At 37.7% G+C, this 121,896-nt stretch overlaps 7 protein-coding genes, 1 long non-coding RNA gene and 1 pseudogene across 8 annotated transcripts; 5 read left to right on the top strand and 4 right to left on the bottom strand.

Annotated features, from left to right (window-relative positions):
* Window positions 1-3,682: 3,682 nt before the first annotated feature.
* LOC112174307 (BON1-associated protein 2) lies at window positions 3,683-5,235 on the bottom strand. The gene has a single exon (XM_024312052.2). The coding sequence runs from the start codon at window positions 4,857-4,859 to the stop codon at window positions 4,026-4,028; it is 834 nt and encodes a 277-aa protein (XP_024167820.1). The 5' UTR covers window positions 4,860-5,235; the 3' UTR covers window positions 3,683-4,025.
* Window positions 5,236-5,852: 617 nt separating this feature from the next.
* LOC112181860 (BAG family molecular chaperone regulator 6) lies at window positions 5,853-10,717 on the bottom strand. The gene is made up of 3 exons (XM_024320259.2): window positions 10,560-10,717; window positions 8,098-10,143; window positions 5,853-7,807 (listed from the first exon to the last, which is right to left on the bottom strand). Exons 2-3 carry the CDS (start codon window positions 10,060-10,062, stop codon window positions 5,993-5,995), a joined length of 3,780 nt encoding a protein of 1,259 aa, XP_024176027.1. The 5' UTR covers window positions 10,063-10,143; window positions 10,560-10,717; the 3' UTR covers window positions 5,853-5,992.
* Window positions 10,718-21,181: 10,464 nt separating this feature from the next.
* LOC112168457 lies at window positions 21,182-21,986 on the top strand (annotated as a pseudogene).
* A 13,606-nt stretch (window positions 21,987-35,592) lies between these two features.
* Window positions 35,593-36,793, top strand: LOC112181858 (acidic endochitinase). The gene has a single exon (XM_024320257.2). It carries the CDS (start codon window positions 35,642-35,644, stop codon window positions 36,545-36,547), a length of 906 nt encoding a protein of 301 aa, XP_024176025.1. The 5' UTR covers window positions 35,593-35,641; the 3' UTR covers window positions 36,548-36,793.
* Window positions 36,794-43,018: 6,225 nt separating this feature from the next.
* Window positions 43,019-46,228, top strand: LOC112196734 (rRNA-processing protein FCF1 homolog). Its single transcript, XM_024337143.2, has 9 exons — window positions 43,019-43,298; window positions 43,395-43,460; window positions 43,552-43,657; window positions 43,756-43,798; window positions 43,985-44,057; window positions 44,393-44,480; window positions 45,367-45,423; window positions 45,503-45,581; window positions 45,874-46,228. Exons 1-9 carry the CDS (start codon window positions 43,228-43,230, stop codon window positions 45,885-45,887), a joined length of 597 nt encoding a protein of 198 aa, XP_024192911.1. The 5' UTR covers window positions 43,019-43,227; the 3' UTR covers window positions 45,888-46,228.
* Window positions 46,229-51,638: 5,410 nt separating this feature from the next.
* On the top strand, window positions 51,639-53,759 carry LOC112185239. The gene is made up of 7 exons (XR_002930179.2): window positions 51,639-51,747; window positions 51,878-51,962; window positions 52,120-52,212; window positions 52,342-52,429; window positions 52,649-52,704; window positions 53,421-53,500; window positions 53,634-53,759. It is a non-coding gene; the product is annotated as an uncharacterized LOC112185239 (long non-coding RNA).
* A 3,703-nt stretch (window positions 53,760-57,462) lies between these two features.
* Window positions 57,463-58,248, top strand: LOC112169123 (protein FAR-RED IMPAIRED RESPONSE 1-like). The gene has a single exon (XM_024306100.1). The coding sequence runs from the start codon at window positions 57,463-57,465 to the stop codon at window positions 58,246-58,248; it is 786 nt and encodes a 261-aa protein (XP_024161868.1).
* A 2,705-nt stretch (window positions 58,249-60,953) lies between these two features.
* Window positions 60,954-61,903, bottom strand: LOC121049582. The gene is made up of 3 exons (XM_040507349.1): window positions 61,630-61,903; window positions 61,169-61,326; window positions 60,954-61,032 (listed from the first exon to the last, which is right to left on the bottom strand). The coding sequence occupies exons 1-3, from the start codon at window positions 61,843-61,845 to the stop codon at window positions 60,954-60,956; spliced, it is 453 nt and encodes a 150-aa protein (XP_040363283.1). The 5' UTR covers window positions 61,846-61,903.
* Window positions 61,904-107,747: 45,844 nt separating this feature from the next.
* LOC112181850 lies at window positions 107,748-115,887 on the bottom strand. The gene is made up of 14 exons (XM_024320250.2): window positions 115,107-115,887; window positions 114,843-114,929; window positions 114,300-114,409; window positions 113,724-113,774; window positions 112,899-113,070; window positions 112,111-112,425; window positions 111,801-112,004; window positions 110,686-111,171; window positions 110,367-110,576; window positions 109,933-110,121; window positions 109,069-109,232; window positions 108,764-108,916; window positions 108,581-108,659; window positions 107,748-108,418 (listed from the first exon to the last, which is right to left on the bottom strand). The coding sequence occupies exons 1-14, from the start codon at window positions 115,548-115,550 to the stop codon at window positions 107,975-107,977; spliced, it is 3,108 nt and encodes a 1,035-aa protein (XP_024176018.1). The 5' UTR covers window positions 115,551-115,887; the 3' UTR covers window positions 107,748-107,974.
* Window positions 115,888-121,896: the final 6,009 nt, after the last annotated feature.

Below are 121,896 nucleotides of genomic sequence, written 5' to 3'. Positions count from 1 at the left end.
TTGTGTTTGAGTTTAAATTTTCGACACAATTAGATTTGAGTTTGTCTCTTATGCCACGATAAATACCTTGACCCGACACGAATCTAACATGACACAACTGAATAACAGCCCTAATGGTGACATAGATTATTAGACAATCTCAATACAAGATATGATCGTTTAAAAGGACTAAATCCAAGAAGAATTAATCATTCCACCAAAATTATTTGCCCAAAGTCTCCCAAGGTTGACAAAAACGGGGTGACCAAACTCATAACCGTTGAAAGATATAGACAAGAGAGACCTGAGACCCATGTATACTATAAATGAGAGGGAGACAAAGATCCCAACTCTATATTTGAAAAGGATAACTGGTCCAAATCCAAACCAGGTACTAACCTAGATCTTAAATCTGAAGTCATAAACAACCTTAATTCTAGATTCATATCCTTACCTGGCTAGAATCTGAAACTAAAACCAAACCCGACCAGTAACCATATACCAATCCAAACTTAACTTGGATCATAACTCGGAACAAAGAGGATCCGAAACCCAAGCCTCCAAAAACAATATAACTTCAGTAAGAGATACATTTGGATTTATTAATATGATTAAATTCAACTGATAACCATACATTATTAATATGTACTTATATCAATATATAATTTTTCCAAAGAAAAAATATTTGAACAAATCTTAGTTTCAGAAATTTTATTTGAGCATGTGTCTAGAGAAGCTAATATCCTTTTTCTCAAAAAAAAAAAAAAAAAAAAAAAAAAGAGAAGCTAATCTCCTCATGGTTGTAGTGACAATCCAAAGTCTTGCTATCAAAATTGTCATGTTTAGCAACAAAATGCTAACTACGACATCTGTTTTTTTAATTTCTTAGTCTTTGTACGTATGGAGAAAAAAAAAATTAGTTAACAACACACTTGAAAGTGTTTGATGCTAGGGATGACAAAAATCCCTAGCGGGGCGGAGCTCCATTGGATACCCGCCCCTAATGGGGGGAAAATTCAGGGACAAATGGGGAATGGGGATGAGGATCTCCAATCCCCGCTATCTAAGATTAGGGATGGGGCCGGGATGGTAGTGTGATCCCCATCCTCAAACCCGCCCCAATAATATATACATTTATTAATTTATATATATAAATTTATTTTTTATAATATAAATCACAAATATATATATTTACTACTTTACTTTAATAGTGTTTTGACTTTTGCACTCACTAATTTTGATTAATGAATTTACATGTCTTAATTTTATTTGTTGTATATTTTGATTTTAAAAAAGGCAATGTGAGAAAAAATTATCTTATTTATTAAATTCTTATTGGGGATTTGGGGCGGTTTTGGAGGCTTAGTCATCAGAGGGGATGGGGACGGGGAATCCCCAATATATTTTTATTAGAGATTGTAGCGGGAATGGGGCTGGAGAATGACCCCGGAGATGGGGATGATATTATAATCCTCATCCCCAACCTGTCCCATTGCCATCCCTATTTGATGCATTCAATGATAAAAATATCAAAAGTTATGGAATTACTGATAATGCGAAGAAAAAAAATTAATGGAAATATCAAGAAAATTTTGGATATTGATAAAATATTGAGGATATTTTAGTCATTGCATGGATTCCTGCATTCTGTTCACTATTTTCTCCATTAGGGCAAAGAAATCCATCCCCTTGGAATTGGGGCAGAGCAGGACGTCATTCACGGCGAAAAACAGTGGCGTTAAAGGTCTAGTCCATCGCCTACTGTAATAAATATATATCGGAGTGGGCACGCGATCCGGTGAGGCAGCAGCTCGGTACGTACCAATCAATCAGACATCAAATCAGTGAGAGATATGTGATTGGTTTTGGGTTTTGCTTGCTTCATTTTCAATCAATCATGTCTACGGCGTCGAGGTCTGTAGCCACCACTGGGTGGCCCTAGTGTGCACTGTGCAGCTAGTACTGCTGCTGCTAGACTGTAGAGAGTAGCTAGCGTAGCATTTTAGAGATGCATGGGGATAAGGTGGTACGTTATCACTATCCACTGCAGGTTGCAGAGTACTAGTGCCTGCCGCTGCGTCTGCCTCGCTGATTTACTTCTGCTACGCCACTCGTGCTTCTCTCTCTTTTCTCGGGTAAGCTTGCTGTGTCACTTTTTAGGTATATAGTATCTGCTCGCTCTGTTCATTGACACGTGCATTCAAAAGTTTTCTGGGCAATATTACAGGATGTGATACGAGACCTACTATTACCATTCTACCACCTATCTGTACAAAATTTCAGAGTGAAGACGGAGGTACTCCACATTTTACCATTTACACTATAATGTTTTTTTTTCATCTGTTATTTGAAATGCAAACATGAAAAATTGGCACCAAACTCAACATGTTACATAGCCCTTAAAACTATGTTTTTGAGTCTCCAACGCAAGTAAACGAAATCGCAAAGGAAGTCTACAATTATATATAGGATATATTGGGTCGAGAAATGAAAGACCTAACAATAATGGTTACAACTTAAATTTGAAAATTGATCTCCACATATCATCTCTCCCCCACTGAATACATCGCCATCGAAGAACAAGGGAAGTAGAGGACAATATGTTTATGATGATATCTGGTCTTTGTCAAAGCACTCGTAGATGGTAGAATCCTAAAAGGGAGTTCCACTCTTCCATTCCAAATTGGGACCAGATGGACATTGCATCCATATCATCGGCAACATTTGGTTCCAGGCTTCTCAGTAATTGAGGGGAAGTAGGTTAGAGCTAGCATTCGATTGATGGCAAATATTGGGTTTTGAAGCTTTATGCTCCACGTTTAACTATTTGGGCGAAAGCAAAATGGCAAGAAGTAGTTCAATTGTCTTTTTTTATTACAAGTTAGAAAGAGAGAGAAAGGGAAATAAAAATGGATCATTGTCTTCTCCATTTGTTCCTTTTTCTTTCATTCTTTTTCTCTCTTGGCTGCTAGATCCATGCTTGCATGCACTTGAAGTGATGAAAGAGGGTGGTAAACAAGAGTCGGGGTAAATGAGAAAGATAAATCAAATGGACTGATACAACGCAAGCAAAATTTAGGGTTGATTTTAGAAAACAATAATTATTTTGGCCCACAGATAAAACTTGGGCTCAACTAAGGGCAAGTCTCAACATTTCTATCAATCCACAAAAAACCTTATAGGTTCATGGATGTCTAAAGTCTAAACCCAACCTTACACTGTTATTGGCATCCGTCTCTACTATATGTACAAATTTTGATCACAAAGGCTGGCCGAGGAAAGTTCACAATATGGAACCCTTTATACATTTGGCGCCAAGACAAGTTTTAAAAAACTGGAACACTCAAGTTGTGGTTACTTTAAAATTCAAAAACTCTGGTAATTCAGAACACCTCAGTTTTACCTAAAATACCGACAAGGACACATGAGAAGATTTGAATTTGATGATTTATCTATTGCCCGAGAGTGAAAATTTGGGATCCATCTCGTTGGCGACTTGGCGTACTTTAAGGTCCGATTCATTTTAAGAATTAGGTCGCAAGTAATGTAAATTCATAAATGTAGTACGCATTCTAGAGAATTATCCTTCTCAAAATGTTGAAGCCAGGCACCATGCATATTTGCATTCTAACATGTACCCAACTGGTATTGGTAAAATACATTGCTAGGTAAAAACACTAGCCAAAATACTAATCTTGGCCTCTTGGGTTTGATTAATGATAGTAGCATTAAGGTAAAATAACAAAAAATGAAACCCAAAAAAAAAAAAAAAAAGGTTAAAAATATGGAATACAATTTGGAGCTGCAGATTTCTCTCCAGTGCCTACCTGAATCTCCATCCAGATAGATTTGAGAGTCAAGAAGAAACTAAAGCTCTTATCCACCAGCGAACAAATTTCAGTATTTACCCAAAATGCTATATGCTCAATTTCAAACCCACAAAAAACGACGACGTAGCCCCTCCACGCAACTCAATCAGAATTTCACACTCCCTCCATTTTCACCACTCTTTTTTTTTTTCAATTTTATTTTACAGTTTTACCTTTTCACCTTTCTGCGTTCTTATCCGACGATGACTGAACCTTCCTCTGCGTCGTGAGCAAGCAGCACAAGAATCGCGAGCCGTCCGATGGGACAGCTGTCTTCAGAGCCCTGGTTCCGGCCGCTAGATCCCTCACGCCGTTCGCCTCCTTCAGCGCTCTCTTCTCCGCCGCCGGAGACGTCAGTTTAGACGGCGATTTATACGGCGGAGACGCCGATTTGAACGAGTCGCCACAGTCGGAGTTCTCCACCGACTCCGCGCAAGAATTCTCCCTCGACTCGCTGCCGGAGAAATTCTCCGTCGACCTCGTCAAGCTGTCCCTTCGGCGCCGGCGCCGGAAGCTCTCTCCCTTGCCCATCAGATCTTGGTACCCGATCGCCGAGACGTCGTCGAGCTCCTTGGACCACTCCGACTCGTGATTGACCAACGCGGCGACGTTCAACACGCCGTGGAATCTTCCAGAAGGCCGGCGAACCTGCAGCGCCGTGAACGACGGGATCTTGGATTCCAGGTCAAGAAAGTTGCTGAGGATCAATCGGACGGTGCCGACGAGATGGTCGCGGATGACACCGACGGCGTAGATCTCGATCGTGATCCCGGACGTCTCCCTGGCGAGGAATTCGGAGGAGACCTTGAAGAGGAACCGGTCGTTCCAAGTCGGGTTCTCGGCTCCGACTTTGTCGACCCGGGTCCGGATCTTGTGGTCCGAGTCGACCCAGGCGATTGCGTAGGTCTTCATCCGCCGTAACTTCCCGGACGGGACTTTCAAGCCCTGACCGGAGATCAGGTTGATCTCCAGCACGTGCATTTTCTCGGCTACTCCTCCTATTCTCTTCATGGTTTCCGGCGAAGAAGCGAAGCCGACGGTACGGATTCGATTAAGAAGAGAAGCTCACTGGGGAAATGAACGGTCTTGATTTGAAGTGAAGGCAGTCGGGGCAAGACATTCCGGTGAAGAACCCTAGAGAGAGAAAGAGAGGAGAGAGAGAGAGAGAGAGAGAGCGCGGGGGGGTTCTGCAAGAAACGGAGTGGGGCCCCGGGCTGGGGTATTTGAGAGAAAGTCCAGGGTGGATTTAGTGGAGTAGATTGTATGGTCAAGCTGTGGTAAAAAGTAAAGCCAGTGGATTTTCCCTGACATGATTAACCGTTTTGTTTCATATTAAGTAAATTGGCCTTCAAGAATAGTTAGTGAAGACAGGAGAATTTGGCTGGATGCTTAATGAAATATTTCTTCTATTTTTTTTTTCTCACTGATTTGTTCAAGATTATTCACAGAATATTCATGGAGCTACCTCCTCCACAAGTTAGATCGATGGTTCCTAATGATTTGTGAGACTTTCCTAGAATGCGCGGGAAATGTAAAAGCTCCAAGAAGTTATGTTAGATTTGTTGGTGTTCTTGGGTTTTTTGTCCCTCATTTATTAGAATAAATGATTTGAGAAATGTATTTAATTAGAGAATTTTGATTTCTTTCGTTCATTTATTTTATTTTATTTGGTAAAATTCTATTATCATGATTCTTGATCAAATATTAGCGCACAATATTGAAAATAAAATTCATATATCAACTAATATTGAAAATATGTTATATATATGTAGAGAACAATTTTGGAGAATATTATGAAAATTTTAGACCATGGTGGTAGGTCATGGGGAGGGGAAGGGTAGTGCTTTAATTTGCTGTAAAGAAGTACTTATGATGGAAATGAAAGGACTTTTGTTCCTGGTTTAGCTAGGAAGCCTTTTGTTTTTACTCCCATGTCTGTTATCAATTTTGTTTCTTATTGCATTGTCTCTGTTTGACATATTGTGAAGTATAATGCTACACAGATTTGATGAAAATATTCTTTATTATTGGCAAGTGAAAACAGATACAAGGCTCACATAGTATAGATACAAGCAGACTCACTCACCCACATTACAACATTGCATTCCTGTTACAAGAAAGCTGCAGAATCAAGTAACCCCTCTTCACATTGCAACGCCAGTCCTCTCCTTCAAGTGATTGCTTGATGGTTTGACACACGAAGACCGAGATGATGCAGCCCTACACCTTTTTGTTCTTAATTTCTTCTTCTTAGCCAACTTTTTCTCCAAATCTTTCACTCTACCGGTGAGGTCGGATATCACTTGTAGTTGGTCTTTTCCTGCTACCATCAACTTCTGCAACGTTTCCCTTAGCTTCTCATTCTCTTTAATTAACTTCCTAGCACCTTCATCTCCCACGACGCTTCCATCACCGGAGGAAACCTCAGTCACGATCGGCGATGCAGGCAATGGCTCACTCTTCTCAATGAGGACATCCTCTTTGGCAGTTTCAGCATCTGCAGGCAATGGCTCACTCCTCTCAATGAGGACATCCTCTTTGGCAGTTTCAGCATCTGCAGGCAATGGCTCACTCCTCTCAATGAGGACATCCTCTTTGGCAGTTTCAGCATCTGCGGGCAATGGCTCACTCTTCTCAGAGAAGACATCCTCTTTGCTGTCTTCGCTTTCAGCTTTGTTCTCTTTCATCTCTGTATCGTCTTCTATGGTCACTGCTTGCTGGTCTTTATAGGCTTCTCTACTTTTCTCAACCTCATCCTCATTAGGCGTGTCAGCATCAACCACTGTAGGCAAGCAAGCGTCAACACCATCAATCAAGTCTGAAGGCCTATTTTCATGCACCACTCCACGAGATTCAACAGGTAAGCTCAATGGTTGGGATTCGACCATTTGAGAGACTGCTGGCAGATGATCATCTATAGCAGCTTCGTTTTTGTGATGGTGCTCGACCTCTGGATCAATTACCTTATCTCCTGTGTGTTCCTCATCAACTAGGCCTCCCAACTTGGTCAATTCCTCCGCTGTTCCCTCCTCTTGTTGCAGAGCCACTATTTCTTCTTCCCCACTTTTTGAGACATCGTTTTCTTGCACCATGTGGACTTCTTCGTTCTTTTTCAATTCAGAAATAGCACCACTGTCTTCATCAGTTGTGCCTAGTTGCAAAGCTGCAAGCTCATGCATCTCCACTTCTTTCTCAGTCGCATCATCAGTGGCTATTGGAGAAGTTATATCAGGTGACATGGTCAATTCCACCTCTCCACCTTGTTCCATTTCATCCTTGCTCATTTCTGATGCTTCAACATTTTCAGGCTCTGAAGCAGCAGGCTCAGTATTAACTGCTACTTGAGACAACTCTGGACTTATTGTAACTTCTGAAGCAGTTGAAACCACACTATGGTCTGGCGTGTCCTCTACAGGAGATGGAGCTTCACCACATTGCTCAAACTCAGTAGCACCATTGGCCATTTCTGCATCCACCACCACTGCCTGTCCATCACTAAGCTGTCCATCAGCGATGTTATATTTCCATTCCATTGTAGGTCCTGAATCAAGACCTTTAGAATTCAGATCACAAGCCCCAGGGAGTTCATGCTGTCCATTCTCAGATGCTGTATCCAGCTCTTTATGTTCAGAGAGTTCTGGTACCTCAACTTCCATGCCAGGGAGAGAATCCGTGGTTTGTGTCACCTGCCCCTGGCAAGGCTCTGTGGCAACATGACTGTTATCGCTAGCAGCAGCAGGGAATTCTTCACCATCTTTTGCTGCTTCCTCTGCTTGCTGCTCTGACATGCAGACACTGTTGTTGCCATTGGCATTGAGCTCTTCCACAGTTTTAACAGAGGACACCTCTTGTGTTGTGTCTTGGGATTTCTTAGACATTATATCATCAAGCTTTTCCTGCAGAAGTACAAGCTCCCTTGCCAAGGATCTTCTTATGTCTCTGAGACTTGGGAGCAAACCCTGTTAAATAGCAACAAACAAGGAAGCACATGAGCATTACATGAAAACAAATGCCAAAGCTTTGACATCCCATCTTCAAACCCTAAACCGAAAGGTGTACATATTCAGATGCCTAATTTCAAGTTACCAAAATCAATTAACTATTACTCAAATTTCTTCAGAACAGATTCCAGATTGTTTCAATCTGTAAGTATGCGCATAAAATTTTTCACATGTACGGCAGATTCTAAATCTTGGTTAACTGCTTTTACAAGATAAAGATACACAAAGCAAATCAGTCAAGTGCATACCTGAATGGTATCCAGTCTTAAAAGAAGTCTCATGATGGTTTCCCCGATTACCACTCTTTGTTTATCGTTTTTGTTGAGATCAGAGGTCTCCAAAGATATGATTTGATTCTGAATATCAGCCACTTGCTCACGTATCTCAGCTAATTGCTTCAATTTCTTCAATGGTTCCCACCTCCTAACCATGAATCCACGGTAAGCAGATTGAATAAGCACAGCCGCTGCTACATCTGATATCATCTTTCTCTCAAAATTACTTCCCTCAACAACTGATTTAACTGACCCCGAAGTTTTCTTCGTCTCTTCCACATTCTGAGCTGTTGTTTCTCCTATCTTTCCTGTGCCTTGATCCTCATTGACCTCACATAGATTCCCATCTTTGCCGGCATCCCCACCAGTTGGCTTTGAGGAAACCTGTTTGGAATTAACAGGAATCTGAGATGTATGCATTGAATCATTGTTTTCGCCAATTCCCTTGTCCATAACATAAATAACCTTCTCTTTCTTGAATGGCTCTACCTCATTTCCATTGCTTGAATTGTGGGGCTTCAGATTTTGTTGCGAGTCCTCTGGCAAGCTAAATGAAGCAGAGGCCTTGGAAGTGTCTGCTGGAGTCTCTTTTTGAACTTTTTTATGACCAGGAGGACTAGGAGATCTGGAACTACCACCGCCATTCTTCTTCGTACTTGGCAAAGGATCGACTCTCAGACAAACAGGAGGTAGCCTAGATGACTTCTTTGGGGAGGAGGACTGGCTTCGAACAGTGATACCAGAAGGTTTGTTAGCTAAATTGTCATCCACATGCTTCACAGGGACTTCCCTTCCTCTTCTTTTAGCGTCTTCAGAGTTGTCCTCATTTTTAGGTAGATCCATTTGCTTCACTGGTATGACTCTCTGATTAGCATCTTTTCCCTTTCTGTCTATAACACCCAGCCCAGCAGATTTATCTTCATTAACTCCAGTCCCATTGTCAATACTCTCCGCGTGCTTCGCTGGAACAATCCTTGGATTAGCATCAACCTTCCTATTTTCCTCATTCTTCTCCTCCTCCATTCCAACATCCTTCTGTTTATTTTCAAGAGGGAGCCAGAAGAATGGGAATGGGAGTTGCCTCATTCGTTCTTCAGTCTGCTGATCCTGAGATGCATCCATGTCCTTGTCCTTCTTTCCAGCTCCATCACGCTTAGTATCATCATAAGAGGGCATCCAAAAAATTGGAAATGGAAATTCCTTTTTTCTGTCCTCACTCCGTTGATCCTGAACCCGCTCCCCATTTCCACCTTGCATCAAAGATCCAATATTGGCCATGTCAAAAGGTAACAAACCACGCCTTTGATCTCCTTCCTGAGATTTCAAACTCACAGGAGGCCTTTCATGATCATCTGGATTCTTCTTTTGCTCTACAATCTCCGGACCAGAAAGTTTCCTTTGCTCCTCACCCTTCATGTTTCCTGGTGGAATCCAAACAGAAGGATAAGGGTAATTTGTCATCTGACCCGGAACCAATGAGTCATTCATCTTTTCGACAACATCCGGTGATTCTTGTTCTTCAATCTTCACACCCTTATTCTCGTGGCTGTGATTAGGACACCCACAGCAGTGGTAATTTCCTGGCATCTTCTTGTCATAATCATATTGAGGAAGCTCCATAGAGTAATGAGGAGGCGGGACATATTGAACAGGGTAGGCTTCATGATATGGAGCAGGATAACCACCAGCAAAATGTACTGGTGATGGCATTGGAATTTGAGGGTAGGAGGGTCTGAAACCATTATAACCAGGAGCATTACCATGGTTACAGCAAGAATAGCACGGCACGGGGTTTGGGTAGCCAAAGTTGCCACCATAAGGCCAAGGCACAAATGCCATAGGTGGGTTTGGTTGGTGAGGCGGGTAAGGATATTGAGGGAAAGAGAAGGTCTGGTTTTTTTGCTCGGGGTGTGAATCCATGTATTTGTACATCGGCATCGTTGTTAACTAGCTTTGTCTACACACACAAAATCAAAGGAAATCCTCCACACAAAAAAGTCTTGACAACTCCAAAAGTTTCTGTCAACCCACAAATCAGGATCACAAATCAGTAACAATTTCGAAAGGCTGCAAGGAAGCGAAAATGTACAAACTGTAGCAGACACATCAACTAGTTGAAGTTGATCAATTTATCGATAGCAACTAAACTAATTTGCACTATATGATACAAAATCAAACATATATAAACAGAGTATTTGTAAAGCAAAATCACAAACTACAAAGATTCATATAAACCAAGGAAGTCCTCAAAGAACATTCAAATCAATGAGTATGTAATACCCAATTAATGCAAGTGCAGAAATGTAAGATCACAGCAGTATATATAACAACCAAATTTCTCTCTATTCATCCCACATTTACAGCAGAAACAAAAACTCAAAGTGCAATTACAAACTGTTGACATCATAAAACAACATGGAAGATGAAGAACTTACAGTTCAAATGATCAGCCAAACGGTTCCACAATCCAAATGACTCAGTTATCAGAGGCGAATCGGTCCACAAACCCAAAAGGAAGAAATGGATGCTTTGTTGTCTGGTCTCTTTTTGGCTTCGGTTTTTGTGATCACAGTCTATGCCTGAGGAGAGGGGTTTGAGATAGCACCCGTTTTATATACGAAAGGGAAATAAGTGAAGGAAAAATGTAGCTGCAGACGGAAAAATCTAGCTTCGGTCAAAGTTTTGGCTTCGAGATGTTTCCCGCGTCTCCTAAACAAACAATGAAATTTCTGGAGCTTTCTAACAACGTGGACTGCATCCGTGTCGTTCACGTGGCGGCTGATATTTTGAAGGCTCTATGTTTTTATCATAGTTAATAAAAAACGTATAATATAATAAAAATACGTATTTATATTATTTGAATATTCAAACAACTTTATTTATAGTTAGTAAAATATCGGGGATGTATAATACGAGAAAAATATGTACTTACATTATTCGGACAATTTCATTTATAGTTTGTTGAAAATTCAGTAAAATTTTCTCAAATTATTAAATAAATAGTTTTGAAATTTTAAAATATTAACTTACATTCATTTTTCTTTAATAATATATGTAAGATATGAAAAAAGGTAAAAAAATCTCGTATAATATACGTATAATATTTTAAATTTAAATATAAGAAAAGTTTAATGAGACCCTTTAAAAATATAAAGTATGGAAGTATTCTTAAAAATATGTCATTATTGTTGTAAATGATAATGACTATTCATGCAATAGGTATTGCTTGATGTATGCGATTGCCATACTTGTAATGTGCGATTGACAGACTCGTGATATGCGATTGACATACTTGTAATGTGCGATTGATTAGTATAGCTATTATGTATTGCATTTTATATACATGATGTAACCCTATATAAACCTCATGGTGAGATGAATACAATTACAACATTTTCCAATTCTCTACAACACGTTATCAGCACGAGTTTTAACCTTAGCCTAAAAAAAAAAAAAAAAAAAACCCTAACACCGGAAATTTCTTTCACCAAAAAACTGCCGCAAGCTCCTAACCCTTGCTAGCCATACCGTACGCTGCTCCTGCAGCCCTTGAGCACCCGTGTGCCTCCTACTGTCCCTGCAGCATCGTCGCACGCCTGCTGCCCCTGCAGCACAACAGCACGCTCGTTCCTGTGCAGATCAGCCTATTTGCACGCCCCGAAATGTCTTGATCGGGACCTCAGATCAAAATCCTTCCTTCATCAAAGTTGTTCGTCTCTGCCTCTTCTATCTAACCTCCAAATTTAAACTCTATTGGAGTCATTTTGAGACATGTACACCATTCGAAGTGGGAGCTGTTCAGAAGCGAATCTGCTCCGAATTTCAACAAGTAAGTTTTAAAGATTAAAGTTCCTGCTTTCTTGTATTTTAAAATTCTTTTATTTATTGCAGAATTGTGAAATATATGAACATTTAATTTTGAGTATTTAATAAAGTGGAATTGTGGGGATTCACGCTTAACGAACTAAGAGTGTTCGTATGAACTAAGAGTGTTCGTAATGCTCGGACTAAGAGCGTCCGTAAGCATCAAATTGTGACCATATTAAAACATTATTGTTTGGTCTAATCCAAAAGAGATTCTTGGAAATTGATTTCTTGGTAGCATAGCTCGGAAATCTTATTATTTTAGTTTTTCGTGAAAGTTTAGCTCCGAAACTAATATATCTTCTCTTCTTATTTTCAGGATGTCGAATGAACCTAGACTTGACTTTCCCATGCTTGACTCAACAGGCTCGGATTACCACAGTTGGGTAACCGATGTTGAGAACCACCTCACTTCAAAGGGAATATTACCCATAATCCAGGCACCTAACCCGGATCGTGTGTTCGTGCGTACACCTACAAAGCATGCTCAAGCAGTTATCTTGATGCGACGCCATATGGATAAGGCACTCAGATTGGAGTATATGTCGATCAAGGATGCAAGAGAGCTATGTGTAGCGCTAGAAGAGCGCTTTGGCAATGTCCAAGATTCCCTCCTTCCTGACTTGAAGGTTCAATGGAACAATCTACGCTTTGCTGATTTCAAGTCTGTTGCTTAATATAATTCAGAAGCTCTTCGCCTACAGTCCATATTGAGGTTTTGTGGACAACCTGTCACAGAGCAAGAGCTAATTGAGAAAACTCTCTCCACCTTCCCCATTTCAGCCATTGTGGTATCAAAGCAATACCGCACTGAAGTCAATACTGGACGGATCACGAGATTTCATCAGCTTATCAATCTCATATCTGTAGCTGAGAAACATGATAATATACTCATGAGGAATTATAATTCAAGGCCCATTGGAACTAAAAGCGTTCATGAGGCGAATTATAATTCACCCAAAAGAGAGCGCAAGGAGCGGAACCCTAAGAATAAGGGATATGAGGGACGTATGAGTCCATATAACCGCCCTAACAAGGAAGGAAACTGCAGGTTTGGTGCGGATACACGTGGTGGCAATGCCAAGCGTGGGAGAGGTGGTCGTGGTATCCTTGGTCGTTGTGGTGGCGTCATGCCTCGTGGTGGAGGTGCCATGGGTCGTGGTGGTGGAGCCAACTCTCCTAGGGAACGCCCACAACGTGCACCTCAATTAAAGAGAGGCAACCACAATGACATGTGTCATCGATGTAGATCAAGTGAGTATTGGTTCAAGCAATGCAAGGCAAGCGAGCAACTAGCTTTAAGATACAGGGCATACAGGGACCTCAGGGAGCAAGAAGTGTACCTTGCAAAAGAAGAAGATGGTGGAGATGTCAATCTCACCATAGAGGACTTCAAAGCTGAAGATGAAGTGCACAAGGATGCTGCAGACTTTGATTAGAATAGTCCTTTTATTTTCCAAGAATTTTTGTAATGGCAATATGCCTTAGTCAATAAATGACAATTGTATTAAACTCTTTCTTATGTGGTGCACCCAATGAAATATGATGTCTAAGAAAGTCATTGAGATTAATGGTACTTAAGAGAGCCTCGCTCCACCAACATCTCTCTCTACTTTCCTGGTCATATTTGATTGGAGTTACCAAACGGATAGAGTGACTACAATGTGTCTTAGTTTGATTTTATTTTGGATTAGACTTTTTGGGACCTTTGATGTAATCATTGGCTATCTTTATTAATAAAGTACAGTATTATTATTCGATGTCATGGACATGTTTTAATTCCGAACTTTATTTTTCAGTAAGTTTCTTGGAGAGTTGGAATGCCTTATTGATAGTGGCACCACACATACTATATTGCGACATAGGCAACTATTTCTATGGATGACGCCTAGTCGATCTTCTGTGACTACGATGGCTGGACCATCACAATTGATTCATGGTCGAAGACCAGCTCAATTTATGTTGCCAAATAGCACAAGTATTAATGTCACCGAAGCTCTATATGCTCCTAGGGCTGAAAGGACCCTATTGAGTTTTAAAGATATAAGAGCCAATGGTTTTCATGTGGAAACACATTGTGAGAATGGACAAGAGTTCCTTTTCATCACCTCTAATGACTACGGACATAAATGAGTATTAGAGAAACTTATGTGTCGATCTAGTGGGTTGTATGCAACCACTATTCTAATTATTGAATCCAACCATATCATGAGAGATGACTTATGGGATTCTGACACATATAAGCTTTGGCAAGACCGTTTGGGACACCCAGGTCGTGATATGATGATCCGTATATTAAAGACTTCACACGGACATCCATTTTCAAAACGAAAAGAAGTCATAACCAAAATTCGATCCAAGGTAGGGCTGGCGCCGCCTACCCCCTGCGGCCCAAAAGTGGTATTGACACCACCAATGCCTCCTTGGTTCCTTTTTCTACTTCTAAAGTCAATTGTGACTTCGTGGCTCAACCGGATACTCCCCTGGTAGCTTCTAAAGCCCATCTTTCGTTTTGCAAAGCCTGCTCTTTAGCAAAGTTAGGATCTAAACCATCCTATGCAAAGGACACTAAAGAAAACATACCATTCTTGCAAAGAATCTAAGGTGATATTTGTGGACCTATTCAACCAACTTGCGGACCATTTAGATATTTTATGGTGTTGGTTGATGCATCGACACGATGGTCACATGTCATGCTATTGTCCACAAGAAATGCTGCATTTGCTAAACCACCCAGATCATACCATTAAGTCAATTCGTCTTGACAGTGCTGGAGAGTTTACATCAAAAATATTTGATGACTATTGCATGTCCATTGGGATTGAGGTTGAACACCCTGTTCCTCATGTTCACACCCAAAATGGTCTCGCAGAAGCTGCCATTAAAAGACTTCAAATGGTCTCTCGAGCATTGGTTATGTGCATCAATCTCCCTGTTTCTGCTTGGGGCTATGCAATATTGCATGCAACTGTGCTCATTCGTCTGAGGCTTACTGTCACTCAACCCTTTTCTGCGTCCCAGATGGTTACTGGATATGAGCCTGATGTCTCACACTTATGCATATTTGGGTGTACAATTTATGTGCCAATTGCGCCGCTACAGCGCACCAAAATGGGTCCTCAAAGACGATTAGGCATTTATGTTGGATATGACTCTCCAACCATTATCCGCTACTTAGAACCCTTGACAGGCGATCTATTTACCGCTAGATTTGCGGATTGTCACTTTGATGAGACAGTCTTCCCGTCGTTAGGGGGAGATAGGAACAATAATGTTCAACAGGAACGACAGGAATTGTCGTGGTCTGTCCCCACTTTGTCTCATCTTGATCCCCGAACCGCACAGTCCGAAATTGAAGTACGAAGAATTCTCGATCTTTATAACGTAGCAGACTCTATGCCTGATGCGTTTTCTGATATCGCTAAAGTGACAAGATCACAAATACCTGCTGCAAACGTGCCTGTAAGGATTGATGTCCCTAAAAATCATGGACATGGCGCCACCCCTAGGGGTATTGGGCATGGCGCTGCCACCACTAATAGTGATGGCAATGTGGCTCAGGCCGGGCTCCCAGCAAGGAAACGTGCGAGACCCAAAGGTTCGATGGATTCTCGCCCGAGAAAGAAAGCGAGTTTGGCACAGAAAGATCCATTAATCATCAACATAAATAACCCGTCTCATGAAGATATTCCGGATTATGGTTATGTCCAAAAGACATCATTGGGGGACGCTCCAATGTTAGAACCAATTCCAGGAAATAGGGAGATCTCCATGAATTATACTAGTGTACATGAGACGTTGAATCAAGATTCTATTATCCTTGATGATGTGTTTGCATATTCTATTGCTCAAGGAATTATAGAACACGATGATATCGAACCTCGCTTTGTTGAAGAATGTCAACAAAGAGCAGACTGGCCTAAATGGAAAAATGCGATCCAGGTTGAATTGAATTCACTAACAAAGAGACAGGTATTTGGGCCTATAACGTTGACACCCCAAGTATAAAGCCTGTTGGCCATAAATGGGTTTTTGTTAGAAAGCGTAATGAGAAAAATGAGATTGTTAGATACAAAGCCCGCCTTGTGGCGCAAGGTTTCTCACAATGCCCTAGAATCGACTACGAGGAGACATATTCTCCCGTAATGGACGTTATAACGTTCCGCTACCTTGTCAATTTGGTAGTTTCTGAAAAACTTGACATGCAGCTTATGGATGTGGTTACAGCATATCTCTATGGGGATCTAGATTCAGAGATATATACGAAGGTTCCAGATGGACTTCAATTACCCAAGTCAAGTGGCTCTAAACCACGGAGCGCATTTTCAATAAGATTGAGACGCTCACTATATGGATTGAAACAATCCGGACGGATGTGATATAACTGTCTAAGTGACTACTTGATTGGGAAGGGATATGTCAACAATGAAATATGCCCATGCGTGTTTATAAAGAGGACAAGTTCCGGATTTGCAATTGTAGCAGTTTATGTCGATGACATGAACCTAATTGGAACTCTAGATGAGTTAAAAGAAACTGCTAAATACTTGAAATCCGAATTTGAGATGAAAGATCTTAGGAAAACACGGTTTTGCCTCGGACTAGAACTCGAGCACCGTAGTGATGGGATTATGATTCATCAGTCAGCATATACTCAAAAATTATTAAGGCTCTTTAATGAAGATAAAGCAAAGCATGTGAGTACTCCCATGATCGGTCGTAGTCTTGAGCCTGAAAAAGATCCGTTTCGTCCAAGGGATGAGGACGAAGACTTATTAGAGGCTGAAGTGCCCTATCTAAGTGCAATAGGCGCATTATTGTACTTAGCTCAATGCACAAGACCGGACATCTCATTCGCAGTGAACTTGTTAGCTCGGCACAGTTCTGCGCCACCACGCTGCCATTGGATTGGCATAAAGACAATCTTTCGATACTTGAGAGGTACGATTGATATGGGCTTATTCTATCCCTACAGAGAGAAAAGAAATAACGGAAGTGTGGGATCGGACTCCACAAGGCAAAACGCCACCTTCCGTGCTCCTCCTCCCCTCCATCAAAATGACAATGATGTCTTGATGGGTTTTACTGATGCAGGGTATCTCTCTGACCCTCACAAAGGTCGCTCCCAAACGGGTTATGTCTTTACTATGGGAAGCACTGCGATATCTTGGAGGTCTACAAAGCAGACCCTTGTTGCTACTTCCTCAAATCATGCAGAGATTATCGCTCTACATGAAGCCGTGCGAGAATGCATATGGCTAAGGTCTGTAATTAGACACATTCGAGGAACTTGTGGTTTGAAGTCTACCACAGATGAACCTACATGCATTTATGAAGATAATGCAGCTTGTATTGAGCAAATAAAGTTAGGTTTCATCAAGGGCGACAACACCAAGCATATATCGCCTAAGTTCTTTTACAATCAGCAACAACAAACACTTCTAAATATTGAAGTGAATCAAATCCGTTCAGAGGATAATGTAGCGGACTTGTTTACCAAGTCGTTACCTAAATCCACCTTCGAGAAACATGTGAAGAGCATCGGATTAAGAAAGTTATCTGAACTCCCATAATTGTAGAAATAAGGGGGAGACCTTGACATCAGGGGGGAGGTATGATGTCTACATGTTCGATCTCGAAGAGTGAAGGACGTGTTGTGCTCTTTTTGCCCTTCGACCAGGGTTATTTTTGTCCCACAGGGTTTTTGTTACCTGGCAAGGTTTTTAGTGAGGCAACGATCAAAGTGTCATCACCGAGTTTGAGCGGCACAAGGGGGAGTGTTGAAGGATGTCGACTACTCCATATTCACGCGCGTTGTGCTCTTTTTCTCCTTCGACCAAGGTTGTTTTTTCCCACAGGGTTTTTATTACTTGGCAATGTTTTTGACGAGGCAACTTAGAAGCGCATAGCAGAGGCAACACTATTGACATGGAATATCCAAGGGGGAGTGTTGTAAATGATAATGACTATTCATGCAATAGGTATTGCTTGATGTATGCGATTGACATACTTGATGTATGCGATTGACAGACTCGTGATGTGCGATTGACAGACTCGTGATATGCGATTGACATACTTGTAATGTGCGATTGATTAGTATAGCTATTATGTATTGCCTTTTGTATACATGATGTAACCCTATATAAACCTCATGGTGAGATGAATACAATTACAACATTTTCCAATTCTCTACAACAATTATGTGTATTATTCATTTATTGAATGAAAAATAACTAATATAGAGTTTTATACACAATCTCATCTTCTTCTTCTTCTTTTTTTCAAATGTCGGAAATAAATCTCATTCCAGACTTTGTACATTCAAGGCTTTGAGCAATTTTGGAGTTGGTTTTACATCATTAAGGCTCTGTGTCAAGGATGATCTCAATATGACTGAATCAAACCTCACATTTTTACATCATCATTTAAACCCATTTGTGACTAAATTTTTTGGAATGCCTCGATACTTCCAAATGAACCAACCATGTCCACAAGATTTGCCACAAAATTTCTTCCCATGAAACAGATGCAGCACTGTAATGCCCATTTTCTGACCAGGAACTTGATGCTGCATTAACTTCTGGCCAATTTGACTGTGTTTGGGTTCAATTATACAACAACCACTAATGCGAATAGCAGTTTCGATATTCAGGGAACAAAGTGGAACTATAGATGCTACTTGCCAGACTGTTTTGTGCCTTCAATTTAGATTGATGTTTACTAAGTTTCTTCCTAAGACATTGGTGGAAACTCAATTTGACTACTACTATCAAGCCTTCTGCAAGTTCCAATCCTAAAAGAATGAATCACAAGAAATATGAGAAACCAATAATATAACAATTATCTTTTCAACCCCACCTATCTCTCTCCCTAGTCCTTACTGGTGTGCTTTAGCATGGGCAAACACCCAATCAGGTTAGCTGCTCACTGTGATCGAAGATCAAATGGTTGTCAAAAAGTGATCACAGGCACAAGAAATTTCCAAAACTATCAAGGTCTTGCTTTTAATTGGTGTTGGTTATAGGAACTATCAACTATGGTATAATCTGCAGATATGATACTAGCAGAGTATATATGGAATAAATTCTTAGGATTGAAATCGAACTCAAGGCCTCTAGACGATGCAGTTTAGGACAGGTGAAATTTTAACAATGAGAAAGGTGAACCTGACTTTTTATGCTGCATGTGCTGGGAGGTTGTCTGAGTATAACCAAAGAGGCAGAAAAGTGTACTTACGAGTTAGGAGCAACACCACTATGCCCATTTCCTGTTCTGTATTAAACTGGTGCACTATAACCGGCATATTTGACTACATTTGGTTCAATTCTACAGCGATGTGAATGCACCTCTAGCAATACTGATGCGGAATGTTTAAGTACGAAAAATCTTGTAACCAAAGTGTTTCCTTTGTTTAAGACATCTGCCAAGTAACCATATATAGAAGAAAAGAAATAAAGAAGGGAACAAAGTTGAATGCGAGACAGCAAGAGTGAACATGCAAATGTTTCCAAAACTTAAAAGGATGCTTGGTTGAGAAGCCATGTAACAGAAAAGTGATCCTGCAACTTCAATGTGCATGTCTTGGGAGTTGAAAGTGGTAAGGGAGCTAATTGAATTAAAAAAGAGACTGTGAGAAATGATGCAGAAGTTGATGGAAGCTGTAAAGAACCGGTTACCAGTTATATCTGACCTGACTGGTAGGGTGAAAGAGTCAGAGATAGAAAAAAAAAAAGGGCAAGAGGGCAAGAGGGCTTGCATAGATGTTGTCCTTCATTCTTATCTCGTAGAAACCTATAGTTATGTGTCCATATAATCTCATCCCATTAAATTTGATTACATTGCACTACCAGACTCCTGCCTTTTACTATCTCTTTGTTCCATAATTGTTCTACTTGTTCAAGAAAGTCAGTCCATTTCAGGCTCATTCTGCATGTTTGTAGAATTGCGAAATGGATTTTTGACATCGTTTTGCAGAAATGGTTACAGTGCTTTAAGGCTTATGAAAACACCTTTTTAGTGCTTCATGAAGAAGGGACCACTCCGCTACTTTGAGAGGAAGCACTTTTTATTGCCCTTAATGGAAGCAATCAGATTTTAATGAGAAAATATTGGTGAGAATTGTGACAGAGTAGCCTCTACTGAATACAAGCACTTCCGAGTAGGCAGCTGCAACTTCAAACGGTCCAGTAGGCAACAGTAGTAGGAGTGCAGGCATGCTTGACATGAATTTGAGTAAACAATAATGCATTTTGCTAACATTTTTCCAAGAAAGTTGTGTACATATAATATGAAATGAAACCCGATATAACACACACACACACACACACACACAGTGTATATAAAAGGCAGATTCTCCCTTCAAAGATCTTGTAAAGGAGGACAGAACCTCTAGGCTAGTTGGGTGCATTTGCTACAACTCCATATGAATAATTGGTACCATTTGTGCACTCACATATTCAATCTGCTTTGAGCAAGTATACATATCTTCTGATCTTCTGGTTCTTACCATTTGTTATTGCTGGTATGGCTGGGTAGTTGACACATTCTCGATCTAGTAATTATTTGGACAGTAAGAACAATGCAGACGTCGCTTGTTTATTAAAAATCTGATTCTACACTCTAGGTTTGCTGATATTAGAATTAAACTTCATATTTATCATAGTGATTGACTAATTGGTAACAACTTGTGTAGCCACTTGTGAGCAAAGTTCAAGAATGTCTCTATACTACAGATCAACCGACCATGTCCACAAGCTTTGTTTCAAGGAATCTTTCACAAATCGATTAGAAGCAATTCTAAATCCATAAAATCCAACAAAACATAAGGTATCATATATATTTATCATAGTGATTGACTTATGAATTGGTAACAACTTGTGTAGCCACTTGTGAGCAAATTTCAAGAATGCCTCTATACTGCAGATCAACGAACTATGTCCACAACTTTTGTTTCAAGGAATCTTTCACAAATCGATAAGAAGCAATTCTATGTCTATAAAATCCCACAAAACATAAGTATCAAACTCATATCAGAGAACAACTATGGCTGCCTTGTTCGCCAAGTTTTGTTCTCAAGCTGTCATTATTTTCCTTCTCATTGTCCCTTCCTTGGTTTCCAAGTCATGTGCTGCACGCATTGTGGTTTACTGGGGCCAAAATGAAGGTGAAGGTACACTAACAGAGTAACAGACACATGTGCAACAGGGAGATAAGGAATCGTCAACATTGCATTCCTCTCCCAATTTGGCAATGGCCAAACACCTCTAATCAATCTAGCTGGTCACTGTGATCCAGCATCCAATGGCTGCCAAGGCATCAGCAAGGGAGTTCGAAACTGCCAAAACGAAGGGATTAAGGTCCTGATTTCAATTGGTGGTTCCAATGGGAGCTACACACTATCAGATGCAGATGATGCCAGGCGTGTAGCAGACTACATATGGAATAACTTCTTAGGGGGGAAATCAAACTCAAGGCCTTTAGGCGATGCTGTTTTAGATGGTGTGGATTTCGACATTGAGAAGGGCGAACCTCACTATGCTGCACTGGCTAGGAAGTTATCCGAGTATAGCGCAAGTAGCCAAAAAGTGTTATTATCTGCAGCACCACAATGCCCATTTTCTGACCAGAAACTCAATGGTGCATTAACTACAGGCCTATTTGACTATGTTTGGGTTCAATTCTACAACAACCCACAATGTGAATATAGCTCTAGCAATTTTGATCCCTTCAAGAACTCATGGAACCAATGGAACACCATAGACGCTAGATTGTTCTTTGTCGGGCGTCCAGCTTCACATGCAGCTGCTGGCAGTGGGTATGTGCCTTCAAATGATATGATAAACCAGGTGTTGCCTTTTGTTAAGATGTCTGCCAAGTATGGAGGTGTCATGCTCTATGATAGGTTTGAAGATAAATCAAATTAATGGCTCACTATATGTAAAATAAAGCCCTAGCATGCTCTTTCTTGAATTTAAAGCAGTATGTGTAATCAAAGCCCCCCTTCCCCTTGTCCCTAGAAATAATTTGGCAGTGTCTATGTAATCCAAGCCTTAAGTAACAAATGGCTTAAAATAAGTAGAATGAAGTCCTGCTCTTTCATCAGTTTCATTCTAACACAAAGTTAACGCTATTGAAATTTTGTTCCTAGGTTACATTGCTGAGAACTGAATTTGATTCCAAATTTCCAATATTGAGGCGTTTCTAAACATTTCAAACCCTCAAAGGACTAATCAAAATAAATATGAGAAGCCAGCAAAATAGCAAATATCTTCTCAACGTCCAGCCTAGCTCTCTCCCTAGTCCCCTACTGATGCATGCTTTAGAACACCAACTAACAAACCTGTGTTCTCAATCCCTAACCCTCTCCCTACTTCTCAGTAATGCTTCCCCGTCTCTCTCTAAGTCTAAGCCTCACTAAACTCACGCTTTGAAAGATGAGTTGATTCATGTCTTTGAGTGAGGTTGGGGTGTGCAAGAATTGGTTCACTAAACTCCCCTCACCAATTGGTTCACTAAACTCCCCTCACTAATCAAAGCCTCACTAGCTTGTTCTCCACTCGGTGTGAGTTGCTCAGGAATATCATAGGCAAAATAGATTAGGAGTAGATAATTGGGACAAAGTAGTGTGACACATGTCCAAACCAAAGTTCTGATATGCTAAACGTGTAAACCAGAGTTGTGGTCGAAGTACATAGCTAAAATTCGGGATGTAAATAAGCATAACTATTATATTAAGAGTCTGAATCTTTTGCTAATCTTTTTAATACAGATCTTGTGCTTATGTCTAAAGTGGCACCATTGGGGACCTAAACAGAAATAAAGTCACGAGAGGGTCATAGCTGTTTCGATCATCAGGCAGCAACTGTCCATGTCAGATAGAACCATATCTTTCTTTTAGTTTTTCTTGGTCTCTTTCCTAAACGTATATTAGAAGTTGGGCATATATAGCTCCGGCTCGGTCTCGAAGTCAAGAATATGTTTGCAAGAGAGACTTGTGGAAGTCTACATATATGTCCAAAGAAAATATATATGGAGATTTGTGGTTTGGTTTCACTACTTAACAAATATATCTTTGGTTCTATTTCCTTGGAGAAGTGCTGCAGGAACCGGAAGTCAAGGAAATAAGGAATTTTCCAAAAAGACAATGACAAAGATAAAAGACCTAACTAAAGAGGTTGATCGTCCACCGGCCAGAAATCCAGAATCTAGTATTTTCTTTACGAAAATATTAGTTTATTACGTAGTTTGGCCAGAATTTAAGCAAATCACGTTCATAAAATTGATTAAGAATGAAGTACTTGCACCAAAAGATTGACCAAGACCTTCCGACATAGAGAAAGGTGGACCCCACTATGATGCCCTTGCTAGGAAGTTGTCTCAGTATAGCCAAAGAGGGAGGAAAGTGTACTTAGGGGCAGCACCGGCCCTGCCAAGTATGGTACCACAGTGTCCATTTCCTGATCAGTACGTAAATGGTGCCCTGCCAACTGGCTTGTTTGATTTCAAAAGCCAAACGATTCTTTGTTGGGCTTCCGGCTTCTAGAGCAGCTGCTGGCAATGGTTATGTGCCTACAAATGATCTGATACACCAAGTGTTGCCTTTTGTTAAGAAATCTGCCAAGTATGGAGGTATCATGCTCTATGATAGGTTTGAAGATGGTAAGACTGGATACAGTTCTAAAGAATCTAAAGTTAGAAGCAGTGTTTAATCCAAGTCATAATATAAACTGGATTTATAATATGTAGAATAAAAGTCCTCAACGGGCCTAAAATAGTTCAGTCCAGCTTAATAATATATTAATATTTCAACGGTTTAATGGTTTAATGTCTGATACTGCTTCATAATTGAACGATCTTAATTATTATAACTACTTTTACATGACGATCCTTAAAATGTGTGATTGTTTTATAGATAAATTTAAATAATGATTAGACAAATAAACAGTTTCTACTCGTAAAACTGGTTTGGACACCGATATTATCATTCATATAGATCTAATCAACTCATTCCTTGTAACTTTTCATTCCAAAATGGACGTAAGTGCGACGGCTTCCGCTCATGAAATTTGGTTAAGTGCAAACCAATTTGAACTCAAATCTTGTCTTTCAAAGGTACAATCAACTCATGCCCATGTAATTGTCTGATTCCAAAATTAAATGAGTGCAAGTGTGACAATGGGAATAGGTTTTTTATTTAAGTTTCATGATCAGTACTCTTTTTTACCTTATCCTGACTCACTCATCTCACTATGCCAATGAGAAATGAACTATAACACTCACGGTGTTGATTATTCCAAATAGCAAACAACAACCAGGGTAGCTTATTAATATAGGGACTTAACTAGCTAACTCCTTGACTATCTTTTTCCTTTGAACTTCTGACCCTTATCTTTCTAAACTTTCTTTTCTTTCGCAATCGTTCTTTACTTGGTTTAGTTACTAGGAAAATTCATAGCCTTTTAAGTAAAAATAAATAGATTAGTGGTAGATAATAGGGACACAGTAGTGACACATATGAAAGTTTTGATGCTAAACAAGAGTTGTGGCTGAAGTATACAGCTATTATGTTAAAGTCCTGATCTTCTACTATTAATCAACTGTGGTGTCGATCTTGTGCTTATATTTAAGGTGACATCGTTGGGGACCTAAACACCAATAAAGTGACGAGAGCATCGATCCTAGCTGGTTCATGAGGCAGCAACTGTCTTAGATAGGTCCATTTCTTTGTTTTTGTTTTGATGGTCTATTTCCTTGTAGCATAGTAGAAGTTGAGGCATAACTGGCTTGACCTGAAGTCAACAAGACAACGATGTATATGCTTCCAAGAAACTTGCGGAAGTCTACATAAATGTTTAAAGAAACTATCTATGGCCAGATCTCTAGCTAGAAACCTCAACTATACGTTGTTCAGAAAATGAAGCAACAAGACAACCTCAAGTATATGCATGAACCCGGAAGTCCAGAAAATGATGCAACTTATTAGGACAGTAAGAACCACAAAGAGATCTTCAGTCTCCAAAACCTGATCCTACAGATACCTAGGTTTCTCCAAGAGAAGTCTTGGTGTTAATCTCTTATTAATGAACGTCACATTTGTGAATTCATGTGGCATATCAAGTCGTCACGTTTCTGATGAGGTCGTATTTTGCCTCTCAGATGCAACTTGTAAGAGTACGTTGTTATAACTTGCAAATTAAAAGAAGTGTGTGATTTAAGCCCCAGGTACCATCAGAAGAGCTTAAAATTAATAAGTAAAATAAAGTTCTGCAAAGGCAGCTTATGGTGTATGCCCTAAACTATCAAAATGGCTCTCTTATCAGTTTAAGTCTCTCGAAAAGTTTCTTGAAATCTTGAACTACAGTATGAGGTCCTGAATTAAGAATCTTATTGTTTAGTACTCTGTGTTCTTTTGTCTTGTTTGAATATTATCATCTTATACTGTAAAGTTTATTCTGATGATACATACGTACACTTTATTAAGACCCCCAAATCCTAACACATATAACAGGTAAACGTACTAACTGATGTATGGCTGGTTAAGAAAAGGAGAAAAAAAACCTCCAATAAACCATTAAAACAAAGTAAAGGAATCATATTTCAGAAAATAAAATAAAATAGAGAAACTCACAGATGGTATAGCCACACTTGATCAGGCGCAGTTGGAATGCTTGCTTTGTTCTTATGAAACACGTTGGCGAGAACCGATCGAATTCGACTCAAATGATGCCATCTGCAATTATAAACCCTAAAAATCAATCAATCACAACAAATATGAAATTGTTGCAAGCAAAGTAAAAGACATTAAGAGGTATTTTAATAATTAGAACAAATAAAGAGTAGAAGAAATTTCCAACCACCTCATTCATGCTACATGAACCACCTTCATTTCAAGGGTACCAAAGCTTCATGCCTTCATACTGAAATCAATTGGATACTGGTGGCCTAGGATCCATAGAACATATTTGAGATTTCTAACTTTTCTTGGAGATTTTGAGCTGAACTTCTTGGGTTTAGCCCTCACCAAAACTCTTGCTAAACCCTGCCTAATTCTCGCCGTAGTCCCTATTGATATGCTGCTACAGAACGGGCAGCAATTAACTAAGGAATTCCTACAACCTAATTCCCTCGTTTGGCATTATCAGACTGGAAATTTTAAATTTCTATGTGGAAAAAAACGAAGGAATTCATCATTTAAATTCCTCACTTCAATTTCCACCAAAATAGGTGTCATTTACGAATTCCCTTGCAGTATTCAATTTTCATTTCCAAAACAAGGTTTTTTTTCTATTTTATTTTTTATTTGTTTTAAACTTTCTTAATTTATTACACATTTCAAATCCTAAATGGATACAACCAAACAACAGAAATTGCAATTAATGGAATTTTAAATTGATGGAGTTAAAGATTCCATCATTTATAAATTCCTATGGATTTCATAATTTTCACTTCCAAACGCACCGTTAAAGAAATCTATGGAATTTAAAAGTCTGGGTGTATTTAATATAGACTTTTAACAGTCCATGAAAGTCTTGTGGTATTCAATTAGGATTTTTAAAGACTTCATGAATTCCACCAAAATCTAGGGGTATTCAATTAGGACTTTTAAAAATGAATAAAAGTACACAGGTATTCAAAATATCATTCATACTTATGGAATTAGAAAATCATGGATAATCATGGACTTTGTAGTGTTAACTATACATACCAAACTCCAATAATTTTCCAGCCTCCAGACCAAAGATTTCAAAAAGTCTATCAAAGTTTCCTCTTCAAAAAAAAAAAAAAGAAAAAAAAAAGGTCTATCAAAGTTATTCTCTCTACGCACGAAGAAATTTGTCTTTCATCATCTCTCTTTCTTAATTTTTTGTCTTTTTTCTAATCTTTTATGATATCAACCTTTTTTGATACCCAACATGTTCATTGTAGTTGTTGAATGTGATTTTTGTTTTGTTTTGTTTTTTTTCAATTGTGATACTTCGAACCCTAATAGCAATAAAAATGATTCATGAAACCTTAAAACTCAAATATTGTGGTCTAACCCTAAACCTTGAACCATACTATATTATATCTTACTAATTAATTATTCTCATTAATTTGAATTTATATTATGGTTAAAAAAAAGGTTGTGTTTTAGGGAAACGGAATTGAGAGGAATTTGATGTATATTCTCATTGATAATAGGGGCCTCTTTATATAGAGGATTACAATGCATAGAATCCAAATCATACAAGGAAAGTAATTATACATTGAATAGGAATCTAGATCCTTCTAATGTAACCCTATTACCACTAGGTCAAGTAACCTAGAGTTTGGGCCAAACACAGAATAGAGATTTCCTTGAACACTCCCCCTTGTGTTGCCCAAACGAGGTGCTTCTCTTGTTGCCTCATTAAAAACCTTGCCTAGTAACAAAAACCCAGTGGGACAAAAATAACCTCGGTCGAAGGGGAAAAAGAGCATAACACACCCTTCACGATTCAAGGTGAACATGTAGACATCTCCCCCTGATGTATGCGCCTCCCCTTGATGATTACGATCATGGGAGTTCAGATAATTTTCGCAAGTCAATTCTTGCCACATGTTTCTCGAACGTGGATTTGGGCAATGACTTAGTAAACAAGTCTGCCTCACTATCCTCAGATCGAACCTAGTTCACTTTGATCTCGAGGAGAGTCTGTTGTTGCTGATTATGCTTGGTGTTATCGCTTTTGATGTAGCCTTGCCTCATTTGTTCAAAACAAGCAGCATTATCCTAAATGCTCGTAGGCTCATCTGTGGTAGACTTCAAACCACAATTATTCGAACATGCGTAATTATGGATCCAATCCATATACATTCACGAACCACTTCGTGAAGAGCAATGATCTCTGCATTGTTTGAAGATATAGCGACTAGGGTCTATTCTGTAGACTTCCAAGATGTCACGGTCTTTTCCCATGGTGAACACTTGACCGGATTAGGAATGACCATTGTGTGGGTCAGAGAGATACCCAACATCAGCAAAACCTTCCAAAACACATGTCGTTTTGGGGAGGGGATAGAGAACGCAGGCCAGCGTTGGCGACGTTTCTGGTGTGTGATGGATCTGAATCCATTATCTTTCTGTAGGGATAAAGCATGCCCATATCAGTCGTACATCTAGTATCGAAAGATATCTTTTACACCAATCCAATGGCATCGCGTTGGCGCAGAGCTATACCTTAGCTAACAAGTTCATGGTAAATGAGATGTCCAGTCTTGTGCATGGAGCTAAGTACAATAATGCGCCTATTGTACTAAGTAAGGCACTTTTGCCTCTAGCACATCTTCGTCATCATCCTTTCGACGAAGAGGATCCTTTTCAGGATCAAGACTATGGACGATCATGGGGATGCTTGAAGGCTTGACTTGTCAAAATGCCTAAGCATCTATCGACACGATGCTCAAGTTCTAAACCGAGACATAATCGTGTTCTCCCAAAATCCTTCATCTCAAACTACGGATTTCAAGTATTCAGCGGTTTCCCTTAACTCTTTAAGGGCTTCTAATGAAGATCATGTCCAACATGAACCACGATAGAATCCGAAACTTGTTATGGAAACGCGTGGGCATATCCCCTCCCAATCAAGTAGTCATTTTAGCGAGCGTTTCAACCTCTTTGTAAACGCTCTCCATGGTCTAGAGCCATTTGACTTGGGTAAATGAAGTTCACCATGAACCTTCATGTATATTCCGTATCTAGATCCCTATAGAGATACGTAGTGACCACATTTGTAAGCTGCATGTTCAGTTATTCGGATACCAAACTGACAAGATAGTGGAGTGCAATGACATCCATTACGAGAGAATATGTCTCATCGTAGTGGATTCCAGGGCGTTTTGTGAGAAGCCTTGCGCCATAAGGCGAGATTGCCATCTCTTTTTCTCATTACCCCAAGCGGATATAAGGAGATTGGTGCACATTACCAATGTCCGGACTATCATCGTAGTCATTTCCGCATGACCATTTGGGTGTGTGCATGGGAATGTGATGTCCAACATCAAGCCCATTGCAATATCCATTGAAAGTCTTTCGATGTAAACTCTCTAGCATAGTCAAATCCAATTGACTGAATAGGATGATCTGGGGAGTGAGCCCGTTGTCATATGATATGTGCTAGGAGTGTAGCGTAAGCAGCATTTATAGGTGGACAATGGCACAACACGTGACCAGCGTGTCAACCAATATCATGAAATATTTAAGCGTCCGCAAGTTGGTTGAATCAATCCACAAAATCCCTACGATTTCTTTGTAAGAACAGAATGAGTATTGTCATATCCTTTGCATAGGACGATCTCAGTCCTAATTTCCCTAAGGAACGGGCTTTGTAAAAGGAGCGAGAGGCCTTAGAAGCAACCATTAAGTATTTTGGTTAGGCCTGGGCGTCTAAAACGCTATTTGAAGCAAGTTGGTGATTGCAGCATCACCTGGGGCGCCATCCATGGCGTCATGGATATGGACTGCGCCAGCCCTAGGCTGGTGGTGGACGGAGGCAGTGCCCTAGGCAGCAGCGTCGGTCACACTTAGTCCAGGAATCAACTTTTGATTCATACTTCATTTCGCTCGAGAGAAAGGATGTCCATGTGAAGTCTTTGTAGACGGATCATCATATCATGACTAGGATGATCTATCCTGTCGTGACAAAACCAACATGTGTCTAAATCCAAGAGATCTTCTCTCATAACTTTTATTGGATTAATAGCTCGAATAGTGACATAGAGTCCACTAGAGAGACACATAAACTTCTCTAAGATGCGTCTTTGTTCGCAATCATTAAAGGTATTGCAAAGGAACTCATTTCCGTTCTCTACATGCATTTTCGCATGGAATTCATTGGCTATTCATAGGGTACGATTTGCCCTAAGAGCGTAGAGAGTTTCTGTGACAGCTGTAATCAAGGTGCCATTTGGCAAGTGGAACTTGGGCTATTCCATGTCCTTGAATTAATACTGATGGCCCAGCCATCGTAGTCACAAAGTCATATGCTCAAAATCAAAATTGAGTCATAATGAAAAGAACTCGAAATTTTATTTATAAGCCAACAAAGTACATCATTGTCTCTTAACCATTAGGAGAATCTAATCCAAATGCTAGCTAATGCAAAACAATGGTAGTCGTCTAACTTCTTTCGGTAATTCCAAAATAAATGTGACCAGGTGAGTAGAGAGATGTCGGTGGAGCAAGGCTCGCTTAAGTACCACTAATCTCAGAACCTTCCTAGACATCACACTTACTTTGGGTGAGCCTACTTTGAAGAAAGACTAAACCATTGGCATTTACTACAAAGTATATGGCAATTGCCTATTACATCTCTTGGAAAAATAAAGACTTAAACAAAATTGGCGATCTATTGATCCCAGCCAGATTTGTAGTCTTCAACCCTTCACTCTAGATCATCTTCTTGATCTTCTTGTTCCACATAGTGAGCTTCTCTTGCTTCACAATATGCTTTGTAGGCGGTGACAAGTTCTTCACGAGCTCTACAAATGTGTGCCCAATGCTCAGACACTCCACATCGAGAACATACATCTCTTTGCTCGAACTCCATTGATTGAGGCACTTTGAAAGCGTCATTTAGATGGCTCTTAGTGTTGGTGGCGCCACCAACATGGCCAGAGGCGTTGCCTCCCTCTCTCTTTCCACGTTTACCTCTTCGGTTCTGTGTTCGCCTATTTTGGCGGTTACCTTCCCAAGTAGAGCGATTATATGGATCAGAATGTCCAGAAGTATACCTAAGATTAGGGTTTCCCTCTTGGCGCCCTCTCTTAGAGGTGCGACTATAATTGGATTCCGAAATATGCTCTGTTTCCACGGATCTCGAATTATAGTTCTTCACAAAGATATTGTCATTCTTTTTAGCGACATTCATAGCTCCAATGAGCTCATGAAACCTTGTGATCTGTCTTGCATTTACATCGAATCGATAGTTCTTAGCAACCATCAATGCAGAGACGAGGAAGGTAGAGAGAGTCTTCTCAATCAACATCGCATCTGTGATCTCTTTACCACAGAATTCCATTAAGAATTTAATGCGAAGTGCTTCCGAGTTATAGTCAAGAACTGACTTGAAATCACAGAAGCGGAGGCTATGCCATCTCACTTCTAGGTCAGGAAGCAAGGAGTCACGGACGTTGCCAAATCTTTCTTCGAGTGAGACCCATAGCCTTCTGGGGTCTTCTTCATTCATATACTCGTACTTGAGCGAATCATCCATATAACGAGTCATTAGGATGATGGCTTTCGCCTTATTTGCCTCTAAGGCTGCTCTATTTGCTTCCAAAACTTGAGCTTGCTCAACAGTTATTACGTCCTGGCTAGGCTCGAGAATCATATCCAAGATTCCTACAGCCTTGAGATGCTGGCGGATATCACGAACCCACCTGTGATATCCAGAGCCAGTTGTTCCTAATGGAGCAGTCCAATTTGTTAAGGTTACTCATCCTGAAAGAGAACAAGAAATTAGGGTTAGTTTCGGAGCGAAACAGGCTACCACGAAAACATATGAAATTTCTAAGCGTAATCGCTTCTAAGAAATTAGGAATTTTCGAGCGTAGTCGCTTCCAAGAAATTCGATTCCAAGAGATATTGGATTAGATCGAAACAATGATGTAAGTGGTCAATCATAAATTCTCTACAAACTTTAAGTTTGGAGATCTCAACAAGCTCTAAGCTTGGAGTGAGCACGAACCCCCACAGTTCTGCTTAATTTGGTCTCCCCTATAATGAAGAAAGGGGGGTAGAAGAAGGGAGGTTGCAAGTCCCCAAAAAAGAAGAGAAATTGAATTTAAAAACTCTAAAAAACGGGAACGTTTAGTAAAAAATACCTCAAAATAGGTCGCCGGAAAATTTGACCCAAAAAAGTGGTAGGAAAAAGTTGTCGGAAAATGGCCCGAAAATTCTCCGGAAATGTGCCGGAAAATGGCCGGAAATGTCGCCTGAAATAGTTGACCGGAGTTGACCGCTGACGTGGCAGTAGGTCCCTATTGCTGATGTGGCAGTGGGTCCCTGTTTGCTGACGTGGCAGTGGGTCAGGTTGCGGACGTGGCAGTGGGTCAGGGTGCTGACCTGGCGGTGGGGTCTACGTCAGTGGGCTTGGGCTTTTGGGCTTCTGGGCTTCTTTTGCTCTCTACCTTTTTTGTTTTTTTTGTTTTTTTCTTCTTTTCTGCCGGTTCAAGATGAAGCAGGTCAGGTGGCCGGTTCACGCCTTTTTAGGCAGGTTTTTGTACTTTTTCTTCCGGTTCCTAAAACTTCAGATCAATGGGCTTCTGCTACCAAAATTTGGTGAAAATTGGAGGTCCGGAAGATGGTGAACTGGTGGAATATTTGCTGCGAGTTGTATGGAGCTTTCGGTGGCCGGTTTGCTAAGTTTCCGGCCGATTCTTGGGGTGGGGCCGCCGGTTCTGGACTCTTGGGATCGAGTTCTTCAATGTGGGAGGTGGAGGCAGAAAAGGGTTCAAGGTTTTGTATTCGGATTCAAGGTTTTTAGCTTCTTGAATCAGGGTTTGGCTATTTGTTTCAGGGCTAGGACTTCGTGCTGATAACGTGTTTTAGGGAAACGGAATTGAGAGGAATTTGATGTATATTCTCATTGATAATAGGGGCCTCTTTATATAGAGGATTACAATGCATAGAATCCAAATCATACAAGGAAAGTAATTATACATTGAATAAGAATCTAGATCCTTCTAATGTAACCCTATTACCACTAGGTCAAGTAACCTAGAGTTTGGGCCAAACACAGAATAGAGATTTCCTTGAACAGGTTGAACAATTGAATTTCAATTGATTGATTATAGATCAAGACATTGACCAATATTGCTACAATATATGTTAATCGGCGAAAACAAAATTGATGAGAATAATTAATCATAAACATCAAGTAATCTATATTGTATATTTATGTTGTTAGGAGATTAGGAATGAGAACAAACTCCTAGACAGACTAACAATCATTTATTTGAGTCAATTTCTATTAGAAGATACTGAAGCATTGAAGAGACAACAAGTTATTATTTTGTTTTGTGTTTGGGCTGCATTTGTTTTATTATTTTTTTTGTTTTTTGTTTTTGTTTTTTTATATTTTGTACATCCTAGGAAATCTGTAGAAGTCATTCATAAAAAAGTATATAGATTTTCATGAATCAATAAAAGTCTGTTGCTAAAATCAATGGTTTTAAGAAATCCATAACAGTCTATCAACTTTTTAAAGAGTCTGTGGACTTTTCAAAAAGTCTGTCATTTAAAAAAAGTCTGCACAAATCCAAATACAATACACCCTGATGCCCTCTTAATATTGGCACCGACCTATACTTCCCAACCCCGGCCCTAACTCTCTGTAAGGTCTAGACTCACAAAACTCAATATCGTTGGGGCCAAAATCAATATTGTAATACAAGTTTTCTTTTAATTATTATTTTTTATGGAGAAAAATTCAGTTACTGTCCCCAAACTATGCTGCCAAGGCCAATTTGATACTCGAACTCTCAAAAGTATCAATGTGATACCCAAAGACATATTTTGATATCAACGTGATATTTCCGTCAAAAATTTCTAACGGGGCCGTCTGTTTGCTGACGTGGCAAGCACGTGGGTCCTATGTAATATTTTTATCAGGGGTAATATTGTCTTTCTCTACTAATTAATTAATTTAAAAAAAAAAAAAAGATCTCTCTCTCTTCCCCCCCCCCCCCCCCCCCCCGGCAATCTGATCCTCTCTTCTTTCTCTCTCTCTCCACCATGGCCGCTTCCTCCTAAATCTGGTCCTTACACATCATATCTCATCCTCATCTCATGATCACCATCTTCACCGCCCACGGCCTCTACGGCAACGTCGACGTCACCATCAAAACCCCGACAAATTCGCCCTCAATGCCGGTGTCGAGCCCACTGCGCAGCTCACCTCAGACTTCAAGCTCTGGCGCCGGTACGACGTCGGATTTGCAGACGATTACAAAGGGAGGCGACTTGGTGAATGTGTATGTGGGGGGGATTGATGAGATAAGGACGAAGCTCTCGTCTGGTTTGATTGGGGAGGATTCTAATTTGGCGATAACCGAGAGGGCGACGACGAGCCAATTGACTGTGAGCGTGGTTCTGTGGTGGAGGCCAAATCGTTAATGGGTCCGACCTAATTGATTGTGGGCTTGGTAGTGTGGTGAACGTGAAGTCTGAAGTTTCAGAAAATTTGAGGAGTTCTATTGAAGAAGAGTTGGGGAAGGTTAGTTTGGTTGGAGGGAATGAAGAAAGTTTGGTTCTTGATAGTGGGAATGAAGTGAGTGAGGATTTGGAGACCAAAATCGAAGGTGTGGAGGGTGTGAAGAGCAAAATGGAGAGTGGGATTGAGAGCAAAAGTTTGGATTTGGAGAGTGAGAGTTCATCAGTAGCAGCATCTTCTTCGAGTAGTAGCTCTAGTGATGAGGAGGAGGAGGATGAGAGAGAGAGAGTGATGAGGAGGATGAGGAGAAGGATGGAGAAGGGAATGTGAAGGCGGAGGCGGAGAAGGAGGGCAATGAGGAGGCTTGTGAACTTGAAGAAGGTGAGATAAGTGGTGCAGAGCAGATAGGTAATGGAAGTGATGATGAGGAGATTGACCGTGAAAGTTTTCAGGTGGGATTCCAATTTTGGGAGTGGAGATGGGAGATTGAAATTTTGGATTAGAAGTTGAATTGTTTATTCTTGTTTTCAGACATTGTTTGTTCTTGTTTTCTTAATTTGAATTGGATTAGAAGTTGTCAAATTGCTGCATTTGCATGTAATGTGAGATTCTTGATGTTGGGGGCTGTAACTGTGGTCGGGGCTGAGCTCACATTCGAGGCAGAAATCGGAATTCATTTTGGGGTGAGTGGTTGGTGGCTGGTGGCGGAGCTTGCTTCGGAGGTTGCGGCTGAGTTAGAACAGAAGAAGAAGAAGAAGTAGAAGAAGAAATGAAAAGAAAAATAAAAATAAAAATAAAAATGAATTAACAAAAACAAAAGGGTAAGTTGGTCATTTAACTTCTTTTTTTGTCCCCATGTGCTTGCCACGTCATCAAATAACGGAGCCGTTATGAATTTTTGACGGAAGTATCACGTTGATATCAAAATATGTCTTTGGGTATCACATTGATACTTTTGAGAGTTCGGATATCAAATTGGCCTTGGCATCATAGTTTGGGGACGGTGACTGAATTTTTCTCTTTTTTATATTGTAACCGAAGTTATGTTCTTTCTTTTTGTGTTGTATTAATAAGCAAATTGTTTGCAATTGTTCCATCACATATTCAATATGTCTTTGTAATGTTATTGCATATTTCTAGGTAACTAGTTGTGGTTTTGATTCATGACCTGCCAAAACGAACTTCTCATATATTTACTAGTTGAAAGTTCTTTACGTGATTAACGGATGCAGAGAAAATTCGACCTCAAAACTTTGGGTCTTATCTGTGAGGACAAATTTGTCACACTAGAGGTACAAATCACACAGCTGGAGTGCAATTTGTTTGGCCAGAAATTAAGCAAGCCACGTTCATAGAGTTGACTAAGAATGAAGAACGTACACTTAAAAAATTAATTGACTAAGAACTCTCGCTAGATCTCTCAAAAACCATATCAAGTTTATAAATAAGCACCTAAATACCAAATTCATCAGAGAGCAAATATGGCTGCCATGTCCACCGAGTCTTGCTCCCAAGCTCTCACTGTCTTACTAGTAATCCTCCATATCTTTGTCTCAAACTCTTACGCCGGATCCATTGTAGTTTACTGGGGCCAAAATGGGGGAGAAGGCCCACTCACAGCAGCATGTGACACAGGCAGATATCGTATCGTAAACATAGCATTCCTCTCACAGTATGGCAATGGCCAAACACCTCAGATCAATTTAGCCGGTCACTGCGATCCAAGATCAAATGGTTGCGTAAAAGTGAGCACAGGCATCAAAAATTGCCAAAACAAAGGCATCAAGGTCCTCCTTTCCATTGGCGGTGCTGGTGGGAATTATGGACTATCATCAGATGCCGATGCTGGGAAAGTAGCTGACTACATATGGAATAACTTCTTGGGAGGTCAATCGAGCTCAAGGCCTCTAGGCGACGCCGTTTTGGACGGGGTAGATTTCGACATTGAGAAAGGCGGACCCCACTATGATGCGCTTGCTAGGAAGTTGTCTCAATATAGCCAAAGAGGGAGGAAAGTGTACTTAGGAGCAGCACCGCAGTGCCCATTTCCTGACAAGTATGTAAATGGTGCATTGTCCACTGGCTTATTTGACTATGTTTGGGTTCAATTCTACAACAATCCAAAGGCACAATGTGAGTTCACCTCTAGCAATCCCAATGCCTTTAGGAACTCTTGGAATAAGTGGACATCATCTATACAAGCCAATCAATTCTTTGTTGGGCTTCCAGCTTCTAGAGCAGTTGATGGTTATGTGCCTACAGCTGATCTGATAAACCAAGTGTTGCCTTTTGTTAAGAAGTCTCCCAAGTATGGAGGTATCATGCTCTATGATAGGTTTGAAGATGACAAGACTGGATACAGTTCTAAAGTTATAGGCAGTGTATAATCCAAGTCATGACTCATGACCATGAAATGGTCTTACAATAAGTAGAATAAAAGTCTCAAATTGGCTTAATAATATTTTGACGGTTAAATGTTTGATACCGTTTGAATAGTTGTATGATTCAAAATACAATGATCGATCAATACTCTCTATAGAGACGATCTTTAAAATGTGTGATTGTTTTTTATGCAGTTCATTAGTTGTGTGTATTGAGATAGTCGGTTCATAAAAGCTAGTTATCTTTCAGAAAATGTGGAGATTGTTAAGATTTCCTGTATCTTTGTTAAGTGCATATGGCTAATAATTCTTCAAGTGAGTTCAGACTCTGTTTTGGGGGCATCATCTCGGAGACCTTGAGCACCATGTAGCACAACTGCTTTACTTTTTTTTTTTTTAAACAATAAGTAGCACAATTGCTTATTGAGCTTGGCATTCTCTACTTTTTCTCAAATCCAGCTTCGAGTCATATCCTTCTTGCTGAAGGCTTTATTCAAGGGCTTCGCAAAGCTCGAATAGCAGGCTACTCCATGAATCCTGTTAAAGGTGCTTCAAAAGTCTTGATTCACTACATCAATGGTAAACTCTAGCTTGATACTTCTTGCAGAATCTGAAACATTGTTCGAGAATTTCATCACCTAGTTCAGTTATTTCTTTCCATTTATCTCATTCAGTCACATCTTCCGATAAGCCAATTTTCTAATAGACGTTTTGGTTAATCTCAGTCATTAAAAATCTTCAAAAATTGTTTGGATCGGTTCCTATCCTCAAGAAGCGAGCAATGCTTTTAGGGCTTAGTTTGGGATTGATTCCTGAGGTGCTTTTGGGACTGCTTCTGCTTTTGGACCAAGAACGTGGTGTTTGGTAAAATCTCTAAAAGCTGCTTTTGAGTGAAATTGCTTCTCCATAAAGCTGAATTTAGGAAGCTACAATTTGTAGCTTTTGAAGACCTACTTTGTGAAAACACGGAGCATGAACAGTAGAGTTTAATGAAAATTTGGAGAACTGCCAATTCTGTCCTCCTCCTTTTCTGAAAATTACATCGAAACAGCAAACCCATCGCGGTAGACGTCTCATTCCACATCTCCTCCTTCCTCTTCTTCGGTGTCTGGTTCTCTCTAGTCTTCTCTCAGATCGCCTTCTTCTTCTGCTCGTCGCTGGTGACCTGATTCAATTGGTGGATTGTCACCGCCTTCCTCCGCGCCGATTCCACCTTCCTGCTACGCTATTCCTTTTGTCCTCCATGTTCTCAACTGTGTTCCTCTAATTAGCCGCTCGCTGAGAACTGCACAACCGCTGTTTTACCAGTATCTGAGGACTCTTGGCAACATTAGCTCCTCTGGTGCAACCGATTTGCGGGTAATTCCTTTTATGCTCGGATTTATTCTTCACAAATTTTTGGTCTTGTCCTAAGTTTTTATTATGAATTTGGATGATGGGTTTTGTTGGATTTTGGTTGTTCTTATGGGTTTTGTTGTTCCCCCGACAAAGAGGAGGCGAGAGTAAAAAAGAAAGAGAGAGAAGAGAATAGGAAATAAGAGAAAGAAGAATAAGAAGAAGGAGACGAAAAGCTCTCTGGGTTTTCTTTGATCTGTTGGTATTTATGGGAATCTGATGTTGTTTTTGTCTTAATTTTCTGATTGAACTTCTTTCTGGGATTTCTTATGGTTCCTGTATTTGTCTTTAGCTGACCAAGCCTGTTACTTAGCCTCCATTAGTATGGTGAGTTTGCGGAGCTACTGCCTCTGGTATGCTCCTTGCTTCTTCCTGACGGTGCCGTCTTTGCATGTTTATAAGTACGTTGTAGTTTAGTTTGACAACTGCAAACAAATAAAGCATAACTGGATGATAAGTGAATTGGTCAGTGTAGGCAAGATTATTATGATAATTATGTTGTAGTTTAGTTCTCAGCAATGTTAAAAAGATTGCTTGTGAATTGATTTGAAATTTCCTATTCTTTAGATTGATTAACAATGCATGTTGCTATATTCTACTATCTTTATATTCATCAATATGCACCAAAGAATTTCTCATGAAAATCATCTTCATATCTCTATAATAGAACTCGCATTCAATGTCTTTTCAATAGTGGATGTGGAATAGTTCTAATTTCATGTGTTTCTAAAACATGAGCAAGCTAATTCTGATATAAAGCTGATACGCTCAAAGCAAGCATATAATTTAACCCTATAAGATGTCATCGTTAGTATATAGTAAATAGGGATCGTTCTATTCCGGGGATTGAGGGTACACATGTCATTGTACAACAAGTAAAGAATTAAAATAAATACAAAGTATAATATTTACAAATAACGAAAAAAAAGGGGGGTTTAAGAATTTGATTTTCAAAAATTAAAATAAACAAAACAAATAAAATGTACAAACACATATACAAGAATGGAATGTAGGAAACAAAGATCAAAACCAATTCTACAATCAAATTCGATTCAATTCCTACAAGTGTTCGTCTAAGTCATGAGAAAGAAGTTGATCATGTAAAACATTTGAAGCAAATGATTTCCCATATTTTACTTTCCTTTACTAATTAAACTAAGTGAAAGCACCTAGATCAATCCTATTAAACATGCAATCAAAGTCTAGAAAGCTAGCTAATCAAAACATGTTCAACGCAAGAAGCATAGAGAAAGGTTATCACAACCTAGTATGAATAAGTTCACCTATTTGCAATCATCTTCAATTGAATTCGACCTTTGTCCAAAGCCTTTACTACTTGTGATTTAGGTTCACAAAACTATTAGGTGAATCGTTTACCTAAATCTTGCTCCAATTACATGCAAATCCTATAAGTGTCGACCCAAATAAGATAAACATATAAAAGTTTTCTATCAAGCAAATTCAATCGAACAAACTCACATAAACAACTTAGAATCACAATTATGGAATTCAAAAACTTTATTCAATCATAGAGATTATGCTTAAACTTTGCCCCAAACGTTATTGTTAACTAGAACAAATTCATACGAATTCAAACAAGGAAATCAAAAGATTACAAGGAAAAAGAACGAATTACACCGTGAGTGGAGATGGAGATGGAGAGCTTGAACGTTGGAATCTTGAATCTTGGAAGCAAGTCTTCAAGGTGGATGATGGAGGTAGATCTTCACGGCTCCTTCTTCTTCTTCCTCTCCTTGCTTGAAGACGCAGAAACTTGAACTAGAGAATGGAGAGAGAGACTTGACGTATGGAGAGAATTTTTTGAATTAAAAGGTGTCGAAAACGTCTAGCATAGGGGGAGTATATATAGGGGACGTGAACTTGGTCTCCAAGCTTCATGAATCTTCCTTTATTTTCCCAAAGAATTATTTAATAATTCCACATAGCTTCGACCAATCTCGTAGCGCCATGTCAACTTTGTTGTGTCATCCAACCAATTAAAAAGCTCCAAAATAAGTCCATAATCCTTTAATATATATATTTGCATAGTTTCCAAGGATTATTTCTGATTTTCTTCTTTATTTTCGGCCAAAATTCCTTGAGGGATTGTAGGAGTGAATCTGAACTTGTTTTTGAACCTTTCTTTCCTTAATTGTCTCCATGGACTACCTTTAACGTCTCCCCTTGATTTTCTCTTGATTTTCATGACAAAATGCAGATTTTATTCCTTATTTTCGTCCAAAATATATTGAGGAGATTTAGGAACGAATCTGGACTTATTTTGAGCTTTTTCTTGTTGCACAATCCCTTGAAACTCTCCCTAGAATATCTCCAACGTTTTTCCTTGATTTCTTCTTGATTTTTCACATTATCTTCATGATTTCCCACCGCAAAATCAGATTAATTCCCAAAAATATCTTCCTTACGTCCAACAACCCAAAATCAAGTGGGCTTTCTCCATTTGCCGAAAATCCATAATTAATCTAGAAGATTCTTGGGCCTCCATGTCATCTTCAAGCCATGATGTCTCCTAGTGCCTCCAGGAATCTTCCTCCAACGTCAATTTCCTTTATTTTTCTACTCATGCTTCCTTGTTTGCTCGGGAGTCTTGTTTTGACAAAGTTTCTTTTTCTAAACAGGCGTGGTGGAAATAGGATTTCCTGGTTGGACCAGGAAAACTTCATTTCTTCGTTTCAGCTCATTTATGCAGTCCTTGAGCTCCCTCCAAAGTTCTCCAGCTTTTCTTTCCCTTTTTGAGCTTATTCCAGCTTGTTTGCTCTAAGGACCTGAAAATAGAAACTATTACTAAAAATGGAAACTTTCTAAAAATAGTAACTTTCCTAAACAAGAAAGATTTATTTAAGGAAATAACTAAGCAAATATGTGGAAATAACAATTAAAACGTCGCATTAAAATGCTCCTATCAAAAGCTAATGTCTTTACATTATTTGGGTTATTATTATTATTATAAAAATACTAGTTTTGTGATTCTTTTGTGAATTTCAGTACAGGAACTGCAGAAAATAAAGGAAGAGTTGTTGGAGTTGAAAAGGAAGAGACCACTAGATCCCTTAGCTGAGGAACTTCACGAACAAAGGTCAGGATTAATGGTTAACCTCTACCACACTTCTGGCCTTTTTTGTTGTCGAACATCTCCATTTCCTTTATTAATAGTTAGGACCATTGTTCCAAAGTGTTCTAAAATGCTATGTATTTTTATTTTTGGACAGAAACCCTTTTTTAGTTGCCCAGCATTTGCATTTTGTGCTGCTATGGTAAGTTAGCTTTTATTTTTTTTCATGATTTTCATGTTCTTTTGTTAATGCCTACTGCCTGCAATAGTTCTTGATCAATTAATTTTGATCTGGTCATGATAGATGATGATAACATTGTGCCGGTTACACAGTAAAAGTCTCACATACAGGACAACTGGCATAGGAGTTCAAAGGAGGTCAGTAAACTTATCTAATTAGTCGGTAATACCTTCTGTTTCAAACTTCCAATGCCTTTGTATAGAGAGATATTAAACTTGGAGAAAAGAAAATATCTGTCAATATTACCTTGCTGCAATATTAAATAGAAATAATAAGTTATTATAATAAGTTCTCTTGATTAACCTCTATATAGTTTAAACCAATTCAGCTCGGCTTATGCACATTGTGCGTGGATTCTAAAGTACAATAGAAATAGTTGCATTTTGTGCCTGTTTGCCGCATTTAAATTTTTTTTTCTTTCTCAACAATCTATTCATATTCCTAAATATATCAACACTGTATATACCTTACTTTACATTTTAGGACAAGCTGGTATTTTGCAGAGCTAAAATAACCAGATTTGTGCCTTAAGATGCATGGTTCTATGCAGCCGTCCTTCAAAGCAAATGAAGAAAAAGCCTGAGTCAACTACTAATCTGCCCAGATCATGAAATGCAGCAGCCACTTTACATGTAAAACGCAATCCAAAATTTAGATTAGCGTCTTCAATTTTAAAACTATCATGAAAGATGGAATATGATAGCCTAAGCAAACTGTGTAACATTGTTCCTTTATAGTTTGTTTCAACATTTATATCAATAAATAAGCAAAACTGTACTTCCAGTCCGTTTGCTTTTTAAAGTTATGTTTTACGATACCATGAGGGAATCCTGTAACTACGTAGGCCATGAATTTTGATACCTTAGAGTACAATTCATTGAGCTCTTTTAGGTCTCAATGGTTTAGTTGCAATGCTGCATAGAAAATTGGAGGTACATTCTAATTCATGGTTTTGTAATAACCATCTAACATTGAAAGTATATAGGAATTGAAGTTGATGGTTCCATATGGTTTTGTAATAACCATCGATCGGGATTCTTTTTCTCATCGGTTTTTGGCCGATGTCTGAGGGCATAATTCTAGAAGTGGTCCGAGAAGACAAGAAATGGAGGTGTTAAGAAATGCAATTGCACAAAGTCTAATGAATGCATCTACTAGTTCCATTTAGTTGCAAATTTCAAGTGACTTTAATTTATTTTGTGTAATGGTTCCCGTTGAACTATGGTCGAGAAATTAATCTAAATATTCTATATTTATTTTGTGTAATAGTAAAACATAATATGCATATTGAAGAGTTTAATTTATTCGGTCCAACCAAGGGTAGAAGAATAATACATGAGAAATTTTTTTCATTTGATATGGTTACATAATCAAAAAACAAAATTATGTATTTTAGTAGCATATCTTACTATGTATGCCCATTTTGATAATTATACACAGCTAAAGCATTTTTGCCTTGCAACTTACCAAACACCTAGAAATTGCTTTTCATTCTCATAGCACTTTTCAAAACAGTTTACCAAATACCTCAGTTGCTTCTTCTCACAGCAAGTTCGGAAGTGCTTCCTCTCACAGCACAACAATCCCAAACTGAGCCTAAATTTGATTGTTTAGGGAATTGTCGCCCCATAGGCTTTGCTTTTGTTGTAGTAGGAAAAAAAAAAAAAAACGTCAAATATTTTTGTTTTCTCCTAAGAAAGGTAAAAAAAATTCTCAATATATATACACGACATCTAAAATTACTACTGCTAGTCTGCTACAAAAGTCCAACCCAATTTACCAGTAGGTCGAGCTCTCACCATACGACATCTAAACCACTCGCCGACTCTGTTTTTTGTTCCTTTTCTCCAATACCTTCTTTCACTCAGGTCTCCCTCTCTCGTCTTCAATAGGGTTTATATAGCAGAGAACAAAGGGTTTTAGGGTTTTTCGCAAAACCCTAAATTATTCATCTTGGTTAGCTCTGTGCTGGAAGAGATGGGGAAGGCAAAGAAAGGCCCTAAATTCGCTGTCATGAAGAAGGTGGTCACCAAAAAAGCCATTAAAAAGTAAGCCTTTCTTTCCTTTTTTCTGTTTAATTCTTCACTGCTGTGCTTCAAAGACAGTTAATTTCATCTGTTCTTTGCTCTGTGTGTTGATTTCAGCTATAAAGAGGAGGTTTTGAATCCAAATAAGAAGGATGTCAGCAAAGAAAAGCTGCCCAGAAATGTGTAAGCTTCTGTTTCTCAATTTATTGGCAGATTTTTTTTGAATTTGATAGCTTTGTTTGTTGGGTTTTACATTTTGTGTTTTGTAATTTAGGCCAAATGTTTCTTCGGCGCTGTTCTTTAAATACAACACTGCTTTGGGACCGCCTTACCGGGTTTTGGTGGATACCAACTTTATCAATTTCTCTATCCAGAATAAGGTGAGTGTTTTGATGCTAATTGTTTCGAGTATGAGCTATAGCTTGTTATAATTTTATGTATTGTGTCAAATTTGATTGTTTTCGTTCGCTTTCTGCAGTTGGATTTGGAGAAGGGAATGATGGACTGCCTATATGCAAAGTGTGAGTCTTATAGTTATTTGTGTGTATAAATGTTTAGTGTTTCTTAGGAATTGGTTTTGAATGTTGAGTTGCATAACTAGATTGATTCAGTTACGTTGGTAAACTTATGATAGAGAATGTAGGGGAATGTTCCATTTCGCTTTTCTTTACTTTCTCTAATGGTTTATCTGTCTTTTGAATTTACAGGCACTCCTTGTATCACAGATTGTGTAATGGCAGAGCTTGAGAAGTTGGGTCAGAAATATCGGGTGGCTCTGAGGTTTATTCTTTGTTTTTCTACAAATTGTTTTCATGAGCAAAAGGGTTCGAAATTGAATGTGTGTGTATGCATGAGCTGCACTGCTGTCCCTCTTCATTGTCCTGTCCATCAGTTTCTCGAACCTTTTTAATTTTAATTTTTTTTTTTCATTTGTGCTAAATTTCTGTAATATCTGATATATCATATCCTTGTATACTACGTATTCAGAACCAAAAAGACACTTCTCACGACCAAAAAAGAAAAGGAGACACCTCTAACTTCATTGATCGAGCATTCATAATATCTTGTTCAAGTGACGAGGTTTACTTTACTAACGGAGTTTTCTATTTTGTCAGGATTGCCAAAGATCCCCGTTTCGAGAGACTACTGTGTACTCATAAAGGAACCTATGCTGATGATTGTCTTGTTGATAGAGTCACCCAGGTATTATTTAAACCCTGTAACTGCTATCTGTTTTTCCTGTTTGCCGTTTGGAGTCTTTAGACCTCCGTCCTGGCTTTTCTGCAAGAGAGTTGGGAGGGTGAAGGCTGTGGCTTTATAGGTTATGTTCTTCTACCATTTAATGAAGTTGTTTATATGTAGTATGATTCGAATTGTTAATATGTTGTATGATCTTTAAAGTTTCTGTTTGAAGTGTGCTTCGTGTTTTCCATATCAACTTGGCTTAACGTTCTGCATATTAGAGGCCAAGATTCTTCTCATTTCAACATATTCCTGGTCTCTTTTGGCAAATAAGAATTAGTCTGCTCCATTTTAAGGCTTTTTTATTTTTTTATTTAACTAAAGAAACATCAAGGTTTATAAAGCCGCAAAGCATCTTATCCAACCCTTATTGGACTAGACGATGCTGTTCTATAACTATAGTTATGAATGTTTTCCCCTATTTAGAAAAAAAGGTGAACGCTGGATGTTTGCAGCTTTGTGAATTTTAAGTTTGAAGTATAGGTATTTACTAATGTGTCTCGACTGCCCCAGGTCCCCTTCTCATTCTTCATGTACAATTTTTCTCTGTTACTTAAACCACGGCATCTTCTGTTTAGGTTTGGATGGCAAATATCATAGACAAAAAGTGGATTTTGAAACAATAATTCATATATATATATATATATATATATATATATCCTAAAACAGTAGTCTATGGTATTTCATTTCAAAGTTGTCTATTGCATATATTCGATGTGAATTTACTAGTTGCCTATTCATATATTCTCTTTTGCTTTAGAGTGGTTTTAGTGACCAGATTGTGGTCCTTTAGTGATTGTCATATTCTAGTTTCTAATGACTGACAATGACCTTCTTGCTGGAACAGCATAAATGCTACATTGTTGCCACATGTGATAGAGATTTAAAGCGAAGGATCCGAAAGGTGATATAGTAGTTTGCAGTTTGGAAGCATGTCATATGACAGTAGACCTTTGTGCGTAAATTGGCTTCTTTATGTGCAGGTCCCTGGTGTGCCGATCATGTATATCACTCAACACAAGTACTCAATTGAACGGTTGCCTGAAGCAACAATTGGTGGAGGTAAGCTAGACAGCATTGTTACAGAAGTATTGTTAATTGGAGAAAGTATTTTACTGCTAGGTTTTTGACCAGATTGAGGTACATGTAAAGTTATGGGGTGATGACATTAATTTATTGCTGAGGTGCTGTAAAATGAACCCAAGATGTGAGGTTTTTAAATGAAACAAAGAGATGGCAAAACTTGCTAGATTTTATTTAATGGGATGATGTGCTTTATTCAGTGTGGTTTAATTTTACTTAAATTCTGTTTTTATTTAATGGGATGATGTACTTAAATTCTGTTTTTATGCAGCTCCAAGATATTGATGATGGGATATGATCCCCCTGAAGCCTGTTTTCTACCTGTGATCCACACCATATGCTCAGACTACAACAAAACATATATGCCATGGTAGAGAGGTTTTAGCAACTTGTTGGAACTTTGTTTGAGAAGACATGCTAATCCAGATGTATTACTAGAGTAAAGAATTTCCTTATTGGACTCTGCTAGCTTTAGCTTTGATTGTAACTCCAGAAGGAGCTATCATTTGTAGAGAAGGTCTTAGGTAGGGCTGCCACGTGGTGGGGCAGTTCGGCCTCCAATCACTGCTTAGCAGGGGGGTATTTTGGATATTTTACCTTGCAAATTGAGGACAGTTTTGCAACAAGAAATTTTTTTTTTGAGTTTTGATTGGTGGGTCGCATTGCCCTACCATGTGGCAGCCCCTACCCAAGACTTTCACTCATTTGTATTGGAACAGCTTTAAGTATCAGGTTGCCACATAAGAGAGTTAGGCAGCTGTTTTTATTCGATCTCTCACTCCCTAAATGGTCTTTAAATGCCGAGTTTAGAAGTATTTTTCGGTGAGAGATTTATTTTAAAGGATTAAATTCAGTTTAGATTCCTGAACTTTAGGCCTAAAGTCAAATTAGTCCCTCTTTCTGAAAATCGATTACAGGGATCTATACTCTCAAATGATATCACCCGAGTCTAAAATTTGAATTTGGCTCGAAAAATGACGTCAGTTGTTGAGTTAGAGTTGACATGGGGGCCCATAATGAGGGTAAACTGGACATTTCAAATTTTTCTAATTTTTGCTCTCTGTTTTTATTTTTTTTCTCTATATTCTCTCTCTCTCTCTCTCTCTCTCTCTCTTCTTGTTCCGATCGTTGTCCCCGATCTGTTTTTAAACTAGAGTTCTCTTATTTTGAAGGAATCATTCATAAATGGCTCTGTTTGTTGAAGTTCTGAGTTTGCTTTGTCTTTGTGTCTCTCTTCTCAACTTTCTGAGTTTCTCTTCTCAAGAACCTGTTTTTAAGTGTCATATAGGGTTATTTTTTAAATTATAATCCTAGTCCTTATGTTTCTGAGTTAAGCTTATTTGCATGTGCTTTGCCTCGTTTTATATGCCAAGCTAGAAACTAATTACTTGCTGGCGGCGAGTTCACTCGTCTCCCTGGCGAGGGACAACGACCGGAACAAGAAGATAGAGAGAGAGAGAGAGAGGGAGAGAATATAGAGAAAAAATTAAAAAGAGAGAAAAAAATTAGAAAAATTTGAAATGTCCATTTTGCCATCATTATGGGCTTCCCATGTCGGCTCCAACTCAGCAGCTAATGTTATTTTTTGAGTCAAATTCAAATTTTGGACTCGGGTGATGTTATTTGAGAGTATAGGGACTATCGTAATCTATTTTCAGAAAGAGGGACCAATTTAATTTTAGGCCTAAAATTCAGGAGAGTAAACTGAATTTAATCTTATTTTAAACCTACTAAAAGATCACAAGAAACAGAATGACAACTCTAAAATCAAATCGAGAGGTAAAACAACTTTCCTAGAAACCCAGCAACGTGCTTTCTTCTCTCATCCAGATTTAAAAGCCGAGCGTTACAACATAAAAAGAGAGCTCCAGGCTGGCCAACTTAAATCCTATTTAAAGTTTTGCAGAGCCGCCCACAAAGTATTGGAGGTTTAGGAAGAGCTTTTGGACGTTTTACAATTCCCTCTGCCACTTCAAATAGAAAAACAAAAACTATACAGCAGTAGCACTTGGTACTCTCCGACTAACAATAATATTTTGTCGTGCTTGAACCTCTAAGTCTATAAAGGGGGGGATGTATGAAACATGAAGCACGATCAGAGTGAGAGAGTGACCGAGTCTACTCTCACCTTCATCAGCCCTCCAACCAGGCCGTGATCCTATAATGCATACATAGCTCACTCATTCAAACACGAAGCCCTGCTGATTTATTGACTTGTTTCAGTGTTTTTCTTTAGCTGGTTTTAAAAAGTTGCTCAAAGCGATGGGGTTTTAGAATTTAATGATCTAGGGTTGTAACCCCCTTTTGTTTGTTCTACTGCATAAATTTCCACATGGTGCTTGGATGAACTTGTGGTATTTCTTTAGCCCTCGATCTGTATGTTTTTTCTTTTCTTTTCATAATTAGTCATGGATGAAAAGCTCGGAAAATAGAATGAACTGGTGGAATAGCGATGGGCAGTTGGGTTTCCAAGAAATATGTTTGAGTTCTTAAATCTCAAACTTCAATTTCTCTTGGCATTTCCAGCCTTGCCAATGGGTGGGAAAAAAAAAAAAAAAAAACCTTTTGCCATCCCACCCTTACATATATGCCAATGAGAATCGAGACCATGACTTTTACAATATTGAAATTATAACTTACCAACATGTCACAGTTTTACGAATGGGTGGTATAAACAGTCTGTCTAAATATTATTTTTGTTCATAAACCTTTTGGGAAATACACATGAAGAGCTTGATGTTTTATTCCGGAGCTTCTAACTCGATCTCGCAGGTATTTCTACATCATTGTTTATATTCTGTAAAGATGAGACTTTAATAGCGTTCAGCCTCCTGCAGGAACGACAACTGTGCTGTGTAAGGTACCAAGTGATTACGGTCTTTCCTATTCTTCATTTTGGAGGCAATGAAAAGTGAGTATGTTCATTGTTAAAACCAAGGCTGCACTGCATTGGGATAAATGACTAATTTCTTGCCGCCTTCGCTCCTGCCGGGTCCATTGCCTCATCCTAGGATTATTACTTCAAACAATGTTAAGAATCAAATTGTTAAAAGCAAAGGCTGGCCGGCCTAAAATGCTTTGAGGAAGCAAGAGTACTGGCCGAAGATAAGAACATATGATGAAAACAAAATTCTGTACACAAGCCCCAACTAACCTAAGATATAAGTATCAGCCGGCTGGGTTCTCTCGGTCATGTTAGACTGTACTTTGGGATCTATGTTACTATCTGTTGTTTTGTTCATTGAATAAAATTGACATCTTACCAATACTTTCTACCATTGTCTGAAGCTTTTTATTTTTTATTTTTTTTATTTTTATTTTTTTAATATTTCCCTAATATATATAATATGTATATGATATTAAAATCTTGATTGGAACGTCCGCTGGTTTTGTCATCGAGGGTGGTATGACTGTTACCTTAATCTTTTTTTAGCTTATCTTTTGCAAAACTGATCTATGAAGTGAGAATTAAAAAGGAACAATTTGGATCTTCGTGGAAATGTCATATATATTGAATCAGATGTGATTAAGCACAAGATTGTGAATGAACTAGATTTACCCGTGGCAATAGATTCGGGACACAATAATGAAAGCTAATCTGGCTCAAACTAAATTTTTATCACTCTATTAATTCTTCTCTTCTTTCTCGAAACTAACTTGGAATCTGCAATCTCATGCATGACATCCATGAGAAAATTGACCAGGGTAGGTCTCATTATTTTTTTATTATATATTATAATATCATTGGTAAACTGATATAAAACCAAGTGAGTTGAGCTCAAAACTTCCTTTTTATAAAATGAACTTATGTCACTAAATCAAAATCATCAAAGTGTCATAGACAGTCTCTTCTTCATCTTTAAACTTCACGTTTTAATGAATAAATAGATAAAGAGTAGATATCCTTTACTGAAATGGTTAGTTGTGTAATACCATCAAATCAATGAACCTATTAATTGGCCACACATAAAAAAAAGAAAAGGGAAAGTTAAAAAGAAAACAAATGAATTTTTTTGATAGAAATAGCACGTACCAATAGTATGCCCTAGTTTCATAGATATAGAATAGTACAAAAGACTACACTGTTTTAACAATTCTTGCTCAGAGTAGTCTATGCGAATAAAAATACTTCGCCTTGCAGGCAATCCAGTTTACTTTTTTTTTTTTTTTTTTTTTAAATAATTTTAAGAGGATCTAAGGATTTCACTCCTATTCCTATAGTGACTCGAACCCAGGACTTGGATCCTAGGCAGTGGGCACTCTAACCACTGAGCTAATACCACTTCATCAATAATCTAGTTTACCTAACCTTACACGCCGAGTACGCAATTATGATATGCTGAAGCTAAGCTCTTCCACAAGACTCACAGGGATGAACCCATAGTTGTCTAGTTGTTTTATTTTAGAATAAAAAAATGAAATTATAGTAGATGCTAAACTCTAGTTAGAAATTGCATCTCCCTTTTTTATTTTTTTGCACCAGCTAAAGAAAGGAACCATCATATTATCATAATATCATATGGGCCAATATTGGTATATAAGATAAAGAAGAATTGCTTATACACTAAATAACTATTTGTATACGTCGCTTACTAAAAGACGGAGTTTCATTTTTTGTCACACTATCGTGGAAATCTGAATTTTTTTCTAAGTGAGGATGTGAATTAGCTTTTAGTTGTCAAAGATAAGAAACACTTCGCCAAGTAAAAACTAATGCAATAGAAATCAAAGATGACTTAGTTCTGGAACACTTTAATTATTACATAAGTCTGTTATTTAAAAAAAAAAAAAAACAAGCTTATGAAGAAATTTATAAACTAGGGATTTTACCACGCCATAAAAACCCTATTTCACAGAAGATTACAACAAATACATATCCACGACTTTCCCTCTTTAAATAAAGTTGACAAAAAGTAAAAACAAAAAAAGGAAAGAAAAATTTACGTATCAGATCTCATGACTGGAGTTAAAGACAACTGTCAGCGGCAACAGTGCAGTGGGACTTCTTCTCCGGCTACATACAACTGATTGACACTTGCTTATGACATAGAGGGATCCGTTGACGGCATGTTGGTAACCCAAGAGACACAGGACTCGGAGTAAGCCCCGACAGTGGCCCAAGATATAGAAACTGTAGATGATGTAGGAGAGAGGGTACCAAAAGTCAGGAAGAACAAGTGACAGAAGGGAAGTGAGTGCAAGTAAACCAGAAAACCGCATGGCAATTTGGAAGCTAGGAGCATGATTATTAGGGAAGGTTTGCCTAGCCCTAAGGAATAAGCAATATGCAATTAAGGATACAATGGTGAGCATGACTGTGCTATGATGTGTTTCAAATGGGGAAGAGGAGCTGTGTTGGAATTTGATGTCAATGCACTCAAGGAGTGTGGGAACCAAAAACACAAGAATGACATGGATCGAAGTTGAAGCAACTGCAGCAGGAAGTAGTGCTTCTTGTATGATTAAGAATTGCCATTCATTTCGAAAATTATGGGCCATATGTTCTGTCAAAAATGATAATCGGAGGACTGATAGAGGGATATGTAATATATATAGAACCCCAAAGTTCTCTAGCTACCGGGTGGAGTTCTAGACCAAAAAAGTGGTATAATCCAATGCGACTTATAATTATGAACTTAAGTAGGCTTAATACAGTGAGCTGGTCGACCAAAACAATGTTGCAGAAGTTTAGATGGGTTTTCCCAAAATCTTTTGTCATTATTTGGAGAGAACAAGTCATTACATGTTTTCTCAACGAGGATGTTGAAGGCTTGGAGTATAGCAATATTTATAATCTTCTAATTCTCAGTTAACTGTTCATCGGCTTAGTAACAGTGCCGGTTCGGCTCGAGCCGGTTATGTGAAAAGATAGTTATACCCTTCATTCTTTGCTTAATTGCGGTCTGATGTTTGACCTAGGTATAAAAGGTGTTGGGGTCAGAAACGCGATCTTCATTCTCTCTGCGTTTCTTCTCTCTACGTTTCGTTCCTTATCTTTGTTTTAGTCTCGCCTCTGCGTTCTTGGGTGATATGCTTAATTACAGTGTTATGTTTGGCCTAGGTATAAAAGGTCTTGGGTTGATTGACGCAAGCATTCCCTCTCTGTTTCTCTCTTCGTTGTAAGCTGTCGTCTGCGCATCTAGAGGTATGTAGTTGTTGGGGTGCTGGGTTCTGCATGTTATTGTTTTATTCATGTCCGGTAGATTTGGTACTTATTTGTTGGGTTTGTGGGAAAGATTGTTGGGTATACGTCTGATTTAGTGTTTTTGTGACAGATTCTTGGGTGTGTGGCTGATTTGGGTGAAGAGAAGGAGGGTGATTTTGGAGGAAACGGGAGAGGAGTTTCTACATGACTGAAGGGTGGGTACCAAAATTTCTGACTGTGAAAGTTCGTATTTTTATTTGGTTCCTTTTTGCGTTAAGCTATTGATTTTGATTCTGCATGTTGGGTCTCTGCATGCGATTGATTTGGCGTTTTGGTTTTTCTGATGAGCTCTATGTTTTGGTTTGTTCTTAGGAAGGAGAGGGATGATGAGGTATTAGGGTGATTAGCGTGATCTTCTCTGTTTCTTTCTGTGTTCATTCTTGGGTGGTCTTTTCGGATCTACAGGTATGCAGTTGTTAGGTGATTGGTTCTGTATGTTGTTTTTTTGTGTATAGTTGTTCGATTCGACACTTATTTGTTGGGTTTTTGTGAGATACTGTTTGGTGTGTGTCTAATTTGATGTTTTCGTGACAGATTCTTCCGTGTGTGATTGATTTGGGGTAGGAGAGGCAGAGTGTTTGTGGAGGAAATGGAAGAAGAATTGACATCAAAAGATTAACGGGTGAGTGAGCTATTGATTTTGGACTAATTTAATTGATTTGGTTTGTGAATAAATCAATTGATTTGTGAGGTAATCGTTTATTGTTTAGGCTGGATCATATCTTTTTGGGGATAGAGATATTCTTTGGAGGCTCTACAAAGAGTTTAACCAAGTATATCTTTTGCCTATTTTTTCATAATCGAGTTTCGGTTTTCTGACTCTTAGTGTTGGTGTTTGCAGCAACAGAGCCTTCTATTACAGCCAATGGGCGCTGCTTCAAGCTTCTATACTCAAAGGTTTTTCTCCCATCATTTTCTTTAAATTTCACCTACTATTCTTCTGCAGATTTTATTAATTTTTTATTCACGAAATTTGTACAATGAGAATAATTAACTGATGAGAAACGTGGATTATACAAATTGAAACTCCTTTGTTGTTACCAATATGAGTAATCTATTAAAATAGAATTTGGGAACTAACCTACCATTATGTTGTTGTTACCAATACGAGTTAAGACTAGCTTTTCATCTTTCTGCTTGCATTATAACTAACTGAAGTAGCAAAGATGTGCAATCTGTAGGTAAATTAAAAATTGAGAAAACTAGGGTGTAGATAATGAGATGATTAATAAGCTTAGTAAGAGAGATGGTGATGTAAATTAATTGGCTGTTGTGGAGCAATTCAAGTATTCTTTATTGAGTTTGATTGTTCAGTGTCTTTTGTGAATATTGGTCATTAAAATAGTTAAAAGAGTAATTCCCCTGTACCTTGAAATTGCATATACTAGCTTCAGTTTTTCACTAGACTGGGTTTATAAATGAGTAGAGGAGAAGGAATTTTTTTTTGTCTTTGTTACTACGAATCATGACTTTTCAAAGAATATTGGTCATTAAAATAACTAGGGATCATGACTTTTCAAAGAAGCTAACCTGTAAAAGTGCATGTCTTTTCCTACTTTGCTGCATTCATAATTCAAGTGAAATCAGTATGATCAAAACAATTCCTACTGCAGCATCTGTTAGCAGAATATCAGAAGAGATCAGAGACCAGAGCTTCTCCCTCTTGCACACCTGTCTTGTCTTTCAAGATCAAGTAATAATTATATTCCTCTGTTTTTCATGTTTATGTCATTGTTATGGTTAATAATGGAATGTGCAATGCTTTATATGAGCTGAAAATACGTGTCCCGCCTGCATTGATAATATGTGTTTTTACTTTTTAACAGCCAAGAAGCTCAGATTCTATTACCAAATTTAACCTTCATTGAAGAGGAGCAGATATCCATCTTTTGCTGTTTCACAGTATCAGGTTGGGCCGAAAGTAAATAGGAAAGGTTTGTTTTACGCATTGTATGTGTTCAATTTGATTTGAAATTTGAAATTTTGAGTTATGGATTTTGATTGTAGACCATTGGTGGGAAAAGGGAAGAGGAGAGATCGAAGATTTTGGTCCATTTTGATTGACTTTTGGAGTAAGATTTGGGTTTGTTTTGGGAGAGGTTGCTTGGTTTTTTTTTTTATCAGAGGAACAGGTGCGTCTTTGTGTGAATATACAATGCAAAGATGTGATAAATGAATATACAATGCCAAAGCGAACCTGTAAGGTTGAGGATAAATCCGAGAGTGCATATAAAAAGATAAACAGTTTACTAAGCTCACATAATAATAAGTACAGAATGATGTTAGAGCAGCACTATCAATAGTCAAAGTCTTCCAAGTATGCTTCAGTTGCTTATTCTATACATACTTATGTAATGTAATCTATCTAAGCAACACTAATATGGATATTAACATTAGTATTATTGAACAGTGATTGCAGATTGGGCAAAAGTGAAAATTATTTTCAATCATATTTTAATACGAAGACATGTGTGACATTGATCATTATATGAAATTGATCATTAGCATTACTGTATGAACTTGATCATTGTTTTTGCTTTATTTTGATCACATGAGGTTAGATATTTTTTCATAAAAAGAAAATTCTTTTTGTTTTTCTCTGTTTTGTGTTATGCATAGGGATTTGAAAAATCCTTTTCTGCAAATATGGTTAGTTAAAGTGGCTACTGTGGTATTGGCATTGGTATTGTAGAAATTGGCATAATATGGTCCTCTTTGTTTATTAGATCGATTCTTTACTTCGGGTGGCTTGGTTGCAGTTTATAATTGTTATCCTGTTTTAAATGTATAGTTTTGGTGTTTAATTAATTGTAATTAAATGTATGCTTGGTTAATGTATTTGACAATATATGTTAAAGTGTTAGCACTTGGAAGCAATGAAAGAAAGAGTGAGTTAGTTGTTTATTTAAAGTGTTGTTTTTGTAGCATTGCAGATTATAGCATAGAGAGAGCTTGAACAACAACTTCAATTTCAGCTATTACTTTTAAGTTTGATGGATGAATTTGAATTGACCTATTCAGATTTTTTGTTAAAACTTAATAAAATGAAAACCGTTTTATCTTTTTTTTTTTTTCCTTATGAGATCTGTGTTTACTGCAAGTTATTATGGTTTGAAATTAATTACCGGCCTTATTATTTAATCATGAAGAATGTATGCTTCCAGTATTATGCTTCCAAAGATTGAATGAATATTTCCTTTACCTTAAGGTTGATGATGATTCTTTAGTAATGGTCTTTATTTTCGTTTCTCTGATTTGTATAGTGATTAGGTTTGCTGATTGAATATTATATATGAGTATTCTGATATTTGGTTTGATATAAATTTATGATTTCTAAATGTTTTAATTGAGAGCAGTGAGATTTCTAAATGTTTTAGTTTGATATAAATTTATGAATTATTACTTGAAATTGTGCAGCAAGTTTTCTGGCCTAAACTTTCAGATAAAAATAAGAGAATACTAGAATTGTGTATAGTAGGTTGTGAAACTTTGCATTTATTATTTAGTAGAGGAACTTTTGTACCTGTTTGGTTTCTCTTTGATTTGTGCCAATCCAGACAAAAAGCTCCGTAGGTAACAACTACATGCATGTCAATTTCATTTGTTTACCTATCATTTCTTTGACTTCTTCTATAACTTTTTACTTTCACAATAACAGGGAAGGAAGCAATGAATCAGCAACATCATCCACAAATACTATGAACAAGGAAAAATTGGAGTGAAATATCATGTCACTTTTTGTGTAAATAGAAATGGAGGCAACAACTTTTTGGACAACCTCCACAGCTAATCATCACTAGGCTAACAAGCTCTCAGTAACTGATGTCACTTTTGATATAGTCACTAGGTTAGCCTATAAGCAGATCACTGTATTTTGGAGAAGTTGTTTTAACAGCATTTGTAATATATATTTCAACGTTACCAGAACACCTATGTCAATGGTAATGTTAGCTCCTGATATGAAGCATTAGTCAATGTATTTTTGAGTAACTGTTTTAACAGCAGTTATTTTATATATATGAACTAAATTCTCTGTCTTTCAAAACTTGTAGTCTGTTCGAAAACCCGCAGCAACGCGCGGGCACCTATTCTAGTCTAATCAAACTCTCCAAAAGAAGACTCTAAAATATTTTTAAAAGGGAATGAAGCCATAAGCTCGTTTGACCTTGGCTTTTTCAATCGGCAAAAGTGCTTTCAAATTATCAAAAGCACTTTTGGTATTGTTTATAGCATCTTGAATAGAATATTTTTAGTCATGTATATTTAACTAGTTTTTGAAAAGAGTAGTGCTACATACACCAAAAAATTATACAAAAAACTAATACCAAATTATGTGGCGTCCTACGTGGCATCTACCACGTCATCATCTTCAATTAAACAATTTTCAGCATTATCTAATTATATTCATTTTTAAATTAGCCTAAAATTAATAATAAAAATCATCATAATAATAAAATAACTTCCTTATCTGAATAAAAGACTTGATGAGATTAACCTAACCTAATTAGAAGATTGATCTTCAAGGTTTTACCAAAATCAAGCGTATTCTAAATTGCAGAACGACTACTTTTATCGTTAACATTGTTCATCTTGTTACTGAGCTGACATCTCAAAGTCCTCACAGATGCAAAATCATGTAGCTTCTCCTCTATTTCTCTTAGTCATTGCTCAAATATTATTAGGCCTTAGCGGCAGTCTTGAATACGTACTAATCAATTTCCTTGGATAGCAGCTTTCATATCAATCTGTTTCCTCTCCCTGTAAGTATATTAATTGCACACTTATATATGAATACTGAGTTTAGTCTTTAGTTTCAGAGTTCAATGGCTTTTGTACGTGAATCATATGATTAATAAACTAGTGCTTGTTAGGTTTTTTTTTTTATAATTCTTTTGCTTGGCTAAAGAACTGGGAACCTTTCATTATCAATATAAACTAACTTATTCCAGCTATGCAAATTCATGAAATCAAGAGTACTAGGCTTCTGCCAATACGTGGTCCAACTATAGGAATATAGGATCTCATATGAATTTGCTTCTATAGAAACTTCCCACTCATATACACCATAAAACGTCAATTTGAAATAGAGATGATACTCCTAAAACTCAAATATAGTAGTTGTAGGTTGGAACTGATAATTGGAAGGATCATGTTCTAGCTCTTATACTACTCATTGCCTGATATTGTTGAACTGCATGTTTGGGTAAAGGCTTCACCTTGGGTTACACACACACACACACACACACATATATATATATTTGCTGAGCTGTTAGATTAATGTATGCTACTTGAAGAATTTATACATTATAGACCAAAAGTTTATCTTCCACAATTCATAGATAATTACTTTTTTTTTTTCAAAGGATTCCGGCTTTTCTAACACCTTGGGTTTGCAACATATTGTCCTTGTAGGATTAAGGCTTTTTTTGTGCCATATTAGGTTCAAAGCATCTCTCTAGCAGTTTTGGATGTGGGAAGCATTGCCACTCGGTAAGTTTTAAGTGTTATATGCCTTGATAATGCATCTTTTGTTTGTACATCCATTAGTTTGAATTAGTGTTTCCATAATCTTATTTTAGGAGAAAAACAGTCTATTGTAGAAGAAATGGAAAGTGTTGAGAATGAAATGGATACTGTATATGTGGAAGAGAAAATATGGAATGTGGGGATGAAGCGGAAACTGAGAGAAGTAATGAAGAAATTGATATCGAAACTACTGGGAATGAAACAGTGACAGAAAGGGTAAAAGAGCCAGAGATTGGACTAGTGTTTGACTCAATTGATGAGCTAGAGAAGTATTATAAATCCTATGGAAAAGGAATAGGGTTTGAAGTTTGTAAAAGGACATCAAGCAAAGGAGATGATGGGGAATTGAAGTACATAACATTCACATGTTCACGTTTTGGCAAGCCTAGTAGCAAGTCAAGACATGCATTTAAATTACGACCAGTTGCAAAATCAGATTGCAAGGCTAAACTCAATGCAAATTTACTCCCTGATGGAAAATGGTTAGCGTCCTCCATTGTGCTTGAACATAATCATGATCTTAGTACTCCAAGCAAAAGACGGTTTTATAAAAACTCAAGAGAATTACCGCCACATGTTAAAAAGAGGTTAGCAACAAATGATATAGTTGGAATAAGACCAAAAAAGAATTTCAATTCCTTTGTGGTTGAAGCCGGTGGACATGAGAATATAACATTCCTAGAGAAAGATGTGAGAAATTTTCTTGATAAGGTAAGGCGTCTGCGACTAGGGGAGGGAGATGCTACTGCTATTCAAAAGTATTTTCTGAAAATGCAAGTTGACAACTCCAATTTCTCTTATTTAATGGATATAAATGAGGAGGGTCGACTAAGGAATGTGTTTTGGGCAGATGCAAGAAGCAGAGCTGCTTACGAGGAATTTGGTGATGCTGTGACATTTGACACCACATACTAAACAAATAAGTATGACATGCCATTTGCACCTTTTGTAGGTGTCAATGATCATGGGCAATCAATATTACTAGGATGTGGATTGAAAGAGGATACAGATACGTTTACATGGTTATTCCAGTCCTGGCTTACATGTATGTCTAATCATGCTCCTAATGCAATCATTACAGATCAAGATAAAGCAATGCAAAGAACAATTGAGATTGTCTTTCCTAATACACGACATAGGTGGTGCTTATGGCATATAATGAAGAAGGTTTCAGAGAAATTGAAAGGCTACAAAGAGAAATACGAGTCTATCAAGTTTTCTTTTCAAAATATTGTTTACGATTCACTAAGTGATGATGAATTTGAAGATCGTTGGAAGCTATTTATTGAAAAGTATAACCTACAGAATAATGAATGGTTACTGGGATTATATGAGGAGAGGCGAAGATGGGTACCTAGTTTTGTGAAAGACACTTTCTGGGCAGGCATGTCTACAACTCAGCGTAGCGAGAGCATGAATGCATTCTTTGATGGGTATGTAAACTCAAAGACTACATTAAAGTAGTTTGTGGAGCAATATGAGAATGCTTTACGAGATAAAGTTGAGAAAGAGAATCATGCAGATTTTCAGTCTTTCAATTCAAAGATTCCGTGTTTCACAATGTACAATATTGAGAAACAATATCATGATGCTTACACAAATGCAAAGTTCAAAGAGTTCCTGAAAGAGTTAGAAGGAAAGATGCATTGTGGCATATCATCATCTGAAAGGAATGGTACAATTATAGATATCACTGTGGATGAAGATGTTCAGATCGGTACAGAAATGAGACGTGTCCCATTCATAGTTCATTTTAATGAGGACAGGTGTGAGGTAAATTGTGTGTGTCGTCTATTTGAATTCAGAGGAATATTATGTCGGCATGCAATTGTGGTTCTAATTCATAAAAATATGGCCAGTGTTCCAGAGAAATACATTTTAAAACGATGGACAGCAAGTGTAAAAAGAAGTCATAGCAAAGTGAAAATAAGCTATGACAATTGGACTGCCAAGCCTGAAGCACAAAGAAATGATAAGATGTGTAATTTGTTTTATGAGGTAGCAGACTTAGCAGATGACAAAGAAGAAGATTGTAACATGGTGATAGGGATATTAAATGATCTGAAAATGAAGCTGACTCAAAGTAAAGTTGATTGCGAAAGGAAAGGAGATAATATTGAGTTGGTTGAGAAGACAAAGCTTGATGGAGAACTTTTCGAGAATGGTTGTGAAATACTTGATCCATTATCTGTTCGAAATAAAGGTCGTCCTCCAGTCAACCAAAAACATATTTCAACAATTTATGTCTTTAATCTTTCAGCCATTACATTAGTCTAACATCATTGAATTTTCAGGCATCTAAAGTTTGTACGAAGTTAGCATCTGTCAAAACTAATATATACACAAATCAATTTCCAAAAGGATATCATCAGTATATTGCGTCCCAAACTGATGTGACACCCGATGGTAATTGTGGATATAGAGTTATAGCTGAGGCAATGGGATTTGGTCAAAAAGCGTGGCGTAATGTACGGAAAGATCTGTTGTAAGAACTACAAAGCATGCGTTCCTTATATAAAGATCTTATATACGGGCCTAGACGATATTTTGAGCTTGAGCATGCACTTAATTAATTTTAATAAGAATGGTTATGCAAAGAAAGAGTATTGCATGAGCATGCCAGATATGGGGTATCTAGTTGCCACATATTATAAAGTGGTGGTGATCCATTTATCTAATGTACAATGTGTTACTCTTCTTCCTTTGATATTGATGTATGAACAGCATGACGTTGAGTTACCTGAGATTGCCATTGGCTTTGTCAAGATAGGGAATAAAGGGCATTTTGTACAGGTATTGTAGGTGCACTTAGAATTTTTATTCTTTACAAGTTAATAGTCATGTATATGCATGTTAATACTTTCTTATCAAATAAAAAAAAATGACAGACCTTTCTTTTGTAGGTAAATTTGTCATCAGGGTTGATTCCTATACCACCAATTTCAAGTGAGTGGCACATGCACAATGATGAAACTACACAACACTTGTACCTTAGAAACCAAGCCTGTGAAGAGCAATTCAAACAAGTATTTTGGAGTGCGGATACTGTTTGTGCAACAAAAACAGAAAGAGAAATTATGGATCTTGACTGTGATTCATTACATGAAAAGTGCTAGAAATTTTGTGATTCAGCTTTGTGAATGATGAAGTTCATTGGATTTGGCTCCTGGGTGTTAAAAATTTTATTCCAATTGCATTTGTGATTCATGTATGGGATGCTATATATCTAACTTAAGACACTTTCAGCACCATTCTAAGTGTTTTTTTTTCTATTATATTTTTTTATATCAAAAATAGAATAAGACATACATGTTTATGCCAACTTCTTGTGAATCTCTTTGTCTTGCATAATCGCAATAGATGCTTTACACAAACGGGTGATAACTGTGATATGCTTTACGAATGCTGCAGATCAAGCATTACTAAATGAATGAAAATTTCGATGAACAAAATTTGGTAGAAAATTTCTATGAAAATTTCCGTTTAACAAACTGAGTTTATCTTGAACAGAACTTTAGAAGAATAGAACTACAAAATGCATGGATTGCATTTCTTATTCTCAATCTCCCATACAAGCAGATCATAATGGTTCCTATCACTTAAGTGAATTAACAAGAGCCTCACAGCCTTCTTGGGCTTAAACTCAGTTCCATATTCTTCAATGGGAATGACAGCAGAACCCCCTCCACCATTTGTGTGCTGTAGTTCAACCAAAACATTACAATTGATGGACTATTGAGTAGATATCAACGCAATATCCCATTACAACATTAACACTAATATTATTAATATGAAACACAAAAGAAAGAACTAAAAGTGAAGGAGAGATCTGTACATGTGAAGTTGAAGCAAGGTAAAGGAACCGCTGCTACATAGGCGGTATATTGGAGAAAGAGAAGCCCTTGTATCATTTGTAAGCATGGCTAAGCAATCCGTGTGTAATAGATCGAACCTGGAATGAACAAGATCCCACCAAGAATTGCAAAGACATTCCTGAAATTCAAAATCCTGAAATAAGAAAATTGGCAAATTGAAAGTAATCAAACAAAATCATATTGCATGTACATCAAAATACTACAAAAATATTTCGCACAGAAATATTATCCTGGTCACCCTCCTCTAATATTAAGGGTATTGCTTAAGTTATTTCAATGCTACACTTGGGGTTTACCAAAATTGAAGGAATTACAGCAGATTTAAGGTAGAATTAAGGGTTGGTGTGCAATACAAAGACAACTCTCATATCATTATTCACAAAAGCTCACTTTCCTAGTATTCTGGGAACAATATTCGTACCTCATCCCACAAATAAAAATATTCTTTCTTCCAGTGAGACTTTGTCCTCAATATCTCAATTTGTTTCTGCATGTATTGCTTCGCTGCGTCACCACTGTGAGAGTAGAAGGATATTAGGGTACCGTGAGCTTTTTCGCCACCGACGCGATTATAGGCCATGAGGGTGCCGACGACAATGACGTCGGTAATCGAAAATGGGTGATCTACATACGCCATGGTTGAGATATGCAAAATCGGGGTGAGGATTTTAGGGTTTCAGAATTGGGATTTTGGGGTTTCTGGGTTAGCTGAGGTTTGTTATTTCTTTTTTTATTCATATTGTTGATTTTTTATTTTTATTTTTTCAAATGATTGTTGAATTTTTATTTTTATATTGAAAAGGATTTAATAAGAAGACATGTTGGAAATTATTAGGATTAAAATGATGATGTAGCATGTGCCACATCATTTGGTAAAGGCTTTTTGTATAATTTTTTGGGATCTTAAACATTTTCCTTTTGAAAAAGAATAAAAAAATATAACTCCAACAGAATAGCTCAGTTAAATTTAGGTAGTGCGCTAGACCTGTAAATGGACCGGATTTTGATCCAGACCTGCTTCAGATCCGTGACTATTGGACGGGTTTGGATCGAAAGTTTTGATTCGTTGATCTGTTAACGATCCAAATCCGTTAACCCGTTTATTTAACGGATCAAATACGGATCTAGGTCGATTCGATCAGTTAATGATCCGGCCCATTTTTGTAATAATAAAATATTATTTTTTTTATTAATATATATATATTTTAAATATAAAATGTAAAATATGAAGAATTTGTAATACAAATTTTTTGCAGAAATCTAAGGAATAGTCTATCACCCAAAATTCCAAGAAGCATTAAGAATGTAATTCTACTTTTGGTGATACTTTTCATGTTGTTTTAATATTTTATTAATATCTTATGAGGTATCATGATATAAATTTAATATTACTATTTAAAATATTTGAAATTATAACGGGTCGGATTAGCGGATCGGGTATCCGTTAACCCGGCGGATACAGATTTGGATCGAGCTATCAACGATCCGCCGGGTTAACGGAGCGGGTTTGGATCGATTTTTTTTTTCAAGTAAACGGATTTGAATTTAGGTTGATCCCATCCAAATCCGGTCCATTTATAGGTCTACATGCATTGTGAATAGCTAAAGCAGTAGTCATAGTTTTCTCTCCACTTTTATGTTCGTTCCCTTTGACCACGTACATATCAAATTATCAACTTACAATTTGATAAATCTTTTATGTAACTAGCAAATAGTTAGTATTGTTGAAGAACCCTTAAGGATATAGTAGTTACATTCCACATTGTTAGCTATTTTGGCCAAAAAAATAACTTAAACTGTTGAAAATTCTCTTGGGCAACAAATGCATTTTCTGATGATCAAAAGCTGTTTGGACTGGCCTTTCAAAAAAAAGGCCGTTTAGACTGGCTGGGTGCTTACTTAAGGCCTTGGGCCTGTATTGGGCTAGGGTTGTATAGACCGAGATTGCCCGCAAGTTGGGCTCTTTTAGCTAGTTTTTACAACCTCATCCAATTAAACGCGGTTTCACCAAAGATAGCTTTATCAAAATCCTTTGGTATATGACTATGTGCGTCTCATAACTGTAATGGTTGGGCTTGCTCGAGGCTTCTTTTTTGGCTAACGCCCCAAAGAGGGAGCTCCGCACTCTTAACTGGCCGGCGGGGGTTTCGAAGCTATGACTCAAAATCCAAAAGAACTGACAGTAATCTTTGTAAGAAACAGGTATCTATTTCTGATAGTGCTGGTTCATGAATCAATGAATTATACAAGAGATCGATTGTAAATTATTAAACTCATTTCCATGCAGTTTACAACTTTACACATTTCTTCTTACGGAAGGAACAAAGATACAAATTCCCTAACCCTTCCTATATGTCTCTCTCTTCTTTCTTCCTTATGAAAACACATCTAACAATGTGTAGGACTACTTTTATTCATGCGGGGTTGATTAATGCACTCATGCTCACTCATAATATAATTGAAAAATAGTTTCCCATTCCCCCTCAACTTTTTGTACTTTCAGAAGTCTTATATGTAAAACTGTCTTCCGCCGTAGCTCTAGGTCAAACCCATTTCTGCTGCAGTATGAGAAAACATCGATCGCGTTATTTCTTATTGCAATCCAAATGTCACGTATTCATTGCTCTTTGATCCCTTTTCAGGTTTTTGCGGCTCCCTCATTAACTTTCCAAACCACCACGGTTTAGTCGCGACTTGAGAAACTCCAGGCGCGTCGCCCGTGTGAACGACAATCGGATACTTCATCAATTCCGCCTGATTCACTGAACCTATAAATACTAGCAAGTTTAGATTAGGTCGATCTGGTCTGGTAAGATGGCCACTGATAATCATCTTCAATTTCAATTGCAATCCACAGTTTTGAATAATCAACGAGGTCACGTGGAAGTCTACCTCGGCGTTGTAATTCCAACTGTATCTGCTTCTTCATCTTCTTCTTCTTTTACGACTACTGCTTCACCCTCTAACAATCTTGCTTTCATCGTTCCGGTACTCTTAACCTTCGTTCAGATCAAGTACCCAGGGATCAACATGTGGTCTTCGCTGTTCGAAACGCACCATACAACCACAATGGCCGCCATTGCAAGCTTGCTTCTGTATTGGCTGGCGCTAGAGGCCATGCAGAGATTCCCCGCTTACACTGTCAACTGTCGAGTCGTTAGGACGTTTTCAGGTTTGATCTTAATTGCTTCACTGCTCGCGCTTCTGCTTCCCGACTGTTGGGAGCATGTACCATATTACGTGCTGTTCATGTCATATTGGGTGAGCCGGGGATTTGGTTTTCTACGAATGATGTATGGAAGGGTTTACCGACGAGTTGTGGAGGAACTTCTTCAAAATATATGGTTAATTCGTTACTGTCAACGAGTTAGAAGAGCTAGTGGGCTCTCGCCGTCGACGGTTATGGATACACATGATCGCACTTCGATTTGTGGGCTCTTGCCATTGACGGTCATGCATATGCATGATCGCATGTCGTATTATGCTTGAAAACTTTTGCATTAATTATACATTAATTTTACTGTTCATTTGGATGAGAAAATTATAAAATCCGTAGGAATATATAAATAAATGATGAAATCTTTAACTCCATCAATTTAAAATCAATTAATTGCAATTTCTATTGTTTGGTTACATCTATTTAGGATTTGAAATGTGTAATAAATTGAGAAAGTTTAAAACAAATAAAAAGATAAAATAGAAAAAAGTCTTGTTTTGGAAATAAAAATTGAATACTGCAAAGGAATTTGTAAATGACATCTATTTTGGTGGAAATTAAAGTGAGGAATTGAAATAATGAATTCCTTCGTTTTTTTCCACAGAGAAATTTAAAATTTCTAATCTGATAATGCCAAACAAATAAATTGACTTTTAGGAATTATGAAATCCTCACTTTTAATTAAATTCCATCATTTTTTCCCTCATCCAAACACACTCTACACTCCCATCGGGCAGAGTTAATTATATGGCACATAAATTGTACACACCCTGGTTAGAACGCAATGGGAAATTATTAGGTGCTCCCAGACTATAATACACTTGGTGGTCCTGATTGATGTTATTGGCTCATTCAATTTGTGTTTGTTTCTTAATTTTTATTGGTCTTTTAATTTAATTTATCTTTTATTTTTTTACCCCTATATGCATGGTCTCCACGAAATTAGAGTGATGTTATTGGCTTGGACTGCCTAATAATTCACCGTGATCAGGTCAGAGTTAAATTTATTTATTTTATTTTTGAGAATGTGGAATTACCATTGATAACAAACCATCAACAAACATCAGAAATTACAATACGAGATAGCCATGGAGGACTATCGATCATTGACCCAAACATGAAAGTCGGGAACCATAAGCGAATTACTTTCTATAAGGTGCGCCGCCCGACTACAATCATGTGGAGCAAAAGTACAATGAACTCAAAAAAAGAAACAAAACAAAGATTTAACTTCTACACAAGCCTCCATCAAAATGGATTTATATCAGCCATAGATGCACCAAAATGACATAATCCGAATTTGGTGATAACTGTCCTTCTTAACCACCCGCAAACCAAATAACAACTTTGAAAACCGCACAAGTTACCAACAAATTTAGGTAACTGCTCAGAAGTTATGTAACCGCTGCTACACTAGAGACGAACACGTGTCACAACCACCACCACCACCACCACCATAGCTAGAGAACAGAACTACCCGTGCTAGCCAAACCGACAACCACTTCGGCGAAGCATGCAGACCACCAACAGTAGCACTTAGCGGTGCTTCAAAACTCGCTGCGTTTGCCTGATGAAAGTATCTTCCCATATGGATCATGGTTTGCAAGAAGGGCCATGAAAAAATGATGTGCCATCGCCCATCGCCATAAGAAAACAAACAGAAGAGAGACAATTAATAAACATTCTTTGTAAACAATGAGAATACTACCTATAATAATCACCGAATATAACACTAAACAACTGCGAAGAGCTAAACTTTAAACAATAGCAATAATCTGTGAAGAACCGATCTATTGAAATAGACAACTCAAATCCACGAACAAAACTTGGGGAGAACAGCAGCCAACCACCAAAGTTTGAAAGGATGAGGACATTACCGGAATAAGACAATAGATGTATGATTGACAATCTGCAATCTGAAATTTTTTTGCTCTATGCTGTGCCAAAACGCCCACCAAAGAACCTTGACCATGTACACCACAACATTCACACACTTGAAAAAACAACACTGTCTAGTCAAACTAGACAATATCTCCCGAGATCTATCGATCTACAAAGGAGAGAACTTGGGGGAGGGGAAAAACAAGACATGGAGGGGTTGGGGGAGGGGAGGGGATTTCTGTTTGAGATCAAAAGTATTTTTGGCAATATCCTTTAAGAGGATTGAGCATAGCGGGTCGATACCTGCGGCCCAAAAATAAGTCTACTTGGGTTTGAGTTATAGCTTCATCCATTCCGGAGTCCATAAGGAAAACGAGCCCTTATAGGATTTGAGTAGTAGAGACTAATTAGGAATCTTCAATCAATAATCATTCTATGACAAGGAACTGTCGAAACCCTAGATATAAATATCAGGTTTCAAGGGACAACAACGACAACTCTTCAATCAACCAATCTCTGAAATTATCAAAGTCTCTCCGGAGCAACCTACCTTCAACGTAGTTGAAACCAGCGAAGTAAGGGTAACGCCCTCGCAACCCAGCGAAGCTAAAGTCATGCTTTAGCAAACCCGTGCTTTCTTCTACTTCTCGGTGATTGCTCTGCTTAGTTTACAACACTAAGTATTGACTCGGTGACGCAAGAGATCACACCACAAGTCCATATCCGTAAGGCGGAAGTCCTTTTCTGAAAGGCATAGAAAAGAATCTGGTGACAAGGTTGGTGCTCTTCTAGTCCACAACTTTTGAGAAGAAATCAGGCCAAGAGACGCCCTAGCGACTACACCACACGGTGTTGGCACGATCGCGCATCAAAAGAGACAGTTTGCTACCTAGACTGGTTTTGGAGCCAAACAGTTTCTTTCATTTCTTTCTCGCTCTGCACATCGATATATTTTGTCACTTGATAAGCAGAAGAAATTAATGGTTTAGTTTGCATGCATGGTGCATTCCATTCCATATGTATCCTTCTCATACTATTGTTAGTTCGATTTCGAGTCCAATGTTTAGCACAAGCATATATATATATATATATGTATGTATATATATATATACATACAGCCCTTCTCCACTGCGGACGTCCGCTGTTTTTCTTAGGTATGGATTTTAGGTTTTGACCTACTTTTCGATCATATTTTCACATCTTAACCGTTCTGTTTTTAGGTCCTAATGTATAGATCACCTCTGCAAAATTTCAGCCAAATTGGTAATCGTTAAGGCATCCAAAACTGCAATTTACAACAATGTACACTAACAGTTCCGGTTCTGCAGATTCTGTTCGTTCGTGTAAATGCAGTTTTGGATGCCTTGACGATCACCAATTTGGATGAAATTTTGCAGAGGTGATCTATACATTAGGACCTAAAAACTGAACGGTTAAGATGTGAAAATATGATCGAAAAGTGGGTCAAAACCTAAAATCCGTACCTTTTTTCTTAGGTGCGGATATCTGCACCTGAGCAAAGTTATATATATATATATATATATATATATATATATATATGTGAGTGTGTGTGTGTGTGTATATATTATTTATATCTCCTATGCAGAGCGAGGTCTCACTCTGATATTAAAGTGCGAGGTTGGAGTTTAGTGTCACTTTTTGGTCTCATATCCACATCTTGACCGTTCAGTTTTTAGGTATTAATGTATAGATCATTTCTGTAAAATTTCAGCCAAATTGATGGTCGTTAAAGCATTGGTAACTGCCTTGAAGCTAGTATGTTTCAGGCTGGACAGATTCAGTTCGTCCATTGGTTTCAACAAGTTAGATACCGTAAAGATCATCAATTTGGCTGAAATTTTGCAGAAATGATCTATACAATAGTACCTAAAAACTGAACGGTCGAGATATGGATATGAGACCGAAAAGTGACCCTAAACTCCAATCTAGTACTTTAATTTCAGAGCGAGGCCTCGCTCTGGATAGGATTTGTGTGTGTGTATCTCTTTCAATCTTTGATTTTGTCTTGCTAAGCACTATTTGAATGACCGCGTTGTTAAAACACGCTTTGCATCCGGAATTATCTTACTGGAATCAATGACTAATAAGACTAGAGATGAATATTTGATTCTAGATTGAGACTAATTGATATCTAACCTTTGTTTTTCTAATCTTCATTGTTGCATAGGATGAATATTTGATACTAGAGAAGAACTCTCTGACTACAGAGCTTCCTGTTTACCTTAACAAGAAAACATAGGATACGTACTATAAACCGAAATAATGGCCGAAATAATTATGATTAAAGTAAGAGAGAATTCAAAATTGAAAGTAACATACCTCAACAATGTTGCCAACAATTTCATCCATTCTTGATTCTCCTTTTGCCTTTTCCTTGACTGATAATTCCGACTCCAAGTCAATCTTTGTCAAACAAATAAAATCAGACAAATGCACAAATATATGAAACTGTACGATTCAAACAAGATTACATAAATTTACTGATCTAGAGCGGATGGCGACGAAGATTGAAGTGCAGCTCGATCACAAAAAAAGAAAACCCGGTTTGCCGCAAATTTGGCATTAGGTGTCAGAATGACTATTACTATACCTTTCCGAGAAGGGAACGATGTCATGAACAAAACTCGTCATTGCGCCACGACGTATGGGTTTTTGACGTCCTTTCGGGCCTCAAAACATAAATTTACTACTTTTCAACATTTAGGTTTCCTAGTTTGATTTAGATTTATTTTGTTTTAACCCGTGGGTTTTAGGGTTTCATTGTTAGTCACCTTACTTATTTTTTTTTCCTCATATATAAGCAGCCTTATACAGCTGCAGAACGTATCTTTATCATAATATCAATCAAATTGAGAGTTTTCTCAAATTTCTTTGGTGGACTCTAGAATTCTTGCTTAGGGTTTATTGCTTGTAAACCTAGGTTACTTTCCGACTGCGTCATTTACATAAAAAAGAAATTCCAAAAGTACATATTCTACAGTTTAACCCCAAAATCCGATCAAGGTCGGGCCTTTATCATCCGTCCCATTTGTGCATTTGATGAGATTTTTGCCCAAAGCTCCGACTCTGTTCTGGAAAGATAATCTCTAAAACCTTGTGCACTAGGTAGCACATCTGCTCAAAGAGGTAGGCCATTTCCTCTTCGTGTTTTACCTCTTGCATGTATCAGCGCATATACAGCTTTGGAAAAGATCATTTGATTACTTTGGAATAGATCAAGTTCCTAGTCGACATTTTTTTATAGGATCCGGATTCACTCCTTAGTTAGTTATGATCCTTGGACATCCTCAGTTTTTTTTATCTCGGCCGTTCATGGCACATCTAACTGTTAATAAAAAACCACATCATCAAAATTCACATTAAATGTCAAACTTCCAGTAGTCTTCTATTAAATAACCTTAACGCCGTCTATATATTTTTTTTATTCCTGCACCTTGGCTTAATGAAGTTATTTTCAGACCAAAAAATAAAAAACCTTAAACGTTCCTCACCTTCACCTTAAACTTATATGGATGTGTTCAAGACCTGCACCTTGAATATCAAAAGCCATTTCATAATTAATAGAATTGTCAAACTCAATATGAGATATCTAAATTTCCAGATAAGATATCTAAATCCCCAGAATGAAAATCAAGCTCGACATGAAGAAACCGTGCTGGATTTCTCTTCGATCTTAATCCACACAGTCAGGAAAGCTCAGCTTCTGCAATTCAATGCAAAAACTTTAATTCGATTTAGGATTTAGACTTTGGGACATCAAAAAATTCAGAATGAAATAGAAAATTGAAACCTATCGTTCTGGAGAAATTGTGGGAAGAGAGTTTAAAAGAACAGAAAAAATGTTTGGGGATCTTGCTTGAATTTGATTTTGATAGTCTGGAATGCTTGGTCATGGATCCATTCGACGGATATAAGGTAAACCAACTCGAACCTAGATTTCGAGTATATATACTTCAATCGAAAAATTGGGCCTGTGTGTATGAGAAATAGCCCCATCGGATTTCTGCCGGAGTTTGGGGTTGGAGCTTAAGATCCTTCATCTTCTCTTCTCTCGATTGCGTGTGAGAAAATCCACCCAAAATTGAACTCAATGAATTAATTGAGCCTATATTGATCTTGGATTAGGAGGAGGGGGGGTTGATTTGAGTGAATCTTGGATTTGGACTCTGGGCTCTCCATGACTCCATCACCTCAAAGCTTCCAATGGAAACTGCAATTCTTGCAAAAGGTGAAGGCCAGTAAGATGCGAAAGACAAGATGACTGCGAACGGCGTTGAGTTTTGTTAACAGAAGAATATGAAAAGATTGGTATTTAATGTGAATTTTGACGTGGGTGTTTATTAACTGTTAGATATGTAATGCACGGCCGAGATAAAAAGTTGAAGATACTCAAGGACCATAACTAGCCAATGAGAGGATCTCAATCCTTTTTTGTAAGTCTTTGTCTTGTCTCATCATTTTGTGTAGCAAATGATGAGTTATATCCGAACCATTAGCAAATTAAGAGAGTGTAGGGCAAACGTACTACATAGCTGGTAAGGCTGCCCAATTAATGAACATGTAACAAGATGTTTTGAGTATTTCATTTTATTAAGTGAGGATAAATTCAGAACACACTTTAAATTTTTTGAGTTTTAATTGGGTTGCTTCTATCACCACGTGTTACGTTTGCCCTATGTAAGAATTCTTGCAAATTAAATGTCAGTCTAAACTATTAAAAAGTTGCAATCAACTGGATATAATTGGCCCGAAAACAGCGAAAACAAACAAAAGAATGCACTAGCACTTTTTTGTGAGTAATAAATGCCATTTGGTACCAACTAAAAGAGCTTTTATATATCCTTTAATCATTTGCTGTTTTTGGAACTTTATGATGTTAAGCTTTGGTACCTTACTAATCGATCTTCAGTGTGTACCCGCTGTTTTGACTTCACATACATATATGGAAGAATTTTCAGTTGGAATAATATTGTAGATTCGTGAAACTGAAATCTTTAGGCTTGTTTTCCTATATATAAAATTATAACTGCAGTCGAGTCCTAGTGTTTGGGAGTATAAGTATCCACAGTAGAAAAAATTTCTTAATTTATTTGTAGCTACGTACGTAGAAGTTGTATATATATACACGTACGTTTGCTTCTGAGCAAACTTTATAAGTGGTTTACTTTATATACATAGTGGTTTACTTTATACACATATTACTTTATAAGTGGTTTACTTTATACACAGTTCAATTCATTTTTATACTTACACTCTTCTAAACGAAACTTCACTTGCCAATATTCTCCTAATGAGGCGAGAAAACAAATATATACACCAGCTAGTTCGGTCTAGCTCTCATACACGTGCTGCAAACTCATGAATCTCAGCTAGCTCTACCCTCTAAGGGAGCAGTGTGCGCCTCGATCTCAGTTGACGTCGGCGCGCTTGTTGACGAAGCATTCGGACTAATTGGAAACCCTCCCCTATGACATAGATGAAGTACATCATATATGGCACATGGTTCCAAGAGTCAGGGAGCAAAATTGAAAGCAGTGAAGCAACCAAGAGCAAACCAGAAAATAACATGGCAAATCTTGACCAAGTACGAGCCCTAGCAGGAAACCTTACCCTAACCCCAACAATCAAGCAATATGCAAGTAAGCTTGCAATCGCAACAACTGTAGTGTTACGATGTGTTTCGAATGGAGAAGACAGTACTGAAATTCCTGGGAACTTGATTTGAATAAAGGCGACGAGTATGGGGACGATGAAAGCGAGAATGGCATGACTGGAAGTGGAAGCTGAGAGATTGATTAGAAAGATGTTGAAGGTTACAGTAAAGGAATTATATTCGTGTAAGATTAGGGTTTGGCGCATTTCATGCTGAAGGTCAGCCATGGTACGAGAGCTGGCCGGTCTTAATTAAGGAGAAATATTTGTGGTCGGAGCAACTGGGATCAGATATTTATAGACCAAAAAGTTAAAAAGAGATGATAATGACGACCTTTCCACGTAGCTAAATACCCTAGTTGCTTAATTCCTTCAGGTGACTAAAGCAAGCCAAGGAACAAATGATACTATATTTCAGGAGTGCTTCTTCTCGTTGAATTCGTTGCTTTTCACGGAAGTAGCTAGGCTAATGCGTGTGGTATCCGGACAGTGATGGCGTCGAGGATTATGGTTATTGAAATTTTGGGGTTATGAGTTTGAGTGAGGAGGATTCAGTGCACTCTTAGATTATTAATAAAAGTATTAATTATAAATATAATGGTTGAGATCATCTTATAAGTATTTGGTCATTTGTACCGTTGGTGCATATAATAATTTCCAGAGTTTGAGTCTCATTATGGGTCTAGGACCGGAGTCCTCTATATCTCACCCCGGCCTGGGATCTTGAGTCTCGAAATCAAGTTCCCAAGTTGTCAGTCTTGACTTTGTGAGAATAAGGAGTGATGTCCCATACTGGATAAATTTAATTTGGGTCCTTGACCCAAAGCACTAAAATAAGTTAAAATTATCTCACTTACCTCATCAACAAATTTTTATTCTCAACTACCTAATTTAATGTAAAAAAGATAATTTTACCCTCAGCCATATTAATAAACTACCCCCCATATGCCATCGATCTCTGTCTCCTCCGATATGAATATCTCTCTCTCTCTCTCCCCTCTCGAGTACATGAATAAAAAAATCAAGATGCACAATTCAATTCAAAGTAAGAGTTTGAAATGGCGAGACTAACGAGGATGGCGGAGATCTCGAGCTGGGGAAGGAAGTCGAGCTGGGAGTGGAAGAGAGGGACGGAGTCGGTGATCTCGATGACGTCGTTTTGGGGGGAGACGTGGCCGACGAGGATGCCGTTGACGGCAGAGGTCTTGTGCTTTAGCGAGTGTAGCACACGACTGAATAGAAATGACCAAAGTCACATGAAACGCGGAACGTTGCGGTACGGGTACGCTGTACGCCAGTCTTTAGGATACACGGTACGCTAAGATATATTAGCTAATTTTAATTAAAATAAATTACATATAATAAATAAAATTATGGAAAAATAATAAATAGAATCCTAATCCTAAAGGACTTTTATTTTACCTAAGCACCCCTTATTAATATACTATGAAAACCACATTACTTATGGAGGATAAACAAGTAAATTAACAAATAACAGAAAATAAATAATAAAGAAAGCTGCTTTTTTTTTTTTTTAGATAATCTTGGATCAGATTGGGATGTTCACGGAGTCATCATCCTCTAAGAAAGTGCTAAGAAATCCGGGTCTTCTGCCTCCTCGCCATCCTCCTCCCTCTTCTGGGCGGCGGATGTGGATTTCTTTGTGGGCTATTTTGAGCCAGTGTCGTCCTTTACCTAGTTGGTGTTTCTTTGTGAATAGCAGACAGTCCCCATAGATGCGAACTTGTGTGAGTGAAAGAGGCAGATGATCCTCTTGTTCTCCAATAATAGATGCTAGCTTTGGGCACTCAATAATGGTAAGGGATCCAAGAGAGGTGAGTGACTGAAAAGAACAATAGGGGCTTCAAATTTGGGAAGTCGCCGGAGAAAACTACCGGCTCATCATCGCCGTCAGGGATTGCTATGTTTGAAAATCCGGATCGGAAACGACTTGCGATTGGGTTAGGGCGATCCGGAACCCGGCAGGTACAGCATTTCCGGTGACTTTGGAAATGACTATAATGGATCGATTGAATCTGAAGTGGGAAACTATGGATGCATGGGTGTAGGGAAGGTAGAAGTGGTGATGGAAGAGGTTGACAATGTAGCAAAAGTCGTCGAGAGAGTGGCAACTGTGGCTGAGAAGGTGTCAGCCGATGTAGCTGATAAACTTCCAACTAATCATACAAAACTAAAAGAAATTGCTTTGTTGATTGAACGCATATCCGAACTGGCTGCTCAAGATGCTCAACTAACACAAGATTTTATTCATAAGGTCTTAATTTTTCTTGAGTCATATATATGCAGATATGTATATACACTTGTTTATTTTAACTATTATCTCTGGCTAGCTAGTGAATTTCATCTTGTCCTTTTTATTAATTATATAGGTGGATGCATGCACTGAAGCAAGACCTGGGAGAATTCAATATTTGCGCAGAGAGAGAAGAGAAGATCTGAGACAGCAGAGAGTCCAGTATTTCAGTGTTGTTGTGAGTTTGGGGATCTAGGCATTGTGTTCCACGAATTTTACACACACACACACATATATATATATATAGATCCTATTCAGAGCGGAGCTTAGCTTTGAAATTAACATGTGAAGTTCGAGTTTTGGGTCACTTTTCGGTCACATATCCACATCTCGACAGTTCAGTTTTTTTTTTTTTTTTGAAATAAAGGGCTAGTGCGGCTGCCCTCAAGCCTTGATTAATGAAACTGTCGAATACAAGAGGGCGATATTGAGCCTTAACCCCTGATTACAATAAGCATCTAGAGTATTTCTTGAAATAGTATCAAGAATCTCTACAGAACACATGTATTCTAACAAGCACCAACTAGCAAAGAGTGCTCTACTAGCTACTCCATTTGTTTTGACATGGCGGTGACATAACGGAAAGATAATTCGATATGTAACCCGATTACAACGTAGCATAATTACTATAAGCACAGCTTTCCTACTATGTTGTTGTCGGAGAATAGATCCAACAACACTTAGTCTCACCCTACCACTAGGTGGTAGCAACCATTTGACGAAGCAAGGAACTCGCCGCCTACCTAGAGCAGACAAGGCACTTAGAGTGCATATACAGGCACAAAACCCGACTAGCCCTACATATCTACTGTAGGGACTTATTACTAAAAGGGCAAATAAACTAAGCAACATAAGTAAATAACAACGAAATATAAAATAAAATTTGAGGCAGGGTCCACAAAGGGAACCCAACCCCAAACTCCAGCCCAGATTGGGCCAAGCCAAACCAATAAGTGGGTCTTTGCCAACCCACTCGGCCCAAACCAGCGTCTGCATCGCCCCGCCCCTCCACTGACGCTGAGTCGCAGTCGACTTAGAATCATCGACCGACCATCGGGAGGCCGCGCCAATCACCGTGATCCTCACCTGACACCAACCGAGCAAGAGAAGATCTGCATCAGGCGACCAATTATGGCTGTCAAACGACACCCCAAGCCGTCGATCTACACTAGCCAGCCAACGAACCCAGCTTTCCAACCATGGACAGCCACCAAACGCCGCTCTGACCCGCCCCCGATCCGATCCGACTCCGATCCTGGCCCACCACCACGACACAGCAGGCCCATTAATTCGACCGAAACAGTAGGAAAAACTCACCACCTCCCGACCCTAGCTCTCGAGATCGAGACACGCCCATGAAACAGGACACCCGTCCGGCCACACCCATCGTGCTCTGGCTAGGCCAGAAGCCATCACCAGCGCAAAGGTGTAGCCGGACAGGGATGAAAGCAGGCGACCGCGTTCTCTACTTTTCCAGAGCGTGGTGCATGTTCTCTAGACCAAATTGATGATCGTTAAGATATCTAACTCGCTTAAACTAATGGACGGACTGAATCTGTCAACCTAAACCGTACTAGCTTTAAGGTAGTTATCAATGCCTTAACGATCATCATTTTGGCTGAAAATTTGCAGAGATGATCTCTACACTAGTACCTAAAAACTGAACAGCCGAGATGTGGATATGCGACTGAAAAGTGACCCCAAAACTCAAACTTCACACATTAATTTCAAAGCGGAGCTCCTCTCTGGATAAAATTTGTGTGTGTGTGTATATATATATATATATATATATATATATCCTATGCAGAGCGGAGCTCCGCTTTGAAATTAATGTGTGAAGTTTGAGTTTTGTGGTCACTTTTCAGTCGCATATCCACATCTCGGCTGTTCAGTTTTTAGGTACTAGTGTATAGATCATCTCTGCAAATTTTCAGCCAAATTGATGATCGTTAAGGTATCTAACTCTCTTAAACTAATAGACGGATTGAATCTGTCAATCTGAACCGTACTAGCTTTAAGGTAGTTATCAATGCCTTAACGATCATCATTTTGGCTGAAAATTTGTAGAGATGATATGTACACTAGTATCTAAAAACTTAACAGTCAAGATGTGGATATGCGACCGAAAAGTGACCCAAAACTCGAATTTCACATGTTAATTTCAAAGCGGAGCTCCGCTCTGGATAAGATCTGTATATATATATATATATATATTTTTCGTCTGAGATTGAACACGTCTTCACCCTCTTTTATTTTTTTCTCTCTGGTAAAATGGGGACAGAAAACTCAGAAAGAAAGAAAAAAGGAAAGAAAAAAAAAGGTCTATTGGGGCCTTGGGGGCCAATAAATGATTTGAATTGATGTAATCTCCTCGTTTTTTCCCTTAATGAAAGTTTTATCTGTCTAATTTTAGGGAGATTAGTTTTCATTCCGGCAACCGAAATGTCTATTGAGGGGCAATACAGGTTTATTGGGGGAGGTAATAAACCTCTCCGACCCCATATGAGATCTCCAACAATCTCTTTGGGGACTTCTAACGAGGTTTCATAAACCTCTATGACTCCCCAATAAAGGTCTATTAGGAGACAATAGAGGTTTATTGCAGGGCAATGCAGGTCTATTTGGGGGCATTAAACCTTTCTAGCGGCCTATGAGATCTCCGACGACCTCTTTAGGGACTTCTGGCAAGGTTTTTAGAGAAGTTCGAAGGGTGGCAGCCGGTGACTAAAATCCAGCGAACGTTGGACGGAATCCAGCAGTCTGTCACCTATTGACAATTAGCTTTAGGTTGGATTCCCAAACTTGTTCATCAAGAAAGAAAGTGTTCAATTTTACTAATAAATAGAATGGTACCTTACTTGCAAATGCTCCCAAAAAAAAAAAAAACTTACTTGCAAATGCTCTAATGAATTGTAGAATGAATACCAGTTTCCATTCCTATCTATGAAAAATGAATCCTCAAAAACCGGAATGGTCTATAAGAAGTTTTCCATTTCATTCCGCTCCATTTCTAATACCGGTCCAAATCACCAAGGGATTACTAGTTTACTACCTATGTTTATATTATCTTTACCCACATAACCTAACTAGAGCCTTAATATCATTAATTAAGTAATGATATCTTAATGAACTGTAAAGGCCTTAAAAGTCACATACAAAAAGTTTATTTAACTCATAGAAAATGAGTGGGGAATGGAACGTGCAGCATAAATGCTTCCATACATTTTCAATAATTTTTCTGCTTTGTCCTTGTTATAGCATTTTCATTGATTCTTCTAGCTGCCCTTATTTTATATATGCAAATTAAGATAGTCAAAACCGAATTGTGTATATATATTTCGATGTCATCCTCCTTTGCCTTTTCCACTTTTGTTGCTCACTCTTAATTTTTCTTATTAACCTTCCTCTTCCTTTATTCTATTGTATGTTATCTCGTGGAAATTTAGGAACATGTATGATGAAATTCGCTAATGCCCCGCGTAGAGCTCTTTTGCTACCTTGAATGGTATGAATCAGATTGCTGGTCGCACTCCGACGCTGAATTATTTGGTTGCTAAAAGCAAACTAAATGTAAGGCTCATAGCCTATTTGATCAAGCTTTCGAGCATCTTTAAGAATGAAAGTTCAGTACTTAATTTGTTTTTTTTTTTGGCTCGATTCTTATTTTATCTATTTTCTTAACTCCATTCCATTCATTCTTGATATTAGTGAGATTTAAATTCGTGCCCACTACCGTATTAGTTAGCTAGGCCAGCTAAATTAACTAACTGGTCAAACCTCACATACACCTCTGTTCTTAGTTATCTTGGAGATGAGTTACAGAAAATCCATGCAGAAAAAACAGATATCACCTCCAAAATGCCTCTACTTTGCTCGATACATGAGGCCAGGGAATTATACTGGCCGTTGAAAATTAATTTAACATTTACCTATTTGAACTCAACTTTAGCTAAAAGTAATATATAAGAAGCATTATATTATACTCGGATTCTGACTAGTTTTCAATATTATACTACTAATTTTTAATATAGAAATGTTGATCACACCAGAAAAAAATTGTAGACGCATGCCTTCTAAAGTAACAAATTGCCTTTGTGGCTCTTGGGGTCGCTATTAAGCTAAGCATCACTATCTGAATCAATGTTATATTAAGTTTTGTAGGGTTTGCGGACCTGAAAAGTTATTTATCAGTTGACCATGTGAAGCCATGCTGACAAGAAAGTTGCTTGGTTTCACTATCGTACTCAACCACCTCCACCCCGTGGTCCGTTGACTCATTGTCAATTCGTCCCATTTGAAATTTCCGACCACTTTATCAGTCAGAATTGGAAATTTTCCACCACTTTCTCCCCACGGAAACAAATCCTCGGTAAAGAGCACGGCATGCAGGCATCTCATGGCTGCGGCCATAGGAAGTAATGGTAGACTCTCTAGTGTACATAAGAAACTATGCGTTTGGGAATCTGGTAAAACTATTTGTAAATCCATACTCAAGAAAGTGGTAAAACTTAGACACTTAGTATATAGGGATGGTGGATCATGTCCATAAATAAAGAAAAATGATTAAATACTGTTTACTTCATATACTTATAGAGTCTCGATGTTTCAGTCCCTCACTTTTCAATTTCACCTAAAAACTCTCTAATTTCACACAATTGGTCTTAGGGTAACAGCTCCGTCAAAATTCTCTGTGAAGTGGCTGACATGGCAACTTTGAGACGACACGTGGCACCTTGTGAGTGTAAAATGTTGCAAATAACCATGCCTCTATTACGTTGGTTTCAATCTGATATATCCCAAACCCCGTTCCTAATCTCCCAAAAATCATTAAATTCAATTTTTTGAAAACGAAAACATTCTCGCCTCGGTAATCCCCCAAAACCCAGAACCCGACTCTGTTGAAAATCCAAAACCCTAAACATAGTCGGCTTATGAATCATTGTTGCAGGGTAGGAATCCGCAACCCGAGTTGAAGAAGAAACTAACATTTATAGGCGGCGACTCATTTGTGGGTTCCTAGACCTGCAGACAAGGAGAAGGAGAAGGATGAAATTCCTAATAATGGTAAGCTTCAACTATTTCATCTCTGAAATCATTGATTGAAGATGACCAATTCTAGGGTTTTGAAAAACAAAATTGGGGGTTTAAAAATTTTGGGGTTTATGGGTTATGGAAGGATCTATTTGTTTATGGTTGCGGGTTTAGGGATACTAATAGATTTAGGGTGGTTTTTGTTAGGGTGGTGATGGTTTTGAGTGCTAGGGTTTGACTAAAAATTGGGGTTATATATGCTATGCTTTATGGCTTCCTGAGTTTCGAAAAGGAAGGTTTGTGGTATTGAGTGGTAATTGAGACTGTAAGAGAATGTGTGGGTGCTATTTAAATGATATTTGCAGTTAGTGGTTGTTGAATTTGCTGGGTTGACATGGAATTGACAGCTGCCACGTCAGCAAGATAACAGAGCTTCTAAAGGAAGCTTGACGAGAGGGACCAATTGTGTGAAATTAGAGAGTTCAGGGAGTTTCTAGGTTAAATTGAAAAGTGAGGAACTGAAACGTTAAGACTCTATAAGTATAGCAGGGAGTAAACAATATTTATTCCAAAAAAAAAAAATTCTATATGGACGAGCGAATTGCACCCGCTCTACGCAAAATTTTAAGGTCTCATACTTATATGAGAGCGGGTGCAACACACTCGTCCCACCTAGGTTTTTCTTCTCTCGTTACCAAACCCTAAAGGTAGAGTAGTATATGCCCAACCTGCGTTTATTCTTCTCTAGCTGGTCATATATGCTGAAGTATTTTGCAATTAGAATCACTCTGCACATTGCTTTCTAATTTGCACCTTACTTGGTACTGTATCAGCAATAATTTTCCAGTAGCAACTTCTATTAGTGCGCATGCATAGTAAACAAATATGTGACTGCAGAAGCTCAACACTAGACATTATTCCGTTTTCATAGGTATAGAAATGAAGCATGCTCCAACATTTACCATACTTTATTTTGTTCACGTACTTGTAAAGTGAAACATATATAGATTAATGTCAGAACAAGAAGAACACAAAAGAGAGATAAATCGTGAAATTTCTGCATCTTGAGAAGCAAATGTGAGCTTTCTAATGTTAAAGTTGCAGGTGGCCGGGGATCCTAATTTAGTAATTTACATCCCCAGTCTCTGAAGTTTGTTAACAAAAGTTTCAACTTCACCATATGTATTAACTTTAATTTCCTGTCAAGAATGTAGTTGAGAAACAAAAAGGAATAGAGAAAGAAGTAAAAACGATGATACATTTACGGACACCCATTGAAATCGATGACCAGGACCAGAAGGGTGTAGTTTTTACATACAAAGCCTCACATACAGATTACAACTATGTGCACCCTCCCTCACAAAAAAATTAAAATCAGATGGAAAAAACCTCAAAAAAGAATGATCAAATGAGCTTCTACTTCAAAAGATCCTAATCAATAAAGTCAATTTAATAACTGAATACTTGTACCCATCGTCATGTTTGAACAATCTGCTGCTTCTGGTGGGGGCTTACATATTTCCCAATTGCTTTCTGGTGAGTCCGTTTCTTCATTTCTTTCTATTTTATCCCTACTTTTTTGCTTCTTCTTCTCTTTCCGCTTATTCCGTAAATGTCTCTTTTTTCGTATATACCTTGCCAGATCGAAGACCTCCGCTGTTGATGGCCACAGCCATCGCCTCGTGGGTGTTCAAAATCTGATTCCTCAGCAAAATCTTCATCCGTGCTCTTTAGGGTAGAATATGAGGACCATTTGACCCACAGATGAACCCTGCGGCTCTTGAACTTATGTTGTTCCTGCATTGCACCAGTCTCTGGGTTGTCATATACCATACGCCTTGCATTGTGGTATGCCCAAACATTTACGAGTAGCTCAAGAAGCTGTGAATAGCAATGTTTGTCCTGCAATTTGCAATATAATAAAATAAAATCAAACCAACAGATAAAATGCCATTGATAAACTAAGATCCTTCAAGAACATCTTTACCTGGGAGCTGCTTTCAGATAAACTCAAGTTGTATCTGCTAGAAAACTGGTCAAAGGAGAAGCAGCAAATTACTTTCGACAAATAACAGTGTCCCCTTGACTGATACTCATGTTTCCGCATCCAATGCATCCACAACCATTCTGCACAACAAAAAATCACATCAATGACCTTACGAGAATAACTTTCTCAGTCAGTAGAAATGTATAGCATCTCCATAGAGAAATCCACAAGTGCAATATCTTTACCGAGAAAACATTACATACTCTAGGAAGGACCGAGTTGGCAAAGCCCAGCTGTGCATGACAGACCACGTGTCCCCATCTACAGGCATTGGCGGTAAGGATTCCAAATTGTAGTTCAAGCCATACATCCTTTTAGGCCATCTCTAGTAGGAGAGAGCTATATTGGTGTCAGGGCTATAATTTAACCTCTAGAAATATTATTCTTTATTCATGAATAAGTGAACCATCTCCAGTAAGACATGGCTAAATTTTAGTCCTTTCAGGTTTTTTGTGATTTTACATTATGTTTTTCTATTTTATGATTTTATTTTATTATAATAATATTTTAATTTAGATTAAAATTATTTTTTGAGACAAGAGACAAGAGCCACCTTCAGTAGCCATGTTTAATTAAGCTTACTTTATGTTCGTTTTCTGTGGGTCCCGCAAGAGTCAAAGAGCCACCTTTAAGGCTCTGGGACCACAGAACAATTCCTCCACCTTCAAAGCTATTTTTAGCCGTCCCATCCCCCTTTGGACATGGCCTCATTTATAGCTCTTTAGACTTTTTGTTGTTGGAATTCATAATTTAGAAAAAAAGGCTAGAGATCTCATTTTGGCCCTCTTATTGAAGGTAGCCTTAAGAGTCTCAGAAACCTCAAACCTTCAATTTACCATGTGGAGAAATCAGGTCAAATTTCCAACACAAACGGAGAGGAGGACTTATGAGCACATATTTTACAACATCATCTAAAGATTACAAGAATATACTTACGACAAAAATCATCTAAAGGACAACATGTCTTACAATTTTCAGCATTTATAGCATCGCAGAATGACCAAAAGTCTTGTCCCAGGGGATTTCGTGGATCATTATCCATGCTAACCCAAAAGAAGAGTACGTCTGCATGCCTCTGTGTTTGAATAGCATTTTCAGCTATTCCAGACAAAGATGCCTGTTTCAGTTCCACATATTAGATATAAAGGAATGAGGAACTTATTTATGTAACACATAAAGATGAAAATTATGCATTGCCTTATGTACATTCTGTTTTTTTTATCTGGCTTTCAAGATACTAGCCACCTCTATTCAAAAAAAAAAAAAAAAAGGATACTAGCCACTAATTTACTTTAAGAATGTAATATACAATTCATTTGTTGTCATTTTTTTCTTTTTAACTTTTCAAGCAACAATAGCCATACCAATGTGTAGAGAGCTGGTAGAAATTAAACGAGAGGGATAAGCATAATGAGGAAGCAGACATTATATATGTGTAATTGATTCACATATATATGATGCCTAATGTTATTTATCTAGTGTGCAACAATCATCTATTCAGTATGCTGGTTAGGATAGTTGATGTCATTATGCAACGCCTCATATTATAACTACACGAGGTGCTTAAGAAACAAAATATGACCCAAAAAGAATGTGCACCAATGGTTCTGAATAGGAAAATGAATAAAAAAACCATGTTTCTCGGACGGTTTTAAATCTTGTTAGATGCCTTCGAAACTTTGTCATTTATATTTACTAAATCTTTTTGTTACTCGTTCTCTGAAAAAGAAAAAGAAAAATCATGTTGTGTTATGCATATGATTGATCCCACATGACATGATCAAACCTAAACTTTTAGGGATAATGACCACTTACCCATAAAATACCAAAATACACCCCATACACTCCATCAACTTATTTTCAACCCCATTCACACAAAAGTTTTCTCTTTTTCTCCCAACTATTTCTTTCACTTAATGTTTATACCATTAGTACCCTTCCCTCTCTCCAATTCTTGCTTTTACTATTAATTTTTTCCTATTATTTTACTTTTGATGAAACGTGGTGAGCCCATCTTGAATTTATTTGTCTAGATTATAATTGCAGCTAAATTTCATCCTCTATATTCAAAGGTAAACAGTTAAATTTTACTATTCATAATATCGATCATTGATAGACTTGAGCTAATTGATATCTATAATATTACAAGCAAAAAATTGAAAAAGGAAAAAGAAAAGTTGAGAAAATTGAAAGACTATAAAGAAAGTCTTAAAAGAGAAACTCCAGACTACTGGGGTATCATCTTTAGAATTCAAACAAGAATCTATAAAGTTGACCAGATATTGAAAATCTCTTATATACTCTAAAAGAGGAACAAAAACCTCTTGATTACATGAGCATTGGTTAGATCCGCAAATCACTGGTATCAGACCTTGCAAAGAGCTCAAAAGAGGAATCCCCAATGGGGACAATGTCAGAATTAATATTAGAGAAGTTGAATTCTCTACTGAAATCCTCTTATGAGAAACATCAGAACCTGCAAAAAGAATTATCTAGATATCAAGATCATCTGGAAAAACTACCTGCTATAATCTACCAATTAGAAAAATTGGAAAACAAACTAGATTATATCAAGGATCTTCCAAAAACGGAAGAAGAAAAACCAACAAGTGTTAGTAGAAAAATCAATGAACAGCAAAAAAACGCTAGATTCTATGAAAACTATACTGAAGGACAAGAAAGTGTCTACAGTAAAACCAAAGAAAGCTAATGGATTTAAACCATTAGAGAGACCAGAGAAGAATCCTGTTCCAAACATGATTTTTCTAGAACCATCTACTAGTCATACTAGTATTCGGTATGAAAATCCGAAAGAAACCAGAGATGTCAAAATGATGAGCATCTTCGGAAAAAAGAAAGGAGTTCAACTCCTAAATGTGGAAGAGTTTGAATACATTGAAATCGAACATGAGGTAAAAAACTCTGCAATTCCAAAGTTAGATTTTAAACAAATCTACAAAAGGGGAAAGTTTGACCTAATGGATAGCCATCATTTCAAATTATTGGAATTCACAACCCCCTCCACAACAGGAGAAACAGATCTACTAATGATCACTCCTGTAGAAGTTGCCAGAGCAAGAACAAAATTTTTTCAATTTTTGCATATTGGAGCAGTCCAAGTAGGCATAAAACTTCTTGCCCGAGAAGGCATAAACTGTTCAGTTCTATGTGTCTTACAAGACAATAGACTAACAGATTTTCAAGCTAGTCTATTGGAAACACTTGAAGCATCCTTATGTGATCAAGTGGCTTATTTCAACTGCTTTCCAAATTTCTCAACCAGATTGAAAGATGCAGCCCATTGTCTAAGAGTCTAAGGCTGAGAGTCAAGACAGATGGCATATCTATGAAAAATGATATGCAAGAATTGGCTATAGTATACAGAATATACTATAAACTGATGAGTACCACAGTAGAACATTGTTGTCTACTCAGGAAAGGAAAGAAAACTCCTTATTTATCAAGATATTGAAATGGAAGAAGGAGAAAGCTCCAAAACTTTCATCATCCGAGAAAAGGGAAAAATAAACCTCCTTATACAGAAAGCCCTTACGAGGAAAAATGGAGAAAGAAATTCTCAAAAATTTGTCCCAGAGGACAATATACCCAGAGTACCAATTTCCTCTCATGGTATCTGGAAAAATCTAGACAAAACTCTAGATAAGAAAAAAACTCTCGACCAATGGGTTGATAGCCTGATGATGGCTTCTGCTCTAACCCTTGGAAAATTTGAAGCACCAGATCTTCAGGTGTACTACAAAACTACTCTCACCAGAGTAGCAAAAGAGTACTATTTCTCTTTTAAAGAGACTGCCAGAGGAAAGGACTGGCTAGAAGAAATCAAAACTTCGAAATCTCCGTATGATTTTGCAGTACCTCTGTATGATCAGTTCTGTGGAGATCTTTCAAATCTAAGTGAAAAGGCTAAAGAAATGGCCAAATCAAATATCTATGCGCTCAAAATTTGTGACATGAGATATTTTGAAGAATACTTGAATGAATTTCAAGAATACTACTGTACGATTGGTGAACTAGAGAATACTGATCTAGTCAACCTGTTGCACAGGAAACTCCCCGAACTATGGAGAACAGCTGTGAGAGAAAGCATAGTTGAAAAACCAATTGAAAGATTTTCAATTGGAGGAATTGCCGACAGAATCAGGCAATTACTAAAAGAGCAATGCAAAGCCAATCTTAGAGAAAATATGGCTAAGAAACAACTCAAAGGAGTTGAAAACTTCTGTTATGGAATACTGGATATGCCAACTAACTGGGGATGTCATGAATCCAAGTTCCACAGAAAGAAAAAAGAAAAATATTACTCTAAAAGATTCAAAAAGAATAAGAAAAGAGATTGGAAATTCAAGAAAAGTTCCAATTTCAAGAAACAACAGGATGAAGATCCTAAAAAGAAATTCTTCAAGAAAAAGAAAATTCACCAAGTCAACCATAAACAACCAAGCAAGAAAGCTTGCAGACGTTGGTTATGTAAAGCCGAAGGACACTATGCCAACGAATGCCCGGAAAAGGGTAAAAGATCTACTAAATCTCTATTTGACTAATATGAGCCCATAGTAGAAACAGTTAATATGAAGGGCTACGAAATAGCCTATTCTGATGATGAAGAAGATGACAAGTCAGTATACTCTGCCTGGTCTGAAGAAGAAGAATCATCTGACTATGAGACAGATTTTGAAGTAGAGTACTTAGAATCTAGACAGATGAATGTTCTTAAAGTCAAAAACTGGGAAGAAAGTAAGACAGAAGCAATAATGTCTTCTTATCAGGTGAACCCTGGTACATTGTTTGTGACTACTGCCTATGTCATGAAAAGAATGGACTTCCTATGTTCTGTGAAGAGTCAAAAAAGACTTACCACAAAGAATGCTTCATAGCTGAAGCAAGAAGAAAAACCAAGCATGGCCTTATCAGCCAATTGGTTGAACAAGAATATGAAGAATACTTCTCTGAACAAAAAGAGAAAGAAATAGAACCTTTGTTCCAAGAAATCATGGAACCATCTTCCTCAAAAATAAAGGAAGAAAAAATCGATGACAAAAAAATCGATGAAAATATAGAACTGGTTGAACCACCAGCAATTGTTCCAGAAGAATGCAAACCATTCATACCACAGGAACAAGCTCAGGAAAATGAGCTTCGATAATCGAAAGTCGTCTGTACTAGTCGATACAGCAACTATATAGAGATTGGACTAAAATTCCCTTATCACAAGAAATATCATCTATATGCATTTGTAGATAATGGATCAGGATTCACTGTTGCAAAGAGATTTGCAATTCCAGAAGAACTCTGGAAAGAACATAAGAAAAAAAACAGGTACTGGTGTCACGTTTGACAGAAGCCACCTTACAATGAACAAAGTAGCAAAAAATGTTCATATCACCATTGGTGGAGGAACATTTATCATCCACAACGTTTGGCAATCTGAAGGCCAAGGATCAGATTTCTTGTTGGGAAATGATTTTATTCTCCAACAGAGATTCATCCAGGATGAAGAAGCGATAGGCTTCAGAAAAGGAGAACAGGTGTTCTGGGCAGACCGACTTACACAAGCAAAAAGTGTAGTAGGTCCACATTTTACTACTCAGTATTAGAGATCGCAACAGAATAGTGGTGATCTTACCCCCTACAAGCCCAAATTCGAACCAATACTCCAAATCAAACAACAAGAAGAATTACTTGTTGAAGAATCTTCTGAAGAAGAAGAAGAAACTAGTAAAGATGAAGAAGCTAGTTTCATCCATGAGCATAACATCAAGCACTTCCAGAATAGGCATGAGTCTCAAAAAATTCATACTCTTGATAAAATCAAGAAACTACTCGAACAGAATATCGATATAGATCCTCAGAAATTTTGGGAAAAGACCCAGTAGTCTGTGAATTGAGATTACATGACATGAATGTTATCTGTCATGTCAAAGCAATTCCTCAATACAAAGAGGAAGATCAGGAAGAATTCAGAAAAGACATTGAAGATCTCCTGAACAAGAGATTAATTCAACCTTCCACTAGCCCTCATCATGCTCCATCATTCTACGTGAGAAATCATGCAGAAAACCTCAGAGGGAAAGTTAGAATGGTAATTGACTACAGAGATGTCAATAAGAAGACCATTAAAGACGGTTATCAAATTGCTCAAGTAAGAGTACTGATCAACCAGCTCAGATGAGCTAAAGTCTTTTCAAAATTCGATGCAAAGTCGGGTTTTTGGCAAGTCAAGATGCATCCTGAGAGTGTTCCTCTCACTGCATTTGGAACACCACAAGGTCATTACAAATGGCTAGTAATGCCTTTTGGCCTAAAACAAGCTCCCTCAATCTTTCAAAGAAAGATGGACGACATCTTCAAACATGTTGCGGAGTTCTTTGTCGTCTACATTGATGACATCCTAGTCTTCTTCAAAAACAGAGAAGAACACATGAAACACCTTAACGAGGTTGTAAAGCTGATAGTTCAGCATGGAATTATCGTAGGAGAAAAGAAAATCTTCTTTATCCTTGATGAAGTTGATTTCCTAGGAATAAACATCAAGAATGAAGTAATAAATCTCCAACCTCACATCCTTGAGAATCTGGAAATTCCCACTTAGAATTCCTGATGCTAAGAGTCTAGAGAGATTCTTAGGAGTCATAAACTATGGGAGAGATTTCATTCCCAAAATCTCAGGACTAACAGCAATGTTATCTCCTAAAACAAGTTCCAAGAGAAAATGGAACTTCACTGAAGATGATGAAAAAATTGTGAAGCAGATAAAATATCTCTGCAAAAACCTCCCTCCTCTACAACAACTAAAGGAAAATGATGAAATTATCCTCCAAACAGATGCGAGTGATAACTACTGGTCCGGTGTCGTCTTGGCAAAAACGCCTGGAACGAACATTGAAAAGATCTGCAAATTTTGTAGCGGCAAGTTCAGCCCTGCAGAACAAAATTATCTCACAGGGGAAAAATAAATTTTGGCTGTTAAGAAAATAATTTTAAATTCTCCAGCTTTTCTTGGAAAACCGTTTACTGTCCGCACCGATTGTGCTAGAGTAAAGAATTTCAAAAATTTTAAACTTGATAAAGCTGCTGATAGAGGAAGATTAGCCAACTGGCAATTGTTTCTTAATCAATATGATTGTAATGTCGAATTAATTGTAGGAAACAAGAACTATCTTCCTGATGCCTTAACCAGAGAAATGGCAATGTTCAGCCGAAAAGATGACGACGAAAGTCGCAATCCCAGAAGCAGAAAACCTGGGAAAGAACATGAAACTGCTGAGGATCCCAAAGAAAAAATCCTCAAAATGTTCCTGCTAAGTCCCAAAGGACTAGCCATAACTTATCAATCCCAGGGTAAAGGATTGGCTAGCCCGTCTCAAACGGCAGATGGTAAAGGATCATCAAGACCGTTGATGGCTGTTGCTTTGCCAAAAAGCAAACCAACTCCAACTGGAGTTATAAATGTTTTTAATTATGAATTAAGAACCTTTGCTGATCCTGTGTTCAGAAATGGCAGGAGGCTAGCATACCACCAGAAGGCAATCTTAGATAACCTCTTATTTGCTTTTCAGGAAAGAAACAGTGGTATCATGTTCCCAGCTTTATTTGCTTTAGCTGAGGAACTCCATGAAAATGCTAGACCGCAGCATGAAGAAGTGTAGCAGAGTGCTGTTCGAAGTGAAAAAATTCACTATCTGGAAGATTCAGAAAGTGCTAGAATTCCTATAATAGCATTAAAAGAAACAGATTGGTTTGAATTCCATAATATGATAGGAAGTCACAATTCTGAGGAATGTATTCCTCCAACCCTCTTCATTGTTGGAGGACCTTATGTTGGAAGATACGGAGTTAATGTTAAGAGTGAACATCCTCAAGAACACAAGCTTTGGCTTGTTGAAAACAGTTTTGTCCATAACCTATGGACCAAAACAAATGATGATCTCAAAGGCCTGCCCCTATCATCGTCAACACAGTCTAAAATGTCAGAAAAAATGACTGTACTCTTCGACTGAAGTTCAGATCTACTCCACCAGAATGGATTCACAGAACAAAAGGTGAAGTTGAATATATTTCTCCTTATCATTATGTGAGAATTATTCAAAAAAGATATCTTTAGCCTGCCTGTGTTGGATACAATGGCCAACCAAATTCAAGTATTCCATGGATGAAGGCCATGTCTCTAGAATACATCAAGAAGATCATCCAAGAAGATACAAGAAATGGCAGCAGGAGAAAAAACAATAATCACTGCCTATGATAATCCTGAAGCAATTAGCAGTGACCTCTTCATATCTCTCATGAGGAAAGAGATAGACTCGACACTGGCATGCTTACAGTGGGTTGAAAAGCTTGAAAATGACAACCACTACAAGATGTATATAGATACAGATGTCGAGGAAAATGCAACTACTGCCAGAATGGCCAGGATGGACAGCAACTCCTTTGTCCTCGGCCATAACTCAGAAACGGATGAGAACATGTGAAGCAGTAGGTGTAGAAAGCACCGAAAAGTACTTTAATTTTGGACTCTTCCCAAAAGCTGCTTTTGCTTTTCAGAAAAGAACAATGTGAAAAACATTTCACCTAAGGGAATCTGCTTTTCGCCAACCGACCTTCATCATCAAGAGCACTCACGAAAGCAGAAATTCACAGAGTTGTTCTGTACATTTTGTTGTTTTGAATTCCAGTTTGAGTTCTGCTCCCTATATAAGGAGTTTTAAGTTTCATATGTAAGGCATTCGAAAATAGAGCATCAGAAAAATTCTAGATAAGAAACTTGAGAAGAATAGTCTTCTCTCAAGAAGTAAGAATGCCATAGTAGCAGTGTGCTCCTTCCTTCCTGTCTAGTGTGAAGTAATGTGCTTTCTTTACAAGTAAGTATCTGTAATCATTCTCATGGATAGCTAAACAGCTTTTTAGTTGTTTACTTGAGAATGAGGCTCTGAATTCTTAGCTTGTAATTATGTTTAAATAAATATTTTCAGTGTGCTCATCCACTTCATCACATCTTTTATAGAATGTGCAAGTTATATATTGTTAATTATCATGTTCTGCCGTTATCCTATATTACCTGTAAGTTCAGATTTTCTGTTTCTTATGGAAATTTGCTTCAGCTTAGGATAGAAACAAGTAGCAGTGATTCTGCATGTTAAAGTAACCGTTAGGCATCGTTAAGTGAAAAACGTGGGCATGTTGAAGGCTAGTTTTATTTTTCTCAGAAGTTTGAAACATGTTTTTCTAAGAAAAAGTGAATTTTGGACCCAAAAGTCAGCATAGGATATATTTGGCACTACCCTAGAAATGACTACCCTTATGAGTCTTTTCCCCTAAAATTTGTGTACTTGGGCAAAATACCAACTTGGTTGATTGATTGGGCAAAATACATCTTGTTTTTGGGCAAACGGGCTTAACCCCAAACTTTTATACTGCCTCAAATGCCACATATATCAATTGTTTGTTATTGGCCATACTACTCCAACTTTCAAGACAGTCAGGGTGGAGTAACAAATGCAGAATAAGCATTGGAAGACAATCGAGAGTCTGTCAATATCATGTGTATAGAACCAAAAAAAGGTTAACAGAGAGAGAGAGAGAGAGAGATCCAATACGTACCTTCCTTGCTGTTGTCCTGCATGACTGAAAGCATATCCACGCATTTTTATGTATACGGTCAATTCGGTTTTGCATAGAAATGAAGGCTCTATATTCTTCAAGAAGATAATCTCGATAATAAGGGTCATGAAGAAGTGGAAGACGAGAAGGTGCATCAATATCATCAGTCCTAACCTCCTAGGTCTTCGACCTTTAGTGGACTACAAGAATTTTGTTTAATGAAAACAATCAGAAAGATTAAGGCTTTCTCAACAGTATTGATAATAGTGGAGAGACGAATAGGAGATCTAGAGCATTAGCTAACAAGAAAATCACAACTCGGTCCTTGTAGCATAGATATTCTCACATCTTTTTGTCACTGGCAAAACTATTTTAGCAAGAAATGCATTCATGTCAGAATATATTGTTCAACTAAAACCAAGTCTTTAATATGAATTACAAGAAGACAAGACAAATTAGACAACTCACCAACCCAGTTCCTCGATAAAGAGAGGTTAGGAGTAAGAAAGGGCAGGTCCCTTCCCCAAAGTAAGGTTCATATATGCACAATGTTGGCCTTATTGAGAATGTGTATAAATATAACTCCCACATTGAAAAATTATAACTTTGCAAATGAGTTTATAAGGGTTTGGGCCACTCCATCCATTGCCAATTGGTTTTGGATGTGAACCCCAGATTACTTTATTATGGTATCAGAGTGGGTTACCCACGTGTTTGGTTTCAGCGATGGCCGCACGTGCTCATCGTCACCCAATATAACTTGTCCACGTGTATGGCTTGAGAAATCGCCACACGTGCGGGGGCGTGTTGAGAATGTTCGTGTATAAATATAACTCCCACATTGGAAAATTATAACTTTGCAAATGGGTTTATAAGGGTTTGTGCCACTCCATCCGTTGCCAATTGGTTTTGGATGTGAACCCCAAATTACTTTATCAGGCCTGTCCTTTTGATCTATCCTCTTCATCCCTTTCATGCAAATCATTCTTGGTGCGATCAGCTTTTTTGGCATTTCGATATACTTCTTCCCATGTACGTACCATCGGTTCTATCCTTTAACTGCACAAAGAATCGAGGTGGGTATGTTTATATACAGATTTGCTCACCTAAGGGACAGTTTTAAGGGACTGTGAGGGACAAATGCATCTTAACCACATGTATTAAATATAAAAGCAGAAATTATAATAACTTAAAACTGTGCATTTATTTTCAGCCGTCAGATTCACTTGTCCCTCACAGTCCTTTAAAAACTGTCCCTTAGGTGAGCAGGCCTTTGTTTATATATACCAGAAACTGTTCAATAGAGAAAACAATTTTGTGAAAGGAGGCCACAAACTGATTTAATCCGTAACAGAAAAGCCCAAAACATTCCTTACCATTTCTTCCTCTTTTCTTCTCTTCAAACTAGCCATCTCAGCATACTCTTCTTCCTCCCATATACTGTATATAAATGAATGATTGGTCCTAAGTAGAATTAAGCCTCTATTGTTGTTAAGGTTAATGCTTTCCTAATCTAACTAGGAAACTGTTGAGAAGACTTTTCTACAGCCACTTGCATTATTGTTTTCTCCACTCAATTAGCTAGTTATTTTGTGTCTAAAGTGCATTGTATATCTAAAGTGCATAAATACATTGACTAACTTAGGCATCGGAGAAGAGAAGACCGCCCAACGCGGTCTCCCTCTGACACCCTCGGTATTTTACTTGACAGGTAGCGGAAGCTCTGAGGATATTACAAGTAGCGGTCCGCCCATCGGATCAGCGTTAACAAAGGTTTAGCTACCGCTGAACTTTAAACATTAACATGTCGTTATTTTAAAGTCTTTAAAAAAAAATTCTTATTATATCTGTGACATCACTCGTACAGAAGAATTGTAACCGACTCTTTCTTTTCCTTGGGTTATTGGCCATCCGCTGGGAATTTCAGGTATTATAACTTTGCAACAAATATAATAAATCTAAGCGTAGTGCTTGGGGTGTTGGTCTTTTTTCGGAAATGGATTGTTAGCTAATTTATTAGATAATCGAAAACAGAGGATCTTGTAGACTATTCAAAATTCAAAAGAACACCATTTAAAAAAAGCCCGGACCCACTTACGTAAAATAGAAATAAAAGAGGAATCAGTCTCGAATGACCGGAGAACGATATTCGATTAATGCAACGTCTAAGACTTTGGAACTCATGCTCACTTATAAAATAATAGAGAAGGTTCTTCAACGTTTTGTACTTCAGTTTTGCAAAACTGTGTTCCACCGTCGCTTTATTTCTGCTGCAGAACGAGGAAACATCGATCACTTTATTTCTTATTGCACTCCAACTGTCACGTATTCATTGCTCTTCCCTATGCATGCGTTTTATGTTTCAGAAATCGAAACCTAGATACATTCTTACCTGCGGTCTGATCCCTTTCCAGGTTTCTGCGGCTCTCAGTCACCATGACCGTCCAGCGCATTACACGTGTGAAAGACAATTAATCGGAATATCCATCAAATTCCGCGCGTACCTATTGTGAGCGGGAGATACGTGGCCTGATTCACTGAACCTTTAACTACGCTAGAAAGTGTAGCTTAGCTAGTTCTGTTCTGGTACGATGGCCACTGATAATGATCATCATATTCGTCGCTTTCAATGGCAATCAGCAGTCTTGAATAATCAACATGGTCACGTGGTTGTCTACCTCAACATTGTAGTTCCAACTGAATCTGCTTCTTCATCTTCTTCTTCTACTACTGCTCCGCCCTCTCACAATCTTGCTTTCATCGTTCCGGTACTCTTAACTTTCGTTCAGATCAAGTTCCCAGGGATGAACATGTGGTCTTCGCTGTTCGAAACGCACCATACAACCGCCATGGCAGCCATTGCAAGCTTGCTTCTGTATTGGCTGGCGCTAGAGGCCATGCAGAGATTCCCCGCTTACACTGTCAACTTTCGAGTTGTGAGGATGTTTTCAGGTTTGATCTCAATTGCTTCACTGCTCGCGCTTCTGCTTCCCGACTCTTGGGAGCATGTACCATATTACATGTTGTTCATGTCATATTGGGTGAGCCGAGGGTTTGGGTTTCTCCGAATGATGTATGGATTGGTTTACCGACGAGTTGTGGAGGAACTTCTTCAAAAGTTATGGTTATTCATCCATTACCGTCAACGAGTCCCAAGAACTGGTGAGCTCTTGCCATTTACAGTTGTGGATACACATGATCGCACGTCGATCCGTGGGCTCTTGCCATTGACGGTCATGGATATGCATGATCGCATATTGTAGCATGCTTCAAAACTTTTCCGTCATTGTATGATACTCTATTCATTTTTTTTAATTGCAACCCTAACTGATTCTTTATCTTGCCTCAAAATTTCTTTTAACCCAATTAGGTAAGGTAACTTTTATATCCTAAGCTATTAGCAAATTTTTAAACGTGAGTCTTAGGTATTAAAATCTTGCAATCAACCGACTAAGATTGGCCAAAACAACAGAATAGCCACCCAAAAAAATCCATTTTTTCTTAGATTTTCTACTTGAAAGGCTTAAACCTTCACTTTTCCCTACAAGATTGATCCATTTGCTGTTGATTATTCTTTCTTTTTATTGGTAAAGCTGTTTTTAAAGTTAACTTCTGGCACCTCGATCAAGAATCTATCTTCAGTGTGTGAACCCGTGGTTTTCACTTCATATTTACTTCTCTAAGTTCAAGAAATTTCAACTAGAAGATCGAAGATAACAAGTCAAAGTCAACTCTCAACTGTGTCAGCTCATATTCCTAGTCAGAATGTAATCTAAGGGTAATGATTGGGGCAGAGTTAATTATATGCTACAGAAATTGTATTAATTTCTCAACTGAAATTTATTAAATTTTTGATTCAATACTTGATATATCATCAGTTAATTGGGACGTACGTTCAATTTTTTTCTTTCATTTCTCTCTAGCTCTGCACATCTTTTCACTTGATATGTTGAAGAAATTGATGGTTTAGCTTGCATGCATGATGCATTCCATTCCATATGTATCCTTCTCATACTACTATTGGTTCGACTTTAAGTCCAACGTTTAACACAGGCATATGCGGCTCTTCTATCTTTCTTCTTTCAATCTTTAATTGGCTTGCTAAGTACTATCTGAATGACCACATTGTTAAAACATGCTTTGCATCCGAAATCATGTTACTGAATTCAATGACTAATGAAACTAGAGACGAATTCTCTTTTGTGTTTCTAATCTTAATTGTTACATAGGCTGAATATTTGATACTAGAGACGAACTCTCTGACCCCAGAGCTTCCCGTTTACCTTAACAAGAAAACATAGAATACTATGAACCCAAATAGTTATGACTAAAGTAAGACAGAAATAGAAAGTAACATACCTCAAAAATGTTGCCTACCAAGTTCATCCGTTCCTGATTCTCCTTTTGCCTTTTCCTTGACTGATTCCCACTCCAAGTTCAATCTTTGTCAAACAAATAAATAGACAAATGCACAAATATATGAAACTCCACAATTCAAACAAGATCACATAAAATTACATAAAGAAAGAAAATCCAAAAGTACATAACCCCAAAATCTGATCAAGGTTGGGGCCTTTTCATCCATCCCAATTGTGCGTTTGATGAGATTATTGCCCAAAGCTCCGACTCTGTTCGGGGGAATCATCTCTGAAACCTTGTGCATCAGGTAGCACATCTGCTTAAAGAGGTTGGCCATTTCCTCATAGTGCTTTACCTCTTGCATGTATCAGCGCATATACTGCTTTGGAAAAGATCAATTTATTACTTGGGAATAGATCAAGTTCCTGATCGACATTTCTTATAAGTCTTTGTCTCGTCTCAACATTTCGGGTTAGCCCAATTAACTAACCTTATATGAGTCATATCCGAAGTAACCATTAGCAAATTAAACTTCAGTCCAAGCTATTAAAAAGTTGCAATCAACTGGATATGATTGGCACGAAAACAGCGGAAAAAACAAAAGTACGCACTAGCTCTTTCTTGCGAGTCAATGCCACTTGAATCCTAAAAGAGCTTATCTTTTATATAGCCTTTAATCTTTCCTTACATGATTGATTCATTTGCTGTTTTGGAACCTTATGAAGTTAAATTTTGGTACTTTAAGAATCGATCTTCAGTGTATGCACCCGTGGTTTTGACTTCATATATATGTATGGAAGAAAATATGATTCATATTTTAGATTCGAAAAACTGAAATCTATAGGCTTGTTTTCCTAGATAAAATTAAAACTGCAGTAGAGTCTTACTGTTTGGCAGTTTAAGCATCCACACTAGAAACTTGACAAAAAAAAAAAAAATCCACACTAGAAGAAACAAAATTAAGAAGTAGCTAGGTAGAAGTTGTGTGTATATATATGTAGAGTTTGCTTCAGAACCAACTTTATTGATGATTTACTTTATACACATAGTTCGATCATCGATTGTACAGTACTATACTATATATATATATAAATATATATATATATATTTATATATATATATAAAATAGAGAATTAGGCGATATTGATCTCTCGGTATCAGTCTTCGCGCGAGCTAATTTAGTTCATTTTTCTACTTTACTGTCATCTAAACGAAACTTCACTTGCCAATATTCTCCTACGTACTGGGACGAGAAAACAAATATATACACCAGCTAATTCGATCCAGCTCTCATGCACGTGCTGCAAACTCATGAATCTCCGCTAGCTCTACCCTCAAAGGGAGCAGTGTGCGCCTCGATCTCATTTGACGTCGGCCCGCTTGTCGACAAAGCATTCGGACTAATTGGAAACCCTCCCCTATGACATAAATGAAGTACATCATATATGGCACATGGTTCCAAGAATCTGGGATCAAAATTGAAAGCAGTGAAGCAACGGAGAGCAAACCAGAAAACAAAAGGGCAAATCTAGACCAAGTACGAGCCCTAGCTGGAAACCTTACCCTAACCCCAACAATCAAGCAATATGCAAGTAAGCTTGCAATCGCGACGACGGTGGTGTTACGATGTGTTTCGAATGGAGAAGACAGTACTGAAATTCCTGGGAACTTGATTTGAATAAAGGCGACGAGTATGGGGACGAGGAAAGCGAGAATGGCATGAGTAGAAGTGGAAGCTGCGAAATTGATTAGAAGAATGTTGAAGGTGATAGTAAAGGAATTATGTTCGTGGACGATAAGGGCTGGGCGCATTTGATACTGAAGATCGGCCATGGTATGAGAGCTTTGTCAGCCTGTGTGGTCTTAAGTAACGAGTAATATTTGTCATCGAAGCAAAATCTCTTGGATTATTTATAGACCAAATTAAAAGGCAAAAGGAAATAATAATGAGGTTAGTGACACTTTCCACAGAGCTAAAGACAATTACTTGCTTGATTCCAATTCATGTAGGGAAAGTCAAGGAACAAATCATAATTTATATTGTAGATTCATGTATTAGGGGCTGATCAAATGTTCGGGTCTGGCCGGTCCGGAACCCAACAATTTTTTTATTAATATTTTCTTATTAAATTATTTTATTCATAAAATATTAGAATTTACCATAGACTTTCTACCTAAAGTTAATATATCAACCAATCACAACTCAGAATAATTAATATTTGGTTTGACCTTAAATTAAATTGATGTTTTGTTTTGCAAACTATTAAACCATTATGAAATATTTAAGCTTTTCTCTTACTAAAAATTTGTTTCAAACATAAATACTGGTATAAAATTGTTAATACTTCTGTGCTGATTAGTTTTTATGTTTATTTTGAATAGTTCATATTTATCTTCAAGAAAATCACATTTTGGATCTCCCAAACTTTCGATCATATATAGTTCCGCTCCTATGTATACCGACGATTGTACATACAGATACTTCTTCATTTCGTTGAATCTTACTTTTCATGCAAGAAGGCTTTTTATTCATAATGCATGCATGATCCAGATTCCAGACCGTGGCCGGAGATAAGGATTATGGTTACCATAGTTTGAAGTTTCGAGTTTGAGTCTCGGGTCCAAACCACAGACCGGGCAAAGCTCCAGAATCTTGAGTTCAAGTTCACAAGCTTTAGCTTTCAACTGGACTTGGGTTCCAAGTCTCAAGTCTTGTGTTCAAAATTCAATGAGTTGTGTCCAAAATTCAAGTTACTCAAGATTTGAGATTTAATTTGGCTTTAAGAGCATTTTCAACATACTAATCAAAAATGAGAAGTTAGTAAGAAACAGCCAACATTATTGGCAAGTTAAAACAGCTAGCTAGTCCTGTTGGGCATGCTCTATATTACAAAATTCTATAATACCTACCCGTATATCATACAAATATTTAGAAATGTGACAACAAATTTGCTGTTAGAGTGGTAACTGTTGGGAAAATTAATAGAATGGCAATAATAACTCCAACCACAATAGGATAATATGCAAAGAAATAAAAGAATAATGGAAAGAGAACACCGGATATAACGTGGTTCGGCAAGGTGCCTACGTCCACGGGGCAGCAACAACAAGAACTTCCACTATGATAAGGTGGGTACAAGAGATACACAACTTCAAGAACACTACTTGAAGGAAACTCTCTCTCACGCTTGATTTGCTACTTAACAACTACAACACTCTCAACTTGAAGTGGACACTCTTCACTCTCTACTTGGATGAAGATGAGATTGGATTGATGATTAGAATGAGCAAATGACCTCTCCTTATATAGGCTAAGGAGGAACTATCTAGATGTCTTCATTAATGCTCCATTCAACTCTTCCAATGAATACTCCTTCATGAATCTTCCATGTTCATGAATCCTTCAAGAAACTTGCATAGGAATGTGTAGAGACAATAACTATCTCTATGGGAGAACCCAAAAGTCACATGGTCTAGAATATTCAACAATCTCCCCCTCTAGACCATGGGTACCATGACTTCTCAATGGAAGTCCATCCCAGCAGCCTTAATGCAAAACTCCAGCTTCTGCTTGGGAACAACTTTAGTCAACATATCTGAAATATTCTTGTTGGTGTGAATTTTTCTCAACTGGAAAAACTTCTTTGACACTGCATCTCGAATCCAATGATAACGATGATCAATGTGCTTAGTGCGGGGGTGATACACTGAATTTTTGCTCAAGTGAATAGCACTCTGACTATCACAATGCACCACATAATTTTCTTGCTTCACACCTAACTCTTGAACGAACCTTTGCAGCCATAACATTTCCTTGCCTGCTTCATTTGCTGCTATGTACTCAGATTCTGTGGTGGATAAGGCAACACACTTCTATAACTTGGACTGCCATGACACAGCTCCCCCAGAAAATGTAAATAAGTATCCAGAAGTGGACTTTCTATTATCAAGGTCTCCTGCCAAATCTGCATATGTGAAACCTTCCAAGATCCATCCTGATCCACCAAAACACAAACACAACTTTGAGGTGCTCAAATATTTAAGTATCCACTTAACAGCTTCCCAATGCTCTCTGACAGGGTTAGAAAGATATCTACTAACAACACCAACTGCATGTGCAATATCTGGGCGACTGCATACCATGGCATACATACATAAGACTACCAACAGCTGATGAATAAGGGATACCTTGTCCTTCTCCACTTGTGTAGTTGGGCATAATAATCTACTTAACTTGAAATGATTGCCTAGAGGTGAGCTTACTGGCTTAGCTTCTTTCATGTTGAACCTTTCAAGCACCCATTCAACATACTGCTCTGCTAAAAATAACACGCAATTTAAAACCCTTTTTGTTGTCAAGTTGTAGTAGTGAAAGTAAGGGATCGTTCTACACCAAGGATCAAGGGTTTACCTTCAATTTATGTAACCTACAAAACAAAATAAACTAGAAACTATAATAAAACAAATTTAAAAACACAATTGGGGGGAAATTATTGATTAATTATGCTGAAAATAAAATAAGAACAAAAGATGAATCTAAAGTAAAGTTTGTGAATATGATGATGAGCAGTTAGGAGTTCGTTATCCACCACTAAACACAATCCAAGTTCCAATTTTTCTTCCTATGTTTATTACTAAGTCATGAGAAAGAGATTGACCAAGTTACAAAGCTAGAAGCAAGCTAAGTACCTTATATTACTTCCCTATAATGTTCTAACAAGAACAAGCGCCGTTATTAGAACCTTTTGAAAACATGCAACATAGAGATCACAAGCGGCTCCTACATTTAGCAAGTTCTAAAGCATTAAGCACATATGGAAGGATGTCAATCTAAGTGTACAAACTAGTACAACAAGCGTGTCTAGTTGCATTCCTCATCTTTGGTACACACCTAGGCAAGAGGTTTTACTACTTCGGTTAAAATCACAAAACTATTAGGTGAATTGCTATTTAACCTAGCACCAATTACATGCATATCCTATATGTTTGCAACCACATAAAACATACATATAAAAGACTCATCTAATCCAGAACCAAAGAACAATCTCATCGACAAAGTAACTAAAACATAGAAATTTATTATGAAACTTGAACCATAGTTTAGGGCTTCAAACTAGCCCCTAACACAAAAGTATTTAGCTACTCATTTTTCTAAGGTAAACACACAGTAACATATTGAAAATAAAAGGGCAAAGTCGCAGAAAAAGAGAGTGAAGAGGCACGGTGGATGTTGCTTGAAGATGGATGGTCACGGTGGTGGCAGATGGCGACTTTGGTGGCTTCTTTTCCTTATGCTTGTATGGAGCTTCGAAAATCAGAGAGCTAGGGTTCTTTTGAGGCGTGAAATCTGTATGGTATGGTCTCCTTTTAACGCCAAGAAGCCTCCTCTTTTATTGTTTACAAACCCCTAACTTTTCTCTTCAAAACCGGGTTGAGTTCTCCTTATTCTTCTCCAACTCCACTTGCTTGGCTGCCACACAATCTTCTGAACCTTCCTTAAGTCTTTCTAATAGTCTCTTGATAAGTATAATGCAGCAAAAATCCAATAAAATTCGTCCCAAAATCTGCCAAGAATATCTTCAGAAAATATAACCTTTAATTCACTTTCCTTTCTCAACTAGGACTGATTTCCCTCTCCATGTTTGACAAGGGTTCCCAGCAGATTCGAAGGTGATATTCTGCCACATAATACTTCTGATGTCACCCTTAAAAACCGTGCAAAAACCTTCTAGAAATCTTCTTGAAACGTGGCCCAACAACGGTCTTGAAAATGCTTCGCATAAAGACTTGTCAGAAATTCCAGATTTTCCTTATCCTCTGATCATATTTGCAGCATCGTAACTTCTTCATTACACCACCTTTCTGGATGATTCTTGATTCTATACTGCTCTAAAACATATATTCTTAAATTATGGGCAGAGAAATTCATGATTATCATCCCGTAAGTCCAGTATAAAAGTCCTTGAAAAAGCTTCCTGAAAAGCTGATGGAAACTGTCTTCTCGAGGAACCAACTTTGAGCACAGACTCCGGCTTCCTCCTTATCATTCTGGACCAACTCTTTGTCTTCAGTTATAGTAGAACATGTGATCTTCAAATCTTGACAGGCCTTTCTTCATAATTCCACTCGAAGGTTCTTCAAAACAGCTTCCCAAAACAGAAGAAAATAAGGCAGACTCTTATACTCTGTTTTCTGCTTCTCTGCAACTGTTTTTAACGCCAACTCTCTCCATCTTCTCTTGAGTTCAAGGACCAACTGAATCATCATAATCCATCCTTTGCATCACTACTTCATGTGAAGTGCCTTGATTTCCCCATTGTAGCTCTCTTTTCTCCTTAACTGCTTCTCAAAGTACCTAAGAAAATAACAAAGTTAAATTGATCTTTTTAAGGAATAAACTAAGCAAAAGTATAGAGGTTTGAACTATAAATTCATAGCATTTTATGCTCCTATCACATACCTCTCCTGTGACAGCCATAATTTCTTCGTTTGCCTATCACGAGTAATCTCCATGCCCAAAATCTGCTTAGCTGGCCCTAAGCTTTCATATCAAATGACGTTGATAAATCTGCTTTCAACTTGCGAATCATAGAAACGTCTTGGCCCACTATCAACATATCATCAACATAGAGCAACAAAATTATGAAGTTACCTCCAGTAAACTGTTGAATATACACGCATGGATCTGCATCAGTTCTCTTGTACCCATGACCCATCATGAATGAGTCAAATTTCTTGTACCATTGCCTTGGCGGTTGCTTAAGCCCGTATAAAATTTTCTTCAACTTGCAAACCATGTTCTCTTTCCATTACTCTTTTATTTCTTTGCATATTATCCTATTGTGGTTGGAGTTATTATTGCCATTCTATTAATTTTCCCAACAGTGGTATCAGAGCTCTTGGTTCGTGGGGGGCGTTAGAATGGAAGGTTCAAGGAGTACCATGATCCGACTCAACCACTCTAATTGAATTACATGGAAGCCGAGAATGGAGGATATTCTCTATTGCAAAGATTTACATGAGCTAATCGAAGGAGAGGCGGCCAAGCCTGAAGAGACCTCGGATGCGAATTGGACGAAGATGAACCGCAAAGCCATTGGTCATATCCGCGAATGGGTGGATGATAGTGAAACCAACGCACATGAATTGTGGTTGAAGTTGGAATCCTTGTTTGAGAATAAGACCGCTGCCAAGAAAGCATTTCTAATCAAGGAGCTTGTATACATGAAGTACAAAGATGGTGTTAGAGTAACCGAGCACCTCAACAACTTCCAAAGTACAATCAATCAATTGGCCACGATGGACATGAAGATTAACGATGAGTTGCAAGCCTTATTGCTATTGGGATCGTTGCCGGACAATTGGGAAACCTTCGTTGTAACTGTAAGTAATTCCGCTTCAAATGGTGTATTGTTTATGGATAATGTTAAGAGTAACATGTTGAATGAAGAAACTAGAAGAAAATCTTCAAGCTCCGACAATACCCAAGTCTTTGTGGTTGAGAATGGAGGAAGGAGCAAAAGTAGAGGTCCCAAAGGCCATGGAAGGAGTGTAAGCAGATCGAGGACAAGATTCAATTGAAAGTGTCATCATTGTGGTATTTTTGGCCACATGAAGAAGAATTGCAACAGGTTGAAGAAAGATCCAAAGGAGGGTCGAGATGGCAATACTTATCAACCGAAGGATGACACAAAAAACACTGCAGATTCCGTTCTCATGATGAATGTGAGTTTCTTTGTCTTGAAGGTGAATGTCTACATGTTGATGATTGTGCTGGTGTTGCATGGGTTGTTGATTCCGGAGCCTCTTTCCATGCTACTCCACACTTGGAGTACTTCACTACATACAAAGGTGGTGACTTTGGGATTGTGAAGATGGGCAACGATGGCTACTCCAAGATTTCAGGAATTGGAGATATTTATTTTGAGACCGATTTGGGCAACAAGCTTATGTTAAAAGATGTTAGACATGTTCCGGGTCTACGTCTCAATTTGATGTCAACCGGTGTGCTTGATCGAGAAGGGTTTTATCATCATGGAGGTGATCAAAAATGGAGGCTTACCAAGGGATCACTAGTAGTTGCTAGAGGGAAGATGTGTTGTACTCTCTACAAGACATATGGCAAGATATGCAAAGGAGAGTTGAATGTTGTAGACGATTCTTCTCCAAGTTTATGGCACAAGCGGCTAGGCTACATAAGTGAGAAGGGATTGCAAGTTTTGGCAAAGAAATCTCTAATTCCCTTTGCCAAAGGTACCTCACTTGACCCTTGTGATTATTGTTTATTTGGTAAGCAACATAAAGTTAGTTTCACAAGAACATTTACAAGGAAAGAAAATATATTAGACCTAGTATACTCAGATGTATGTGGCCCCATGAAAGTTGAATCACTAGGTCATAATAAATATTTTGTCACTTATATTGATGATGCTTCACGAAAGGTTTGGATTTATTTGTTGAAATCAAAAGACTAGGTGTTCCAAACTTTTAAGGAGTTCCATGCCATGGTGGAGAGGGAGACAGGAAGAACCCTCAAAAGTATCCGTAGTGACAATGGCGGAGAGTACACTTCGAACAAGTTTAGAGATTATTGTTCGAAGCATGGCATCAAACACAAGAAGACAATTCCTGGCACCCCACAACATAATGGTGTAGCAGAGAGGATGAACCGCACCATTCTAGAAAAAGTGAGAAGCATGCTGAAGACGGCCAGCCTAGCAAAGGATTTTTGGGGTGAAGCAGTGACAACCGCATGTTACCTTATCAACCGAACACCATGTGTACCGTTGGGCTTGGAGACTCCCAAAGATGTGTGGACCGGTAAAAGCGCTTCATATTCCCACTTGAGGGTGTTTGGGTGCAAAGCATTTGCACATGTGCCAAAGGAGCAAAGGTCAAAGCTAGATGACAAGGCCATGCCATGCATCTTTCTTGGGTATGGCAATGAAGAGATGGGCTACTGGTTGTGGAACCCAAAGACCCAGAAATTATTCAGAAGCAGAGATGTGGTGTTCCATGAAGGTCAAACCATTGCGGATTTTGACAAAAAGGAAGTAGAAAATGCAGACCGCCTCATTTACGATTCATCACCGCTTCTACAAGAACCTAGTGACAAAACTCAAGATATGGTAAATGAAGATGTTCTTGATATGACAGAAGTAGAAGTAGAAGCAGAAGCAGCAGAACCTGAAGATAATGATCAGGTGGATCATGATCAGGGGGAGCCTATTCAGGGGGAGCGGCTAGAAAATGCCCAAGTACCGGTTCGAAGATCCAACAGAGTGCCAAAGCCGAGTACCAATTATCCTTCTTCACAGTATATTTTGGTGACTAGTGATGGAGATGATCCGTATTCCAGATACATTCTGTTGACCAATGATGGAGAGCCTGAATGCTTTGAGGAGGCAAAGACTCATGCAGACAGTGATAAGTGGATGTTGGCAATGAAGTCTGAGATGGAGTCCTTATTGAAGAATGGCACCTATGAGTTGGTGGAGCTTCCTAAAGGCAGAAAAGCACTCAAAAATAAATGGGTGTTTAAGTTGAAGAGAGATGAGAATGAACAGTTGACAAAGTTCAAGGCTCGCTTGGTTGTGAAAGGTTTTGGGCAGAAGGAAGGAGTAGATTTTGACGAGATCTTCTCACCAGTTGTGAAGATGACTTCTATTAGAGTTATTTTGGGCATGGCAGCTAGCATGGATCTTGAGATGGAGCAGTTAGATGTGAAAACGACATTTCTTCACGGTGATTTGGAAGAAGAAATATACATGGAGCAACCGAAAGGTTTCGAAGTTGAGGGAAAGGAGAACATGGTTTGCAAGTTGAAGAAAAGTTTATACGGGCTTAAACAAGCGCCAAGGCAATGGTACAAGACATTTGACTCATTCATGATGGGTCATGGGTACAAGAGAACTGATGCAGATCCATGTGTGTATATTCAACAGTAACGTGAGTCATATTTTGTGTAATCTTAGTTCTATTATTGGTACTTACACCATCTACGACCTTATTAGGAGTTTTTGAACAAATTAGTCGTCAATGTTGTAATTTTGGTTTAATTATATGTAAATAGTGTAAATGAATATAGTAACTTTGTTCTCAATGTTGTAACTTTGATTCATATAAATTGTAATTTTTGTTCAAGTAGATGGAAAATGAGTGTATAATAAACATTACAGTACCATAGCTTGCCCAGTTAAGAAAATATTTTATTCCATAAACCAAGATTATATGACATGAGAATGACCGGTGGTGGACATGCATAAGATCCACATTCTCCTCCCTAATAACAACTATAGTACGTTACGGCAATAATGCCATAGTCCTACGAATTGCAAAAAAGATTGCATACTTATAAATGGGATGCTCCTGATTTCATTGTTTAGTTTCAGATAGAAATCAGTAACTGTTCGTTTCTATTCCATGTATAATTAAACACTAAATTAATGATCTAAAAGAATGAATCCATTTCATTACTCCATTCTTATGTCTTGTACGATCCTGATCACCTGGTCAGTTGCTGACCAGGGATCATTTACACACTTACCGTCCGATTGACAGATCTCCTAAATCCAAAATCTAAATATCTGTCAACCGTCCAATTTCAGTTGCGGACCAGGTGATCGGGACTGATGTCATGTATGACAACTTATCAGTCTAGATTTCCAAACAGATCACCTTCAGACCCTACCACCTTTGTTTTGCATTAGTATCTTTATTAGTAAATTTTCCGGGTAAGATCTTAATGAACTGTAAAGCTTTTGGAACAAGCAAAAAATAAATATAATAATAGCAACAGTGTGGAATGGAAGTTGCATTATAAACGATCCATCACGGTTGGTTGTTATCACCTTTTCGATCAATTATTTTTCTACTGTTCTGATCATCCTCGATCATTGATCCTCTAGTTGCTGGCCATAGCTATTATTAAGATAGTCTAATCAAATAGGTTGAGTGACTTAAGTAGTTGTCACTAGGATAAACACACCCTTGTTTGCTCTTCCACTTTTGTTCCTCGTTTTCGATTCCATTGCATGTTATTTCGAGGAAATTTAGAAGCATGTATACTTTAATTTTAGGCCCCAGAGAGTTCCTTTTGCTGGCTGAATAATGGTGTCGACCAGTTCACTATAGTCACACTCAAAACCTGAACTCCAAAGCTAAAAGCAACCAAAGTGAGGATTAGAGACTATTTGAGGTCCGAACAGCTTCAGAGCAATTCCAAGATGGGAGGAGAGAAAAACCTACCCGCGAGTAGAAACAAATAACTAACTAGATAGCAAAACTGAAATTCGGAATACCCAAATTCAAACGTCGTATTCTTCATTTTTTGGACACCCTCCCTTAATTAAGCCAACAGCTAGCTATTGTCACTATCTGAATCAGCTATATCATATGTTGTGATTAGTCGACCATGTCCAACCAGGCTGACGAGAAAGTTGATTGATTAGTGTCACCTACTTCCATGGGACATGGTCCATCGTTGACTCATTGTCAATGTCCCATTCGCAATTTCCCACCGCTTTCTGAGTCACATTTGAAATTTCCACCTCTTTATCCTCGGTGACAATATAGAGAATGGGATGCAGGCATTTCATGGCAGGGGCCATAGGAAGTAATAAGCTCGTGCGGGTTTAGGAATCTATCAACATCAAAGAGAACAAGGAATCTATCAACATCTAATTTCCTTCAAATTTGATAAAACTATTTGTATCCGATTTGTTATCCACATTGGTGCTCGCGTCTCTTGGCAAAAGTCATGGAATGAACTCGTACCGTTGTACGTGGATGATGATAGAAGCTCTTCTTCGTGGCCAAGTGTGGCTGTCGCACTTAGCGGGTGCAATACGCTAATCCCACATAATTTTTTGTTCAAGATGTGAACCAATAAGGTAGATAGGTGCCTCAATTCTCGAGTTGGTCGCAAATATGAATGAGTGCGCTTTCGCTCCCACACCCTACTTCTACTTACTTTATCTGCAACATTGTCTTCCGTCATTGCACATAATTGTAAACAAAAGATTGCAAAGGCTGAACTGCTACAACTTAACTTTGTTTACTTAATTTTTTTTTTTCACAGGATAGAATGAAACATACTCCAGCGCGCGACTGCCAGATTTTGAGTTTGTTCACTTGTTTTCGATCAAAAAAAATAAAATAAAAAAATATATACATACATGCATACATTGATCGATGACAGAAAATCAAAAACCCAAAGACATATAATTTGTAAAATATCTTCATCTTAATTGAAGAAGCAAATGGGAGCATTCTGATGTCAATTGCAGGTGGAGACCTAATTTACGTCCCCAGTCTCTGAATATTGGTAAGTTAAGTTTTAACTTGGCCATATGTACTAACTTTTCCTCGGAAGAATGTACTTGAGAAACAAAAAGGGATTAGAAAGAACAAGTAAAACACTAAAACTATTATACATTTACAACCACTCATTGACATTGATGACCAGAACCAGAAGGGTGCAGTTTTTACATACAAAGCCTCACATACAGATTACAACTATGTGCACCCTTCCTCACAAAAAATTAAAATCAGATGGGAAAAAAGAATGATCGAATGAGCTTCTACTTGGAAAGATCCTAATTAATAAAAAAAGGTCAATTTGATTACTAAATAGTCGTAACCATTGTCGTGTTTGAATTATCTGCTGCTTCTGGTGGGGGCTTTACATATTTCCCAATTGCTTTCTGGTGAGTCCGTTTCTTTATTCTTTCTATTTTTTCCCTACTTTTTTGCTTCTTCTTCTCTTTCTGCTTATTCCGTAAATGTCTCTCTTTTTCATACATACCTTGCCAGAAGACCTCCCCTGTTGATGGCCACAGCCACCGTCTCGTGGGGTGTTCAAAATCTGATTCCTCAGCCAAGTCTTCATCCATGTTCTTTAGGGTGGAATATGAGAACCATTTGACCCACATATGACCCCTTCGGCTCTTGAATTTATGCTGTTCCTGCATTGTACCAGTCTCAGGGTTCACATATACCATCCGCCTTGCACTATGGTATGCCCAAACATTAACAAGTAGCTCAAGAAGCCGTGAATAGCAATGTTTGTCCTGCAATTCGCAAATATAACTGTAATTAAATAAATCAAACCAATAGATAAAGATGTCTTTTATAAACTAGGATCCTTCAAGAGCATCTTAATCGGGGGAGCTGTTTTCAGATAAACGTGTGTTGTATCTGCCAGAAAACTGATCAAAGGAGAAGCAAATTACTTTTGACAAACTCAAATAACAGCGTCCACTTGAATGATGCTCATTGTACATTTCCGCATCCAATGCATCCACAAACATTCTGCAGATCAAAAATCTCACATCAACAACCTTATGAGAATAACTCTCAGTCAATAGTAATGTATAGCATCTCCATAAAGACATCCACAAGTGCAATATCTTTACCTAGAGAACATTACAAACTCTAGGAAGGACCGAGTTGGCAAAGCCCAGCTGTGCATGACAGACCACGTGTCCCCATCTACAGGCATTGGTGGTAAAGATTCCAAATCGTACTTCAAGCCATACATCCTTTTAAGAGCCTCAGAAACCGCAACCCTTCAATTTACCATATGGAGAAATTAGTTCAAAGATCAAGTCTCCAGCACACATGGAGAGGAAGACTTGTGAGCACGTATTTTACGACATCATCTAAAGAAATTACAAGAACATACACACGAAAAAAATCATCTAAAGGATTCATGTCTTACTTGCAATTTCCAGCATTTATAGCATCACAGAATGACCAAAAGTCTTGCCTCAGGGGATTTCGAGGATCATTGTCCATGCTAACCCAAAAGTAGAGTGCATCTCCATGCCTCCGTGTTTGAATAGCATTTAACAATGCATTTTCAGCTATTCCAGACAAAGATGCCTGTTTCAATCCCACATATTAAATTTAAGGGAATGAAGGAACTTATTTTATGCAAGGCATAAAGATGAAAATAATGCGTTGCCTTGCTGAAACCTTTGTACATTCTGTTTTTTATCTGGCTTTCAACATACTAGCCACCAATTTTCAATGCACATGGGGCAAACACATTCAGAATTCAATATACAATTCATTTGTTTTCACTGCTTTTTATCTTTTCAAGCAACTGAAGTCATACCCATGTGTAGAGAGCCGGTAGAAATAAGAGGGATGAGCATAATGAGGAAGCAGTCATTATATATGTGTACTTGATTACACACATATGATGTGCAGCAATCATCTGTTTAGTATCCCTGGTTAGGATAATTGGTGTCATCATAGAACGCCTCTTATTATAACCACATGAGGTGCTTAAAAAACAAAATAATGGTTCTGAAAAAGAAAAGAAAAAAAGGAATAAAAAAACACGGTTTTTTTTTCTTGGACAGAAAATCCACATGTTTTAAATCCTGTTAGATGAGTATGATACTATATCATTATATTTACTGAATTTTTCATTACTTGTTCTCCGAAAAAGAAAAAGAAAGAGAGAGATACATGTGTAAAGCACCTAAAAAAGTTTGTCAATATCATGTGTAAAGCACCTGAAAAAGTTAATACAGAGAGAGAGAGAGAGAGAGAGAGATACACAGAGATCTAATACCTTCCTTGCCGTTGCCCTCCATGACTGAAAGCCTATCCATGCATTTTTATGTATACGGTCAATTCGGTTTGCAATAGAAAAGAAGGCTCCATATTCTCCAAGCAGATCTCGATAATAAGGGTTGTGAAGAAGTGGAAGACGAGAAGGTGCGTCAATATCATCAGTTCTAGGTCTTCGACCTTTAGAGGACTACAAGAATTTTGTTTAATGAAAGCAGTCAGAAAGATTTCAAAGGCTTTCTCTACAGTACTGATAATAGTGAAGAAATGATAAAAGATTTAAAGCATCAGCTTTCAAGAAAACCACATAGATATTCTCACATCATTTTGTTTTGGGACAAAACCATTGTAGTAAGATACATTCATATCAGTATATATTGTTCAACCAAGTCTTTAATATGAATACAAAAGGACAAGACAGATTAGACAACTCACCAACCCAATTCCTCGATAAAGAGAGGTTACGTGTAAGAAAGGCCAGGTCCCTTCCCCAAAGTAAGGTTCATATATGCACAGTGGTTGCCCTGTCCTTTCAATCTCCCCTTCATCCCTTTCATGCAAATCATTCTTGGTGCGGTCAATTTTTTTGGCATTTCGATATACTTCTTCCCATGTTCCATGGTATTGATCAGTTCTATCCTTTAACTGCACAAGGAATCGAGGTGGGTATGTATATATATAAATAGACAAAACAATTTTGTGAAAGCCACAAAATGATTTAATCCTTAACTAAAAGGCCCACAACATTCCTTACCATTTCTTCCTCTTTTCTTCTCTTCGAATTAGCCATCTCAGTGTACTTTTCTTCCTCCCATATACTGTATATAAATGAATGATTGGAACCAATTATAGAATTAAGCTTCTGTTGTTCAGTATGATTATACTGCTCCTCAAAAACATCTAAAAATGCGTGGCTTCTCAAATTTCTATCTAGATATGATGAATTCGATACTGCTTCAAACAAATGCCATTGCCATTGCTCTTTCCATTTGGGAGTGATTTCTGCAGCAGCCTTAGGGTGTGATACTTCTGATGGAAGCTTAAGAACATTTTCGAGAAGTGAAGCGTATCCTTCAACAGATTCCAACACCATCAGGCTTTTTGCAGTACGTTTCCCCAACGAGGCAATGTTGCGAGACAGAGGTGATAGTTTTCCTTTTGAAATCACTTGTAATATGATTTGTGAAAGAACCCTGATATTTTCCTTGGGGAAAAGGTACCCATTCACTCTGTCATCAACCTAATTACCATTGCCAATGCAGTTAGCAGTCTGCTAAAAAAATATATAAATTTCAAAAAAATTGAAAAAAAAAAAATTAAAGTGTAGAGATGGTGTTTGAGATATTTTGCAGGCAGTCAGCCTTGCATGGGAAAAACAATTTATGCCCCACATGTCAGTAAATCCAAGCCAATTAGAAACCATATGCAATTCAATAGATTTCAGAGAACCTTAACCATAATGGTAAGAAATAGTGCAGAGTGAGTTAACTTCTAAATAACTTCCAGTCTAACAGGAACTTTTCTAAATAACTTCCTGTCTAAAAGGAATTTTTGTGAAGGGTCTGAAAGTCAATTGGTGGCAATTACTCTTTCAAATGAGAAATCAGAATATAACAATAATAATTTGCAAACAATCTCAGACTGTAAGACCAGCATAAGCATTAAAAACATGTTTGCAAAAGCAAAACGATGAGGATGGAATGTGTTCGGAGCTACTGTACCAGCTAGAAAAAAAACTAATTGCAATTTGCAAGGACGTAATAAGTACCAAGTAAAGAAAAGAAGTTATTCACAAAGTTGTCATTAATTTATAAAAATCAATAAGCGGTGAGACATTTTAGTCATCAGGGGAAAGAGTATGAAGCATACATATTTGCTGATCATGGCGAGATCTGGGGCAACAATTGGTTTCCCAAGGCACATGGCTTTGATTAAAATGTCTGGAAACGATTGCTCTTCCACGAAGGATCCGTATATCACAAGATGGGATGTGCTTAGAACATTGTCTGCATCCACATCAATCGCTGCATGCTTCACAATGCCACTCGGGTACTTCAAGTTGCAAGCAATGGCCTGAGATCAGATCAACCGATAAGAAGTCTAGAATAATCTATCACCTCAAACTTCCTACCAAAAATTAAAATCCCCAAATAAATTGAGCCATAGCCCGCATACCCACCTCAACTGCCAAACTATAGTTACTTGTTGAGTCTCCACTCAAAACAATGATTTTGAGACGAGATGAATTATTATCCAACAAAAAGTCTTCAAGAAGCGGCAATAAAGCCTGTAGAACAATGGAATGCTCCAGCCACAAGCCCCTATACAGAAATTGGCTTCCCACAATTGTAATTACAACGTCTTCGGGCTCATAACCAGCGGTGCCCTGCAGATGATCTTTGTCTAAAGCCACAATAGAATCTGCCTTGCAAGCTTCAGCAGGAGAACCAGGAATAACAAAAAAGTTCCCAGCATCAAATGTGGAGTAAATCATCTGCACAAGCGGATACCAATCAAACTTCTAGTGTTAGTACTAGATGCATGACTACAAATTCACTCACCAATCAGTGCTTTGTTCATATCTACAGCATTTCCTAACTGATATCACATCTGAACTAAAATGCCACAAAATTTTCTTTCTTTATGCTTGGCAAGATCCAAATCCAAGACCTCTACCCTAAAGCGCCACCCCGCACAACCCCCCTCTCTCTTACTAAAGGCTGTTCTCCAATCTACAAAGTACGCTTTCTAAAATGATTTTCAATTGAGGAGAATATACATATACATAAACAAAAAGGAATTTTTTTTGCAGGATTAAGAATCTCTCTACTGAACTAAAACCACCACAACATGTCTGATCAGGTCTAATAGAAGGTAAATCACCCTTTTCATTCTATATATTGTGGTGGAATGATAAAATTGAAACTAATACGTACTACAAAATCACTTTTCCAGATAAAAATTTACCGGAAGGAAATAGTTTGGGAAGACAACAACAGTAGATCGGTTGAAGACTCTTTTCCAATCATTTATAAGTTCAGTCTGGCTACTTGAAGAGTATTTTCTTGATCGAGTAGCAAGTGCTTTTTCATGGATTGTCCATATGAGAGGTAAAGACTTGAAAGGTTCCTGAACAAAACTGTCACAAGTAAAATCATTGACTTTGGTTGATACAGTAGTTGTTGATGGAACAAATAGAATACAAAAGTATCAACTAATTAAAGAACTAGATATGCAAAGCAAACTGCAGTCTCAATAAGAAAATGAATTGCGGCAATACATGTTTACAGAAATTACAAAAAGGGTGAAGTTTTCGTTGTGAAAAAAAAAAACAGAAACAGAAATTTCCACCCGAGTCTTGATGATCAAAGATGTTAAAAAGAAAATTAGAAGTCTACAACAACGGCTAAAGAAGAAATTTAAAGCTTAATTTTTCTAGAAATCATATCGTCACCCTCTGAAATCACTCCATGGTCTTTTTGGAAAACAAATAATAAAAACTAGGAAGGAGTTTAGTATCCCTTTGGCCCACATTTGCAATCTCTGCATACAATTGTGCTCTAGAAAAGGCCAAATATAGTTCTTTTTAACCCATTGAGTTCACACCTAGAAAGACTTTTCTGTTATAGAGCATAGTTCTGGACTCATTTCTGCAGTTTAGAAGAGATTTCCATAACATCAAATAACTTGTTGTTCTACTAAGAGTGTCTTCACAGAGAAGATAATGGAACTAAATGTTGACAAATAGAATAAATAGGAAGTCAATCAGAAATTTTGATGTAAATATCTTACCAAGAAAAGATTCCCTTGGCTTCAAGAGAGTTCACAAGTATGCCGTTGTACCTGCAAAATACATACTTATTACTTAGATTCAACCAGAATTTACTAGATCCAATGAACTGAAATAGCTCATCAATATTGAGCAACAAGTCATCGAAACTGACTTAAATGGATGAAGCATCACAGTCAGTCACATTATTTCCCAGAAATTGAAGTAATGCTAAATTTTTTCATCAAAAATTTAACCATTTATGTTCTATAAAGTCATAACAAATATAATCATGGCAAATTGATAAGTCATGCAAAAAAAAATTTGTATCCTGATGTAAGCATGGGCTTTGGTCAAGTCGAATAAAGGCAATACTAAATTAGCAGCACTATAAATATAGCATAAAAGCTAATTAAAAATATCACATTATTGAGAAGATAAAAGGGCTCATGAAGCTCAGCCATTTAAGACAATGTAATTGCACTCAAAATGAAGCGAACAAAGTTATGTGGTGCAGCATGAGAGCATATTCATTATTCTTTTATTAAATAATATAACGAATTCAGGATGTGTGAGAAAACTGAAATTTGAATTCATACTTTAGCCAATCTACAACAATCTCTGGCTGATCACAGGTTTGGATAATGGTAACCGGAACTCCTAAACTTCTCCAAGCGCCACGTGCAGGACCATCTTCAAGTGAATAAACCTGCAACATTATAAACCACGAGATAAAATAAATAAACTCGAATGCATCTCCTCAGTGTACAATAACAGGTTCTGCCATGTAAATATATGTTTAACACAGACTTCAACCGAAAACGTAAAGACTACTCGCCACCACTGAGGCATGCATATCAGACAAATCTAATAACCAAAGGACTACTAGTAGTACACATTACTACATTCCAATTTTCCAGTGAAACCGGGGCCATGAGAGAAGTTGCAGTCATGTCTTGGCCCCCTAGTATAGTGACCGGTTCCATGTTTTCCCCGAATTTCATCAGTTCCAGGAGGCTCACCCCCAAAGGAAAATCCCATTTCAAGGAAGGTCGAACGGCCATTCCAGGATTTGCAGTCCAATACATTTCCATTATGTTACCATGATGTTAAATTTTATAAAATGCATAAAGTCAAATTACCCAAAATTCATATCCAATCTCCTGTAAAGCAGCTGCCACAGTCACCATCTGTAACTGGTGTGAATCAACCAACAGATCTGCGAAAACCTTCAAGTAAAAAAATCAAAGCAAAAAGACTAATCAGTGCAAAATCACAGCAAGCTCACACTCATGTAGAACCCAACAGGTTAACAAAGCAGGGTATGCAACACATTACAACTTCCAAGTAGCCAAAACACTAATCCAAACCAAAATGCAATATCTGAAAACCAATTGCATACTTACCACCGCAAGCTGTGGTTTTCTGAGCCCAAATTGCTGCAGAGTCCTATTGGAAGCAGAAGACAAACTAGCCTCTTTAGCTTCTTTCCGAAACTTCTCCAAAAGCTTTGAAGGCTCAAATCTTATATCTTCCCCAAAATCCAATAACCCCAACTCTTTCAGAAACCTCAAATCTCCAGAACTGGATTCCACATTCTTCCTTATTAAAGCCCCAGACTTTTCCACCACCGAACCAGGCAAGAACATTTGGAAAAGAACCACAAAGAAGAGGAACACAGCCACAGTGCAAATCCATTGGAGGTAGTCTAGCTTCTTCAGGAGCATGAACCTTGAAAACCTCGATCTGGGTCTCTGTAAAAACAAGTGCCTGTCACTTCTGCCACCATTAGAAGAAGAACGAAGAAGAGGGTCTCTCTTCAACGGAACCCCACTTTCCAAAGAACCCATCTTTAGCTAGCTTCCCATCAATTTCCAAGCACCCACATCAAAATTCTTCAAACCCAGATCAAGAATCAAGAACCCAATACAAGAAACAGTGCTGCCGACAAAGTGAAATAACCGAAAGCTTGGGTCTTTTTCGGGATAGAGTGAGTTCTTTTCAAAGGAAGCTTGTGAAGTCAATAAAAGAGAGGTCAGCGATGGGCAGCAGTGATCTAGGTGATGGATTGGTGTCTGATATTTATTTGACGTGGACTGTGAATTTTGTTATAGATTTAGTGACGAAATATGTTTGGAGAGTAAAAAATTGGCTATTTAAGAGAATAATTGGACACGACAAAGATGATTTGCTTTGTTTGAAACAGCTATAAACTCGGGCCTTAATCCGATTTGGGCAATTGTCTGTAAAATACAAAATACTTAACCTAGGAAATAAAAAATAAAAAAATCTCTTGCAAGAAAAAGAAAAAGAGCAGGCTTTGAAAATAAGGAAGAGAAAGAAAGAACCGATGGACTTATCACAAAGATGGAGTTGGTTTGCTCCAATTGAGAGTTGTTTTGATCACAAAGATGGAGTTGTTCAGATTGTTGAAATGGCATCGCTTGAGGTTGTAAGTTGTTTTCTAGTGTTTGTATGGATGGAGTTAATGATATAGAATACAAAGTATTGTATGATATTTTTCATTGCAAAATATTCTATGTCATGCTTATTGCAATATTTCACTTTTATGTTCTCATACAATTAACTTCTTATGGAAGTTAAAATTATATTCTGCTAGTGACTTTTCTGGTACCAACCAAAACATTACAATCTATCTCGTAGTGTATGTCATGAAGTTGATGATCTACTGTACCTGTAGGAAATGTGTTTGTTTGTGTGTCTCTAAGCAATTTGAGATTGTTATTGAAAAAGAAAAATGTGATTGTTGTTTCTTTTTTTTTTGTTTGAAAGGAAAATGTGATTGTTGTTACCTGTTTGCAAAATGTGTAAAGGTCAAAAAACCTTGAAATAGAGCATTAACATATAAAACACAAGTGTTTTTGAGTAGTATAGAGCAAAAATTGTTTATACTGAATTACTGACAAATCTGCTACCATAGACAAACATAAAGATGGACAAAAGGGGGAAGAAATCTATTGCTGATTAAATTACTTGACAAGTTGAGGAAATTGGAGAGGCCATGATGCTTCTAGCTGTCAAGATAATGGGAATTAGGAACTTCCCCTGATGGATCCAATTGAATTTTATAATGAGCGTCCCAAGAATACTACTCAAATAATGTGTCTTGGCTTTGGATTTATTCACAAATATATCACGTTGCTTAAACTAATCTAAATTTCCTTGAGTGTTCTATATTCTACACCTGTTCCCAATACTAGACATGAGTCCATTCTTTAAGTGCTTCATATAAATGCTTTCTGATTACCACGTTTGTAGTCCAATGCTTAAGAAGGTTACTTTCCAAGTAATTGACCTTTTTTGATCTGATTCCAAGTAATTGACCAATTTTGACTCACTGCATGCTTTTCTCTCTTTATCTGAAAAGATGCCTCTCCTTTGGCTGATTTATTTGTTTCTTATGTTATGAAATGAAAACAATTATAATAACAACCACTAAAATGAGAACTAGTTGATGACTTTTGTGTGAGATCTACTTTTCAATTACAATTCCAAAATCAACTGTTAGATGTTTAGATATTTATGTGTAAATCATTTGTACAATTTTTCAATCAAATTGAAAATCGTTAATACATTCATAATTATAATTTATCAGTTATGAACATGAATTGTTCATGTTTGACAAATTTGGTTCGTACATTGATTTGATCTAGTTCGATCGGTACCTTAACGATTAGCAATTTGGAAGAAAATTTTCAGAAGTAATCTAATCATGCATACATCAAAATCAAACCATTGATTTGCAATGATGCAATTGAAAAGTAGGTCTCCCAAACCATTGATTAGAAAATTTTCAACTAGTCCTCATTAGAAGAGCTCCCTATTCTTTATTTGCTCATAATGGTGTATATGCAGCACATAGGAAAGATCGAAGCATTTATCAAAAAAAGAAAAGAAGTAGCAAATATCGAATTTAATCTAGTAGAGTTGGTTCAAAGAGGTGTTTAATTAATAAAAATGCAGAAGTATGAAGGAGTTTCGTCTCCTCCTAAACCCTAATTGTCACAACTTCGGGCCTATCGACATTCACCACCAATCTCAGATGGCATCCTTCCTGTACTGCGTTGCGTCTTTGCAGCCATCCATGGTTGGTCTTGGTTAACATGCATCCAACCCGTCTTGAAAACTTGCATTTTGGATGTCAGGTCTCGGTTCTCTGAAAGAACTTATCGTTGGAACGAGGGTCCAATAGAGGGGATGTTTGCTAGATCGGGGTAAAAGATCCGACTGTGTAGGAGTAGACTCAAGGGGTCAGAAACCCGGATTGGGTTTGGTTGATTTTCAATGTGGGCGGCGGATGAATGGATGAAAGCCTCTAAGAAATAATACGCATGTGATACGAGTCTGATGCTGAGGGCGACGAAGAGGGAGGAGAGCCTATGCTTTGGCTCTAGATGAATGATGAGGGTGCCAAAGCAGGATGCACGCTCTTGGTTACTAGGGATGGCAAAATCGAAAGTTTGGGAGCGACTGTTAGTGCTCGAGGAAGGCAACGATTAATTTGTGCTACAATCTTTCGAGATGATGATCAAAGGCAGTGTACAACGATGAAGGCGGTGGACATGGATGCGATCACTGATGAGGCATGAGGAAGAGAGCATCGCTCAAGTTGGGTGCCCAGATCAATTGGGTGGCTCAAGTCCATTTGGAGGCCCAAATTAGTGGGTGAAATTTAGATATCCAAAATATTTAGGGATGCTACTTGGATTAGGGCCAAGAGTGGACCAAAAGATGCGCTTGGATTCTATAAGGTGTCGTATTTGGTGTCCCGAAGGATTGCTCCAAATAACTACACTTATTCTTGACATAGGTGATACTAGCCTACATACCATGGGGTTGGATTTGCACCAGGTATATGAGTCTTCTGGAGCACCACATGCAAATGCATGCATTGGCGAAAGATGATTCAAGCTACTTTATTTTGTGGGACATGACCTTACATAGGTATGTAGGCTCTTGAAATTTTGAGTTTCAATGTAATAGTGAATGATACCATGAATCCTATATATAGGGATTTTATGTCTATACCATTTTGGCTCTTGGAATTTTGTCTAGCTTTCCTTGGTGCTCCTAGCAAAGGTAGGCTAGCGGCCTTAAATCTCAAATCCAATACCAATCGCATATGGATAAATCAAGCTCCAACGTTTATTTTGGCTGCTTTACAATTTGATTATAACCATTTAATTATATATCTTAATTTAATAAAAACATTGCTCTATTTTACTCAAAAAGAGGTGTTTATTAAACGAGTTTGTATGATTTGTGAACAATAATCAACTTCAAGAAGAGTTTAGTCAAAACTGCAAGCAATGGAGACTACTCATCAATTACATTTTTTTTTCTTTCGAGAATTCTACTTTTGATCAGTAACATCTGTTTGAACCCAAAAAACTGGAGCCAAACAACATCAGTTATATAGAACAACTAGTTTGACATAACCCTACTACTAAAGGGTAACAATATTATTTTTTCCAAAAATAATTAAAATTATCAGAAAACTGTAATCTCAGTGAATTAACAAAGTCCAACTGATTGTACCAAAAAAAGAATACAACTGACCGATCTTGTCTACTGGATGTAAGTAGTAAGAGCAATTTTAGTATAGAGTGGGAACAATCAAAATGGGTTGTTGATAATAGCTAATTCTTAGTTCATCTAGCTGATCTCTGCAATCAAATAGGATCTGCATTCACTCAGGGTTACAAAATGAGAGTTTCTATTGGAATCTCCAAATCTGCTCACTTGACCTAACTCTATTATGAATTATTAAATGACATATATAACCTACTATAAAATGACTATTAAGGACAATAATTATACCAAAAAAATATTATATTTATTTTATGTAGACTTGCCAATTCAATAATATTAGATTGTATTCCTTATTATTTTCCTTATCTATTTTCATTTTCCAATTTCACTACATACTCATTAAAGCATTCATATATATTTAATAAGAATAAAAAATATGATTAAGATCATATGACATAAAAATGTATGATATATATGTAAAAACGCATATTGGTGAGGGAAAACAAAACAAATCCTCTTATGATTTATGACATAAATCTAAGTCAATCCATTATATTTGCAAAAAAAAAAAATTTAAAAAATTTAAATAATTAATCATGTGATACAAAAAATACAGAAAAAAAATAAACATTAAAAAAACAAATGATTTTTTTTAGAATAAAAACAAATGAATTTTTTTTTTGCACAGCTAAAATAGAAAAAAAAATTAAAAAAAATAATAGTTCATGGCATTTTCTTATATATTGATTAGACATTAATTTTTGAAACTCAAGTTTGGTTAAGAATGATATATTTATTTAAGATTTATAGAGGGATTAAATCATTGAAATGACTAAATTTTTTATTTTAAAGATAATAATTTGTTTGTAAATTATATGAGTGGGGTTATTTGAGGAAGTTTAGTGAGTAAATTTAAGGGGGTGTATTCATTTAAGAGTCTACAAGATTTTTTTGTATTTTGAAAGTCTATGGGTATTCACTTTAAAATCTTGATGTATTTAATTAAGATTTAAAATTATCCATTCAAATCTGCAGATATTCAAAAGTATATGGATTTTTAAGGATTTCATTAAATGCTGGATTTTGGAGGATTTTATAGTGCTTTTTATACATATCAAAACTCAAAAACAATCCAACCACTTTCCAAGAGATCTTGATGGATTCTTTCTCACTTAAAAAATGAAGAACCTCTTCACCAAAAAAGAAGAAAAAAGAAGAAGAAGCAGCTCTGAATAGGTGACACTCATCCATTTTGCCTTAGACCTATCTTTCCACTATCCTCCTGTACCTCTGCCTCTGCTCTCATCTAATAATTTTTATTTTATTTTTATCACTATAGCTCTAGAAGCCTTAATCCTTCTAGCTAATTAAGCTCACTTTCAATGGTATTGTTAAGATGATACATACATACATGTTTCTCTTTTTTTTTTTTTAATCAAACCCGAAGTCGGGTGCCGATATATATACATATATTCATCTAAAACCAGAATAGGCCATTACATACACACATGTTTTTTTTGTAAATTAGATATGAAACAAATTATGTCATTAGTTTACTATTTTATTTTTTGTGTAACATTTTAGTTGATTAGTTTTCTCTTATTATTCATATATCATTATACACAACATAAAGAATGGTAGATTGCCATATATATACACTTTTTTGTCATTGATATAGCATTATAGTTGGATCCATACATCCATTGCTTTTAAAGAAGAAGGAAAAAAAAACTAATCTACCAAAAACATCATAAGGACTTGTAAAATCTAAACAAGTACTAGTAAATCAATCCATTAAAATCAATTAAAGTCCATATAGAATTTAAACAATCCGTAGATTAAGTAAATCCATGGATTAAAACTCAAACAAAATCTTTTAAAATCTGAATTGAATACACCCCCCTTAGTATTTGAAAATTTAATAAGAGATGTAAAAAGCATAGAGGTCAAGTGAGTAAATTTGGAGGTTCCAATAGAAAAACTCTTACAAAATCTCTTGAAAGTAAGGTTGTATATTCCAATTTACGGACCATCTATATTTGAGAACGAACCACCATGTCCAAGGTAAATGGAGTTTAAGTGAAGTTGAAATAAAAATAGAATTTGATTGAGCATTTTGCCATTACGCTTCTCCTTTTGGTCCGATGACGCATTTGTTTGCTTCCCATAGTTGTACCTTGATGATGGTGGTGGTGAATTGTGATTGTGTCTAGGTTTAGGGTTTGCTTTTATATATCTAATGGATCTTTTCTTTTTAGGTCAGGAAAAACATGAAAACCCTCATAAAAGCCCAAGAAAGACAAATTGAATACAAAACTTGTGTACAAATATAATAGTGGTTTTGCTCTATATATCGTGTTGTTTACGTAAAGGAAAATTGCAAAAACCACACGAAAACCCTCATAAAAGCCCAAGAAAGGCAAATCAACTTCTATACAAATACTTATCTCAAAATAAAATAAAGGGAGCTTCTATTCATACCTCCAAAAGTGGTATTTGGACCTCCCCACTTGATAGATTTCTAACTTCCTTTTACAAATAACCAATATGCTATCTACACCTCCTTACTTTTCCAAAAATGCCCATCGTCCAATAAAATCAATAAAAGTCTTTTCTTTTTTTAGATTCTATTCATACCTCCAA

This window comes from Rosa chinensis, chromosome 1 (genome assembly GCF_002994745.2).
Source record: "Rosa chinensis cultivar Old Blush chromosome 1, RchiOBHm-V2, whole genome shotgun sequence".
Lineage (NCBI taxonomy): Eukaryota > Viridiplantae > Streptophyta > Magnoliopsida > Rosales > Rosaceae > Rosa > Rosa chinensis.
This window is presented reverse-complemented; position numbering and strand designations above follow the sequence as displayed.

Excerpts from the sequence above, each read along its gene's own strand:
- LOC112174307 (XM_024312052.2), bottom strand. The coding sequence starts at position 4,859 with ATGAAGAGAATAGGAGGAGTAGCCGAGAAAATGCACGTGCTGGAGATC.
- LOC112181860 (XM_024320259.2), bottom strand. The coding sequence starts at position 10,062 with ATGCCGATGTACAAATACATGGATTCACACCCCGAGCAAAAAAACCAG. Across the intron at positions 7,808-8,097 it reads TAAGACTGGATACCATTCAG|GGTTTGCTCCCAAGTCTCAG; the intron begins GTATGCACTTGA and ends GCTATTTAACAG.
- LOC112181858 (XM_024320257.2), top strand. The coding sequence starts at position 35,642 with ATGGCTGCCATGTCCACCGAGTCTTGCTCCCAAGCTCTCACTGTCTTA.
- LOC112196734 (XM_024337143.2), top strand. The coding sequence starts at position 43,228 with ATGGGGAAGGCAAAGAAAGGCCCTAAATTCGCTGTCATGAAGAAGGTG. Across the intron at positions 43,299-43,394 it reads ACCAAAAAAGCCATTAAAAA|CTATAAAGAGGAGGTTTTGA; the intron begins GTAAGCCTTTCT and ends TGTTGATTTCAG. Across the intron at positions 43,658-43,755 it reads ATTTCTCTATCCAGAATAAG|TTGGATTTGGAGAAGGGAAT; the intron begins GTGAGTGTTTTG and ends CGCTTTCTGCAG.
- LOC112169123 (XM_024306100.1), top strand. The coding sequence starts at position 57,463 with ATGGAATGTGGGGATGAAGCGGAAACTGAGAGAAGTAATGAAGAAATT.
- LOC121049582 (XM_040507349.1), bottom strand. The coding sequence starts at position 61,845 with ATGGCGTATGTAGATCACCCATTTTCGATTACCGACGTCATTGTCGTC. Across the intron at positions 61,327-61,629 it reads ATTTTTATTTGTGGGATGAG|GAATGTCTTTGCAATTCTTG; the intron begins GTACGAATATTG and ends TTTGAATTTCAG. Across the intron at positions 61,033-61,168 it reads ACCTTGCTTCAACTTCACAT|CACACAAATGGTGGAGGGGG; the intron begins GTACAGATCTCT and ends GTTGAACTACAG.
- LOC112181850 (XM_024320250.2), bottom strand. The coding sequence starts at position 115,550 with ATGGGTTCTTTGGAAAGTGGGGTTCCGTTGAAGAGAGACCCTCTTCTT. Across the intron at positions 112,426-112,898 it reads TCCCAAACTATTTCCTTCCG|ATGATTTACTCCACATTTGA; the intron begins GTAAATTTTTAT and ends CCGCTTGTGCAG. Across the intron at positions 108,917-109,068 it reads ATAAATGCTGGAAATTGCAA|GGTTGCGGTTTCTGAGGCTC; the intron begins GTAAGACATGAA and ends GGTAAATTGAAG.